Source organism: Rhinolophus sinicus, linkage group LG10 (genome assembly GCF_036562045.2).
Source record: "Rhinolophus sinicus isolate RSC01 linkage group LG10, ASM3656204v1, whole genome shotgun sequence".
In the NCBI taxonomy this organism is placed as follows: domain Eukaryota; kingdom Metazoa; phylum Chordata; class Mammalia; order Chiroptera; family Rhinolophidae; genus Rhinolophus; species Rhinolophus sinicus.
The window spans coordinates 69,297,995-69,441,495 of NC_133759.1; the positions used below are offsets into that span (position 1 = coordinate 69,297,995).

A 143,501-nucleotide genomic window follows, 5' to 3' on the forward strand; every position below is an offset into this window, starting at 1 on the left:
CGTTCAGTCTTCAAATACTATCTGTATGCCAATAACTCCAAATTTATAGTTCCAGCCAAATTTGTCTCCCAGACTCCAGACTCAAATATCCAACTACCTACTCAACATTTCCACTTGGGATGTTAGATATTTCAAACTTAACGTGTCCAAAACTGAAATCTTTATGCAAGATTCACACTATTTTGATTACTATAGCTTTGTAATAAGTTTTGAAATAAAAAATTGTGAGTTCTCCAGGTTTGTTCTTCTTTTTCAGGCTTGTTTTGGCTATTTGGGGTCCTTTGATATCTGTGAATTTTAGGATGACTTTGGAATTTTGATAGGGATTGCATTAAATAAATCTGGAGATCACTTTAAGCGGTATTGACATCTTAATAATATTAAATCTTCCAACTCATGAACATGAGATGTCTTTCCATTTATTTATGTCTTCTTTAATTTCTTTCAGAAATGCTCCATAGCTCTCATTGTACAGTCTTTCACCTTCATGGTTAATTCCTAAGTGTTTCATTCTTTTTGATGCTGTTGGAAGTGGATGGAAGTGTGTTTTTTTTTCATTTCCTTTTTCAACTGTTCATTGTTAGTGTATAGAAACACAACTAATTTTGTATCTTGCTATTTTAATGAATTTGTTTATTAGCACTACCAGTTTTTTGGTGGAATCTTTAGGGTTTTATACATATAAGATCATAACATCTGGAAACAGAGAGAATTTTACTTTTTTTCTTTCCAATTAGGATGACTTTTATTTCCGTTTTTGCCTAATCACTCTGGCTAGGACTCCCAGTAGTATGCTGAATAGAAGAGGTAAAAGTGGGCAACCCTGTCTTATTCCTGATCTTAGAGGAAAAACTTTCAGTCTTTCACTGCTGAGCATGATGTTTGCTGTGGGTTATTTATATATGGATTTTATTATGTGGAAGTAGTTTTATTCTATTCCTAGTTTGTTGTTTTTATAATGAAAGGGCATTGAATTTTTTTAAAATTTTTATTGGGGAAAATTGGGAAACAGTGTGTTTTTCCAGGGCCCATCAGCTACAAGGTAAGTCGTTGTTTTGAATCGAGTTGTGGAGGGTGCAGCTCACTGGTCCATGTGGCAATCGAAGCGGTGACCTTGGTGTTATGAGCACTGCGCTCTAACCAACTGAGCCAACCAGCCTCCCAGGGCATTGAATTTTGTCAAATGCTTTTTCTGCATCAATTGAGATAACCATGTGATTGTTTTCCCTTCATTCTGTTAAGATGGTGTATGACGAGTTCTGACAATTAAGTTCACGAACTTGCCACCATGTGCGTACGTTGGCAGCACTGTACAAACAGCTTGGTAAGGTTTCATAACCTTGGTATATCAGTGTCTCTCCGCTGTGTTCGTGTCGACACGTGGCGGTGTCTTGCTGAATGGCATTCATTATTGTTGTGTGTTTTTGTGTGCCATCACAAGAATGTCTGAGCTTGAATCAGAGCAACAAACATTACATTTCTTGTTAGATTTGGCAAGAGTGGAAGTGAAATCAGGGACATATTAGTCCAAGTTTATGGGGATAATGCCATGAAGAAAACGACAGTGTACAAATGGGTTAACTGTTTTTCTGAGTGCAGAGAACACATCACTGATGAAGAGAGGTCAGGGCGGCCAATAACAAGCAGAACTGACTAAAATGTTGCAAAAATTCGTGGAATTGGGCATCAAAATCTTCAGCTGACTGTGAGAAGCATAGCAGACCAAGTAAACATCGATAGACAAACAGGAAAATCTTAACTGAAAATCTTGGCATGAGAAAGGTATGTGCAAAAATGGTCCCAAAGGAGCTCTTGCATCAGGACAATGCACCAGCTCACAGGGCACTGTCTGTGAGGGAGTTTTTAGCCAGGAAACAAATACAGTAGTACCTCGGTTTTCTAACATCTCTATTGATGAACATTTCGGTTTATGAACATCCTAAACCCGGAAGTAAATGCTTTGGTTTTCGAACACACCTCGGAAGTTGAACATGTCACGTAGCTTCTGCTGAGTGCAAGATCCTGAGGCCTAGCTGTCGGTTGTTGAGTCCTAAGCACTCATGCAACACGGAGGTTATATTTGGGCTTATTTGGTGACTGTGCAATCGATCTGTGCTCATCTCATCTCAGGAGCACTCTTGCAACCAATTTATTTTGTGACTGTGTGCAGTCAATCTGTGTTCATGTCATCTCAGGTGCCCTCTGCCAATCACCCCTTGCTGTGAGAAATGGATAAAAGCTGCAAAGCCAAGAGAATCATTAAACGAACAACAATAGAGGTGCAGATGGAAATTATTTCCAAACATGAAAGTGATGTCTGTGTATGTGATCTGGCAACACAGTTTGGTATTGCCAAATCTACAATTTGTACCATCTTAAAAAATAAAGAAGCCATTAAAGGAGCCAATGTTGCAAGAGATGTTAAAACACAAGACAAAGAACACAGAGAATTGCAGAAGTGGAAAAATTGCTTTTCATATGGATAAATGAAAAACAGTTGGCTGGTGACAGCATTACTGAGAGATAATTTGTGAAAAAGCTTCACATTTGCATGCTGACCTCATCAAAACCACCCCTGGAACAAGTGCTGAGAGTGATATTTTCAAGGTAAGTAAAGGGTCGTTTGAAAAGTTTCAGAGGAGAAGTGGCAAACACAATGTGGTGAGACATGGTGAAGCTGCCAGTGCCAACAAAGAAGATGCCGACCAATTTGTTTTGGAATTTAAAGATTATGTAGAGGCAGAGGGTTTCCTTCCCCAACAAGTTTTCAACTGTGATGAGACAGGCCTCTTGGAAGAAAATGCCAAAGAGAACCTACATAACAAAGGGGGAGAAATCATTGCCAGGACACAAGCCCATGAAAGACAGGCTAACCCTTCTATTTTGTGGGAATGTAAGTGGGGATTTTAAGTTGAAGCCTTTGCAAGTCTACCATTCTGAGAACCCCATGGTATTTAAGAAAAACAATGTCATAAATAAAAAGCAAATTGCATGTGATGTGGAGGGCAAACAGCAAAGCTTGGGTAACCAAGCAATTTTTTATTGGGTGGGTTCATGAACTGTTCGGGCCAAGTGTGAAAAAAATACCTCCAAGACAAAAATCTTCCAATGAAGTGCCTGCTTGTTATGGATAATGCTCCAGCTCACCCCCCAGGCTTGGAGGATGAGTTGATGGAAGAGTTCATCAATGTAAAGTTTTATCAATGTAAAAAGTTTTATCAATGTAGGGCCGGCCCGGTGGCTCAGGCGGTTGGAGCTCCGTGCTTCTAATTCCGAGGGCTGCCGGTTAGATTCCCACATGGGCCAGTGGGCTCTCAACCACAAGGTTGCCAGTTCAATCCCTCAAGTCCCGCAAGGGATGGTGGGCAGCGCCCCCTGCAACTGGGATTGAACACAGCACCTTGAGCTGAGCTGCCTCCCAGATGGCTCAGTTGTTGGTTGGAGCGCGGGCTCTCCACCACAGGGTTGCCGGTTCAATTCCTCGACTCCCGCAAGGGATGGTGGGCAGCGCCCCCTGCAACTAAAAAATTGAATATGGCACCTTGAGCTGAGCTGCCGCTGAGCTCCCGGATGGCTCAGTTGGTTGGAGCACGTCCTCTCAACCACAAGGTTGCTGGTTCAACTCCCGCAAGGGATGGTGGGCTGTGCCCCCTGCAACTAGTAACGGCAAGTGGACCTGGAGCTGAGCTGCGCCCTCCACAACTAAGACTGAAAGAACAACAACTTGAAGCTGAACAGAACCCTCCACAACTAAGATTGAAAGGACAACAACTTGACTTGGAGAAAGGTCCTGGAAGTGCACACTGTTCCCCAATAAAGTCCTGTTCCCCTTCCCCAATAAAATCTTTAAAAAAAAAAAAAAAAAAAAAGTTTTATCAATGTAAAGTTTTTGCCCCCCAGCGCGACTCCTCTCATCCAGCCCATGGGCCAGCAGGCCATATCTAATTTTAAGAAGCTTTACACCAAAGCACTGTTCCAAAGGTATTTGAGGTGACCTTGGACACAGAGCTAACCCTTAGAGAGTTCTGGAAGAATCATTTCCATATCCTACATTGCTTACTCTCATAGACAAAGCATGGAAGGATGTGTCTCTCAGAACAATGAAATCAGGATGGAAGAAATTGTGGCCAGACGCTGTCCCTGAACGTGTATTTGAGGATGTTGAAGAGGATGCTCCTGGTGTTGAGGATGTTGTGTCTCTGGGAAAGTCCATGTGCTTGGAAGTGAGTAGTGATGATGTGGAGGAGTTAGCGGAGGACCACCAGACTGAACTCACCACAGAAGAACTTCAGAACATTCTGACGGAGCAGCAACAGGCGCAACTGAGGAACTGTCTTCGGAGGAGGAGGGGAGAGAAAGTATTTCTACTGCACTGATCAAAGAAATGTGTGCAAAATGGGTTAAAGTGTAAATTTTTGTTGAAAAATATCACCCTGATAAAGCTGCTGTAAGTCATGCCACTAACACTTTCAATGATGATACTATGTCTCACTTTAGGCAAATTTTAAAACATCGGAAAAAGCAAATGTCAATTGAAAATTTTTTAATGAGGAAAAGATCTAGTGAGTCTAAACCAGGTGTCGGTGGTGTAAAAAAATCAAGGGAAGAATTGGCAGGAAAGGAGTTACCTACAGTGATTATGGAAGAGGACCACAGAACACCTGGGGAACAGTCACCCATTGTGATTCTAGAAGAGGACCACAGAACACCTAGAGAACAGTCACCTATTGTGATTATTAAAGGGGATCCCCCCCCATCCAAACCATGACTATCATCATTGTAGGTAAGAAACAATTATTTTCATTTTTATCATCTACAGTACTGTTTTTACATTGTGTTTATTTATTATTGCTTTTACAATACAGTATATTGTGTTTATTGCTTTCATTGTGTACCATTTTATGGATCTATGGTATCATTAGGTAGTAAAATTCATGTTAAATTGCTGTTTTAGGGGTTGATTTTAAAGGTCTGGAATGGATTAATCCATTTTGCATTACTTTCTATGGGAAACCGTGCCTCGGTTTTCGAACGTTTCAGAACTCGAATGGTCTTCCGGAACAGATTATGTTTGAAAACCGAGGTACCACTGTAACTGTATTGGAACACTCTCCCTACTCACCTGATCTGGCCCCCAATGACTTCTGTCTTTACCCAAAGATAAAGGAAATATTGAAAAGAAGACATTTTGATGACATTCAGGACATAAAGGGTAATACGACAACAACTCTGGTGGCCATTCCAAAATTATTTGAAGGGTGGACTAGGCGCTGGCGTGAATACATAGCTTCTCAAGGGGAGTACTTCAAAGGTGACTGTAGTGCTATTCAGCAATGAGGTATGTAGTAGTTTTTCTAGGATGAGTTCATGAACTTAATTGTTATACCTCATACATTAATCACTTTTGTATGTTTTTTGTTTTGTTTTGTTTTGTTTAAGCATTCAAGATTTGGCCATTTTATTATTTTTTTTTGGGGGGGGGGAAGGGGAACAGGACTTTATTGGGGAACAGTGTGTACTTCCAGGACTTTTTTCCAAGTCAAGTTGTTGTCCTTTCAATCTTAGTTGTGGAGGGTGCAGCTCAGCTCCAGGTCCAGTTGCTGTTTCTAGTTGCAGGGGACGCAGCCCACCATCCCTTGTGGGAGTCGAACCGGCAACCTTGTGGTTGAGAGGACGCGCTCCATCCGGGAGCTCAGCGGGAGCTCAGCGGGAAGGTGCCATGTTCAATTTTAGTTGCAGGGGGCGCTGCCCACCATCCCTTGTGGGACTTGAGGAATTGAACTGGCAACCTTGTGGTTGAGAGCCCACTGGCCCATGTGGGAATCGAACCAGCAGCCTTCGGAGTTAGGAGCATGGAGCTCTAACCGCCTGAGCCACCTGGCCGGCCCCACTTTTGTATGTTAAACTATCTTTGTATTCTATTGATATATCCCACTTGGTCACAGTGTAGAATCCTTTTACTATGCTGCTGAATGTGGTTTGCTAATATTTTGTTGAGGATTTTTGCATTGATGTTCATAAGGATATTGGTTTGTAGTTTTCTTTGTTTGTAGTGTCTTTGGCTTTGGTCAGGGTCATGGTGGCCTCATAGAGTGAGTTAGGAACTATGCTCTCCTCTTTGATTTTTGGAAAAAGTTTGCAAAGGATTGGTGTTAGTTCTTTAAATTTTGGTAGAATTCCAATGAAGCCATCAGGTTTAGGGCTTTACTTTGTTAAGAGATTTTTGAATATTGACTCAATCTATGTACTAGTGAAAGGTCTATTCAGATTTTCTATTTCTTCATGGTTTAGTCTTGGTAAATTTTGTGTGTCTAGGAATTTTCCCATTTCATCTAGGTTATTTAATTTTTTTGACATTCAATTGCTCGTAGAACTCTCTTATAATACCTTTTATTTCTTTAGAATTGGTAATAATGTCTCCACTATCATTCCTCATTTCAGTAATTTGTTGCATGACTTAATTTTTGTAGTTTTATAATAAATCTTCATATCACTCCAGTTTACTCATCTTCATCATGATTGTCCTGGCTGTTCTCAGGCCTTTGCATTTCTGTATAAATTTTAGAATCAATATGACAATCTATACCAACAACCTGCTGGGATTTTGATCAGAATTGCACTAAATAAATAAATCAATTTGAAGACATTTGACATCTCTATAAGACTTCCATCTGCTCCCTTCACTTTGGCTGCTAAAAATAATTTATCTGCTTTCTGTAGTTTTTGCCTTTTTTATACTTTCATGTAAAAGGAATCATACAGTATGTAGTCTTCTGTGTCTAGCTTATTTTAGCTGGCATAATGCTTCTCAGATTCATCTATGATGTTGCATGTGGGTCATTCCTATTAATGCTGAGTAATATTTCATTGTACAGACATACCACACTATATTTGTTTATTTACCAGTTAATGAGCCCTTGGGTTTTCTCACAGATTTTGTTATTATGAATCAAGTTTCTCTGGAAGCTTGGTTCATAATAACAATATTAAATAATATATAATTAAATATATAAAAATTACATATTATATTATATAAAATTAAGGTACATAAAATATATAATTAAATATATAAGTACATATAATATAAAAATGCATAATATAAAATATACATACAACATATAATATATACATACACTATATAATATATAATAATCCTTTCAGAGACGCTTTATTCATAATAACAATACATGTACAAGTGATTGTGTGAACATGTTTTCATTTCTCATGAATAAGCCCCTAGGCCTGGGATCTGAATCATATGTAGGTGTTTCTTTATATGAAATTGCCAAACTGTCTCCAAATGGCTGTGCCATTTTACATTCCCACCAGGAATATATGAGGGTTCCAGTTGCTTCAATCCTCTCCAACACTTTGCAGTAGCATTATTTTTAATTACAGCCATTCTAGGGGGTATTCACTGTGGTATTTATTTGCATAATGCAAATGATATAACAACGCTAGTTTTCCTTTTAATTTTATTTTTTCATTAAAACTTTAAAAAAATTTTATTGTGAAATAGTTTTAGATTTACAGAAGAGTTGGAAAGATAATACAAAGTGTTCCTGTATGCCCTTCTCACAATTTGCTTTAATGCTAACACCTTACATAACGATGGTACATTGTCAAAACTAAGAAATTGACATTGATCCAATACTATTAATTAAAATGCAGACTTAATTTATATTCCACCAGTTTGCCAACTAATGTTCTTTTTCTGCTCCAGGACCCAACCCAGAATACCACATAACAATCAGTCATTATGTCTCCTTAGTTTCTTCTAATCTGTGATGGTTTTTTGATCTTTTCATGTTTTTATGACCTTGACATTTTTGAAGCACACTAGTCAGGTATATTTGTAGAATGTCCATCAGTTGGGTTCGTGTGATGTTTTCTCATCATTAGAGTGGGTATGTGGATTACTGGAAGAATACTACAAAATCATGAAGTGTAATAAAGTGCCCATCTCATCACATGGTATCAGAGGGTACATATCAACATGACTTATTAATGGGGATATTTCCCTTGACCCCTTGGTTTCAGTTGTGTCTGCCAGATTTCTTCACTGTACAGTTACTCTTTTTCCTTTCCATACTCTTTTAATTAGGAATGAGTTGCTAAGTCCAGTCCATACTCCAGGGGAGGAGAATTAAGCTCCACTTCCTAAAGTGATGTGTATCAAAAAATATGTGGACATATATTAAAACCACTACAATAATTAATAAATATTATGATTGAGATATTTGAGGGTAGGAAAATATCTTGTTTCTCAAAGTTTTGCCAATCATTTTAGCATTCATTTGTGGGTCTTGCCTATGACAATTATTAATATGGTGTTCTAGTGGTGATTTTTTTTGTTTTGTTTTGTTTTTATCAGGGAATATTGGGGTACAGTATGTTTTTCCAGGGCCTATCAGCTCCAAGTCGAGTCGTTTTCAGTCTAATTGCGGAGGCTGCAGCTCACTGGCCCATGTAGGAATCGAACCGGCAACCTTGATGTTATGAGCACTACGCTCTAACCAACTGAGCCAACCAGCTGCCCCTAGTGGTGAATTTTTATTTCCCTCATTCCTTCTATATTTATTGTTTGGAATTCTATTGGAAAAATTTGTCCTTTCTCTCCTCTTATTTATTTATTCAAACATTCCTATCAATACGAACTCATAGATAGTTATATTTATTCTTTAAGTTACAACCCAACACCATTGTTATTTAGTTGTTCAAATTGTTCCACCTTTGGCCCTTTGGTTGGTTCCTGTGTCTTATCCTTAAAAAAAAAAAATCTTTCTTATCTTCTGGCACTATAAGATGCTCCTTGCACATCTTATGTTTTCCCTGCCTCAACTTTAGAATCAGTCATTTCTCCAGATTTTCTTTTGATTAGTGTTTACATAATGTATCTTATTTCATTCTTTTACTTCTAAGCCATTTTTTCTTTGTATTTAAAGTGCACGTAGAGTTGGTTCTTTTTTAATTACTATTTGTTTTCTGCTCTTTATTCCTCTTTGTAAATCATTGAATCAACAAGAAAAATTTCCCCAAAAAGGCCCACAGGGACATATTAATAAATGCTTGGGGTCAAGTGGTCCCAGTAAATGGGAATCAAACACACAAGTTTCCCCATCCCAGAGTCCCAATGCACAGCAGCTTTATATGGTTCAGACATCCAGGAGGTAAGAAACTATAGCACCTGCTATGTCCCCAGTCTGTACTTCAGTGGCCATGACCTAGGTTTGATTCTGGGCCCTGGCTGAACCCTCCCACAGGGTTTATTTTGGAGATGAGAGGCCCTGAGATCCTGAGGCTCCCTCCCCTGAGATCCCTCTTATGTGGGGCCCTTTCCTCTGCGGATCCCCCCACAGACACAGGTACACACACACACACACACACACACACACACACACACACTGCCCAGCTGGGGGTCAGAAGGGGAGTGCACACTGAGGAGATGACAACAGGGAGAGAAAAAAGAAGTTGGAGGCAGCTCTGCCATGGGGCAGGGGCATCCAGTCTCTGGGCACCATGCCCAGGGCCCATAGATGGGGAGGGGAGACACACCAGGCTAATGGGAAGGGCAACCCCGAAGTGCCCAGGGGTCTGCCTGAGATAGGGTCATCTCTGGGCACCTGGAGAGAACAAGGTCTGGGTCCTGTGTCCTCCACTCTGGGAACCTGTCACTAGGAGGAGATGCCCCCAGTGTGGAAAGCCTCAGCTTACTCCTCTGTGATGTGGGGCACATAGGCAGGGTGACACCAAGAGTCCCATGACCTGCAGGAGAGTCTGTCGCCCCTGGTTCTCTGTCACGACCCAGAAGCCCCCAGTCCCTGGAAAGAGCTTTCCACTCCTTGAAGTTCTTCTGAGCACAGGGCAGCCTAGGGGCTTGGGGACACGGGACCTGCATCATGCAGAATGTGGCAGAGCAAAGGACCACTCGCCCAGGCACCAGGGACATGTTTGTTGGGGACTCAGGCTCCTCATTTAGAAGTGGGGGAAATCATTGCAGTGGATGGCGTGAGAGGCCCTGTGAGTGAACTGGACACATCAGAACAATGGAGGGAAAGAGGGGAGCCAGAGAAGCTTCTGGGGTCCCTCACATCCCCCTGGAGCCTGCAAACCCAGCCCCTTTGCCTCCTGGCCCTGGTGGAATAACTGCCTTGAGGACCGCAAACAAAGGAGTGTGTCTTTTCTGGTTTTCCGCCTGGAGCTGCAGTGCTGGGGCTGACCACCAGGGGACACTGTGCTCAATGGTGCAAGGAGGAGGGAAGGGAACCAAGGGTCATTCCCAACAACCTCTGCCTCTGAACACCATGCACCTTTTTTTCTTTGTAAGATTTTTATTAAAATATAACTAACATACAATATTATATTAGTTTCAGGTGTATACCATAGTTATTCAACATTTATATACCTAAAGAAGTGATCACCATGGTAAGTCCAGCAACCATCTGACACTATACCATGCTATCACAATATTATTGACTATATTCCCTATGCTGTACATTACATCCCCATGACTTATTTGTTTTATGGCTGCCTGGAAATTTGAACGTCTTATACCCCTTCACTTTTTTTCCCACCTTTTTAATTTTCCAATTACAGTTGACATTCAATATTGTTTTATATTAATTTCAAGTACACAGCATAGTGGTCAGGCATTTATATGAGTATAATTTAAGAAGTGATCCCCCTGACTATTCTAGTACCCACCTGGCACTATACATAATTATTACCATATTACTGACTATATTCCCTGTGCTTTACTTTACATCCCCATGACTGTTTTGTAACTACCAAGTTGTACTTCTTAATCCCTTCACCTATTTCACCCTGCCCCCTAACCCCCCTCCCTTCTATCACCCTGATAAATCTAATACCCATCTGACACCATACATACTTATTACAATATTGTTGACTATATTTCTTATACTGTACCCTACATCCCCATGATACTGTGTAACAACCAATCTGTACTTCTTAATCCCTTCTCCGTTTTCACCCACCCCCAACCGCATTCCATCTAGCAACCATCAAAATGTTCTATCTATCTATGAATTTGTTTCTGTTTTGTTTGTTTTGTTCTTTAGGTTCCACATATAAGTGAAATAACATTGCATTGTCTTTCTGTCTCACATACTCCACTCAGCACAATACCCTCCAGGTCCATCCATGCTGCTGCAGATGGCAAGAACCCATTCCCTTCCATGGCCAAGCAATATTCCATTGTATATACACCACCTACTCTTTATCCATTCATCCATAGACAAATACCCAGGCTGCCTCCACATCTTGGCCATTGTAAACAATGCTGCAATGAACATATGGGTGTACCTGTCCCTTGAAGTAGCATTTGGGTTTCTTCAGATAAATACCCAGAAGTAGAAGTAATGGGTCCTTCTTTGTCTCTTGTTATAGCCTTTGTTTTAAAGTCATTGTCGTGCAGGGTGTCATGCGGTGTCTCTGGTCCCGCTCCCCACATAAGAACGCAAGATATGGTGAGGCCGAAAAGGAACACCCACGGAGCCATGTATGCGGGGTTCATACCACTATAGTCTCACTGGCGGCTGGGCTGGAGACACAGGAAGCAGGATCCACACGATCCGCAACCCACCATCTGCTTCTCTGCCAACCAATCTCACTTGCTAACTGCAATCCGCCCTTGCTAGCTCAGCCATGGCAGTTATATCAGTGGCTAATGGCTAACTGGTTACAACTGATGTCATCTACTACCTGAGCCAACACCTTTCCATGTGAGTCCGAGAGCCTGGAAACTGCTCTCTGGGACTCTGTCCCCACAGTCATTTTGTCTGGTATAAGTACTGCTGCCCCAGCTTTTTTTTTTTCCTCCATTTTCATGAAATACCTTTTTCCCATCCCTTTACTTTCAGTCTGTGTGTGGCTTTTGATCTGAAGTGAGTCTCTTGTAAACAGCATGTGTAAGGGTCTTGTTTTCTTATCCATTCAGCCCTTCTATCTGTTGATTGAAGCATTTAATCAATTTACATTAAAGTAATTGTTGATAGATATGTAGTTACTGCCATTTTGTTATTCATATTTTTCATCTTTTTTTTTTTTTTTTCATCTTAAAATAGTCCCTCTAAGATTCCTCGTAATACTGGTTTGGTGGTGACAAACCCCTTTAGCTTTTCCTTGTCTCAGAAACTCTTTATCTGGCCTTCGATTCTAACTGAGAGCTTTGCTGGGTAGAGTAGTCTTGATTGCAGGTCCTTGCTTTCATTGAGTATTTTGTGCCAATCCCTCTGGCCTGCAAAGTTTCTGTTGAGAAATCAGCTGATAGTCGTATGGGAGTCGTAGGTAACTAACTGCTTTTCTCTTACTGCTTTTAAGATTTGTCTTTACACCTGAAACTAATTTTCTTAAAAATCAAACAACAAAAAAGATTTGTCTTTAACCTTTGGCATTTGTGGGGAAGAGCCAGGAGTGCAGTTTCCAGGCTCTCAGCCTCATGAGGAAAGGTGCTGGCTCGGGTAGTAAATGGCCATCAACTGTAATCGGATGGCCATCAGCTGTGGCTAGCTGGCCGTCAGCTGTAACCAACCAGTGAGCCATTGGCCACTAATATAACTGCTGTGGCTATGCTAGCAGCGGATAGTGACTGGCAGGAGCAGATTGCAGTTAGCAGGGTGGATTGCAGAGTGTGGATTACGATTGCAGAAAGGCAGATTGCAGTTGGCAAGTGAGGTTGGTTTGCAGAGAAGCGGACGGCGGGTTGTGGATCATGTGGCTCCTGCTTCTTGTGTCTCCAACCCAGCCGCCAGCGAGAATATAGTGGTATGACTCCCCTTTCTATGGCTCCGTGGGTGTTCCTTTTTGGCCTCACCATATCCTGCATTTTATGTGGGGAGTGGGACCAGAGACCCCATGTGACTCTGCATGACAGCATTTTAATTATGTGTCTTGGTGTGGGCCTCTTTGGGTTCATCTTGTTTGAGACTCTCTGCACTTCCTGGGCTTATATGTCTATTTCTTTCACCAGGTTAGGAAAGTTTTCTATTATTATTTCTTCAAAAAAGGTTTTCAATTCCTTGCTCTCTCTCTTCTCCTTCTGGTACCCCTATGATGCAAACGTTGGTATGCTTTATGTTGTCCCAGAGGCCTCTTAAACTATCCTTCTTTTCTTTTCTTTTTTTAATTCTTTTTTCTGTTTGCTCTGTTTGTGTGTTTTCTGCTGCCTTATCTTCTAAATCACTGATTGGATCCTCTGTTCATCTAATCTACTGTGGATTTCCTCTAATGTATTCTTCATTTCAGTTATTGTTGTTTTTATTTCTAACTGGTTCTTTTTTATGTTTTCTATCTGCATTTTGATGTTTCCTATTTCTTTGTTGAAGTTCTTACCGAGATCATTGCACTTCTTTATAACCAGTGTTTTGAACTCTGCATCAGGTAGATTGTTTGTCTCCATTTTGTTTAGTTCATTTTCTGGAACTTTGTTCTGTTCTTTTATTTGGGATGTGTTTGTCTCCCCATTTGGCTGCCTCTCTGTCTTTCTTTCTGTGTATTAGGTAGGGCTGCTCTGTCTTCCGGTCTTAGTAGAGTGGTCTTATGTAGTAGATGTGCTGTCGGGCCCAGTGGTGCAGTCTTCCTGGTCACCTGAGCCAGGCAGTCCATGTGTGGGTTGTGTGTGCCCTCTTGTTGTAGTTGAGCCTTGGTGATGTTTGCACATCAATGAGAGGGATTGACCTTTGGGCAGATTGGTTGTGAGGACTGGCCTTGACTACAGTGGAGGAGCTGCTGCGCAAGGGCTGACCCCACAGAGCAATGTTCACTTTAGCAGGGCCCTGGTGCCTGCCCAGTCTGCCTTTGGATGTGCTGTCCCCAAAGGCGGCCAGGTGATGCTCCAGCTGGGTCTGAAGTTGGCCACTGGGCATGCCAGCTCCGGGGCCTCCTAAAAGGGGACCCACTGCAGACCAAGTTCAGCTACAGCCTGTGCCCTGCCCTGGGCCACCTGGCATGAGCCACAAAGCAATCTGCAGATGGCCACTGCTGAAGCCAGGCTTGGATGTGCTTTGAGAGGCCAAGCCACGAACTGAGACCGGCTGTCACTAGTGCTGGACTTAGGGCTGCTCAGCCAGAGGTACAGGACATGCCAAAGCCAGATGCTGTTTGTTTGGGTTTTGTGAATCTTCAAGAGATTTTAGGAAAATCCACAGCATGAGCCAAGACAGGACATTTACACGGAAAATACACTGGAAGCAGCTTGGGTGTGCCCAAAGTTGGGTGGAGCAGAGTCTCTGGGAATCACCCAAGGTGGGGCAAATGAACAGTGTTATCGAGGCTAACACTGAAACAATGGCTTCTGCTAGCTCCTTCATCAGGGAGAAAACTGTCCCTCCAGCCCTCGCTCTTGAGCCAGACAACTCAGTTCCTCCCCATATGTCCCTGGTGCCTTTCAAGCTGCTGCTCCAGCGCTGGAGTTCAGAGAGAGTGAGTCCATCAACAAGTCTGTGTCCATCAACAAGTCCATGCGTGGACTCTTTATGAGGAATGCCTGGGACTTCAGCCACCCTCATCTCACTCAGCCATAATCACTGCTGGTTTTCACAGCCAGAGTTATGGGAGCTTCTTTCCCCAGCACCAGATCCCTGAGCTAGGGAACCTGGTGTGGGGCTGGGGCCTCTCGTTCCTCAGGAGGGGATCTCCACAGCCAACTTATCCCTCCTGATTTTTAATGGTCATATGTGTGTGTGGGACCAGCCTGTCCACATCTTCGCCCCTCTTCCCAGTCTCAAGTGGCTTCTTCTGTATGTCCTTAGTTGTAGGGCTTCGTTTCAGCCAGACTTCAGGTGATTCTCAAGAGACAGTTGTTCTGTAATCTAGTTGTAATTTTGATGTGGTTGTGAAGGGAAACAAGCATTGCGTTTACCTACTCCGCCATCTTGACTGGATCTCTGCACCTTTTTACTAGCATCCATCTCCACAATGTGTGCTGCTCAGAGACAGAAAAAAGCTCTGAGACCCTCTCATTAATCCTTCAGCTACTTTGCCCTACACTCTCCCTGAGCAGGGCTGTGTTAGGCTCCAGGGGGTAGCAAGGGGCAGGGGTGGTCCAGACACTGCAGGTGTTTATAATTATGATGACAGCCTGTGAAGTAGATGCTAGAATGACCCATACTGTGCACATGGGGACACTCAGGGGAGGCCCTGAGAGCACGTGCTTCTCAGGGTCACATCACTGGTGAGGAGGAGGAGCCAGCTCTGAACCCAGCTCTGGGTCCTCAAAGCCGGGGCCCCGGCTGCACCCAGGCCTCCCTGGGGCTGTGGGGGGCTGTGGGGGAGGCTGTGTTGGTGTAAGTGTATGGACACGGTGTGGGGGGAGGGTGAGCCTCTCCAGCCCCGAGAGGCCTTGGGGAGCTCCTATCTGAGGAGGAAGCCCAGTTAGGGGACCCAGGCAGTGACATCACTTCCTGATCATAGAGCCAAATAGAACCTGGAACCCCGGTAACAAGGCAGCCACATCCTGGAGAGTCCCGTACCCAGCTCACTTGGCTGGAGACGCTGCAAATAGTAACAGGTTTCCTTGTTGCTCCCCCACATCCAGAGGCAGTGGCCTCAGGAAAGCCCAAAGTTCGAACCCTTTCCCATGTTTTAGACACTGGGTGAGATCTCACCCCAGATGCCTCTGGCCATTTTCCCGGAATAAACCAAAGGTAACACAGGGAGGCCCAAGGCGGTCCAGTCCGGACCAGGTCACCACTCTGGTCCCGTGTGTGTGTGTGTGTGTGTGTGTGTGTGTGTGTGTGTGTGTGTAAGAGGGTTCACATGGAAAGGGCATGCCCTGAGCAGGAGCAGGCTGAGGAGGGCTCAGAAGCCTGGGCGCTGGTCGTGTGCAAACCCCAGGTCAACCCTGGCTGGGTGTATGTGGGGGCAGAGCAGCTCTGCCCAAAGTTCATCCCAAGCCCTCAGTGGAATGTGATGTGCCTGGGATGGAGGTCTGTGCGGATACAAGCCTGTGCCTGATCTGGGAACACAAGGTCAGGAGGGCAGAAGCAGCAGCAACAACGACCAGGCAGGGCTCTGATGCCTGCACACAGGCCACCGGCCACTGTCACTGCAGAGCTCCAGGCAGGACATCAGTGATGAGCTAGTCAACAGGGACACCCACTCCATGTCCCCGAGCAAGGGGCAGGTGCACCATGCCATCAAAAAGGGTCAGCACAGGCCCTCGGTTAGTGTTCATGGTTATGTCTTCAAAACCAGAGCCCAGGGAAGGCCCCCAACCCAGACCCCGCCCAGGCCACTCCCCAGGGTTGCCCCCAGGGTCTGCTTGCAGGTTTTCACTTCAGGCGCAGACCTAGAGCTCAGAGTTCAACTTCCATTGACTCTACCTGGAACCCAGGGAGGCAGAGCCTGATGGTGAGCAGGGCCTGTGGGAGCTGCCCGTGAGCGCTCAGGGAGGGCTCTGTGCCAGACACACAGGGCGGAGCTCCACAGGCTGGGCCAGGAGCCAAGACGGGACTCAGCCCACTGTCTCTGCAAGACTGGGGCCTGCACCCAGGGAAGGTGTCCTGGGGTGGGTCCGGGCTGTGACTTCTCTGAAAGGCTCTGTAATGGGTCCTGGGTTTGCAGTGTACCCAGGACTGCAATCATCAGTGGGTGATTCTTCTCCTCTCGCAGCTGCAGCACCAGTTCAGGAATCTCAGCACGTCCCAGGTGCAGCTCCTGTCCCTCCTGAGGAGCCCAGTGCAAGGCCAGGAGCCATGGCAGCGACAAAGGCACCTCCAGGTACTGAGGACAGTCTGAAGGCACTATCACCATTAGATGCAGCTGCAACTCTGGGGTTGGACAGGCATATGGAGCAAATCCTGGAATGGACCTGGGTCTGGTACAAGAGTCCCCAACACGAGGAAGGCACATCACCAGCACCAGCACTGCTGCCGGCAGAGGGCCTGGAGTTGTCACTGCACCCAGTACCTTGCAAGCTGAACCATCACCTGATTCTGCACCTGCACGGCTCATGCAAGGGACCTAGAGCTAGTACAAGAAGGAGCAACGATGCAGGGAGAACTGTCACCTGATTCTGCACCTGCACTGGCTTATGTAAGGGACAGAGCCAGGAGTGCAGTTTCCAGGCTCTCACCCTCACATGGAATGGTGCTCACTCGGGTAGTAAATGGCATCAACTGTGATTGGATGGCCATCAGCTGTGGCTAGTTGGCCGTCAGTTGTAACCAGTGAGGCACTGGCCACTAATATAACTGCCATGGCTACGCTAGCAGCAAATGGGGACTAGCAAGAAGATGGTGTCTGAGCGAGCAGAAGCGGATTGCAGTTAGCATTGCGGGTACAGTTAGCATGGCACCCGCAAGTGAGCATGGCACAGCTAGCAAGTGAGGTTGGTTGGCAGAGAAGTGGATGGCAGGTTGCGGATCGTGTGGCTCCGGCTTCCTGTGTCTCCAACCCAGTCACCAGTGAGACTACAGTGGTCTAACTCCCCTATCTATGGCTCCGTGGGTGTTCCTTTTTGGCCTCACCATGTCCTGCATTCTTATGTGGGGAGCGGGAGCTGAGACCCCGCATGACACCCTGCATGACACTCATGCAGGGACCTAGAACAGGCACAAGACGCAGCACCTTTTCAGGGCAAGCTGTCACCTGCACAAACGTGAACTCCTGCAGGAGACCTAGAGCTGGCAAAGCAGCAGCAACAATGCAGGGAGAACACGTGATTGTGCACTTGCACAGGTTCCTGAAGGAAACCTGGAGCTGCCGTGCGCCCAGCACCCCTGTAAGGTTGGCTGGCTCTGGACCATCCTTCACACTGTTTTCTGTATCTCACCTTCAACCCTATCGCCCACCAGAACTTTCAGCCATTCCCTTTTATTGTTTGCATTTATGGTTTCTTTAATTCTATTTTTCCTCTTTATATCTATATGATATCTTACATATGTTTCAAACTCAAGATAATTAAATGGAAGAAACATCATTATACACTGTGCATTCATGAGCAGTTAGTACATCCGCAGCACCATGCATCCATCGTCACTGTCTCGCTGTGAAATACTTCATCACAAATCCTTCACCCCCATTTCTCCTTCCCCCAGCCCCTGGCAACCCCAGTCTCTTTTCTGTTTCTGTTTCTTTACCTATTCTGGATCTTTCCTCTAAATGGAATCATAGAATACGGTCCCTTTTGTGTCTGCCCATGTATTTTTTTGAAGAGACTCATTAATTTTTGTTTCTGTTTTAATTGAAAATAATATTTTTGTTTTTAAAATTGAAACCCCAGGTGGATGAAAGATTAGATGAATAAAATGAAGCCCTTTTACTAAATATGCGCGTAATCTCGGGGGAGACACCACTGTTCTACATGTGACACCAGCATTAGAAGACAGACAGGAAGCGGCTGGCTCTTCCTGTGGCCAAAACAAAATCAAGAAAAATGCAGAAACCTGGAAAAACAACGACAAACTGCAAAGCATTTTTTACAATTCAAAGCCAGAAAAAGGTTTAACATCCCTATGGTACAAAAACACCCTCAAAAATCAATGTTTTTAGAATGACTAAGAGCAAACACATGCAATTCCAACAAGAGGCAACACCTATGGCCAGTACATGTCGGAGACGCCTGCCGTCCCTGATGGGGACACACAAATGTAAACTGTAGAGAGAGCATTGTCACCATCAGACTGGCAGGGTCCTGTTCTGGGGGCGACCAGCCCTGGGGACAAGGTGAGGAAGCAGAGGCCCCAGCAGATCCCTGGAGGGAAGTGGGAAAGGCCCCTCTGGGAGGACAGGGCACAGGACCCGTCCCAGGTCCACAGGGGCTCCCCTCCCCCAGCAGTGCTCACTCTAGGAGGTGACCCATAGAAAGGCTTGCACAATGTTTCAAAGATGTATTTATAAAAAGACATTCCTCACAGCACTGGTTCAAACAGCAGGAAACTGGGAAGAATACTAAGGTCCACGAAGAGGGGCTGGGTTGCACCCATCCTGGTCCACAGGGACAAGTGACGCTGAGCAGCCAGCCGCTAACGTCAGTGCAGGCTGTCCAGGCGCAGACAGGGTCCTCAGGGTCCTCTGAAGTGAGTCACGCTGGACCCACCATGTGCAGCCAGGATCCCGTGTCTGACACCACATGGATGTGATGGCAACTGACAGACACACATGTATCAACATGAATTCTGCGTGTGAGAGAGAGAATGAGAGCCTTAGGGATACTCACCAAACCACTATGACGGTCAGCTCTGGGGGTGGGACTTGCAAATCTCTTGTTTATGTGATGTTGAAATTTTTTCTAATGTACATTACTTTATAATTCTAAAAAGATTTAAATCATATGTTAAAGTTATCCATTTATCACTCATCTGCAGAGTAAAGTACATTATTTACTTTTAAAGGTACTTATTACAAGTACAATCACGATTTATTAGGGTAAAATAGTGAATTCTAAAGAAATTAAGAATTAAATAAACCACAGAGTCCTTCCACTCAGAAGGAGTGCCCCTGCCCCACCCATTCATAACTCACATGATCAGCCTGGCCCTGCCACCCAGGACAGAGGACAGGGATGGTCTGGACACTGTTGCCTGCTCCCTCTCCCTCTGAGCGCAGAACCCTTCTGTCAGCCAGGAAAGCACATCTAGGGTAACTATCATGGGGACCACCCTGAACAGGCTACATCCAGGTGAAGGTCTCAGCTGCAACGGCAGGATCCACTTGAGCTTATGTGAGCAGAAGCCTTTGTGAAACACTGAGGGGCTCAGAGAAGCTGCTAGGAGGTCAGTGCATGAGGCTGGGGGCTTTGGAGATGGAACAAAGTGCCAAACCACATCTAAGCTTCCAGTGGGATTGACCCCTGCCCCGTGCCAGCTGCCAGCCCACACAGCTGGCACATTCAGCATATAAGTGAGATCACATAGTATTTGTCTTTCTCAGTCTGACTTATTTCATTTAGCATAATAGCCTCTAAGTCCATTCATGCTGTTGCAAATAGCAAGATTTCATTTTTTATGGCTGAGTAATATTCCACTGTATGTATGTACCACATCTTCTTTGTCCAATCATCTATTGATGGGCAGTTGGGTTGCTTCCATATCTTGGCTATTGTGAATAGCACTGCAGTGAACATAGGGGTGCATATATCTTTTCAAATTATTGTTTTAAATTTCACTGGATAAATACCCAGAAGTGGATTTGCTGGGTCATATGGTAATTCTATTTTTAATTTTTTCAGGAACCGCCATACTGTTTTCCATAGTGGATGCATCAATTTGCAACCCCACCAACAATGCACGAGGCTCCCTTTTCTGCACATCTTCACCAACATTTGTTTGTTGATTTATTGATGATAGCCATTCTGACTGGGGTGTGAGGTGGTATCTCATCATGGTTTTTATTTGCATTTCCCTGATTAGTGATGTTGAGCATCTTTTCATATGTCCATTGGCCATCTGTATGTCCCCTTTCGAGAAATGTCTATTCAGGTCCTTTGCACATTTTTTAATCAGATTGTTAGGTGTTTTAGTGTTAAGTTGTATGAGTTTCTCACATATTTTGGATATTAACCCCTTACTAGATGTATCATTGGTAAATATCTTCTCCCATTCAGTAGGTTGCCTTTTCATTTTGTTGATGGTTTTCTTTGCTGTGCAAAAAAATTTTAATTTGATATAGTTCCATCTGTTTGTCTTTTGTTTCCATTGCCCAGGGAGACTAATCCAAAAAAACACATTGCTAAGATCAACGTCAGAAAGTCTATTGCCTATATTTTCTCCTAGGAGTTTTATAATTTCAAGTCTTACATTGAAGTCTTTAATTTAGTTTCTTTTTTTTTTTTCTTTTTTTTTTGCATGTGTCTGTCCAGTTTTCCCAACACAACTGGTTGAAGAGACTGTCATTTCTCCATTGTATATTCTTGGCTCCTTTGTCATAGATTAATTGACCATACAGGCATGGGTTTATTTCTGGGCTCTCTATTCTGTTCCATTGATCTATATGTCTGGGTTTTTTTGTTTGTTTGTTGTTGTTTTGTTTTGTTTTGTTTTTTTAATTAAATTTATTGGGATGACAATTGTTAATAAAATTACATAGATTTCAGGTGTACAATTCTGTATGTTGTTGTTTTTTTAAAGATTTTATTGGGGAAGGGGAACAGAACTTTATTGGAGAACAGTATGTACTTCCAGGCCTTTTTTCCAAGTCAAGTTGTTGTCCTTTCAATCTTAGTTGTGGAGGGTGCCGTTCAGCTTCAAGTTGTTGTCCTTTCAGTCTTAGTTGTGGAGGGCGCAGCTCAGCTCCAGGTCCAGTTGCCGTTTCTAGTTGCAGGGGGCGCAGCCCACCATCTCTTGTGGGAGTCGAACCGGCAACCTTGTGGTAGAGAGGACTCGCTCCAACCAACTGAGCCATCCAGGAGCTCAGCAGCAGCTCAGCTCAAGGTGCCGTGTTCAATCTTAGTTGCAGGGGGCACTGCCCACCATCCCTTGCAGGACTCGAGGAATTGAACTGGCAATGTTGCGGTTGAGAGCCCGTGCTCCAACCAACTGAGCCATTTGGGAGGCAGCTTAGCTCAAGGTGCCATGTTCAATCTTAGTTGCAGGGGGCGGAGTCCACCATCCCTTGCGGGACTCGAGGAGTTGAACCAGCAACCTTGTGGTTGAGAGCCCACTGGCCCATGTGGGAATTGAACCGGCAGCCTTCGGAGTTAGGAGCATGGAGCTCTAACCGCCTGAGCCACCCGGCTGGCCCTATATGTCTGTTTTTATACCAGTATCATGCTGTTTTGATTACTATAGCCTTGTAGTATAGTTTGATATCAGGTAGCATGATACCTCCAACTTTGTTCTTCTTTCTCAAGATTGCTTCAGCTATTTGGGGTCTTTTATGGTTCCATGAAAATTTTAGGTGTTTGGCAAAGATTGTGCTGAATCTGTAGATTGCTTTGGGTAGTATGGACATTTTAAGGATGTTAATTCTTCCTATCCACAAGCATGGTCTATGCTTCCATTTATTTGTAACTTCTTTGGTTTCTTTATTCAATGCCTTGTAATTTTCAGAGTACATTTATTCAATATCTTTATTCAATGTCTTTATTCAATGTCTTGTAATCCTCAGTTAAATTTATTCCTAAATATTTTTATGCAATTGTAAATTAGATTGTTTTCTTAATTTCGCTTTCTGATAGTTTGTGATTGGTGTATAAAAATGCAACTAGGGCTGGCCTGGTGGCTCAGGTGGTTAGAGCTCCATGCTCCTAACTCCAAAGGCTGCCGGTTCGATTCCCACATGGGCCAGTGGACTCTCAACCACAAGGTTGCTGGTTCAACTCCTCGAGTCCCGCAAGGGATGGTGGGCTTCGCCTCCTGCAACTAAGATTGAACACAGCACCTTGAGCTGAGCTGCCTCCCGGATGGTTCAGTTGGTTGGAGCGTGGGTTCTCCAACCACAAGGTTGCCAGGGATGGTGGGCTGTGCCCCCCGCAACTAGCAACGGCAACTGGACCTGGAGCTGAGCTGTGCCCTCCACAACTAAGATTGAAAGGACAACAACTTGACTTGGAAAAAAAAAGTCTTGGAAGTACACACAGTTCCCCAATAAAGTCCTGTTCCCCTTCCCCAATAAAAATTTAAAAAAAAAAAAGAAATCTTTAAAAAAATTTAAAAAATGCAACTAATTTCTGAATGCTAATTTTGTATTCTGCCACTTTACTGAATTCATTTATTAGTTGAAACAGCTTTTTGGTGGACTCTTTAGGGTTCTCTATATACAGTATCATGTCGTCTGCAAATAATGATAGTTTTCCTTCTTTCCAATTGGGATGCTTTTATTTCCTTTTCTTATTTGATTGCTGTGGCTAGGGCTTCCAATACTCCTTGAAAGCTTCATTCATGTCTTCAACAGTGGCCACTCCCTCACATTATTGGCCATGGGTTGCTCCTTCTCCCACTCAGCCTCCTGCTCTGGGGGCAGAAGGTCGTCCTGTTCCAAGCTGGTCCAGGGCCATCAGTCTTTAGCTCCTTTTCCTCCTCCAGGTTGTCAGTCACAGACTACTTCTCTTCCTCCTCCTCCTCCTCCCACTTGATCTCGCTGGCACCCAAGGTGGCGCCCTACCATCCGAGTCCACTGTAGGAGTCAGGTGGCCAAGAGAGGTCAGGAAGGGCCTCATGGTTGTGCAGGAGGCTGCAGCTGTTTGAGAGGCTATCTTCTGAGTGGCTGCCTCCAACCAGTGGAAAGACCAGGGCTGCAAAGCTGGAAGCCTGTGTTGGTGGGGGGAGGTGGCGGGCAGCAGCTCCTGCACATGGCCCACAGTTCCCAGGGCCAAGCCTGCAGAGTACTCTAGGTGGTCCTCTGTCTGGGTGGGTTGAGTCTCAGGGGTAAGGTGTGTGCACCTCAGGGAGCTGAAAGAAGATACGTGGAGCCAAAGGCAAAGTAGACATACTTTATTCAGGCTTATGGGGCACAATCAGCCTCATCGCTGGATACAGTCAGCCGTCCACCACGTGAAACAGCCAGACACCTTTATACTATACAGAGACAAAGGTGGCGTACAACCAGGGTGCTTACATAAGAGTATATCTTTAAGATGGATGGCGCCTGCACTGTGTTCCGTTGTGTGGGACTGGCAGGTCGCCGGGTCAGGGCCAGCAGCTGGTTGGGGAGGGAGCCTGACCACGGCTATTTTCCCTACATCCTCTATCATGTTCAGGCTGTGGAAACCCCATCAGAGCTGGGTCATAAGGCACCGGGGCTCCTGCTCAGGGCCACTGTGACGTCCCAGCCAGGACCTGTGAAGAACTCACGGCTATAACGGGGCTGGATGAGAAGTTACTGCTTAAGTGATCTAGGAAGTAGATCGAGGCCCGCATCTTTCCGAGGGTGTCTCCACAACTGCCAACAGTGGTCCCTCAGAAGCTCAGGAGGCTGTCAGCCCACTGACAGGGGCGTGTGGCTGGAAATAGTAAGGCAACAACCATAGGTGGCTGTGGGGGCTGAAGAGGTGGCCACGGCTGGGAGCCCACCACTCACCTCCGCACTATGCAGCTGGTAGCCGATGCACAAGGGCCGGCGCAGGGCGCCAAGCCTGCTGCCACTGCTGCTGCCCACAGAGTTGCGCGCCTGATGGGAGGGGCAAGGGAAAAAGCTCCAGCCCAGCATGGGTCCGAAGCCCGCCTAACCTGGGGGCTCCAGAGCTCAGCTGAGGAGTGCAGGCTGCCATTGGCCATGTAGCAAGGGGCCGTGTAGTCGCTGCTGGGGGGTCTTGGTGGACGGGTAGGGAGCAGTGTCCCTGCTATAGTCATCGCCTGAGCTGAGTAGGTCCAGCAAGGACAGGCGACCCGGCTGTACCTTCCGGACCTTCTTGGGCTGTGTGACCAATGCTGCTGTCCTCAGCTCTCCGCCAAGCACGGTGGGGATACGAGTCATACTGGGACTAGCCCTTGACACCCGACGGGGAGAGCAGCCCTGGGCTGCTGAGGGCCAGTCCGCTGGGCAGGAAGCCAGCCTGAGTCAAGCCACCAACACTTGCATCTCTGCCAAAGGTTGTGAAAGCACTCTGCTCCCTGCGCTTACCTCCGAGCCCGCGTCCCAGGAAGTAGATGAAGAGAAGCTACTGTGGGACTCACTGTAGGTCCAGCTGGAGTCAAAGGAGGAGCTGTTCTGGTCACCAGTGCCCGGAGGAGCAGTAGCTGGGTCGGTCCTCCAGACCTGAGCCTCCAAACTGGGCGTGAGCCAGGGAGGTGGGGCCGCCCTTTTCATTGGCCACAGGCGGCAGGAAAATCACACTGAAGTCCAGGAGGTCACTGAGCTCCCTGGCTGTGTCCACAAGCTCCATGCTCTGCCGCTGGTTCATTCTCCAGCTGCAACCTTGGGCTCAGGAGCCAGGGTGGGTACCTCAGGCCTCGAGACAGCCCTGCTCAGCCTGCCCACCCGTAGCACATTTTGTCCACGCATAAACACCGTGACCCCACAAACCTCTTTCCACTGGCCCCAGGGTCAGGTGTAAGCTGGTTGGGCACATGATCGCCCCCTTTCCCCCCCTTTCCCCACCACATACCTGCCAGGCAGGGCCCAAGCACAACTCCCTCCTCCAGCCAAGGCTGCAGGCGCCTAATAGGTGGGCTGAGTCAGGCCTCTGGGGGGTGGGGGGGGTGGGGGGGCATTGCTGCCTTATCTTCCTCCACCTTACGTCTTGATTGGAGCATTGAGTCCATTTGCATCTAAAGCAATTATGAATAGGTATGTAGTTACTGCCATTTTCTTAATTGTTCTCTGTTTCTGTAGTTCTTCTCTGTTCCTTTCTTATTCTCTTGTTCTCTTGTATGTTGGTTACTTTCTATAATGTTGTGTTTGGATTCCTTTCCCTTTATTTCTTGTATATCTCTTGTAGATTTTTGGTTTGTGGGTACTATGTGCTTCATATACACCAACCTATGTTTATGTCTATCTTCTGTTGATGGTTGCTTAAGTTCCAACACATTCTAAAATCACTACCATTTTTACTCACCCTCTCCAAATTTATGTTTTTGTCATTATTTTTACTTCTTTTGTGTGTGTTTGTGTGTATCCCTTAATTTTCTGTAGTAATTATACATTATCTTCCTACTTTTGCCTTTTAACCTTAGTACTAGCTTTAATGTTGGTTGATCCAGTGCTTTTATTATGTGTTTGTCTTTGTCAGTGCAAATTTTTTTTCTTTGCTAAATTTCCTTATTCATATTTTTATCTTTTTTTTTTTCTGGAAGTCCCTTTAACATTTCTTGTAATACTGGTTTAGTAGTAATTAACTCCCTTAGATTTATCTTGTCTGGAAAAGTCTTTATCGCTCCTTTCATTCTAAATGACAGCCTTGCTGGGAAGAGTAGTCTTGGTTGTAGGTCCTTGCCTTTTATCACTGCATATTCCGTGCCACTCCTTTCTGGTCTGCAACGTTTCTGTTGAGAAATCAGTTGACACTTTTATGGGGGCTCCCTCGTACACAACTGCTTTTCTCTTGTTGCTTTAAGATTCTCTCTTTGTCTTTAACCTTTGGCATTTTAATTATGATGTGTCTTGGTGTGGGCCTCTTTGGGGTCATCCTTTTTGGGATTCTTTGCACTTCCTGGGCTTGTATGTCCATTTCCTTCACCAGGTTAGGGAAGTTTTCAGTCATTTCTTCAAATAGGTTTTCAATCCCTTGCTCTCTCTCTTCTCCTCCCAGTACCCCTATGATGCAAATGTTGGCACTCTTGATGGTGTCCAAGAGGCCCCTTAAAATATCTTAATTTTTTAAAATTCTTCTTTTGCTGTTCCAGTTGGGTGTTTTCTGCTATCTTGTGCTCTAGATCGCTGACTCGATCCTCTGCTTCATCTAATCTGCTATGGATTCCATCTAATGCATTCTTCATTTCAGTTATTGTAGTCTTCACTTCTGACTGTTTCATTTTTATGGTTTCTATCTCTTTGTGTATGTTCTCACTGAGTTCATCTATTCTTTCCCTAAGTTCATGGAGCATCCTTGTAACCAGTGTTTTGAACTCTGTATCTGGGCAGATTGCTTGTCTCCATTTCATTTAGTTCTTTTTCTGGAATGTTGCCCTGTTCTTTCATTTGGGACATGTTTCTTTGTCTCCCCATTTTGGCTGCCTCCTTGTGTTTGTTTCTATGTATTAGGTAGGTCTGCTACATCTCTCAGGATTGGTCGAGTGGCCTTATGTACCAGATGGGACGCTCTGGTCTTAAGTGAAAATGATGAAACATAGATGATCATGCTAATGGTGATTAAATAAAAATTCTAAGCTGGCATCATGTGCCAGGCATCATGCCAGGTGTTTGGCATAACTTTTCCTGTATGAGAAAGTTCCTGTTGTCATAGTCTCTTTCAGACAAGGATACTGAGCCCCAGAGGGGCTGGGGGGTGCGACAGGGCGGGAAGAATAGGTACAGCAGACGAGACATCTGCGTGCAGCCAAGGAAACCACTCAACTGCGACCCACGCCAGCATTCTTGAGACAAATAGCAGACAGAATATCTCAGCAGATAAACAGAAGCTTTAAAATATATATAAACCAAATGAAAATATTAGAACTGAAAAATATAATCACTAAAATGAAAATTTACTGGATGAGCTCAAGAGCAGACTGTAGAAGAAAGTAGAAAGAGTCTGTGAACTTAAAAGATAGACCAATAGCTATTATCCAATCTGAAAAACAGACACCTAAAAAGATTGATACAAATGAACAGGGCTTCAGGGACCTGTGAAATAATTCCCAAAGATCTAACCTCCACGTCATTGGAAATACAGGATAGACAAAAGGGTGCACTGCTAAAAGTGTATTTAAAGAAATAATGGTTGAAAACTTCCAAAAGTTGGTGTAAGACATTAATCTACTGATTCAAGAACCTCAGTGAACCCAAGCAGGATAAACCCAAAGAAATTCACGCTCAAAATCGTCATACTCAAACTACTGAAAATGAAAGACAAAACATTTTAAAGCAGCCACAAAAAAAGACACATTACATAAGTGGAAACAATTATCCAAATGACTGGAATTGCTCATAGCAAGTTTATTTGCAGAAACTTGAAACAACCCAAGTGTCCATCTATGTGGTGAATAGATAAACAAATTTTGGTATATCCAGACATTGGAAATGGTTCAGCAATAATAAGGAAGGAACTACTGATACATGCAACAACACAGACAGATCTCAAAGTAATTATGCCAACTGAAGGAAACCAGGCATAAAAGAGTACATAGTTTAAGATTTCATTTATATAAAACTCTAGAAAATACAAATTATCTGTAGTGAAGAAAGCAGACCAGGTATTGCCTGGGGATGGACGAGGTGTGGAGGAACGGGGGAGGGTTACAATGAGCTCAGGGAAAGTCTGGGTGATACTGGATATGTGCACTATCTTGATCATGGCGATAGTTTCACAAGTATTTGCATGTGTAAAGACATATTGTACAATTTAAATATAGGCAGCTTGTTATATGTCAATTATACCTCAATAAAGTTGTTTCTAAAAAAAGTAACCACTGATACAGGTCACACATGTATGAATCTCCAAAATATCATGCTGAGTGAAAGAAGCCAGACATAAAGGCGTTCATGCTGTATGAGTCCATTTACATAAAATTCTAGAACAGGAAACACTAATCTATTCTAAGAAGGAGGAGGAGGAGAAAAAGGAGGAGAAGAAAGGAAGGGGGAAGGGAAAATGGTCGCCTGCCCCTGGAGGGTGAGGACAGGGATTGACCAGGAAGGGGCATGAAGAGGGAGACAACATTCTTTACAGGGGTTTGGGTTACGTGAGTATATTCACTTGCCAAAATTTAGAGAATGGAAACTCTAGGTTGACGCAATTCACTGCACACTAAAGTGTTTATAGATTAAGTGTCCTGATGTCAACAACTTAGTTTAAAATACGCTTTTTTAGAAAGGATGACTTGATGGAGGGAAGCGTGGATAAATGGGTTGATGTGACAAAGCAATACAACAACATGCGAGTTCTAGAATCTAGGTGGTTATCAGGGGGTTCATTCTATAATTCTTTCTTCTGTATGTTTGAAATTTTTCATGATAAAATGAGGAAACAAAAAAAAAATGATTTGTGCATCTCAGTCCACAATGCAAAGCAAACCGTCTACATGGACACCCAGAAAGTTTTTAGCATTAATTACTGCTGGGAAGGGAAGAATTTGGAGGACAAAAGGTGGAATTTTTGCTTTTCCATGTTTTCTTTTCTTACAACGAGAGTATATCCATGTAACCACATGTAATTCTTTTCAGAGTAAATTCCTGTGTACCTCCCACAAACTCACGACGCAGATATCATTCTTGCCCAAAAGTGCACATCCAGGGCCAGCGGGATGCAGCAGTCTGACCAAGGTTACTCACAAACCCTGAGAGATCAGGAACCATGACCAGGCCCCGTGCTCCTGCAGGTAAAGAGGCCTTGATGGAAAGGCCTTGGGGGCTCATCTCATGTCCCCCAGTTCAGCTCCTTCAGGTATGGAGTTACCATTTAACCCCAGCATTCCTTCACTGCTATTCATGTGGCAGGAGACACTCAGCAAGGCTCCCCTGAGCTCTGGGTCCACACATCCCACCCCCTCCTGGACCACTCCACCAGAATGTCCACACATCCACTCACCCAGGTCAGAAAGCTCAGCGTGGCCTTCATTTCTCCCTGCCCTCACCTCCATGTGTCACCAACAAATCCTCTGACTCTCCTCCAACATCTCTGGCATCAGACCCCTCTTTGTAATACCTAACACCTGTCCCGTTTCTGCCTCAAAGCCGGCTTCTCACCTAGAGGACCAGGAATGGTTCCCAAGTGGCCCACCTCTCTTTGATCTCATATGCCCTTGAACCATGCCACCTGCCACCAGACTTTAATTTCTAGAGCACACTTCTGAATGTGTCAGTTCCCTACTTACAAGCATCATTGTCCCTGTTACTTACAGGATAAAGTCCAGACTCCTTAGAGCCCCATTGGGCACGCTCCAAGGTCTGCACTCAGACCACTGAGCAGACTCACCATGACCCACTCCGCCACTCAAGCCCACCACCCCTTCCACACAAGGTGCAGATCTCCAGGCTGTTTCAGGCCTCTGCGCTTTGCTCTGGCAGCTTCCCCAACCCCAGCTTCCCGCACAGGTGAGCAACTGCTCACCTTTCAAGGCTCAGGCCATGGGAACTTCCCTATGGACGCTTTTCAGCACCTCCCACCACCACCCCAGAGGACTGGCCACTTGCTCCTCTGTGTATGAGGAGGGACTGTGCTCTGCTGCCCCTCCAGCCCAGCCCGTCATGGCACTCCTTACTGTGTCTGCCTCACCAAGGTGGAAGCCATCAGGTCTGCTTCTTCTCCTAGGCACATAGTGGGGTTGCACTTCTCACCCTCTTGCCCCTTGAAGTTAGGCATGGCCATGTGTCAGCCCCGGCCAATGAAATGTGAGCACAAAGGCAAGGTCACTTCTCTGAGGAAGCCTTTAAGAGCAGGTGGCTTTTCTCTCTGTTCCTTCCCCCTGCTGAGGTGATGAAGGAAGTTCCAGAGGATGAGGGATCGACCAGCCATGTCTCTAAGTGGGAAGAATGGGGAGCAACTCTGCCAATCAAGGTGGCTGTTTGGTGTGAGCATGACACTTTTGTTTTTGAAAGTCACTAACATACGGGGGTAGTTTGTTCTGAGCACTGGAGATCTAGCAATGAATAAGAGAGACAAGCTTCGCTCTGAGCTCCATTCAGTGAGGGGAGGCAGACAATACCAAATACTACTCCAGCAGGAAGACACAAGTACCATGTCACTTCACCAGTGACAAAGCGGGACTGGAGTCTGGGACAACTGTGTGTCTTAGAGTGGTTAAGGAAGGTGTCTCTGGGAAGTTGAATTGAGCTTGGATATGAAGGATGATAAAAAGTCGATCAGGTTAAGACTGGGAGAAAATCATTCCAAGCGGGAGGTGGGGGCAGCATATGCAAAGAATAAGCTTAGGGTGTTTAAGAAACAGAAAGAAATCATGTGGGGCTTAACAAATCCACATATAATGACATGAAATGGGGTCAGAAAGATTAGCAGGAGCAGACCCCATAGGCCTCATAGTCTACGATGGCTACATGGATGGGAGAATGAATACAGATGGACTGAGGGATGGTTGGGAGGATGGGAGGATGAAAAAATGGATGGATAGAAGAATGGATATGAATGGATGGAAGGATGGAAGAATGGATAGGAAGATGAGAGGATGAAAGGATGGATGGAAAGAAAGATGGAAGGATGGATGGATGGATGGATGGATGGATGGATGGATATGGGTGAACTGAAGGATGGGTAAAGATAAGTAGATGGATAGGATGGATGGAAGGATAAAGTTGAATGGATGGATAAATTTATTGAAACTGTCAAATCCTGATGGTTAGAAACCCAAATCCATTTTAGACCACTAGATGGAGCCAAACATTGACAGTATTTGTTACTGTAGTTGGGTCTGTCCTTTTGGCATATGTTTAAAAGCATATGTGACATTCCTCAGTGGGAAATAGACAAACCTTCCACTCTCCTTAGATCAGAGCAGGGCTTCTCACTAGCACAGCTCCCTAGCTATTAGTTGTGCAGAGATACTGACGCCCTAGTTTCAGGGGTGATCAAGTAAAGTCTGGGGACACCCCAAATATTACCTCTGCAGCAAGCAGCCTCCGCCCATTTCGAATGCCTGTTATACAACAAACACGATCGTGTTCCGGGTCGGTCATGATGTGAAAAAGATTAGGAAGCACAGTTTTAGAGAATGAGAATATCTGGTTCTGATAAAGAAGTAAAAAGACCAAAAGTTTGAGAATACTGGTTCAGGAAATGACCTGGAGGAGCCACCTTCCCTAGAAAGTAAATATCCATCCTGAACTCTCCATTTTGCATATGGAATTTGCATATGGAATTAAATTATATCATTCATTGCTTCAAACCACACTTAATGAGCACCAAATCTGTGTCTGCTCTCACATTCAGAATTGTTGGGGGATTATTGTCAGGCGGTTCCTTTTCATAAAAAGCTCTCACTATCGCGAGGAGACAGACAGGCAAACCAAGGAATATCATACAACAGGATGCACAGCATGGCCAATTAGCACATAAAATGAAGTTCAGCCTCAATGGGTAAAACATTTAGGAATACTTAAAAGTACAAAATTTACTGTGACTTAAACAAACAGTTATTTATCTGGATTATTCCTTCATGCTGATCACATTATGATGACAAAGTGGCTGCCCTAGCTCCAGACATCATGTCTATACATTCTCTACATTCAAGGTAGGAAGGGAAAAGGACATGAATCATCAGCTGTACTTTTTCATTTATCAGGATAATCAAGACTTCCCAGAAGCCCCAACACATTCTAGTTACAGCTCATTGGTCACAACTAGGCCACACGGCACCCCTGGCTGCTAGGGAGGTTGTAAACATGAGTAGCTCACCTAGGCCCATCCCTACTAACCAAATCAGGATTAAATTCGCGAAAAAGAAGAGGGAATTGATATTGGGAGTACAATTACCAGTGTCTCCCATATACTAATAATCAAAGAAAAGCAAATTAAAATGAGACATGTTCTTGCTTATTAAATTGAGCCAGATTTTAAAAGTTTGGTAACAGCTGCTGTTGGGAAGATAGAGCAAAGTGAACATTTCATAGCTTTTTGAAATGCACAACCCTCATTTGGCAACATACTGCAAGTCAAGATTTTTTTCAATGTTAATATTTTGACCCAACAGTCCTACTCCTAGAAAGTTATTCTAAGCGATAGGTGCACAAAGATATATTGTTGTTTAGATATTGAAAATTAGGAAATTATCCACATATCCAACAATCACTTTTTAAATTAGGAATTTATACAAATGCAAGATTAGATTAAAAGTATCATTTTTTTATGATTTTCTATAGTGTTGTGCTTTGACTCCTTTCTCTTTGTGAATCTAATACGTTTTTGTTTTGCAGTTGCCATGAGATTTACATAAAATATCTTATACCGTGTTTCCCCAAAAATAAGATCAGGTCTTATATTAATTTTTGCTCCAAAAGACTCATTAGGGCTTATGTTCAGGGGATGTCATCCTGAAAAATCATGCTAGGGCTTATTTTCTGGTTAGGTCTTATTTTCGGGGAAACACGGTAGTTACAACAGTCTATTTTTAAGTGATAACTTTGATCACATACAAAAACTACACTTTTTGTCCCCACACCATATTATATTTCTGATGTCACAATTTATATCTTTTTATACTGTGTGTCCGTTGACAAATTATTGTATCTATAGCTAGTTTTAATCCTTTTGCCCGTGAACTTTTATACTAGAGTTATAAGTGATTTACACACCACCATGCAAAGAGTAGAGGATTCTGAACTTGACTATACAGTTACCTTTAACAGTGAGTTATACTTTCATTTGTTCTCATGTTACTAATTAATCTACTTTCACTGCAACATGAAGAACCTTCTTTAGCATTTCTTGTAAGGCAGGTCTAGATCAAAGGTATCTTATTAAAAGTATGTGTTTCAATGTTAAACATACTGAAGTTGATAACTTTACCATGGTTATGTAAGAAAATATCCTAATTCTCAAGAAATCTATCCTGAATGATTTAAGGCTAAAAAGGTCATAGTTTACCCTTCGAAGGCCCAGGGGAAAAGTACATATGTAAACACAGGTAAAGAGAGAGCATATGCAAACGACAAAGCCCACAGAGTGAAATGTTAACTACGGGGGAATCTGGGTAAAGGGTATACAGTTTGCTCTGTGCTATCTTTATGCTTGCATCTTTTCTGTAAGATTAATCTTATTTCTAAATGAAAAGTTGTTTAAAGTATTCGATTTCCTTTGAAATACATCAAAAAATAAGACGGATTAATGGATGGAAAAAGGGATGAATACATGGAGAGATACGGTAAATGCTACACTCTATGCTTGGAATTTTTCATAATAAAATGTGGGGCAGGGAGAAACACTAGGCAAGTTTACATGACCTGTTATAAAAAAATGTCACAAAATCAGAAAATCCACTGTTTAAAAGCCATTGGCAGGGTCTTCAAAGCTCACCTTCCTGGCCCTGCTATCTCGGTATTTTCTCCAAAAGTGTGTGTTGGGCTGCACTCAAGATTCTCTCTGCCACTCATGGCCACTGTGAGGTGCCAAGCAGAAAAGGATGATCACTCAGGGACATAAGGAGGGACACATTATGTAAATTTTATGCACATTATCAGGTTAACATTTTTGCAAGTAAGCTACATATTTCTGAGTTAATTTTTATTTTCATAAAATAACTTGTCAGATTTCCTTTTCTTTTTTTAAAGGAAATGTTTCCTAAACACAATAAACAAACTAGAATTAGACACATTTAGATTTAAGTGAGGAAGGTTTGGAGAGGACAGACCTAAAACCTACTTTGAAAAATACTCTCTGACAGTGTGTTTTATTTTAAATCCCTCATGAAACTGAGTTTTATTCTTAGAGAAAGTTTCATCTAAACTTTGCATTTTCCTTTGCTTCATTTGGCTTCCTAAATAATTTTGAGTTCTCAATGGACTCTGGGTGGTGAACACACAATGTGATTTATAGATGATGTATTACAGAATTGTACACCTGAAACCTATGTAACTGTACTAATAATTGTCGCCACAATAAACTTTAATAAAAAAAATAGTCTTTGAGTTCTCAAGAAGTTAATACTTTCCTAATGTCCTAATGTTTAACTTTCTCTAAGTTGCATCTACTTTAAAAATAAAACCCTTTTTTGTAATGACTAATTGATTTCTCAAAACAAAGTGCCCAGATGAGGACTCACCCAATTTCAGCTCGCACAGGGATGCGGCACCTTGGGGTGGTATCACTCCAGGGCGCTGTCAGGGCTCAGTTTTTAACCTAAGTTGACATGGACTCTGCTCTTTTGTACTGGTTTAATTTCCTGTGGTGTCCTACATCATCCCTTCTTTGACTACATCATCCCCTTAACGTATTATCCTATCCCTTCTGGTGAGGAGCTTATTATCAAAGATATAGAAAACACACTCGAATCTTCTCCTAGAAGTTGCACAACAGTTGCCAGTTTTACCTTCTTGGTCATTAGATGTCCAATCCATCTTCCAGTTGTTTGGTCCAGGTATAGAATATCTCTTAGTAAAATATTCTGTTGCTTCTGTAAATACAGATAGAAGAGATAACCTGATTTGTGTGGTACAATTTGTTAATAAAGAAACACTGTATAGAATAAGAAGGGGGAGGAGGAGGAGAAGGATAAGAAACAATATTTGGTTTCTGCTCCTGGTTCCTGGCAGAGCACCTAAAACCCATGTACTTTTCCTGAGTAATAGGGGAGATAGTTGTATCTTTCGTTATTTCTAATAAGTGCCATTCAACCATACCTGAGTTTATGCTAATGAGGTGACTCTGGGAGGATGAGGGTTGGTTGTCAAAAGAATCAACCATGTAATTAGAGGGTTGGAACATTCATCCCCACCACTGGACCTCCAGGCACATGAGAGGGGCTAGAGATTGAGTTCAACCACCCATGGCCAATGATCTCATTAATCCTGCCCAAGTAATGGAACTTCCATAAAAAGTCTCAACAATGAGGTTCAGAGATCTTCCAGGTTGCTGAACACATCAAGGCGCTGGGAGGATGGCGTGCCCAGAGGGGCATGGCCACTCCACATCTGTCTCACACAGCTTGTCTCACACCTCTTCCATTTAGCTGTTCCTGAGTTGTATCCTTTGTAATCAATGGTTAAAGTGCTTTCCTCAATACCGTGAGTCACCCTAGTAAATTGCCAAATCCAAGGAAGGGGTCATGCGAATCCCCAGTTGATAGCCACTCAGTCAAAAGTACCAGAGGCCCACACTAGTGATTGGCCTCTGCAGTCCTGTGGGGTCTGCACCCACTCTGTGCAATTAGCGTCAGAAGTATGGTGAGTAAGGAGAGTTTTCCTTTTAGGTGATTACACTTTCACCTGCTAGACATTGATGGAGCCATCTCAGCAACAGCACCTGCATCTCAATCAGTTACAGCCACCACAACAAGCTACAAGTTTTAAACTGAAAATATTCACCTGTGGGTATTTTACCCTAGTCCCTGCAGTTACAAGGCCATTTAGAGAAGCAAGTCTTCATAAAATTAAAATATTCACTAATGAGTATGTTAGTAGTACCCCTTATAAAATCTGTTACCGCTTATAAAATTAGCCCCTCCTCAAAGCTCACTTCCTGCTGAAGCCCAAAGCACCGTCCCCAGTACTGCACCGATGGCCAGCCAGTCTCTCACCAGCTGGCAGATGTCTACAAGGCCAATCAACTGTACAGTGAAACTGTGCATCTTGCACAGGATGCAAGATTTCACGAGTAAACAAAAGTGACGCTCAGGTCCCACTCAATTCCCACTGTGGGGACAGAGCCCCAGAGAGTAGTTTACAGGCTCTCGGCCTCACGTGGAAGGGTACTGGCTCAGGTGGTGGATGGTCGTCGGCTGTGGCTGACTGGCCATCGACTGTGACCGGTTAGCCGATTGGCCGCTGGTATAACTGCTGCGGCTACGGAGGAGAGCCGAGGACTGCCGAGGATTGCCGAAGAGCCGAGCAGAGCCGAGGAGAGTGGAAGAGGAGAGCCGAAGAGAGCAGAAGAGAGGAGAGGAAGAGAGTCGAGAGAGTGGAGGAGAGTCGTCGGTCGGTTGGCGGAAAGGCGGACGGCAGGTCGCGCAACCGGTGAACCCAGCCTCCAGTGAGACCATAGTGGTGTGACTCCCCTACCTATGGCTCCGTGGGTGTTCCTTTTTGGCCTCACCATATCCTGCGTTCTTATGTGGGGAGCGGGACCAGAGACCCCGCAGGCCACTGCGCACGACAAATGGCGCAGCGAGCAGTGTCTCCTGCACGACACCCACACAAAGCCATTACACGTAGGGTTTGCAGAAAAGGAAGTCAATGCTGATGAACTTCAAAACAGAATGGTTGAAAAAAAATAATGAATTTACAACTTATATTAAAAGTAAAGAGTGAGCTCAGATGGGCTCACAGTATAGAGTAATAATACCATAAAATGGCTTGTGTTTTCCAATAAGCAATCCCATGAAAGCATCCAGAAGAATGAATAGCATTGTGAACAGGATAATTACTTTACTGCTTTTGGCCAATTCGCTTGAGTACTAGCTATATGCAAACAGATACAACTAAAATGGAAATGGAACCACAGGGAAAAAAAAGATATGATAGGTCTATAAAAGATTGAAGAGAACTTGAGAAATAAGATGAAGCCTAAGTTTTGGACCCTCTTTCTGAGTCCACCATAAATCAGATGAAATGAATGATGTTATGTCTTGATGTCATGCAGAGTGTCATGCGGGGTCTCTGTTCCTGCTCCCCACATAAGAACGCAGGACATGGCCAGGCCAAAAAGGAACACCCACGGAGCCATAGGTAGGGGAGTCATACCACTATGGTCTCACTGGAGGCTGGGTTCACACGACGTGTGACCTGCTGTCCGCTTTCCTGCCACCCAACCGACTCTCCTCGACTCTCCTCGACTCTCCTCCTCTCTCCTCGACTCCCCACCGTAGCCGCGGCAGTTATATTAGTGGCCAATGGCTCAATGGTTACAGCTGACGGCCAACTAGCCACAGCTGACAGCCATCTACTACCCGAGCCAGCACCTTTCCACATGAGGCCGAGAGCCTAGAAACTGCTCTCTGGGGCTCTGTCCCCATACTTGATATCAGGTAATTTTTCAGAAAAATTGTACAAAAGAATCAGCATTTGTTCATTTTTGTATTCATTCTAAAAACCAGCACATGGTTGCAAACATAGTCTAAATTTTATTAAATATAAGATAAAATATACTTATTTTCTTAATTTACGTTTTCATTTTAAAAAAAAAATGTCAAGCCTTTTGTGGGGATTTTTCACTTCATGGAACGTTGGCTGCTGTTGCAAACAGATTCTTTTTTACATATCTTTTTACTTTTTCTTATGAAAATACAGACATTCAGAAAAGTAGAGGGAATATGTAATAACTTTCTTGCACTTTTTACCTAGATTTCAAAGCTGTCAAGCTCTTGCCACATTTGCATCATCTATTTTCTTTTGCTGAAGTATTTTAAAATAAATTATAGACATCATAACATATCACTACTTGATACTCTAATGCAGCTCTAAAAATAAAGGCCTTTTCCTACACACCCACAATCCACTACCATACTTAAAAAATTAATTCTGTAATATCTAATATCCACATTCAAGTTCCCCCAACTGACAAAAACCAATCTTTCCCAGCAGGTAATTTTGGTCTCTTCAGGTTGCCTCTTCAGCCAAGTCCAGGGGATGCTGCCTCTTCTGGAAGAGTCTTGCTGTTTCGTACAGGTGCTGTTTCACATCTTCCTTTCTCTCCCCGTATTTCCTATAATCTCCAAGTTAATTAATGTGTTGTGTAATACAATAGCCATTGGCCACAGAAAGCTATTGTAATTTAGATTAATTTAATCAAACATTCCGTTTCTCAGTGTCATGAGCCATACTGCAAATGGTCAGGGGCCACTGTGGCTGATGGCCCTTGTGGAAGACGGCGCAGACCTAGGTTATTTCCATCACCTCAGAGCATCTGTGAGTGCTCATAGCCGACAGTGCTCCATACCTCATCGCTTAGAAAACTCGTTAGACTGTAATTGGCCATTCCTGGCACCGGAGTCCAAGTAGTAAGGATATGTCCAGGTAGTAAGGATCTCCTAGATTATAAAATGCCAACCAAAATGTAATCTTTGTACATGTGAGATAAAATTAGTAAAGCCCCAGGTACTCTCAGCTGATAAGCCAACTCGAGGTACAAATAAGGCCAGGATTTGTCTCTTTGGGAACCGTTTTGGGCTCAGGCAAATCACCAAACCACCTGGGATGCTGCCTAACTCAATTTCTGCTCCACACCAAGGAGACAGTGAGCAATCTGCACTTGCAGCACGGAGACAAGGCAAGGCCACCTGTGATGGGGGGGGCAAAGGGAGATTTGTAAGCAGAAAGGTGAAAGGATCAGCCCTGAGCCTTAGGAAATCCAAGTGTAGCCAGGCGGGCCAGATTTGAGAGACAAGATCTAAGAAATGTGAGAATCCTCCAAAAGATCAGAAAGAAAAGTGAGTGACAGGTAATGGGCAGAGGATGGAATCATACTCGGGAAGGCAGCAGACAGAGGAAACCCAAGGCATAAAAAATAGGGCCCAAGCAGAGGGGAGAAAGGAGCTAGGGGACAAACCACACAGAGAGTAATGGGGGGAAAAAAAAGTCGGGGTGGGGAGGGAAGACTGGGCCACATGTTTTGGGTAGGTACTTTCATTACGGAGCATTTCAAGCACATGGAAAAGTATAGAAAATAACATAAATATGTTAGGGTGCCTTCTAAACTTTACTATTTGAACCTAAAGTAATCACACACATCCTCTTCACCAAAACCCCTCTTACCAAGGTTTCTCCAAAATTGATCTCATATAAAGTAAAAATTAAAAGAACTTAGAATTCCTGTTTGTTGTTTGGAGAATTAAGGTGATTACCTGCTCACTCAATTGCCTACTCTATCAGGAATACCATGTTTCCCTGAAAATAAGACCTAGTTGGACAATCAGCTCTAATGCGTCTTTTGGAGCAAAAATTAATATAAGACCCAGTATAGTCTTATAGTAAAATAAGACCGGGTCTTATATTAACTTTTGCTCCAAAAGACACATTAGAGCTGATCATCCGGCTAGGTCTTATTTTCGGGGAAACACGGTATATCTTCTATAATGCCCCATTTACAACTCTGAAATGAAATTCATAGATAATAAACCTACCTACCAACACTCAAAATCTCAAAAAATTAGTATGTCCTAATATAAGAGAAATAAGTCCATAATATGTATTTCAATATGTAAATGAGGCACAACTACCACTAAAAGCAATGTAACCATTTGTACCTTTATATAAAATAGCCATGACTGTGACAGACAGCACAGGCATCATCTTAACATCTCCAGCATTGTTGTGGGTGACATGATGTTCTGAAACTGTTAATAACTTTTAGGTTCTGAACAAATCAATTTTGTTGCATTCTGGGAAAATTCAAAATGCATTTCTGGTAGTCATTATACTGTTCACCAATATTCCCAGTTCTCCTATTCCACTAGTAGGATTGAACTTCCCAATTCCATTGAAGTTAGAGTTGCTATGTGACTTGCTTTGGCCAATGAAATGTGTATAAGGGAAGGCTGTCACTTCAAGGCTGGGGCATTTACTATTGATGCAAAACTGCTCCAAGTGACAGAACCTCCAACAGCCCGGCATAATGACAAACTTCTGTTATGGGAAGATACTGATATTTGGGGGTTATTTGTTACTGAAGCATAACCTAGCCTGATATAGTATTAAAACTGTTCCCCTCAAGAATAGTTTATGTTTTTATGCAAAATGGAATTAGGCTCCAGGCTCTGATCATTAAAAACAAGCTTTGCACTTACATGAATGTCCAGGGGGAAGGAGAGTCCTGAAGGCTCCTGGACAACTCTGTCATTCCAGACTACCTGACACCCCTATCCGCCCCCCCCCCCCGACTCCTCAGTCACTGTGACAACTGAAATGTCATCCCCACCAATTCCCCCACTCACTTCCCACCCCATGAAAAACAACTGGCCTTCAGGGACCAGGCAGATCATGAAAACTAGTAAACTGGGCTGGACCTACACGCCTAGAGAACCTGGGCTTCTGAAGGGCAGCCACAGCCCACTCCACCAGTTCGCCACCATCAGCAAACATACTGAGTTGCCAAATCTTCCGATGCTTTAAGAGACAGCCAAAATCCAGCTTTTTATGGAAAATCGGTTGATTTCTAGATATCTGCAACAACCTAAAAATTTTAAATTTAAAATTTAAGCACTCTGGGAGTCAAACCAAACAGTTCTGCTTGTTTGATGGTGCCCACGTGCAGCACTTTGCAAAAAAAAAAAAGGGTCAAATGCTGGTGCAATTTGAGTTTCTCTTTGTCAAATTCCCTTCTTTTCCAAGTGCCAAAACAGGCTGTAAGTCGTTACAAGTAGAATGCTTTGCCTAAGCCACATAGTTGGGTGACAGCCATCACAATTGCTAACATTTGCTCTGTGCTCCTTACTGCAAAATCTTACTTAAATAATGAGGTAGGTTGTTATTGTCCCCATTTAACCAATTAATAGCAGAATCCGGACCTTCAGATTTCCAGTCCACCTCAGTGGATTTTCTGCCAAGCTGTGGCATTAGGTCCCTACTTTTTAAAAAATTCTGTTTCCTGCCTCTCCAGTCCGTTTCCTTACCCGCCCTTTTGCTTGTTCTGAAGGCTGCTGCAGAAAAGTGAAGTAGAAAAAGTAAAATATGAAATGAAAATAAAAAAGAGGAACTCGTGTCACAAAGAAAACTAAGGCCATGTGGGCTGTGTTCTAGGCTGGGCCCAAGAGTAACTTCACGGAAAAAAGTCCTCCCGACTGGTGGGAATAGGGGTGCTGCTTAGGTTGTGACCGGTACTTTCCTAAACCTACTTAAAGTGGGAGCGAGTGAGGGAGGGTGGTGAAGAAGAAGCCCGACGTCGCGAACAGGAAAACAGGATCGCAAGGGTGTGAGAGCGCCGGTCCCGCCGCCCGCCCGCCCGCACGGAGCACGCTGCCCGCTTCGGCCACGTGACGCGGCCAAGATGGCCGACGGGGGAGCCAGCTGCTCGGCGGGGCGGGAGCTCGGGCCAGGGCCGGAGCCGGAGCCGGAGCCGGAGCCGGAGCCGGGGGAAGAGTTCGAGATCGTGGACCGGAGCCAGCTGCCGGGCCCGGGCGAGCTGCGGAGTGCAGCGAGACGGCGCGCCGCGGCGGAGGGCTGGTCCGCGCCCATCCTGACCCTAGCGCGCAGGGCCACCGGCAACCTGTCGGCGAGCTGCGGGAGCGCGCTGCGTGCGGCCGCGGGACTGGGCAGCGCGGGCGGCGGCGCCGACGGCGCGGCGCCGGCAGGTAGGTCCGGCGGGCGCGTCCCGCGCGTTCTCCGCACGGGTCAGGTGGGTGGTTGGCTGTAGGAGCGGGGCAGACGGGACCCTGTTAGACTGGTCGTAAGAAGCCAACGTGTTCACGCGCCTGACTTCTCTTCTGATTTCTCTACACTCTACACTCTGCGGCTGCGCAGAGATGAACGCGTGGCTTGGGTTGTGACTCCCACTTGTGTTCCCCGGACAACGTCGTTCTATTCATTGGTGGACCTTAAGAAAATGTACGAGTTTGAGCTCAGATTATCTGTATGGGATTTAAAAGCACTTAAGTAAATCCAGGACTTCTGCTGTAAATCTCAAAATGCCAGCCCAGCTCACACCTGGCAGGTGTGACAGCGCATCCACTCTCCCCAAAGAGTCAAGTCACCACATTTCCCAGCCAGTAAAATGGGGAGTTTTGATTCACCCAGTGATTCCCTACAGTGCTTTCAGCCCTTGTCATTAGTGAGAAGACTAGAAACATTAAATGTGTGACTCAGTGGCCCACAGGGGGGAGGGGGGGAGGCGGGGGCTTGTGGCTACCGTATTGCATAGTGCACTGGGGACATTTTCTTCTGCATAGGAAAGTGCTGTGGGGCAGAGCTGAGTAAAGACTGGAGTGCTCTCTAAAAAGTATTAGTGTGCCTTGGCGGTTTCTTGATTCTGTCCTACTCACTGGCAACTTTTCCAGAATACTGAATTTTGAGAATCTCAGTGGTTAAGAAAGATTAAGGAGTAAAGTTTAAAATCTGACTTCTTTTCAGATTCTGACAATGGAAAGTAGGACTAAAAGGTAATGAGGGGCTACTCTACCCAGGAATCTGGTCCCCACTAGCTTGCCCGCTTTGGGCATGTCAGTGAGTGTTTGCACACCCACCCACTGGTAGTCAGTCCCAGAGTCAAGGCCTGGGGTCTTCTGGAGGCCTCTCAGGTAGTTCATGGTAGGTAGTAAGCAAATAATGTTAGCTGTTCACTGATGGATAAAATGTTCCAGTGCCTAGAACAGTGCCTAGCTCAGAATAATAAATATTTGAACAAATGCATATTTGAAAAATACTTGTTTTACATTTATGTGCTATGAATAATAGCCAACACTTGTATTGTGCTTACTGGGTGCCAGATATTAGTCTTAGATCTGTACATAATTCATTTAATCCTCACAGTAATCCTACATAGTAGCAGGACTGGCTTCATGGTGTGTAATCGATGCAGGCTTTGGTTAGTGTGGTCCAACAGGGACAGGCACTGAGAAATGACCCATGCTTGAAATTCTTAGTAATTATATCTCTGAATTTGTGTTTTGTAAGTGAAGTCCGGTGGAACAAAGGAGCGTGTGTAGGGGTCTTGGAGTCGGACTCACGTGTGGTCCCACCTTCCACTGCCTCCAGGGGACAGGTTCTCAGCCACCCTGGCCCACTCAGACTACCCTGGGGCACTGCTGGCCTAAGCAGGGTTGGGGTCATGCCTTTTGAATCTTAGAGTAGGGCAAGGTGTCCACTGCCATGCTGCACCAGGCTGGCAGTGCCACAGCACAGTAGGCAGGCAACTGGGCCTCTCACCTCCCCACCAACCAGATACAGACTGCATCTCTGCAGGAAGCTGCAATGCCTTAGAACCCACGAAGGGGAGACTGACTTCCTCGCCTTTGCGCATAGAGCCAGCCCATGTGATAGGTACCATTTTATCCCCGTTTTAGAAAGGAGGGAAACTGACTTAAAGAGAAATTAACTTAGAAATGGCAGAGCCCATACTTGAACCAAGACACCTGCCTCTCAAGCACATGCTCTTAGTCACAACACCTCAATGCTTCGACACCTCTAAATAGTTTTATGGTAAAATGCCATAATATATGCATATGGATTTTTAAATTAGATTTAATATTTTAATGAAAATATTAAATAACTGCCACTCAGATCTGGCAAAAATTGTGAACATGACTGAACAAGGGCTGAAATGTGGGAAACAGCTGGGAGAAGCTGTGTGGCTAGTCCACGAAGGTAACCAGGATTTGGAGCCATCCAATAGGACAGGAATGGAGGTGGGGAAAGGAGGTGGACCCAGCACCAGGCTGGGCAGAGGCCCCCCCGAACAGCAGGTCAGGAGAAGACAGTGGCCCCGCTTCAGCAGGCTCATTCGTGTCTTTCCCACCAATGTGCTTCCATAAGTGATGAGGATGCAGGGTTGTCAGAGGGAGCAGTGAAAGAGCAGAGGTCGGGTGTCAGCAGGCCCCTTGCCAGAAAAAAATTGGGGGTAATAAAGGTTAAAGGGAAACGCTGTGGAATGTTGTGGAATCCTCTGAGTATTTGTTATACAGCATTATCCCACATGAGGTCTGGTAGCACAGCAGGCCACCGCAATTGCATTCACAGAGTTGTCTTATTTGGTTTTTTATTTTTTAAATATTCTTTCCTTCCTTCCTTCCTTCCTTCCTTCCTTCCTTCCTTCCTTCCTCCCTCCCTCCCTCCCTCCCTCCCTCCCTCCCTCCCTCCCTTCTTTCCTTTCTTATTAGGGAATATTGGGGAACAGTGTGTTTCTCCAGGGCCCATCAGCTCCAAGTCATTGTGGAGGGCACAGCTCACTGGCCATTGTGGGAGTCGAACCGGCAACCCTGTTGTTCAGAGCTCATGCTCTAAACAACTGGGCCATCCAGCCTCCCTGATTTTTTTTTTAAGATAATAAATGAGCATGGTAAAAAAAAAAAAAAAAAAAAAAAAAAATCAAACCATACTAAAGGAGACTGGTATAGAGGCAGTCCTTCATTCCAGAAACTGCCCCCAATCCTGTTGTATCTTTCAGAGGGTGTGTGTGCTTGTAGCTATCCTTTCATCTACACAGTTTTCATGAAAACCACAGGACATACACACAAAGTTCCACATCTGGCTTTCTAGAGTGATGTCTCTTCCTAAAGGATGAATAACAAAACATACATGTTTATGGAATTAAAGAGCCCAGCACAGTGGGTACTCACTGAAGAAGGAAGTCTTTGATTTTAAAATTATATTTGCCATTAAGTAGGTGGTACATATTGTGCCTTTTTTTTCTGTTCTCTCCCATGACAAATTTTATTTTGTGGGGCAGCTCCTTCCAAAATGAAGCACAACTTTTTCCACTTCACATTGCTAAATTCCTTAAGTTAGCCATTAAGATAAGTGAATATTCCTGACAATTACAAAAGTGTAAAAACAGTTTCCTTTGTTGTCAGTACATGATAACACCATACTGAATTATGTTTCAAGAAACCAAAGGGCTACTCAAAACTAAAACTCAAATCTATAAAAATCTAGTCATTCTCTAAAATTTAGAACCCAACAAAAATAACCATACAGCCCACTCCCCTTCCTGAGTGCTTATTCTCTAGACCAAATGTTACAACAAACTGGCAGCCCTTTGAGCTGTTTGTGGTTGGTAGTTGCATTTTTTTCTACCCTGCACAGTATGAAACAATTTTTAAAAACATTTTTAAGGCAATTAGTAGGTTTTACATAAAAATCCAGATTACCAGCTTCTCTTGAAAACTCCAATCTGGCACTAATGACAGCATTCCTCCAGCAAGAGGGTGGCTGGCTTCGTGTTCTCTCCAGCTCAGCCTCTCTGCGCCGCTCATTTAGGTTACAGGCCTGGCTGCTTTCTACAAGGGTCTAGGTTGAGATCCCTGATCAGATCATTTATCTGACAATTCAATAAGTGTAGAATTCTGTGACATTCTGTGTGTGGTGTTGAACTGTTATTAATGAAGCTTAGAGATGTTAACAGCTTGGCCAAGGTCACAAAGCGACCGTGTTTCCCCCAAAATAAGACCTAGCTGGACCATCAGCTCTAATGAGTCTTTTGGAGCAAAAATTAATATAAGACCAGGTCTTATTTTAATATAGTATAAGACCCAGTCTCAATATAAGACCTGGGCTTATATAATTTTTAATTTTTATATTAATTTTTAAAATTTTTATATTAATTTTTGCTCCAAAAAACACATTAGAGCTGATGGTCCGGCTAGGTCTTATTTTCGGGAAAACACGGTAGTAAAATTCAGAGGTGGACCAGCTTAAAGATTGTTCCAGCTTGAATTTTCCATAACTCTCTAAATTGAGCATGAATGTGAATAGGCGACTAACTGAGCAGGGGGGTGGATGAAATGGTTGACATACACTGCCTTGTCCCCAGGAACGGTGTGGAGAGCCACTGCCACCCAGTTCTGACCACCTAAAACACGTCTTCACATTTTTTGCTCACATGACCTCCTGAAAAAAAAAAAAAAATTCAACTTTTAAAGCTGACATAAAATTCTTGATAATTTTAAAATGAATACATTTTCTGGCTTATTGTAAATACTGACTTTTTGAAATAAAACTGTTACATCACTTTGAAGTGTATCATGTGGTATGTACATAAATACGTTGATTTGTTAAGCACGACCATTCATCTTAAAAATAAACAAGTTATTTTTCATATTTTAAATATTTTTACCTCATTTTATTCCTTGAACTTGAATTTCCACTTCCATGTTTTAAAATTTTTTATTGGTCATCCAATCGTATGTCTCAGCCAAAAATATGTAAATGAATTAATATTTAATAAACTTTTCTTGTAACTAAAGCTCTAAGTGTATAAAAATTTTTCTTCTGCAGTGAATTACCATTAAAATGATTAATAATGGTAAACTGATAAAAAGCATATAAATGTAATTTTATAAATAATTATACATAAATTTTCCTTGGAATTGCTTCTCTTAATGAGCTAAATGATACTGGTTTTTTCATTAACCTGTATCTATAGATGACTATATATGATTTACTGATAAAATATGATAGGACTGAGCATGAATTTTATTCCTTTTTTCATAGATGTGATCCCTGACAAACCTGGTTCCAATGAGAAATATAAATGGAGAGTTAGAGCAATATAAAGTTATATGCCCCAAATCACATTGATCTAATGTCAGTGATTTTAGACTGACATTTATATTTTATTTTTGACTGATGAAAATCACCTGACTTTCAGTAAATGATGCAACCTAGTCATATTAAAGAAATATATGATTTTTCAACCTCTGGGAAGTTCCCAAAAAAAGGTTTTACCAAGTTTATCAAGTGATAATTATGTTTGTAATTCTTTCATGTAGTTACCTTGTTTAACCCAGAACACTCAAAATGGTGGGGGACATCTAAATATTGCTTATTTCATTACACCTTTGCCAATAAAGTACATATTTTTTTACAAAAAGACTTAGTTTACATGCACTTCAAATCCATTTTTATCAAAAACTTGGAGCTACAGTTTTGGCTCATTTAATTTATGGAACATGTCCATCAGGTTAATGGCATGTCCTAGGGTACTGAGAGTATTGAGACTGGCTGAAAATAATTACATATTTATATTTGGGGGGGGGGGGATTTGTTTTTACTTTCTAAATTCAGATACCCAGCAGAGGGCTAGAAATCAACCCCATCCCCAACACCAGTTTTCCCTAAGTGCAATAAAGCAATGAGAGACTGGAAGCTTTTCATGCTGTTGGTGGCTTGATTAATCATGGAATGAGGCTTCACCCCCATGTGGGTGTGTGGGATCCCAAGTCAATGCATCAAGAGCAAGATATGGGGTAGGGAGTGAATTGACACTCTTCTGTGGACTGAGAGAAGAAAGAGTTCCTGTGAAACATGAAGACCTGGGAATTGATTTCTTTAAAACACCTGGGCCTGCCGAGCCCTCTGCAAGACTTCCTGGATATGTATTCTGATTGGAAGACCACTAGTTCATAGACCTGGGCCCAGGGTCTTATGTAATGTTAAATATTTACAAATTGCTTGTATGGTTATTGATTGGTCTAGTCAGGATTTCGCCTTCCTTTTGATAAGGTTTTACAATTTTTATTTACTTTGCCTATCCATTTCATTAAAGTTTTCAAATTTATAAATGTAATACATAGCATTCTCTCAAAATTTAAAAATAATTAAACAGGGGCCGGCCCAGTGGCTCGGGCTGTTGGAACGCCATGCTCCTGACTCCGAGGGCTGCCGGTTCAATTCCCACATGGGCCAGTGGGCTCTCAGCCACAAGGTTGCTGGTTCAACTCCTCAAGTTCCGCAAGGGACGGTGGGCAGCACCCCCTGCAACTAAAGATTGAACACAGCACCTTGAGCTGAGCTGCCTCCCGGATGGCTCAGTTGGTTGGAGCGCAGGCTCTCAACCACAAAGTTGCTGGTTCGACTGACTCCCACAAGGGATGGTGGGCTGCGCCCCCTGCAACTAGTAATGGCAATTGGACCTGGAGCTGAGCTGCGCCCTCCACAACTAAGACTGAAAGGACAACTTGAAGCTGAACGGCACCCTCCACAACTAGGATTGAGGGGATAATGACTTGACTTGGAGAAAAGTCCTGGAAATACACACTGTTCCCCAATAAAGTCCTGTTAAAAAAAAATAACAATAATAATTAAACAACCCCAACCCAAATGCTTTATTTAACCCATTTTTCTCTCTCCACAACTGATATGAAATGTTTAAACCAATTTCTCTTTACCAGGAGGTGTCTTAGGTTTTGCCGAGAAAATTGAGAATATTGAATCCCAAACTGTCTCAAGTCTCAATATTTATTTATTAGCAAATGCCTTTATTATAAATTCACAGTAATAATATCGTCCTTTTCAATTTAGCTACACATATACCGAGGGTGCCAAAAAAATGTGGACACTTTGGTCAACGTTACTCAAACAGTAGTTCACTGTAATCAGAAGTGTCTGGACACTGATGGTAACCACTTTGAGCACCTCTTGTAATTGCAGAAGTTAAATGTGACTTGTATTCATCTTTTGTTATCAGTATATATTGAGTATTACAATTTTCATACAGTTTTCCTTTCTTAAAATGTGTATTCTTTTTTTGGTACCCTCTGTGTATGCTGCTCTTGTGTCCATATTAATGTCCTTGAACATTAATCCACAGTTAACATCCAGAATACACAGATCAATCCAAATTAAGGTTTAACAAGCAATTCACAGACTAGGAGACAATAAACATGACTTTTATTGTCATGTTTATTGTCTCCTAGTTTAACAAGCAATTCACAGACTAGGAGACAATAAACATGACAATTCTGTTGTAATCAGACAATAGCAAACTAAAAAAATAGGATCCCCCACCCCACTTCCAATTGGCGAATATTTTAAAGGTGGAAGGTCGGTGCGCATGCGGAGAGGGGCGCGACGCACGAGGTCGGGCCCCCTTCGTGCTCGGGGTTGTTTTTCCTGCCAGGACTGTTTGGGGTCTACATTTTTATCTAATTTCTAGAATGACAAGTTTCTGGGTTTGAGCGGCCATGTGGTAAGCGTTTGTCATGGATACCTAATACTGACTGAAGACAACTTTTTTAACCCTCAAACAAAACAAGGTTAATGGCGTTGAAATGGAAAGACAGGTGAATTTATTTTATTCGAACGGTTTTACTTACAAAAAAGTGTAAAACTCGTAATTGACCACTAATTGTGGGCGAAAGGCGGGCAACAACGAGAATTTGAGCCTGAACCGGAGGGGGCAGGTGCTTTCCCGAAAGAACTTGGGGTGGCACCGTCAAGCAACCCTGCAGGCCTAAGAAGCCATCTGGGCAATGGCAGGACCACCGCACCCGCCAGACGGCCTAAAATGGCGCCCGCCAGCTCCGTGGGCGTGGCCCAGGGCTGGGCTCGTCCAATAGAAGCGTCCGGGGGCGGAACACTTTCCTTATGCTTGGGGCAGGGCTTCCAGGAGTTTGCGCCTTTCGGTGGGTAGAAAACTGAATACCAAGTGTAGGAGAGGCCAATCGCGGCGAGTCTTGGTAGAGACGTAGCCTTAGCAACGCGCAGAGCCGCCTGAGAGGCCTCGGGAGTCTGACCCTACACCTAGTTGTGGTTTTGACCTCCAGTGATCAGAGTCCGGGTGCTGCGAACCCCAGTTATCCGCACATCTGCGCTCCTGGCAGACCAACTGCCCCCTGCCCGTCTTGCCTCCGTTGTCCAGCCTCCTAACCCCGGAACACAGTCCACTAACGAAGCTGTCCCTGCTTCTATCCTATCCCACAGCTTCCAAGTGCCAGATGATGGAGGAGCGGGCCAACTTGATGCACATGATGAAACTCAGCATCAAGGTCTTGCTCCAGTCCGCCCTGAGCCTGGGCCGCAGCCTGGATGCGGATCATGCCCCCTTACAGCAATTCTTTGTGGTGATGGAGCACTGCCTCAAACATGGGCTGAAAGGTGAGCCTGGGGGCGTTCGGGGGGCGGGGGGTTAAGTTAGGCTAGCTGTTGCTCAGCATGTATTCATCAGTGCTAAACATTGTTCTGAGGTGCTGGGATAACAACAATATACAAAACAGACAAGATCCCGGCCCACAGACCCGACGTTCTTGAGCATCGTTGTCCAGTAGAAATTGCCATGCGAGCCTCATGAGCAGTTTCTAATGTTCTGCTGTAGTAGTTGTGTTAAAAAAAAAAGAAATATGTGAAATTAATTTTAATGATATATTTTATTGAACCCAATATATCCAAAATATTATCATTTTGACACATAGTCATTATTAAAAAGCCGTATTAATGAGATACTTTGCATTCCTTTTTTATACTAAGGCTTAAAAATCCACTGTGCTCAACATCTACAGCACATCTCCATTGCACTACCAGCTACAGTTCAAGTGCTCAGTAGCACATGTGGCTAGTGACTGCCTTGGACAGCACAGTTCTGGAGGAGGAGACAGACAATAAATTCAGAAGCTAATCAACAACTACAAAATGCTACAAATTCAAGGAAGCAAAGTGGGCTAGATGATAGAGAATCAAGGAAAAAGCCTTTCAGCTAGAGTGAGAGGGGAAGATCTTTCTGGGGAGGTAAAATGTGAGCTGATACCTACAGGAGAAGACGGAGTCCTACATGCAAAGATTTGGGAAAAGCAAAAAAACAGGTGCAGTGGTCCTGAGTGGGACCAGTCTTGGTTTGAGGAAGACACCAGGTAACTGAGATGTGTTGAGAGGGAGGAGATGAGGTCCAGGAGGTGGGAAGAGCTGGGTCATGTCGGTTATTAAAGGTCCAGTGAGGAACTGATTTTATTATTTTATTCCAAGAGTATGATGTGACTTACATTTTTAAAAGAACTTCCAGTTACATGGAGTACAGATCATAAGGGTGGAGAGGTGACAATGTTAGAGCAGGAAGATTTGTTAGGAGGTTATTACAGCATTTCAGGTGAGGGATGGTGGGAATGTTCATTTGAAATCAAGCACTGATTTTGGCATCAGATAGGAAGGAGGAAGGGGAAGGATTTCCCAAGTGATCATGTGAGGCACTTTTATTTCATGGGCAATAAATAAAATACTTGGAGAAAGCGCATAGTGGGTAGATCAGAGAGTCCCTGTCTCCAGAGGAAGGGAGAGCTCATTTGTTACCTGGCCTCTCCCAGTCCACAAGACTAAATCAGAAGAATTAAGTGGAAAGATGAATCTGAACCATTCATTTGGCTTTTGGGAAAGAGACTGTGGGCCCCTGAAGACATTTTACGTCTTGTTCTTATGTATAACACTTTTGTTTTCCCTTTTAGTTAAGAAGAGTTTTATTGGCCAAAATAAATCTTTCTTTGGTCCTTTGGAGCTGGTGGAGAAACTTTGTCCAGAAGCATCAGATATAGCCACTAGTGTCAGAAATCTGCCAGAATTAAAGTGAGTGAAAAGTCATTACACTGATTTGATGTTTAAAAAAACTCCCTTATATTTACCCATTTCTCAATTCCTTGCTGATAAAATATTTTCTGATTTAGAACAAATTGCAGCATGAGCGACACTCTGCTTAGACTTTAGTCCTAGCTCTGCTTCTCATTATCCACACAACCTTGAACAAGATTTACCCTGAGCCTCAGTTTCCTTTTCTTTAAAATGGGGATTGTGATGCTTGTCACGCAAGGTCAAATAGGCTGAAAAGGCGTTGTCACATGAGGAGCAGTTACAGGAGGAAAAGGAGTCACATTCCTGGGATCATTACTTCCGATACATCTGGGCAGTTTTTCTGAATAATACCATTCAGGCCAGATTTTAGATTCCAGGATAAGAGACATTTGTGAAAAGGTTGGGACTAACAAATCATTTGCTGTATCTGGGTTTGCCCTTGGTATCCTGATCATAGGCTCAAAATCAAACACTGGACAGAGCACAAAGAAGGTGTCAGTCTGCATTTAGAAGGTACCCTAGAGATTCTTTGGCCTGTGCAAAAGAGCCCCCTGCAACTGTCCAGCCTCTGCCTGACCCTTCTCCTGTGGAGCCAACCTGTTCCGTTTTCAGATAATAATAATAATAATAGCCACCATCTACTAAGGGCCTGCCATGTACCACGTATCCTGCTAAGGACATTCTATTACCTCATTTAATGGTCTACAAAAAGCCTCTAGGAATGCCGTTCGTAGATATCCCCATGGACAAGCATGGACTTAGGCGCAGAGTGGGTAAGTTGCCCAAGGTCCGTTGGCAGGAAGTGAGTGGTAGCCAGGAAGAGAACACAGGTCTGTTGGACTCTGAAACCTGCTAAATCCCACTAAACCCTGTTGCTGCGGAGCCCTTTGAAATAAGTGAGTTGCAGGATAGTATGTATAACATGGTAATTTTTTTTGTAAAAGGGAGAAAAATAAGAATTTATATTTGTTTTCATGTGCATAAAAATGTTTTGGAAGTAAATATAAACTAAAAACAGTATATTAATGTATGGGAAAGGGAAGCAGGGGAAAAAATTAAGTATTAAACTGTACGTACTGTTTTGTAGCCTTTCCATTTAGTACTTAGATGTTAAACCTCTTTCCGTTTGAAAGACTCATCCATCCATAACACCGTTTCTGAGATGGGCACATAGCATTCCATTGTATAGCTCATTTCTGTAACATCCCTGTGAGCTTTGTAGTTGTCTTCAGATTCTCATTATCCAAACAGCACGGTGGTGACCCAAACATATCTCCTGTGGAGGTCCTAAATTACATCCTTAGGATATGTTACTGGAGTAGAGTTTGCGTCCAGCGGCCATCCAACTGCCTGCTAGAAGACTTGTGCCAGTTTACACCCCGCTGAGCTGCATGTGTCAGTGTCCATCTTCTACGCATGCCAACGTTAAATACCTGTTCTTCTGACTTTATTTCCTTTCCTTTTAACTCTGGTTAAATATCATTTATTTGCGAGGGCAGAGGGTTAGGGGGTAGCATTGGTGTTCAAAGCCTGTTGTATTGGTGAAGTGAGGTTAACCCTTGTGGGCCTGGCTCCTGACACCCACGCAGGTGCACAGCAAGGCCTCAGCCCTGAGAGCCCCCTCTGATGCAGTACTGATCACAGCAGCTCCTCCATACCATGTTTCCCCGAAAATAAGACCGGGTGTTATATAAAGGTTTGCTCCAAAAGACGCATTAGGGCTTATGTTCAGGGATGTCATCCTGAAAAATCATGCTAGGGCTTATTTTCCAGTTAGGTCTTATTTTCAGGGAAACACGGTACTTTCCTGGATGTTACAAATGCAGTTACTCTGCTTAGAACAGAATCTTCTTTTCCTTAAGCAAGTGTTAGATCTATAGTTGGGAGGCTATTTTTCTTCTAAAGTTTAAAGCAGGCCTTTTCAAAATTGCACCTTTGAGCTGATGCCTTAGGAACCTTCTGAGATTTCAACACTTTAACAAGCACTAATGACAGTCTATGTATTAATCTTCTGAAAGAATATCCATTATACAAAACTAATATTTCCTGACTCTGTGAAATTTTATTAATATGTGCAGTTTTATCTTATTGTATTCCAGAAATCAGATTTTTGTGGCTTAAGATTTTCTTTCCTGTGGAATCTAAAGAACAGAATAAATGAGCAAACAAAACAGAAATATAGAGATATAGAGAAAAAACTGATAGTTGCTAGATGGGAGGACGGTGAGGATGGAGGACAAGGTGAGGGGATTAGAAAGTACAAATTGATAGTCAAGGGGGTGTGAAATACAGTATGGGGAACATAATTAATAATGTTGTAAAGATCATGTAAGGTGCCAGATGGGTACTGGACTTATCAGGCACTGGACTTATCAGGGGATCACTTCATAGACTGTGTAGATGCCTGACCACTGCCCTATACGTGGGAAGCTGAAGTAGTATAATATTAAATGTCAACTATAACTAAATACATAGGTATATATAGACACAGGATGTGGAGTATAGCATAGGGAAGGTAGTCAGTGGTATTGTAACGATGTCAGATGGGTAGTAGATTAAGGGGGTTATTACTTTGTGAGGGGTGTAAATGTCTAATTATTACATTGTTTTGTACACCTGAAACTAATTTAAAGAAGTTATATGTAAATATCATGGAGACTAAAACCCTAAAATTAGTGCAAATAGTGAGGAACATAGGGTTAACTCCTGAATTTTAAGAAAAATATATGCCAACAATATTTTAATTAACTTGGAGTAATTATATCACTGATGTAATTTATTCTATCACCAAGTTGTATTAAAATGCTTATTGGCAATCCTGAGTACATGTATTAGTGATAGCAGTAAAAACATTTGTACCAGGGAAAAAAAGATTTTCTTTTCCTTTTTTGTCAAAAAAATAAATAACTAAAACATGGCCATGACACAAAGTTTAAACAGTACCCAGAGGTGTGTAGTGAGCCAGTCCTCGGGGTTCCCAGATGGTGTGCTCCCTCAGCCCCCAGAACGGCTGTTCTTACACCGTCCTCTGCATTCACAAGCCGACTGTGTATCTCTGGCTAAATTGTTTTTTTCCTTTGTTTTTTGTTGTTATTGTTATGTCACAACAGTTTGATTCTCCGTTTGAATTCTAGGACAGCTGTGGGAAGAGGCAGAGCTTGGCTTTATCTTGCGCTTATGCAAAAGAAACTGGCAGATTATCTGAAACTGCTTATAGACAATAAACACCTCTTAAGGTATTTCATCACCTGTCTTGTCTTGTCATTTGCTTTGTAAATAATTAGAACATAGTTCTGTAGATCATTTTGAATTAAAACAGGAGTCTATAATGTACAGAGCTTTTATTCTAATTATTATTTATCATAAATGTTCTGTGATTTAGTTTCAAAATAGTGCTACTTCAATTTTTTTTTTTTTTAAGATTTTATTGGGGAAGGGGAACAGGACTTTATTGGGGAACAGTGTGTACTTCCAGGACTTTTTTTTTTCCAAGTCAGGTTGTTGTCTTTTCAATCTTAGTTGTGGAGGGTGCAGCTCAGCTCCAGGTCCAGTTGCCGTTGCTAGTTGTAGGGGGCGCAGCCCACCGTCCCTTGCGGGAGTCGAACCAGCAACCTTGTGGTTGAGAGGACGGGCTCCAACCAACTGAGCCATTCGGGAGCTCAGCGGCAGCTCAGCTCAAGGTGCCATGTTCAATTTTAGTTGCAGGGGGCGCTGCCCACCATCCCTTGCGGGACTCGAGGAGTTGAACCGGCAACCTTGTGGTTGAGAGCCCACTGGCCCATGTGGGAATCGAACCGGCAGCCTTCGGAGTTAGGAGCATGGAGCTCTAACCGCCTGAGCCACTGGGCCGGGCCCACTAGTTCATTTTTTGAGCACTGATATCTGAAAGTCAGTATAAATGAAGATTTATATTTTCATTTTGAAATTCAAGATAATTCTTCAAAATACTTAAGATTATGTAACTGACAACATACTACATTTAGTTTCAACCAAATTATATTTATTAGATTGGATGATAACAGGATGACTTTAGAACTAGATGCAGTGGGCAATTTTAAAGTATAAAAACCTTGGTTTTTGTAATACATTATCTATTTTAGGATTCCATATCCAGTTTGTAAAATTTTATGTCTCTTAACATCAGTAAAGACTAGGTATCTCTGAAATGTAGGACTGGTTCATGTTTGATATTTATAACTGTAAGCAAAATTAATCATTGTGAAAGGAATTTTCTCTAGAATATGAGAATTTATAAGTGAAGAATCCCTCTAGAATTAATTCTCTTATCTAATTGAGATAAAAATATCTCTTACAGTATGGCCTGCCACCCAAAATTTTTCATTGTTTTCAAGCCGTGGCTTATTGAATATATCTTTACATGGAATTCTGATTTCAAATATTTCCTGTCCTTTGTACTTTGAGCACAGTTACACTGAGTAACTTCAAGGTATAGTTTTGTCCTAAGGAACTAATTCTTAAGGCAGTAAGTTCTCATGCATCCCCCCGCACACAGTGGTAAATGAGCAGGTCACTGGTAACCAGAAGCAGTCATAGATGGGGGGTGAAGCCCCACTGCAAATTGCTGAAGTGACTGGGCGGTAAAGAAAGGAAAGCAACTGGTGTTACTCCAAGGGACACGTGGAAGAGGGAAGAATTTTATTCTTGGATGTGGGGGCACTGTGGGGTCCGCTTCTGTTGACATGAGAGTAAGTGTAGAAGCTCACAGCAATGCAGAAGAAGGAGCAGTGGGGACAGGAGGGGCCGAGTGATGGTCAGGAACGCAGGAGCCAAGAGATGAGAGGGATTGGGGTCCAGGGTCCAAATCCGGGAATTAACCTTAGACCACAGGTGGGAGGAGAGGCCCAAGAAGGAATAGCGGCACTTGCAGTGGCAGAGGGAAATGAAAGGCAGAAGGAAATTCCCACAAACGAGCTTCTGGCAGCCAGGCCAGGAGCCGAGAGGTGAAAAGGCAGGGCTCAGCTCGGTGGGGAGAGTGGTGGAGAAGGCATTCCTGAGCAGCTCCCTGGCCTTCACTCTCTTCTAGTGAGTTCTATGAGCCCGAGGCATTGATGATGGAGGAAGAGGGGATGGTGATCGTTGGTCTGCTGGTGGGACTCAATGTTCTTGATGCCAATCTCTGCTTAAAAGGAGAAGACTTGGATTCTCAGGTAAAACTTGGGCTCCAGATGGAATGCCTTTTCCAGGCCAGGGATCTTACACCGGATCTGCCAACAGTGCTGAATCTAAGAAACGGACAAAGGGCGTCTAATGGAGGGCTGTGCAAGGTGCTCTGCTGGGCAGAGGAGAGAGCTGGAGACAGGTGAAGAGAGAGTTTGGGCAGAGGTACCCAGAAGGCACGGCATGTTGGGAACAGGAAAACCGTTCTCCGTGGCTGGAACACAGGATGCTCCGTGAGTGAGGCGAAGGGGGCTGGGCCCAATTGTTGGTCCATCGGGCCATGGGAAAAGCTTAGCATTGTCCCTTGAGCTTTGGGAAGTGGTTGGAGGCTTTCAAACAGAACACTGAAATGATCAGGCCAGGGTTTAAGAAAGATCAGCCTAGCAATATCCAGGGCACGAGTTAGAAGTGGCCAAGAACAGACAGCAGAACATTGAGCGGACAAGTCCAGGAGTCCCAGAAGGTGGGATGTGGCGTTGGGAGAGAGAGTCAGGAGAGATTTGGGAAATCAGGTTGATAAAATGGGGCGCAAAGCAACATAGGAAGGTGCAGAGTGCCCTGTGGGGTGGGGCGGCCCTCTTAGGATGGGCTTTCCTCCCGCATGGGACCAGGTGACCAGGGCTGAGGCCTGAACTCCCAGCCACGGGACCTGTAAATATCTGAGGGGGACAGACACCCTGACCATCCCCACCTCCCTCTTCAGGCCATCTGTCGCTGTGGTGGGGTCACTGCCCAGCCTTCTTCCCGCCACGTGTTTGGACCCGACAAAGACAAATCTAAAGCTTCCCCAACCTTTCCATGCCCAGGTCAGCTTTTTTTTTTTTTGTAAACTGTCCTTCCCCTTTTTTTCTGGTAGTCTTGTTGAAAGGTTTTCAAAAAATACAGAGGTGTATTTTTGAAAAGAACTAAACATCACACATAATCCCATTACTCAAAGACAACTAATTCAGTGTTTTGGTATATGGCCTTCCAGCACGTAATAAGCGTGTGTGTGTGTGTGTGTGTGTGTGTGTGTGTGTGTGTGTGTGTGTATTTTATAGAGAGATGTTTGGAGTTTCCTTTTGTTTTTTATCAGTCAGGTGCACAAAACAAAGTAATATTTAGACATTTATCATTTATATCCCTCACACTGTCAACCCCCCTCCCCCCATCCACTGTCCCTCTGACATTGCACTCAACCATTACATGTGCACTGTCTCTATTCCTAATGCTGTGCTCTGCTTCTTGTAACTATATACATATATGTTGACATTCATCATTGTTTAGCTTCAGCTTCAGGTGTACAGTGCAGTGATCAGGCATCTACATCTTCCCTGGAGTTTCCTTTTTTTATTAAACCAGAATATAATTATTCCAAGCACACGATTTTGTAAATTTTTTTAACAGTATGTCTCACATAACTCTTGATGTCACTAGAGATATAAGCCATTTTAAATGGCTGCATAGTATTTCGTTATATGAACGTACCATGATTTATTTAACCAATACTTATTAACTTAGGTTGTTTCCATATTATAACAACAATATTATAAACATCCTTATACCTCTTTGTACTCTTGTCCAGTCATTTCCTGGGATTAACTTGGGGATTGCTATGTCAAAGTATCCACATTCTGCATGACTGCTGTGGGGTCACAATGAGCCTTGTTGGTCTTTTTCAAACTGACAACACAACTCTTCTCAAGTTTACATTTTTGAGAACTACGGAGGTGAAGTATTTTTTTCATGTTTTATTTGCCATTGGTGGTTCAGCTTTTGTGACTACCTGTTTATATTCTTTGCCTAGTTTTCTGAATTTTCCATTCCTTTATTATAGATTAATGATATTAACTGTCAGAATTTTTTGTTACAATTTTTTTTTCTGGTTTCTTGGTGGATTTTCTCTGGAATTTGATTTTTTTATTTTATGTCTTTTTGCAATCAAATTTAATGGGCTTTCCTTTATACCTTCTGAGGTACTGTGCTTAGAAGATCCTTCCCCATCTAAGAACTACTTTACTTTTTAAATCAACTGTGTAATTTTTACATTTAAATAATCTGTCATTTCTTCTGACACAGTGTGCAGTGTGAGTCTAGATTTCTTTGCAAGTAGTAAACCAGTTTTCTCAATATCACGTATGATATATTATTTTTCTACTAATTTGAAATTCCGCATTTATCATGTGTGAAATATTCAGAATACACTGAGGTATTTCTGGACTCTCTGTTTAGTCCCTGCATCTCTTTATTCCTATGCCGGTATCACAGTCTTAATTTCTAGAACCACATAGTATGTTTTACACTCTGGTAGTTCACCCCTTGCCCGATTTGTTGTACTTCTTTTTCAGAAAAGGTTCAGGCTGTCCGTCCTGCCAGATGAACTTGAACATCATTTGGAATTTTGTCAAATTCCAAAATGAAAATTGGGAATTTTATTAAACAGTAGATGTAATTGAGCCCCCGGTCGGTACTTTAACACAGTCCCTTTCATCTGTCATCATAAAGTAGGAATGTTTGCTGTTGGTGTCTTAGGGGTCCTCCTTCCCATGTTTAGAAAGTGCTGTTTTATTCTAATGTACTTTGCACTTTTATTTTAAAAAAAAACATTGCTGTCAAAGACCTTTTTTGGCATCTATTAAAATGTCGTATTCATTTTTAACCCATAGAGTTAATTCTAGGTTTCCTGTTGTGATGGTATGCCCACATTCCTAAAATAAGCCCTGCTTGGTCGTCACGTGTTATTCTTGCAGTACTTCCCGATTTAACATGCGTGCAGTGGATTTGGGGTTGTTGTGTTTCCACTTATTAGTGACACTTGTGAATTTTCCTCTTCAGCACCATCTTTGTCACTTTTTTGTGTCAGCATTGTATTAACCTCATAAAATAAGCTGGATAATGTTCCTTTCTTCCTTTCTACAGCAGTTTACTAGAGCACAAATTATTTTTTCATTAAAGGTTTGTAAGAACTTGCTGGTACGACCTTTTCAGCTTCCTGCCTTTTTTGTTCTTACTTCTTAGAGTACATTAAGTTTTTTCCTAGCCTTTGGCCAATGTATTGGTGTCCTAACTCTTAGGACAATTTTTCAGTCATTTAAATTTTTCCAGAAGTCATTTGTTTCATTCAGATCTATTAGTTATTTGAGCAGATTCTCTTACAGCTTCTTAAAACCTCATCTTTCTCAGTTGTAACGTTGTGTACTTGCTAACTACTGATCGTACTTGGTAGAGGTCGGCCTGTTTTGTTGAACTCAAAGAGCCCACTCTTGCTTTTACTAATCAATTCTGATTTGAGAGGAGGACTTTATTTGCTTTCTAATCCATTAATTTCTACATTGGGCATGAATTCTTTCTCTTTCTACTGTTGGTTTTTTCCAGTTGAATATTTCCTTTTTATTCTTTAATTTTTATTTCAAAAGAAATCCATGCAATTCAAACTGTCCTTTCCCCTTCCCCCGCAATCCCACTCTCGTCCCCACAGTTACTGGGAAAAATTGAGGGGGAACCTTTCTAGAACTCTTTCTACTTTTTATGCATTTATGTACACATAGGTTTTGTCTGTGTCTGTGTAACAGTGAGCAGGCACATAATAACAGTCACTGTACCGCCTACCACTGGGCCAGAGGGGCGCTTCTTCCTAAATGCTCCCATGTCTGCAGTCAGTTGGTGGCTGGGGCGGGAATCACAGAAGGCCTGCTCTCGCTTGGCTGTCTTCTGGACGGAGGAGCGCCATGAGCTGGGGGCTGGGACAGGTGCAGCTGTCATCTCTGTCCACAGGCAGTCTCTCCACTTAGTGTCCAGCCGGCATGGCCTCTGAGTAGCCAGATTTCTGTCAATGAAGCTCAAAAGTTCAGAGGTGTATGCCCCGAGAGAAAGCACCAAGGAGCTTGTCTCACCCTCATTAACCTGGCTGCAGAAGTTCGAGCATCATTTCTGCTGCCTTCTAACTCATCAGGATGGGCCCTAAAACCACCCAGGTTCAAGGGTCGGGAGTATAGATTGGTGGGAGGTACAACAGAACGGTTGCACAAACCATCCCACATAGCTTTGGCTTTAACATAGTGGGGTGACTGTGAGGAGCTAATGCTGTACATGCTATACTTTGACTTAAAATTTTATCCTGGAGCTTTCTTCATATCTGCTCAGCCATCTGCTGCATTCTTTCTTACGGTTGCCGAGGGTTCTGTGGTATGGTTATAAAATATTGATTGAAAACTTTGTCTACTGATAGACCCAATATCCTTATATTTCAAGTAGGAATGGCTTCACTTACTCATGCTGCAATGGACGGTGGCAGAGTAGGACTGTCACTCTCTCTCTCGAGTGCTTTATGTCCAGTCAGAGCCCTTGACGCTGACATGTGTGAGGGTCTTGCAGCTGCAGAGAATTTCCCCGGAGTACCGATTGGACAGTTCACCACAACCTGGGGAAGGAAGATTGGTGTCAGTCAAGGTCACCACTGTAGCCTAGAGGTCCAGGGCTCCTTTTTATCATTATTATTATTACTTTGTACTCAAAGAACTTTGTCAACAACTTGATTATTGAGTAAATACACAAAGCTAATTTTAGCTAGGTGGCAAAATTTCAGAATATTCCCTTAAATTCTGATTTTCAGTACGTTTTTCTTCTAAAAGATGGTGGGGTTATTTTTCTCTTGGTTTGTTCGCTTGATTGCTGTTTTATAGAGCCGTTTAGCCTAACTAAATGTTTGTAGGAAAACAACAGGAATGTAAATACCTGGAATTTTAAAGATTATAAGGTTTGTGTGGAACGCGGGAAAGTTAGTTTTTATCTAAACTCACACATTTTGTCTTGCCCAGGTTGGAGTGATCGATTTTTCCCTCTACCTGAAGGATGTGCAGGAGCTCGATGGTGGCAGAGAGTAAGTCCTGTGCTGCACGCTGCTGTGCGTCACATTTTTAATGAAGTTCTGGCAGAGAATGCTGCACTTGTTTTTGCTGTTTGAAATTTTAGTTTTTATCTGGCTGTTTTTAATTGCAGAGGTAATACAGTCGTTTTCCCCTTATTTAAGGACTTAAGCTCTGCGGAGTACACTTGAGTACAAGTGAAGTTCCTCCCTCACATTGTCCCTCATCTCCATGTCAGTTCTACTCCCACTCCTCTTTCATTGGAAGCTACTCACGTCTCCTTCCGAGCCTTTTGAACACCCCGCAGGTGTATCTTTGTCGGTCCCATATTTTTTGCACAGTTTGTTTGAATGTAAATGGGATGGTACCGTTACATCTGTAAGTTGCCCTTGAACTTGCTCTTTGGTCCTAGTGTGTCTTGGATTTCTTTCATCCCACAGGTAGCTATCCCCCCATCCTTGTTAACAAGAGCATTCTTTTAAAAGGAGTTATTCTGCGGAAAAAAAGAAAAAAAGCCAACAATGTATATAACATGCTACCATGTATGTATGATAAAAAAGAATATACACCCCTATTTGTATGTTGTGCTTCTGTATGCATGGACCATTTCTAGAGTGACACATAGACCTGACAGCAGTGCTGCCCGAGGGGAAAGAGGACGAGAGGGACTGTCCCTGTAAACCCATGGATCGCGTGTGACTACTTTACCATGTGTATCTGGTGCCTGTCTCTCAAACGTCTTCCTGACAAGGACCCCCAGTCTCAACACCTTGGCAACACACCTTACCAAGGAAGGGACCAGTAGGAGGAACCCTATTAATGCTTCATGCACCCTAGGTACAAGGATTCACCTACTTTAAATTTAAACAAAATACATTCTTAATGTCAAAAAAACTGGAAATAAACAGATTATCCATCAGTTAGGGAAAATTGAAGGAATTATGGAACATCCATAATGTTCCACGCTGGTATATCATGCAGACCTAAAACAAGGATAGACTTGACCCACTGGTGTAGTTGACTTAGAGGGATTTCTACAAGGTGTTATTGAGTGAAAAAAAGTATTATACCGAGAAGTATATATATATCTCATTTTTTAAAACAAACCCCAAAAATCCCTAGTATATGTTTTATATTTTAATTAAATATACTATAAATATACTATATACATATACAAGATAGATAGATATTATGATTATATATGCACATGGGGTACTCAACGGTATCAATATGGGTCACCTGGGAGAGCTATGTAAAGGGCAGAACAGGTAAAAGGAAAGAAATGACAGCACAGAAAAACAAGTCCAGCACCTGTGGCATGAACCTGTGTAGAATGACCCCATTTATGTACATCTGTACATATGTATGTAAAGAAATTGGGGAGGGGCTAACTTTAAAATGTTAGTCCTTTTTTTTTTAACCCAGACTGGTCAGCTTTGTGTTTTGCTAAGTCATAATCTCCCTTTCTGAGCCAGCTTTCTTCCTTTAGTAGAGCAAGGGTTGCTTCACCTGCCACGACAACAGCCAAAGCCATTGCACACCGATGGCTTTCTCTCCTCTTCCCAAATGCCCATCCAGTCTCAGGGGTGGGAGGGTGTCTGCAGGGAGCCTGATCTCCAGACGGCGTGTTTCCTGTTTCCGGCATGATTCTGTATCCCCCAAATTCCCGCCAGCTTTGCTCTCTGTCACTCAGGGCTGTGCAGACATCACTAAGCTCTGACCATCTCTTGGTTTCCTGATGCCATTGGTCTTCCTACAAGGTGTTTGGAAGGTTGGGGACAGTTACGAAGTGTTAACCTTCAGTAAAAAGAATTTCTTTTTATGTTTTTAAAGGCACGAAAGAATTACTGATGTCCTTGATCAAAAAAATTATGTGGAAGAACTTAACCGGCACTTAAGGTAGGGCTGGCTCCTCTTTCCAGTGTCACAGTTCATTCCCAGTACCCGATAATCGTTTCATGGAACTTTTTTGAGTTGCCGTATATTTGTAACTAACTTTTTTCCCAAACCAAGAAAATAAATTATCATGCTGTGCTTACATGTACAGACTGGAGAAGTATGATTTCTTGATAAAAAGCTTTTGGGAATTCTTTGGTTCTTTGTTTTATGCAGTTGTAAAATTTACAGAGTAACTAAATAACACTTTGAATGTCTACCCCTCACCCCACAGCCACTTGGTTGGAAGTCACCGCCATGGGAAACACTCACCGCTGGGAGTCAGCACAGACCCCTGCAGTGTGCTGGGGCAGGGATAAAGGCTTGGAAACCACTGGGCCAGACCTTAGAGCAAGTCAGTAGCCATTGCAGGCAGCTTTCTCTTGATTTTGTATTTTAATTGGAAAGCTGCTGCTGTGTCTCAGGAAACACTAGTCACTGGAGGTGCTGGTGGGGACTGGGCGGAGGTTGTCGGTGTTGGGAGACGCTGTTCTCTTAACGTGTAACCTGACCCGGTTGTTCTGTAGTTCTTTCCGTGTAGCGTGGTACCAGGGTTAAGCAGCTTCACAAAATGAATTAGGGAGCTTTGCCCGGTTTCTGTGCCTGGGAACGAACACCTTCTAGTTCACATTTGCTCTTGAATGTTTGGAGCTCGGAGCCTGGGAGGCAGGGCCTTGCCAGGGTGTCGTGCGGGAGACCCTGCTCGCTGCGCCATTTTTCAGGCGGGGCGGCCCACGGGGTCTCTGCTCCCGCTCCCCACATAAGAACGCAGGATATGGTGAGGCCAAAGAGGAACACCCACGGAGCCATAGATAGGGGAGTCACACCACTATAGTCTCACTGGAGGCTGGGCCCACTGGACGCACGACTTGCCGTCCGCCTTTCCGCCAACCGACCGATGACTCTCCTCCACTCTCCTCGACTCTGTTCCTCCACTCTCTTCCGCTCTCCTTGGCTCCTCGGCAATCCTCGGCTCTCCTCCGTAGCTGCAGCAGTTATACTAGCGGCCAATCGGCTAACCGGCCACAGCCGACGGCCAATCAGCCACAGCCGACAGCCATCCACCACCCGAGCCAGCACCTTTCCACATGAGGCTGAGAGCCTGTAAACTACTTTCTGAGGCTCTGTCCCCACACAGGGTCTCAGTGTTTCCTCAGTTGTTAGTTCGTGTGGGTTTTTTCTCTGCAGGATCTCTTTCGGTAATTTAGGTTTTCTAAAGTATATATATAAATTTTATTAATATTTTCTCAGTTATGTAGTTGGTATAGAATTGACAGTTGTATACCCTTCGACTTTTCATTTCCTCGCTATCTTTTGTTCCCTTTTTCACTTTGCATGATTGTGTTTTTATTTTCCTCCCACCCAACTTTTTTGAGGGGGTGGGAGTGTGAACCAAACAATTTTATTGAAGGACTTTAGGGTCGGGTCAAAAGGCTGGAAGGACAGTGAGATCCGGCGTCCTCGGCCTGGCCAGGATCTCCCCAGCTTCACAGTTGCCGAGAAGCTCCCGCCAGCTCTGGGGCCCTGACTCGTTAGCCTTGCCAGGCATGTTCCTGGGCCCTCATGTGCAGAAGGCATCAGGGCTTGTTGCCTACAGGTGCGGGCTCTCAGCCTCTCTGCCTGGGTCCACATCCGGGCGCCCCATTACAAGGATGTGCACTTCAGATTTTCACTGTAAAGTTACGGTTTTCTTGTCTGTAAAATAGGTTAACAATAAGATTTACCTCACAAAATTGTGGGGAGAGTTACACGAGTCAATACATTTAAAGTGCTTAGAACAAACAGGGCCTGGCACATTGTCCAAAGAGAAAGTTAGTACTTCTGTTGCTGTAGTTACTGTTATATTGCTTATCAAGTCTACTTTAGCTTTTCACATATTTGAAAAATGGGACAAAGGTTAAAGATTTAAAAATCATCTTTGAACCTACTACCCAAAAGTACCAATATCTTGTTACAAATATGACTGTAGATATGTGACTGCCAACACATTTTGGTTCCCATTTATTGTGTTAGGGAAAAAAACTATTTTCTTTCCAGTTAACTTTAAAAAAAAAAAAAAGGGTAGCATATTTTGGGGAGAAAACACTGAAAACTTTTCAATAAATGCATATATACATACATATATATTTAGAATTCTTATCCCTGGGTTACTTGGAGACCCTTTGACTCCATTTCATACAGGAAATCTGGACATCGCTATTCTTTGTTTATAGGTTGGGAGAACAGTCATTTTTATAAGTTCACGTTTACTTAATGTTGTATTTTCCATAGCTGCACAGTTGGAGATCTTCAAACCAAGATAGATGGCTTGGAAAAGACTAATTCAAAGCTTCAAGAAGAGGTTTGTACTTACTGAAATTCTTAAAACAGAACATCCCAAGGTTAAGAGAGATGGTGCAGTTGGTGTTTGTGACCAGAGCTACTCGCTGGTCGGATTGGGGATTGCTGACGTTGGTTGAGCTGCACGTGGGACAGGCGCCCTCAGGATGTGTTCTGCCCTGTGGGGGGCTCCCCCGGTTCAGTGCAGCTGACCATGAGCCGGTTCTCAGTGACTTCTGTGGCCTCAGTGACCCTCACTGGGAAAGCCCAGCTCCTGTAGTGAATGCACTGTCCTCCTTGTCCCCACCTGTCCTATGGTATAGTGCGCCTCTCTGCTGCGCAGAGGGCACAGACTGTTCCGAGATCCAAGCACCCTCGCCCACCCCTTCTGTGTTGCGGCCTCTCAGGAGCATGGAACCAGTCTCCCCACAGTGTGGTCTTTCTCTGCTTTCTCACTAGGAAGAGAGAGAATGAAAGGACAGGAAGAAGGAGGGCTGAGGCCGAGGAAGAAAGCTTGCTGCCAGCTGCCCGGCAGTCTCCTTGGTGAACACATCTTGTCTCCTGTTAGCAGGAGGGGGGTTGCTCAGCCTTTCTGAGGCTTTCCACAGGTAGCAGTCCCTGCCTGCTCTGGCCTCCCCGCTAAGTCTCACTGGGGAGGAAGAGGGCCGAGAGAGGGGGCTGGAGAGCCCGCCTTTGTGACGGAAGACCCAGTGTAGGGCTCACTTTAAACTGACTGCTCTCCCAAGGGGCCAGCCCTGAAAAGTGTTCAGGAGAGGAACTCAGATTTGTGTGAAGAGAAGGAAATTCAAAGGCAGCATTCATAGTTAGGGTCATAGGAGAGACCTCACCTCACTGGAGGACTCCCAGTGGGGTGATTCACCGTGGGTGGTGAGCCTGTGGACCTCAGTTTAGCAGCACGTGTTTGAGTTCTCATCTCCATACTGGATGACAATCCAAACCGTACACTATTATCAATATTAAATTGGAGTAATATCACATAAATGTGCCTAATACAACACTTGGTGTGTGGAAAGCACTCAAGAGACATGAGTTGATTTTAGAACAAACCAATTCACTCTGTTCTCCTAGGTGAGGTAGCATGCTTTGAATGAAAATCTGGTTTAGCTTTGGAAACTGAACAACTGGGCTACTTTTTTTTCAGACAAACAGTTGTAACAGAAAGTGTGCGTTAGAGAAAAGTGAACCTCTCTTCAGGTTGTGCTCTGTACATCTTCAGAGAGTGGAACAGGAACTAGTTCTGCCTGTGTCTTCCCTTGTAGCTACGAGCACCCCCTTTATAGCCTTAAAGGTCCTTACTGGGGTGTGGCAGGCGGGGTTAGGGCCCTGTCCTGGGTGCTGAGTTGGAGTGGACTTCGTCGCTGTTGACCAAGATGAAGAGCTCAGTGCTTCAAGGCCCCCATGAGTGAGTGATGCTGAGAGCACAGCCAGGTGCCAAGGGCAGATATCTTGCTTCTTTCTCCTTCTCCAGCCTCTCTTTCTCTCCAGACTGTGTTCAGAAGCTGGATAAGGAGGGGTTGGTCGCTGTATTTACTCCTCTACCTTGCCCCTCCTGCTAGCCTCTCCTCAGCAGGTCCGGGAAGGCATGTTGCTTCTATAAGCTGTTTTCTGAATGGTGATAACTCATTCCTCAGGAGAGGAAGATGTCTTCCTCAGGCACGTCTTTAATGGTGTGGTTGTGATTTCCCACCCCAGAATTCTTTATTCTCCCTCTCATGATAAATGTCCTTTTGCTCATTGGCTAGAAAAACTGAAGAGAATGAAGAATCAGAAAAAAAGCCCATAATCCCTTGGCTAAATGGCAGCTGTTTCTATCATGTGGTATACATATCCCATCTTTCTCATGTGGTATATATACAGTCCCCATCTTTTCTTAAGCACTTTTTAACATAGTTAATTTTTTTAAATTAGAAGTAAGGACATACTATATAATCTATTTTATTTCTGTATTGGTTATTGTAAGTATGTTCTCAAGTTATCAAAAGCTTTTGTAAACATTTTAATAACTACATATTTCTGTTTTATGCTTCCACTGTAATTTATTAAACCATTTCTCTAATACTGGACATTCAGGCTGTTGCTAATATTTTGTGTCCATAAATCTTTGCCCACATTATGTAATATGCTATCATTTTCATAAAAGGAGAAAATTTGGGAAGGGCAGAGATGGCTAGGGGCTGGGGTGGGAGAGAGATTCTACTGTATAATTTTTATACTTTTGGAATTTTGTACCATGTGAATGTATTACCTATTCAAAACAAGGAAGTAAAATAAATAAAATATCAAATATTTGGAAATAAATTGTCGATTGTGAAGATGCCAAATGTTAGATTTTAATTTGAACAGTAAGATTCATTTTGATGTTAAAAAATATATAAAAATCTTTCTTAATCAGCTTTCAGCTGCAACAGACCGGATTTGTTCACTTCAAGAAGAACAGCAACAATTACGAGCACAAAATGAATTAATCCGTGAAAGAAGTGAAAAGAGTGTAGAGGTGAGACATTAACCTCACAGTTGGCAGCATACTTCTCACTCAGACATGGCATCATAAATCTCAAGCTCAGTGTGTGATAATGACCCAGTCCTCAGAGGGTGCCTCCTGCCACCACACCCTCCCTTGTCATTTTAGGCCACCTGGACCCCCTGGGCTGTCCCAGGTTCACTGCTCCCTCACCGCTGGGTCTTTGCACACGAAAGTTCCTGAATACTCTTCAACTTCCACTCACGTGCTGGGTCCTCTGTGATGCCGTCCCTAGTGCCCATCAGTCGCGTGGCCACCCTCCTCCCATGTTCCCATAGCAATTTGCACATCCCTCCTTTGTAGAATCCATTTGCTGTTTTGTAGACTTGCTGGATTGCAGCTATCTCACCTGATGAGGGTAGAGACCATATCTGATTCATCTCTCAGGATTTAGCCAGTGCTGAAAATATGCTCAATAAATACTGAATGATGGATTGAATGGAGGCCTTTCCCACTAAGAATGATTGTTCTCTTTTAAAGAAAAGTAAATATAAATTGTTTTCTGAACCTAAATTTTCTTTTAAAAAATCTATTGGCTTGTTCTCATCCTCAAGTTCAAAGATATTTCAAAATATGTGTAAATTTTTAACCTTTCTCTATTATGCTTAAAAATAGAAATTATGCTACATTTTTTAAAATTATGGTATATTTTTAAGTGTTTTATAGTTAGCTTGCTTCCCACAAGCAAACCTTTCCTCTCGGTGTTCTTGTTGGATACAGATAACGAAACAGGATACAAAAGTTGAGCTGGAGACTTACAAGCAAACTCGGCAAGGTCTGGATGAAATGTATAGCGATGTGTGGAAGCAGCTGAAAGAAGAGAAGAAAGTCCGTTTGGTAAGTGTCTTTAGAAAGAATTCTCCAAAAGCCCCCTAAGTTATTTCTGCCAGCATTTTTCACATATGTGCTTAAACCTGCTGACACACACATAGTCCAAAATTGTCCCTTAAAAAAAAAAAAGACTGCATTTACCACTCAGTTCTGCGTTGTCACTTATATTTTTCCAAGTTTATAAGCCTTTTTTCAGGGACTGCTGTGAAACCAGACACTCGGCCTCTTTGACAGTACATTTCCCTCAGTCAGAGCCTCTGTCTGGTCTTTTATTTCCCACCAATCTACGTGTCAGCGATCAGTGTTTTTATTAAGCACAGTTCTTACACCTGCCTAAATTTTTTGCTCCTTTGCCTGGATGTGGAGAACATGTGTCCTGAGTTATCCAGGACAGAACCATTTCAAAATGGTTGCACCTTTGCTCCCATAAACTAGCAAACTATTCCAGAAATTCTAACATCCATAAATTGCAACATCAAATGGCTTTAGCACTGAAACACAAGACAGAAAACTCTTTAAAACAATATGTTCTTACCTTAGGGTTTGAAGAACGTGGTTGCTGGAACTCTGGGCTCATATTGCTACCTACCAGCTTTCTGTTGACTTGATGCAGAGCCAGTTTTCATTGTGAAATGAGAAAATGGAAAAAACTTAACCTAGTTATGCTCCAGACAGACTTTCCTAAATCTGCCTAACCTATTCTGACCTTCATTTTATTATTTCAGGTATTGCCCAAGATACAACCCCAGTTAAATTCATTTCTGTGATCTATTTTAGTAATGTTTTCCTTGTTACTATCCCCTTAAGGAACTAGAAAAAGAACTGGAGTTACAAATTGGAATGAAAACCGAAATGGAGATTGCAATGAAGTTACTAGAAAAGGACACCCACGAGAAGCAGGACACTCTAGTGGCCCTCCGCCAGCAGCTGGAAGAAGTCAAAGCGATTAATCTGCAGATGTTCCACAAAGTTCAGGTGGGAATCGGCTATGTGTCGACGTCACAACCTGGTTCCTGCTGCTGTCTACAGTGGGGGAGCTTGTCGCAGGCTGCCTTTCAGTCTTCCATCATTCTTCCTGCAGGAGGAGAGAATAGACACATCTGTGAGGTCCTAGTATGTGTCAGACCTGGTCCTAGGGCCTGGTACATGTTATTGCATTTCTTTTATTTGAGTCTCCCAGCAATCCCTGAGAACAGTTTATAGAATGGGGAAAATGTGACAAGGTAGAACCGAGTGGCTGAATCACATAGTCCTGGTTACACAGCTGAAACTGAGCCAAACCTGAACTACGGTACATTCACTGGCTCCCTGCTCCATGTTTCTGCTTCAGTGGCTAATTGTTTGCCCCGAGGAATGGAGAAGTGGATTAATGATAGAAGTTTGTATTGTCTTTTCAAGGTTTGCAATTAAGTTTGTCTTGCTGAGTTTCTAGGCCACACGATGAGCTACTCGCCTCACCTGTCATTTCAGAGTGGTCAAGGGAGCTAACCCAAAAAGAACCCATCATGCCAGAGTTCGAAAAATTAAAACTATAACGCTTCCTTGCCCAGAAGCTGTCCAGAAGGACCACTCTGGATCCTTCTCAAAATTTCTTTTTGAAGTTCTGTTTCCTATTTTAGTGCCTAAACGGTTCCACTTCCTCTTCCATGGCTGTGGTTTCAAGCTCACTTGCAGTGTCATCAATGCCAAAGACGCTGAGTGCAGAGTCCAAATAAACTGTGTTATTCTGTCCTGTCTTTAAAACTTACGTGGTCCTTACTATAATAGCAGCAGTGAAAATCAAAAAGGAGAAAAGGAGTTTACCCTCCTAACCAAGTGTCTGCTTTAACTTTTTCATGTTTTCATCTGTTTGGGGTCAGTATATAGACAGAATGTGAATGTGTGTCAGGGGAAACTGAACTCCTGACATCATTAGCAGACCCTGAAATAGAGGGGCTTAAAAATATGAAAGTTTGTGTCTTTGTTACATAATAGTTAGTTCCAAGGAGAGCACTTCAGAGCAGCAGTTTGGCTGCCACGGTCATTCAGGCACCCAGCTAATGGCAGCGCCAGCTCTGCAGGCTTCTCTAGTCATCACCATTCTTGCCAGTAGGAGCTGGGGGAGAAAAGAAGAAGTCCAGTGCCAGGGATTTGCACTCAGGCAGTGACACACATCCTTCCATTCGGCACATAGACAAAGGCTAGTCAGCAGGGCCACGCTCGGGGGCCTGGGCCTATCACTTCTCCGCTACAGGTCGGATGTAGGGGAGCACAAGCTGGCAGACACGTTTGTCCCGACCACAGTCGGCTGCACAGAGCTACGAGGCAGTCCGGCCCAGGTTCTCCACGTCCGCAACCCAGGGCCCACGTGGCCTATATTTGAACCACAAGACCTCTGTCTTTCTCACATTAACCCAGCCCGCTCAGCATCTAATGGTAGAACAAACAGGGTACCCAGGAGAAATGCCTGTTTGGAAAGGGCAAACAAGGGAAGTGGCCCTTGGCAATCGCATCCTCTGGGCAGGAAGTGTGAATGCTGCCTGATGGTCAGGGGGCACCATTTCTTAGGCTGTCTGGCTCCCCTGCTTTGGCCTTCCTCTGTGGCCCCTGAGAGGCCCACCATCGTCTGTGGCACATTACCAGGCTCTTGGGGAGCAGGGCTTTCCAGGCAGCTCCACAGTTTCTCTGGCCAGCTTCTTGTGCTGTCGCTTTGCCGGCCTGGACGCTGTGTTAGGGATCAGTTCCGACACTTTGCAAGCCTGACTCATGTGCCACACAGTACCCTCAGTCCTTGCCTCCGCTCTGTGTTTCCACTCAGTCCATGTGCCCGTGACCAAAGTTTATTGATTGATTTATTAAACCCAGTTTTTGTTCCCACTTCACTTTCTTGCTCTACCAGTCTCTCTCATATTAATGGCCAGTCACCTCAAACAGCTGACCGAGGGGTAAGGGAAGCACTCTAACCTGACCTCTCCTGCAGGGCATCAGGAGCCCTCCTAGAGTCCGACGCAGCGGCTTTTCTAACCTGGGAGGCCCTTACATTTGGCCTCCTCCTGCCTATCTCTCTGCACACCTCTTGTATACAGTGCTGATTCAAGCCCGGCCGCACATACTGGCATTCTCACACCTGACAACCACCCCCCTGGAGCATGGCTGGCAAGGACTCCATTTGCCAAGTTTGGGCCAGTGACAGTTTTACTGTTTGCCATAACTAACAAGGGTCACCAACTCTCCAGCTTGTAAAGTCTGCTTGACAGGGCCAGACTCCTGACTGCTGAGTCGGTGCTGCAACAGTTAGATTTCCTGTGGCCTCGTCTGCCCCACATCCTCTGGTAGCTTATTTTCCTTTCTCACCCCCATTCCCCCTCACCGGGTTTGGGCACTCAGGGAACAAGCATATCCCTCAGTTTGGAACACACTATAATAAAACAGCTCTCTATTTTCTTTTTTCCTCTGACCCATGCTGGTATTGTGAGCCTTGTGCTTCCCCGTCGGTCGGCCGCTCACAGCTGCCCGGGTCAGCTTACGCCAACCTCTGGCTGCTCACGGCAGCCCAGCTCCGGGGAGAGCTGTTGTTCACAATCTTAGCTGTAGAGGGCGCACCTCACCGGCCTATGTGGGAATCGAACCCGTGATCTCGGACTTAAGAACAGCGCTCCAACCACCTGAGCCACTGGGCTGGCCTGGCCCCCTCTCTATTTTCTTATTTCCTTTTATTTCCCATCCCTACTCCCATCCTCCTTCCTCTACGCCAACATTCTAAAGTATTTATACTGTCTGAAACTACCATTTTGAGTACATGAATGTTTTAAAATTTATTTTTCAATTACAGTTGACATTCATTATTGTATTAGTTTAATTGGGTGTGCTGCACAGTGGTTAGACATTTATATAACTTAAGAAGTGATCCCCCCAATAAGTCTAGTACCCACCTGGCACCATACATAGTTATTACATTATTGGCTATATTCCCTGTGCTGTGCTTTACATCCCCATGACTGTTTTGTAACTACCAATTTAAACTTCTTAATCCCTTCATCTTATTCACCCAGTGCCAACCACCCTCCCCTCTGGCAACCATCATTTTTTTCTCTGTATGTAGGAATCTGTTTCTGTTTTGTTTGGTTTATTTTCTTCCTTAGATTCATATATAAATGAAGTCATATGGTATTTGTCTTTCTCAGTCTGACTTATTTAACTTAGCATAATACCCTCTACGTCCATCCATGTTCTTTCAAATGGTAAGATTTCATTCTTTCTTGTGGCCGAGTAATATTCCATTGTATATATGCACCACCTCCTCTTTGTCCATTTGTGTATTGGTGGGTACCTAGGTAGCTTCCATATCTCAGGTATTGTAAATAATGCTGCAATGAACATAGGTGTGCATGTATCTTTTCTTTTCAAATTATTGTTTTGGATTTCTTCAGATAAATACCCAGAAGTGGAATTGCTGGGTCATAAGATAGTTCTATTTTTAATTTTTTGAGGAACCTTCATACTGTTTTCCATAGTGGCTGCACCAATTTACAGTCCTACCAACAGTGCACAAGGGTTCCCTTTTCTCCACATCCTCACCAACACTTGTTTGTTGATTTACTGATGATGGCCATTCTGACAAGTGTGAGGTGATACCTCATTGTGGTTTTAATTTGCATTTCCTTGATAATTAGTGATGTTGAGCATCTTTTCATATGTCTATAACCATCTGTATGTTCTCTTTGGAGAAATGTCTGTGCAGGTCCTCTGCCCATTTTTTAATCAGTTTATCTTTTTGATGTTAAGTCATATGAGTTCCTTATATATTTTATATATTAGCCCCTCATCAGAGGTATCATTTGCAAATATCTCCTCTCTTTTGTTAGTTTCAAACAAGCTAACAAAATAAACAAAAATAAACTCAGATCCAGACAATAGAAGGGTGGTTACCAGAGGGGAAGGGAAGTGGGGGGAGAGTGAAGAGGGTAAAGGAGGGTCAAACATACAGTGATGGAAAGAAACTAGACTTCGGGTAAAGAGCATGCTATAGCATGCACAGATGTTGAATTAATATCTTGTACACCTGAAAATTATATAATGTTGTTAACCAATGGTATACCACTAAATTTAATTTAAAAAATAATAACAAGTTTTTAAAAAGTTAAAAATTACCCACAAGTGTTGCTTTAGTTATGGCCATGTCTGCTTCCGGGGCTGTGGAGAAGAGCAGTAGTTCATGAAACACTCTTGAAAGTGTTATAAAAATACCAGGTAAACAGTCAAACCCTGCTTAACTGGGGGTGAGGGAGACGCAGAGTCTTACCCACTTGCCTTGCTTTTGCAGGATGCGGAGAGCAGCTTACAGCAGAAGAATGAAGCCATCACATCTTTTGAAGAAAAAATCAATCAAGCTATGTCCAGCATGAAACAGATGGAACAGAGGTAATCACTTCCCCCTGGCAGGTGTTCCCCTGAAGGTGCTGGGCATACTCTGGGCCTGGGGACTTACAGTCTCTCTCAAAAGTGCAGACAAGTTGGGATGGCGGTCCTTCAGGTCTGTGGTCTTGCTCATCAAGGGGGCTGGATTCCCCATTTCCCTCAGCACGTAGTCACTTAATCAGCCTTTGGGCTACTGTGTCCCATTGTCCTCTCAGGGGGTCAGGACTCTCTGGTGCGCTCCTTGTTACTGTCACATTTCAACATCAAGTCAGTAGTGGATCAGAATAGAGTCTTAAAATAGACGCACACAAATATGGGCAACCGATGTTTTACGAAAGTGCAAAGGCAGTTCAATGGGGAAAGAATAGTCTTTTCAGTAAATGATGTTGAACAGTTAGACATCCATAAGCAAAAAAATGATCCTCACATCTTTATAAAAAAATTAATTCAAAATGGATCATAAGTCTAAACGTAAAACTTAAAACTATTAAAGGAAAACATAGGAGAAAATCTTTGTGACCTTGGGTTACAAAAAGAGATCTTAGACATGACACAAAAGCATGATCCATGAGAAAAAAACTTGATAAATTGGACTTTATCAAAATGTAAACTTTTATTCTGTGGAAGACATGGTTAAGAGAATAAAAAGACAAATTACAGATTGGGAGAAAATTTGCACCTGACATATCTGACAGAGCACTTGTATCCAGAATATATAAAGAACTCTCAGAACTCAACCAACAGTTCCATTTAAAAATGGACAAAAGACTTGAACAGACACTTTGCTACAGAGGATGGCACGAAAAGTGCACGAAAAGATGCTCACATCACTAGCCATGAGGAGAGTGCACATTAAAATCACGCTCGGATGCTGCTGCACACATTAGAGCTGCAAAGTATTTTGCTAATGACAACACCACCAAATGCTGGCTAGGCTACGGGGTGAGTAGAGCTTATATATTAGTAGTGGGAGTGCAAAATGGCACAGCCACTTTGGAAGACAGTTACTTAGAATAAAGCTGAACATACTCTCACCGTATGACCCAAGTCCCGCTCCTGGCTATTCGCCCAAGAGAAATAAAAACTTACATTCATTCAAAAGCCTGTCCACAAATGTTCGTAGCAGCTCTATTCATAATTGCCAAAAACTAGAAGCATCCCAGATGTCTTTCATCGGGGGAATGGATAAACCAACTGGGGCTCTATACACTGAAATACTCCTCAGCTATAGGAAGGAATGAACCATTGCTACACACGAACACTTGGCTTGATCTCAGCCATACTATGCTGAGAGAAAGAAGCCAGTCTCAAAAGGTTATATGAAATATACTTCCATTTCTATGACATTCTCAAAATGACAAAGCCATGGTGTCAGAAATTAGAGCAGTGGTTGCCAGGGGTCAGGGGGTAGCAAGAGGGAGGCAACACTAGGGCATTTTCAGGGATGACGGAACTGTGCTGTGTTGTGGTGGCTGTGGTGGCTAAAACTCATGGAACTGCACACACACACACACACACGTCAATTTTACCATATATTCACTTAAAAATAAAAGAAGACACGCATACCAGCACAAATATGAGCAATCCATTCCTTAAGTCGTGAGGACTGGGCCTTCCCACAGCTCTATCCATCTGTCTAGGGTGCAGCAGGCGGAGCGGGCGAGGCAGGGCGCCGAGGCACGCAGCCACGCCCTGCAGCAGGAGCTGGGTGGCAGGACCGGTGCGTTGCAGCAGCAGCTGTCCCAGCTGCACGGGCAGTGGTAGGTGCCCCAGCAGGTGGGGCGGGGGGGTGGGAGGCAGTGTCCCAGTGGCCCACTCCAGGGCTCCCTTGCAAGGCAGAATTGGGGTGAGAGCATGTGTGCCAAGTAAAAGTGAAAAGGTCGATGATGAGAGATGTTGCGTTCAGCATCTCACAAGTGAGAAACCGGCCTCGGGTTCCCCACCTGACCCCCTAGCATCCTCCTGTGTCAGCTGGCTCCAGGGTGGAAAAGACAAAATAAGCGCTGTGCTCTCTTCCATGTCAGTGGGGATTGCGGTGTGTTCCCAGGTGTCCGAGAGCTCTTCCGCTTCTCTCATGTGTCCCCGGTTTTATGGAAGTACAGGTGGCCCTGGAGGAGACGGAACCTTGTGGCCATGCTTTGTTGAAGGGTCTGGAGGCTCACGTGGCAGTTCAGAGTCCTGTGAATTCCCCATTTCCTGGGTGGTAAACTGGGCTGTGGATTGTGGATTTTCCATGAAATCTCCCATTGAGACTAATGGGAGAATTGTCACTTTGGGGCAATAGCTCAAGTTTAGAGAAGGAGCTGAAATCAGAAAAGGAGCAAAGACAAGCTCTGCAGCGAGAATTACAGTGTGAGAAAGACACCTCGTCTCTACTCCGAGCAGAACTACAGCAAGTAGAAGGATTAAAAAAGGTAAGGTGGCCTGTCCTTGGGAGGAAAGGGCTTCTGGCATCTCCAGAAAGTCCTGCTGAAGAGCCTGCTAGCACACCCGGGCCCAGCAGCGGCGGCTCGGGGTCTGGAGGTGCTATCCCCACATCCCCGGAGCCAGTGAGCAAACCAGAGATTCAGTGATGAGTGCTGTGAAGAGTAATTGGGGGGTGGTCTGGGAAAACAGTGACAGGCAAAACTTGAAGGACGAGCAAGGAGTTGCCGGGCAGAGATTTGAGCATCCCTCAGGAAGTGCGAGGCTGTCATGATGAAGCTGCAGAAAGTAGCATGGCTGCAGTGTGATGCGCTGAGGAAGGAGGTGCCATAGCTGAGGCCTCGGGTGGGCAGAGCCATTCGGGGTCCTCGGAGCCACATGAATGAGTTTGGATTTTCTTCTGAGCCTCATATGAGGCTGTCAGAGGGCCACGACCCATGTCATTTGAAAACTGTCACCAGCTGCTTTGTGGAGAATGGGTGGTGAGCTTGCAAGAGAGCAAACTAGCAGTAACCAGTAAACATGGTCAGCAAATGCCAGTCCACACCTTCACCCCAGAGGTGGGTCGGCCACTCTGCCCAGGGCCACAGATCCTGGGTCCCAAGAGCCACCTATTCTGGGTCATCCCTAGGAAGCTGACAGGACCAGGGCCCTAAACTCCCGTAGTCTCTCCCTGGAGTCATCTTCCTCCTCTGGGAGCCTCACCTCACCTGTGGCCTGAATAATGTGGTGAAGCTTCAGAGAGCAGGGAAGTAGGGTGCCAGCATAGCACTGCCGTCTGGCTGTGGAGTGGGACCTCCCGTGAAACTCAATTAGTCTGCAGTTTTTCCCCTACTATAAAATCACCAGACATGTCCCCAGAAGGCGCAAGGGGCCTGACAATTCTGGTCAGAGCAGGCTGCCGCCTGGGGAGCTGGAGGGTGTCTCTGGCCTCCATGGCTTCTTCTGGTGGGGTTGGTGCCAGGCTCAGGGGACCACCAACCCACAGGTGGCGTTCCCACATGTCACCTCTGAAGGACGATCCTTGGGGCAGGCAGGACAGCTTCCAGACCTGGATTTTGTTGTGAACACAGTAATGGGTACCACTGCGCAATTTGAATGAGCCTGAAAGCCCCTTTTGATTTCTGTTGGGAAGTGCTTAGAGCCTCTCATGAGAACCCGCTACGCCAGGGGTGGGGACCGCTTCCTGAAGAGCCACTCTGGCTTGGAGAGGGGAGGAGAGGAAACGGAGGGCAGAAGAGGACTTCTAGAAAGTTCTACATTGTCATGGAACATGCCCCCTTTATTCCACTTCAAAATACTTTGGTCTAAGTTTTGAATTCCACACCCTCTCCTACACACACACACAAAGAAATAAAATGATGTGCCTAGTGTCACCAGTAAGCCTCAGGGTACTGTGAGCCTGTGTGAACAGGCTCTAGGGCAGAAGGCCCAGGGGTGGCTGGGAGGGAGGGATGCCCACTGCTGCCCATGGTCTGCCCTGGACCCCACTTTTCTGGGTCTTCGTCTTTGTCCTTGTCAGCCTGTGTCCAGCAGGTGCACTGGCCCCAGATTACACACCTTACCGACACTGTCTCCTCATGCTTCTCACTCCCCATGTGCATGGTTCCTACATGGAGTCTCAGGGCCTCCGGAAGGTCTTGCCGTCCATGCTTTGGCCACGATGAGAACCCAGATCTTGGCCTAAATATGCCTTGGTCATTCAGTCTCCGGAAATTTGACCAGCCCTTTTCTTTTTTTTTTTTTTCTTTTTTTTTTTTTTTAAAGATTTTATTGGGGAAGGGGAACAGGACTTTATTGGGGAACAATGGTCAAATTGTTGTCCTTTCAATCTTAGTTGTGGAGGGTTCTGTTCAGCTTCAAGTTGTTGTTCTTTCAGTCTTAGTTGTGGAGGGCGCAGCTCAGCTCCAGGTCCAGTTGCCGTTGCTAGTTGCAGGGGGCACAGCCCACCATCCCTTGCGGGAGTCGAACCGGCAACCTTGTGGTTGAGAGGACGCACTCCAACCAACTGAGCCATCCGGGAGCTCAGCGGCAGCTCAGCTCAAGGTGCCGTGTTCAATTTTAGTTGCAGGGGGCGCTGCCCACGAGGAATTGAACTGGCAACCTTGTGGTTGAGAGCCCATGCTCCAACCAACAACTGAGCCATCCGGGAGGCAGCTCAGCTCAAGGTGCCGTGTTCAATCTTAGTTGCAGGGGGCAGAGCCCACCATCCCTTGCGGGACTCGAGGAATTGAACTGGCAACCTTGTGGTTGAGAGCCCACTGGCCCATGTGGGAATCGAACCGGCAGCCTTCGGAGTTAGGAGCATGGAGCTCTAACCGCCTGAGCCACCGGGCCGGCCCGACCAGCCCTTTTCAAAAAGAGTTGAGCCTTCACTGATGCAAGCTTCATTTCTGTATAAGGTTCACTGTGTATTTTTTGAGGTTTTTGTTTTGTTTTGTTTTTAAATAGAAACTCAGATAGGCAAAGCCTTGTTTGCCCTGTGAGGGCGACTCGAATGTGCCTGATGGACGTAGCTGCTTCCTGTCCCATGTCAGTGCTCCGCTGCAGGGCGGCCTCACCTTCCAGTTGCCTATTCTAGAGAAGTTAGCTAATGAAATCACCCTGTCTTGAAGGAGGTTAACACAAGAAAACTGCCTTTTGCTCTTGAAAAACATTCTGACCTGCTTGTTGCTGTGATTACTAAACCTTATAAAAAAGGACTTTCAATTCTGTGTCAGGCATCTGGTTTGTTCATTTTAGGAGCTGCAGGAGCTCCAGGATGAGAAAGCAGAGTTACAGAAGGTTTGTGATGAGCAGGAGCAAGCCCTCCAAGAAATGGGACTGCACCTCAGCCAGTAAGAACCTGCTCCCCTCACCAGAGCCAGCATCAGGGCCACTGGGCCTCTCTCCCCACAGCCACACCAGCCTGCCCACCACATGACTCGAGCCCCAAACCTATGTCCTGTTGTCAGGAGGGAGAGCCGGTTAGGGAGGCCTGTTCAAGGGTGATCCCCTCCCTAGGAAGTCAAGCCTCGGGGACACTGCAGATTTAATTGATTTGTTAAGGATATCCTTTTCTAGTGACCGAAACCCTCATGTTCACTAACTCAGCGTCTAGGTCCCAGGAGGACCAGACAGGTGCTGAGAGCGTTGCTTGTTCAGCCTGCAGTCAGACCCGGGCAGTTCTGTGGGTTGGGAACTGCACCTGCCGCCGTGCGCCTGCCTTTGTCAGGACTGACCCTCACCCGCCAGCCTGTCTGTCACCTGGCAGAGCACACCCTGGCAGTTCTGTCTCCCCTTCGACTTGACAGCTCTCCTTGGTGTTCCTGTCCGGACAGTCTGATGGGTGACACTGCAGATTGTGGAACTTGTCCCTTTGTGTAATCACTACACTTCCAAACCCAATGGGCAGTTCTGTCCCCTTATGAGTCAGGATTCTTGGTTGCATCTGACAGAAATCCACCTCAAACTGGCTTAAGAAAAAAAGAAAAAGGCCATCAAGAATCATTCTCTACCTCCCACCTCTGTTATCCTGCCCGTTGCTTGCCTGACAGGTGGGTCTGCGCCCCACTGGGGCACAATGGTGCCCAGCAAAGCCGTCTCGGAGAGGAACAGAGGTTCCTCTTGTTGATCGTCCCCACAGAGACCCTAGGTTGACTCACTGTTCCCACATGAATCCTGACACAGCACGGTGACCAGAGAGATGGGGGCTCTCATGACCAGCACAGCCTGAACTCAGGCCCAGCACTGAATACACTGACCTGTAAGGGCCACAGGTGGGACTAACATGAGAATAAACTAGAAACACTGAAGTGGGACACAGATATGCACCACCTTTGGATTTTCCTGTCTGGAAAGTTGGCAAGTCTGCATAAAGCAGTGCTCTAGGCCGGCCCACAAGAGTATTAAGAAGAAAGGAAATGCATGGCCCTCGTGGGGATGAGGTGGAAATCCTGCCCCATTCACTGTGTCTTTCTAGACCAGCTCAGGGCTACTGACCCCTCCCTTCCATTGTGAGGCCGGCCTGCTGCCTTCTCCTGTCCCTCCCTGAGGGGCTCCTGGAGAGTGGGCACAGCCAGGTGTCCACCTCGTCTTGGAGCACAGGCAGCTCTGAGGGCATCTGTGAGCCTAACGAGCACCAGGTGTGGAGGCTGGTACACAGCTGGCTCCTTGGGTTTGCATCATATTCAGAGGTAGGGAGGGACACCTCGGGCATGGTCTGCTGTGGCCCGATACGCGCCCCCCTTCTCAGCTAGCGCCATTTTCTCTCCTGCCTGTTCTCTTCACATTGGACAGCCAGCAAGCAGAGTCACAGAGCACCCTCCTCTCATGGGGGCCTCAGAAACGTGGGTGGGCCCTCATCAGGAAAAGGAACCCCTGCTTTTGGTAGGCCCCAACTGCTATCACCTGACCAGCTACAGAATGCCCCTCAGCCTGGCTCCCCTCAGCCGGGCTGCGCAGTGTAAGCAGGGCTACCCATAGCGTTGCCTCTGTGCTGTCTCCCCTCTCCTTCTCGTAAGCCCACACCAGGTGATGGAGAAGGCAAAGCATATCCTCAGAGCCCCACCCAGTACAGACACAGCTGCCCAGCTGTTGCAGGAACATCTGGGTTCTTCCTAAGTTGTATTTCCCAGGGAAGCTCTCGTGCGTCCATGGTGCCCTCTTGATCTGGCTGTCTGTCCTCTTTCCACAGCGGGTACGAGGAGGGAAGCTGTGCCTATGGTCATTCCTGAGGGCCATGGGGTCTCCCAAGGCCCTGATGCTCTGTTTCCTGAGTCCTTCCCAGAAGTCTAGCCTGTGTCAGAGCCCTGACACAGCCTTAGGCAGTCCAGTGGTAGCTTAGGCTAACCTCAGCTTCTAAGAAAGGGCTCAGGTCATTCCCCTTCCCTCCCAAGTTACAAATACACTGTTTGGTTTTATCTGGTTTAATTCTGCCCGTTTAGACTGTGTTCAGTCCGTCTTTTATGCAGACAACTAATGAATTGTTCTTATTAACAAGAATGGAGCAAGAACAAATGACCATGCCCTCTGAGCCTGAATGTTCTAGATGGAGCAGACAGCAGTAAAGGGCCAGGGAGAGCCCGAGCCTGATAAAGGAGCACCACAACCCCCCACACACACCAAGCACGTCACATGCAAGAATGGTTACCCAGAGAAGCCAGAAATCTGGGCTTCTGAGATAATTCTCAATTTTTAAATGACTGAAATAATTTCAAAGTCATCTTCAACCCTTGCAGGCTAAAGTCTGTTTTTGGCCAGATTCAGTCCACAGACGCAGCCTCAGACTGCAGCGTACGTGCGCCAGTGGATGAGGTGACTGGGATTAGAAAACTGGATAGAAAGCATTTTAGACCATCTCAGCTTCCTCGCAAAGCCCACCGCTGTGAGTTCTTTGTTCGAGTTTAAGAGCCTCTCTCACTGCTGTGAATGGTCTCTCCTTTTCTTAAGGTCAAAGCTGAAGATGGAAGACATCAAAGAAGTGAACAAGGCCCTGAAGGTACTGAGTTACGTGTGTCACAGCGTAAGAGCCGCTCCTGCTGCTATCCCACTCGCACACTGTGCGCCTGGGCTTTCTCCCAGCAGTGGGGAAATGTGTGCTCGTGCTGGTTCTGGTCACTTACAGATAAAATGTTGCTTAGAGCCATGTCACTTGATGCCGACAAGTGACAGGCCCCAGCTGGAACCTAGGTCTTCTGTCCTGTTCCTCTGCCATCAGCTGTAATGACAGTAGGCCTAGATCACAGGTGCCCTAATGAAGGAAGCAAAGGTGGCAGAAAGAGGCCTACGGATATTTTTTAATATTGTGAGAACTTTTCCTCCAAGTGAGGGGCCAGAGGTCACCCTGCCCCATGGCAGTGCCCGTGCCCTTTCTGGAGGCCGTGCGAGCCCTGAACAGGGCAAGTATCTGGACCATTTGGGGAGGACAGAATGACGCACATCACTTGAGAGCAGGAGCACGAGGACCAGGTGACTCAGTGCAGGTGCTAGGCTGGCCTCCTGGGGTGGGGACAGTGGGGAAGGAGGGGCAGATGCCCCAAGCTGCCCCCTCCCAGGGTCATTCAGAGAACGGGTAGCCCACCTGTGGCAGGAGTTCCAGCCCTTGGGCCTCAGCTCTGCGGTGGCAGCTGTTCGGCAGCCACTTCCCCAGGCGCCCTCCAGAGAACCCTGGAACAGAGACCTAATGACTGGGCAACTCACCCCCAAGTGCATGCAGGTCAGAGGCAGCAAAGGGTGATGGCACCTACCCTGTTTCCCCAAAAATAAGACTGAGCCGGACAATCAGCTCTAATGCATCTTTTGGAGCGAAAATTAATATAAGACCTGGTGTTATACTATATTATATATAAAGACCCGGTCTTATTTTACTATAATTTTCTTATTTCTTATTTTATGTTAATTTTCGCTCCAAAGTCTTATTTTCAGGGAAACACGGTACAGCACCTGGACTTGGGAGTTACCGTCCATTTATTTTACCCTCCCTGGCAGAGTAAAAGCTCCTTCAAAGTAACTGCTGAGCTGATGATCTGTGTCCCCAGCCCTGCACAGTACTCACAGTGCCAGGGGGACAGAAGTCACAACACAGGACTCTAGAGCCTCTTTCAAAGCCCCAGTTGCCTCCTCTACAGAATGGAGACACTTGGAGTGTGTGGCAGGGACTTTCCAGCTCCGTGGCACGTGGCCTTGTCTTTGGCGAGGACGACTGTAGCAGACTGTCATAGTCCGGCCGACAGGGTGGGCCCTCCACCCTCCCGCCAGGGCAGGAGCCACTTGGAGGGTATCAGCCAGGGTTGGAGTTGCAAGCACCAGGTCCTGACTGTTTACAGAGGGGTGGGTGTCAGTCTAACAGGAAGCTGGGAGGCCAGAGCCAGGGTCAGGCCCAGTCTGCAGCACAGCATTCCAGCTGTGGTCAGGTGGAGGCAGTCCTGTGAGGCCACCATCAGCTGCAAAAAAGGTGGTCCCTCGAAAGGAAGCCGGGTGCTATTAGGAAGGGACAACGGATACTAGGCTACATGTCTATCGGGAGCCAAGGCATCACTGTGTTCTTTCCAGGGCCACACTTGGCTGAAAGATGACGAAGCAACGCGCTGTAAGCAGTGTGAGAAGGAGTTCTCCATTTCCCGGAGAAAGGTATGTGGCCGGCCTCCGCACTCGCCCAGGGCCAGCTCGGGACTCCCCTTCCTCTGGCTCTGGGGAAGGCCCTCTCTGGTCTGATGGCCCATTCAGACGGCTTCCCACCCTGCCCCCTTTTCTGGGGGCCCTGCTCAGTCAGTCACAGGCCCTGTCCCCCCTAGTCCTTTAAATGATTGGCAGATTTCTTTGGGAGTTGAGGCTGCTTGTGTGCAGAACTGGTCTAGGGGAACGTATCATTGAGAATTCTTTGTAAACAGGACCAAAATCCGCCTAACTTAGTCAAAAACAGGACCTATGGGGAACCTACGAGCAGCAGGTCTCAGGACAGGCATCCAAGTGGCACCAAATGCTCACACACCATTTGGGCAGCGCACTTGCTCCCCATAAATCTGCCTCTGCCTATGTCACCTGCCTTCAGATTCCAAGAACAGAACGTGCTGGACCCAGCCTTTGGTCCAGGATTGATAGGGCCGTGACCGACCAGGTGGGCAGGAACAGGGTAGGGTACAGACCCCAAGCAACATTGGGAGTCTACCAAAAGGGGTAAATGCCTGCCACACTGGCAGCACCACCCCACCCCACTACTTTGTGGATGCACGTTCTCACGGAAGAGGAAGCGAAACCTCTCCCAAATTTCAGTCAGAACTAGAAGCAGCCGTCCTGAGGCTGCCTTGTTCACAGGTCTGGCTGTGCCCACAGCTGGATGATGTGGACAGGATGGCAGAAGGGACATAGAGCCCAGAGCAGAGGCGCACAGGCGTGTGCCATGCACTGTGCCCAAGGTTTGTGGCAGTTGTTTACCAAGCAAGACTCCCCTTGGGAGGGGCCTGCGGAGCAGTGGTCACAGGATGACACGGGCTCTTTTCTTCAAGCCCAGTAACCTTCCTCCTGCAAGTGCCCACCCCACCAACACGCCGTGGATTTTACAGGAACATAAATGCAAACACCAAGGTTTAGAACCCTTTCCAAACTGGTACCTGCCTCTTGGGGAGGGTTGTGCAGCCCGGGGGAGATTGGTGTCTTGTGACTGCCGCTTTTCTGTCCCCTAGCACCACTGCCGAAACTGTGGCCACATCTTCTGCAACACGTGCTCCAGCAACGAGCTGGCCCTGCCCTCCTACCCCAAGCCCGTGCGTGTGTGCGACAGCTGCCACACCCTGCTCTTACAGGGCTGCTCCTCCACTGGCTCCTAGGGCCTGGGGACAGCTCGGGCTCTCCAGGCTCACGGGGAGCCAAGGAAAGGGTGATCCTCGAACACAGCAGGCCCAGGCTACAAGCGGTATGGAATGAACTCGAGATTGAAACTTCTCTTGGCTAGGCTGCGTCACTGGTTACGGGTCATGGTTTTACTATCATTTTCACTTTTCAAAGGCTTAACCTCCTTGGCAGCAGCTGCACTAGTGCAGTGAGTCATCAGCTCCTCGCCCACTGCCCAGTGTGCCTTCCCTGCTTCAGAGGCGAAAGATGTGCCATTCCATACCCTCATGAACATCTATCACTGACCCCGCAATAAAATCATATTTTTAACTCTGGTGCAGAAATGGAGTTTGTGTTGACTTCAGAGGTGGAGGGTACCTCAGAGCAACCCCCCACCCCCATTTCCAGGACAGAAAGCCCTTCAGTGGCTACATCTGAAGTGACAGCCAAGGAATCTGCTGGGTACTGGGGTACAGGCTATGTTCTGCCCAGGTGAGCCCAGGACAATTCCAGCCATTAAGTCTATTAACGGGCACAGAGGAAGTGACCTTAAGCCTGTCACCAAAGCCTGTCTGTCACCCACCCTTACTTACTGGGGAGTTGACACAGATGGTGGCAGATGAAGACGCCTCTGGGGAAGCTCCTGCGGGATCTGAATTTTAGCAGCTAGGATGGGAGTTACCTGTGGGTTGTGAAAACTGGCCCAACCTTCCTTTCTTCCAAGCTGTGGGTTTCAGGCTGGGAGAAGTTCCCCTCACTTAACCTGAGCTCTTCAGATCTCATCAGGGCCCATGTAGCCTGCTTCACTACCCAAACTGGTCTGGCGTCAGGGATCTGTCCCTTGTCTTCAGTGAACCCAGTTTGGACTCCAGCCTGCTGAGCCTTAGGCAGTCACTTCACTTCGGAGCCTTAGCTCATCTGCACATACAAAAGGAAGCAGGGCAGTACCTCCCTACTTCAGACTGACAGCTCAGGCAGTCTGCTCTCCCCTCCCCATCCCACCCCAAGCCCAAGCAACAAATAAATGTTCAACAAGCATTATTCACAAAGAACCCCTGTGCCAGTTGCCAGTACTAAGCTGAATGGAAGAGAACTTTTCTCCTGACATCAAACACGCACCTGAGCTTTGGAACCCTCTGCCCTGGCAGCCTCCCCCTGACCTGGGCAATGAGGGAGATGGTTTAAGGCAGTGCTTCTCGAGCTTCAGTGCACAGGTTCATTACCTGGGCAGAGGTTCCCGGCATTCTTCAGCTCCCGGGTGAAGATGCTGGTCCACGGTATACAAGGTTCCCAAGAACCAGAGTGGTTCTAGGTTCATTTTTGAAAAGTCAAATGGTTCTGAATTAGCTTATTTGCCTTCCTAGTTCTAGTCCCCTATTCCTCCACATTTTTCAACATGTTCTGTATGTGAAACAAGTTAACTGAAGGACTTGGGGGAGGGACCCTCCGTGTACCTTCTCAACACCACGTATCTCCCATCAGGACACGGAGTACCTCAGCCAAGATGGCAGGGGCAGTACCAGGTTTGGAGCGCAGCTCAGCACCAGTGCTCACTGCCGCCCGAGGATCATCACACCCTAAACCTGCAGGACACATTCCAAGCACAACAGCTGTGTGCAGTCCAACATGGAGCAGCACCTGCCAGCAGAGGGCATGCGGCAGGGAGAGGAGGGTCTGCAGGGCCTTCACTCCCATCTTTGTGCCATGCTGCCACCTAGACTATTAGAATCGAGCGCACCCACCACTCATCTCACCCAGATACGAGAAAACCTTCAGCACTCACAGCAAGGTGAACACACACCAGGCTTCCAACAGTACAAGCATGTTGTCTGCAGCTGAAATTCTAAGTTCTACAGAAGGGTGTCTAGAACCACACCTTTAGCTTGCTAATGCTGGAATATTTCCTAGCAAATGTCAAATCTGAGTTCCAGTCCACCAAAACCAATAGATCTCCATTACTGATTTAGTCATTTTTACTCTCAAATACATGGTCTTCCACCTCAGGAGCTTTATAAGAAATGAATTTTGCTTTCAAGTGGACTTATCTTTAGGAATGAGACAGAAATATATAGATTCAAACCTCTTTCAATTTGAAAGCCTTCTATGAGCTGGCTTCTAAGACACCTCATATAAGCCCAACTCAAAATGCCATGCGATAGGGCAGGGCAGCGCCTGGCCACCGGCCTTTGGCACTTCCCTCAGCCATGCCTGGAGCCCCCGTGCACATGCAGAGCATGCGGTGAGGTCACTTCCGCCTCTGCTTTGTGCAAATGATTAGCGAGTGGAAGGCAGTGCAGACCGGGGTCTGTGCAGCCAGGCCACACACAGCCCTTCCACAGGGCCCCAAAGCTATTTACCTTCGGGTGTATTGGAAGTCTGAAGACATCTACATAACAGCCTCAACTGCCGAGCCTCTCTGCCACAGCCAGAGACATGGACCACTGTCACCTAGGCCCCAGGCAGGAATAGAGCACCAAGAAACAGTCCACATGACACTGAAGCATAGACAAGACAAAGTGCAGTTTTTAAAAGGAGGATTTATTTGACAAGTTTCACTTAGCGCAATACACCTAAAAGGAAATCACAATACAATGAAAGATTTAAATCAAGGCCTCAGAATTTCATACAAACACCAAGACCAAAATCCTAAAGTATTGGTATTGCGTCTCAAATTTTCCCCATTAACTTAAAAAAAGCTTCAACTTACGTGCCTTAGAAGTTATTAAATGAAACTAGAATTAACAAACATGCCAAATGTTTCACTTTTAATAGTAGACACAGCTCCTATACTGAGTTTTACAAAAAAGCATGTCTTTCAACATGCACCCAAAGTGTTCAATGTAATGTGACGTAAGAGCAACATTTAACATAATTCAACTGCTTTAACCTAAATACACTTACTGCTTAAGTACATCCTACAATAGAACTAACTTGAGAAAAGCTAAAAATTGTTTAACAGTTATACTCAACTTAGTTGTTACATCCTAGATGAATGTTTGTGTTCAAAAATACTGAACCTTAAGTCTTTAAAACAATCCTGATTTCCACTTAGAGTAAGCATAAATCACAAGCTGGTATTGTAAAACTGTTAAACTTAAGTTTTGTTTCTTTCTTTAAAAAATGTTGCCTAGGAGTCAGTGATGGGGCTGGTTACATTCCCCACCCACCACTCATACTGGACACACTAGACATCCCTCCCATTCCATTCACGCCCATAGATGCACGGCTTCCGCTACTGTAGTAGCTGCTGCTCACTGCTCCTTGGCTGCCTGCAGAGAGATCAATTTGACAAGTCAGGAGAAGGATCACATTACCAAGCAAGTAAAATAAAGCATTCCAGGAAAAAGTGGAAAAAAGTATACGAGTACAAATGGCTGCTGTCCAAGTGGCGAGAAGCATGTTTGGGAAAGGGGACACCCGACTCCAAACAAGTCTCAACCCCTTTTCTCTGCAGTACCAACTTGCCAGACTCTTGTGCTACCATTTAAGCGAAGCTTCAGGATCCACGTGGAAAATTAAGTTTAAAGGAAAACTAGTGTTTTTCAAAAATTGCAAAATTACTTCATGTTGTTTTTACAACTAAACAAGGCATTTTAAAAAAAAAAATTTACCATAAGCATTCACAATGTGTCCATCGAATGGCATGTATGAATAGGAGCACAGGGGCAGTCTCTTGCTTTTCCTATTCACGGTGGGCAGGAAGTGAGACAACAAAGTGGGACTTAAAGGCAACTCACTGTGCCCAAAATGGCAGCCTCCATGGAGTTAAGTCAGAGCCATTGACTGCTATAGAAATAGTGTTATCACAACATATCAGTATTTGCTATTGGGAATTTAAATTATATTTTTTGAGAAAATATTTACCTATGCAATGTTTGATTGAAAATCACTGGAGTTTTCCTGTAAAACTTGGTCTGCAAAAGGATTTTGTAGGGTAAGACTATAATACCAAAATCACCATTCTTTAGACCAATTGAAAAAATAATTAATAAATAAAACCAACCCTAGGTTAACTGACTAGTAAATACGGTCCTGAACCCAACCACCATTTTACTATTTTAAATTCTCCCTCCATCTAAAATGGATTTAACGCTAACCGAGACAGAAAAAGTGAACTATTTTAATGTTTTAATAAATGGAGGCAGATGTTTTCTGGCCCAACATTATTCCAAGTTGCAACAATAACTATTTTTAACTTATATAACATTTCCCCCACCCAATGATTGGTTCTGAAAATTAAGCTACTAAAAAGTTATTTTAGGATCAAAAGCATACATTTAATAACCCCCAATTTTACCAAAAGGAGCCTGCATATTCCCCCAACTAAAGAAACCTGCCTAAAACTTATTCTAAGTATATTTAAAAATATGCTTACCATATCCACTCATGCTGCTCTGGCCGCCATAGCCGCCTCCGTAACCTCCACTCAGCTGCTGGCTAGCCGGGCCCCCATAACTGGACTGGTTTGCTGTTAAGTTAAGAGAACATTAGAACCTTGTTCCCTATGTAATGTGGTACCTGGTGGTACCGGGCTTGTAATTCTAAATCTATGATTTTCCAGTCTTGACCTTAATTACTATTACTCTTTGCCTATTTTCTATGACGAGACTACCTTTCTATCCATTACTTAAGCTAGTCAAACATTTATATAACTGGCCAACAGTATACACCTCAGCAGGACTAAATCCACATGATTCCATAGAGGCATTTTTGAGAATTCCTTATGAAACTGCTTAACTGGATTTAGTGGGGCTGTTCCCCATAACGATATAAGGCTATGTCAAAACACAGGTATCACTGAACACCTCATTATACCCAACTAATTATATCCACAAATTTCAGTTATTTTGATCCTGTGCTTTTCATTTAAGTATTAATTTTAGATATATACTTTACAGACAATTCTACTACTTTCTACAGTGCCCTCCCCCATAAGTTTTTACAACTATTTAGTTATCTATTCTAAGCAGTTTTATGTTACTCAAAGATGTAAGCCAGACACAAAATTCAAATCAAAACTTCCTTTGCTTAACTTAATTATACTAAACTCATTAAATATAAATTAACTTAACTTATATAATCGACTTATATAGATATGTTTTGGTTTTTAAAAAAACTAACGATATTTACACAAGCCCATGCCTCCCATCATTTGGCTACCATAAGCACCACCGCTTGCTCCTGCTGTAGAATTCAAGAAGAGTTCTACATATCTGTGTTCTGAAATGAGAGAAAAGGTATACAAGGTTAGCTTAAAAAAAGGACACTAAAGTGATATTTACACAAACCCATGCCTCCTAGCATTTGGCTACCGTAAGCACCACCGCTTGCTCCTGCTGTAGAATTCAAGAAGAGTTCTACATATCTGTGTTCTGAAATGAGAAAAAAAAGTTTGAAAATGTTTGTTGGTGAAAGAAACAAGCACTAAGTTCTTAAACAAGTAGATCTGTGCACTTCAAATACATTTTGGTTAAAAAAACTTCTCTCAGGTGATTTACTTGAATCATGCAGCTTCCAAAAACTAGCCTCTTGTTTTAAACATTCACCTAAATTGCTTTTTAATTAAGGGTATACTTTAAGTCAATATTCTTATCAAATCCCTTTCAGTCACACTAATTTAAAAAACCCAAACTTTATTTTTAACAAGAGCTAACCTATTATCAGCGAACAAACTTCTCATACTTCCTTACTAGTCCTCCTTCCTCTCATGTTACTCACACAACCACCTGTAGAGTCCCCAAGATACTTAAATCACACTTACGCATATTTGCTTTGTCTTTCGACATAGCTGCCACAGCATCTTCATGAGTTGCAAACTCAACATCTGCTTCACCAGTTACTCTGCCATCAGGACCAATTTCAATATGTACTCTCACAGGGTTGAGCGGTGAGAAAAACTAAATGCAAGGTGTTTCAGAGAATCAAATCAACTTTCTAATGTTACAAAAACAAAATTTTAACATGCTGTTTCACTTAAGCAAAATAACCAAGTTTGTACTACTTTACTGATACAGCCGGCTTATAAATTCATCTTACACTTACATTATAAATGTCATTCTCAGTAGCTCTGTAAGGTAATCCCCGCATGTGTACACAGTGTCCTGTTGTGCTCTGGAAAGTAGAGCCACCATCCCCATATCTGTGGTCAGACATTCCTGAAAAACAATAATTGAGGTCTAGATGGACAAGAGTGTCAGTGTCCTTCAGTTGAGAAATTCAATTCTTACCTTACCTCTTCCAAATCTATCTGACCCAAATCCATAGCCATCATTATAGCCATTATAATCATCATAGCCTCCATAACCTGAAAGACAAAAAGTACAATCAATCAAATGAAAACACACAGAGCACCACCTCCTGAGGCCTGCATGTTCTCACGTACCTCCACCATAAGCACCACGCCTCATCCTTTCAAAGCCAGCTCCCCTGCCAATGCTGTTATACCCTCTGCCAGCCCCAGGTCTGTCATAGGGACCTGGCCGCTGCATGGCCATAAGCTTTCGTGGTGGATCATAGTGAGTTCTAACTTCAGCTCGACTGCTCTTAAAGATTTCGATATACCTAAAGCATTGTTCACGAGGAAAGGGGATAGGGAGAGAAAACATTAGTTCACGTCATACAGGTATATAGTTACACAAGAAAACAATGTAGTCATAGCCATGAAACTGACTAATATTTACAGCCAGATTTCTTATATTTGCATTAGGCAATGACCAGAAATTCACTCAATTGTATAAGACAATTTCATGTAAACTTTATAGAAAACTCACTCCTCTAAGGCAAAGAGCCCAACCTTAGGGGTAGAGGAGTACTGTAAATTGTTTTAGGAGGGAAGAATTCCACTCAACTTTCAACATTTCATGTCTTAAATCTTTTGGCATTATGTATAGCAAGTGGGCTAAAAAGCCAGCCTCCACCAACAGTCCAGCCCACACTACACATTTCCTTTCGCCAATAAATACCCCAGCCTATGCTTTTAGTAGGAATCAGCATAGGTAAGCGCATGCTTCAATGAAAAATAGTCACAAGCAAAGAGAATAAAACCTTGTGTGACAATTTCTTGAAAGCTATGCTTATTAATACATATGCAGAATATTTATACAGCAAGAAAAAGTTTGTTGCATTTCAACTTTAAAAACAAGATCAGAAAGTATCACATTTTCTTATGGTAATATTAATTTACTAGGTGGGTGTTATTACAGCTAAAGCCAGGTTTGCATTACATCTTTTTAAAGCCATAGTCTCTCAACTCCATTGAGTGGGATTAATTAGGATTCTTACAAAATTGCAAAGTAGACCAAATTTTAACTGAGGACAATTTTAAAACCTAAAATTTCATCTGAATACATTATGGGACTTTGACATAGGAAAAGTTTGAAAATTGTGGCCAAACATCAACTGGGACTAGGAAATAGATTAACTTCTTCCTTCTAAGCAGAGAGAATATGGATTTAATTGTTTACCATAAGAAAAGTGACAAATCCAACCAACCATCCATCCCCACCTGTGCCCTATTCTTTCCTTGTGTTTCTTTAGAGCCTTTTCAGCTATTTCCTGTGAAGCAAACTGCACGAAGGCCTCCCCCGTACTCCTCCCCTGGAAGTCCACCGGCAATGTTATCCCATTTGGCACGATTTCCAACCCTTCAACCCAAGGACAAATAACCCCAGTAGGGGGGCAATATTAACATCACAAGCCCAGAAATGATTCTTCTTATAGCTTTAAATAAACCAGAATTTTAACTTTAGGCGAACGGTATGCTTTCAACAAGAACTTTTTAAATATGCATTGCAGTAATATGAAGTTCCATTATTACTAAGTATAACTCAATTCTTAACACACCCCATGGCACAGTATATAAAAAAACAGTTGCTGGACACAGGATGCATTAAGAATTCTACAATTATGAACACTTAATCTATTGCAACTTAATGTTGAGAATTACACAAGAATTTAATAAAGTTTCAAGCATTAAATACAACAGTTTTACTAAATTCAAGACACACCTTTTACCTCATTTTATAGTTCAATGTTTTAAGTTAGTGGAACTTCAAGTACAAAAAAATTTACACATTTAAACATTGCATATACAAATTGAAACATTGCTTAAGTTAATATTCACAAACATACAATCTAAACTTTCAACAAACAACTGATCTACACAGCACAATCATGCACTCTTATGCTCTAACAGTAGTATGATTCACTTCTGGAAATTCCGTCTATGAAAAATCCTTTCCGTGGATACTTTCCCAAGCTTACAAAAAGGGCTTAAAGCACTTTCCTAGAAGATATGAAATTATGTTCATATTTAACGTTGACAGATAGCATTCAATTCTCACCAATTTAGACAAAACAATCAAAACAGACTTGATTTCAAAAATTCTGGCAAAATATAGGACTCGATACATATTTATATATAAGTCAGGATTTTAACACATACTACACTAAACCATGAAAGGATTTCTTGTTAATTCCAGTTTATCACATCATGAATAATCAAGTAATAGTATAAGATATATAATCTAACATTCTGCTAAAAACATGCAATTTTATCAGCTCTTCAGCATAAAAACATTCAAATACTTTAGGCCCAGAACAACTGCAAAACACTTTCTGTATTTCAGCTTCTAAGACTATACATTCAACCTACTCTTAGGCTAAGTTTATAATTCCCTGGCTAAACCAGTTGCTTCCATAAGTTTTTCTGCATAAAAAGAATTAAACCATTAGACAATTCTGCTCCCATGACCCAATGTGTCTTACACAGACACCTGCCATAAATTACAACCACCTATCTCATATACTAATCTAACGTTAAGGGATCTTACCTTTAACTTGAAGTACTCTTGCTGAACAGCATTGTGAGGAAAAGTTAAGCTATTGAGGAGAATCCTCAAAGATCTACTCTGAACTACAATACTAAATACAAACGAAGTTAGAATTTTAGAAGTACTTAATTTCCACCTTTAAGATGGGCTTAAATTATTTGAAGGTCTCCAGGAAGAAGAAAACATTAATTCACCTGCATAGACTCACAACCTATTTAAATATCTAAGCTACTCAACCTTAAGGTCTATTAAATCACGTTGCCAGAAGCTAGCCAGAACTCACTGCTCAGCAACAAACACGACTACATACCTGAGAAGAACTGAACAATTTCTTCCTTGCTACATCCAAAGGGGAGTCCTCTAAGCCGTACAAAGCCATCATTGGCCGTGTCAGGACTATTTGGACCAGTATGCTTCAACACCCAATCCATTTCAACGTTGTTTGACTTGAATACTGTAAGAGGTGCTTAGAATTAGTCAATTTTGGAAAGTTAGAAAACAAAGTTCAGACTTCCTGGGTCTTTAGATAATCTAGGAAGAGCTGCCACAAACTCCCTTAGATACCATTTCCATGCGGTCAAATACCTAAAATTCAGAAGGGTAAGATAGATCTCTATGTGTTTAATGTTTATTTACTGTTACTAGGGCAACATAAATCAAACCTTCAACATATCTGTGTCCCATAGTTTCTCTGTCTTTTTTCAGGGCCAATTTGACTTCATCTTCTGATTCAAGTTCAACAAAAGCCTCGCCACTCGGTCTGCCTTCTCTGGTGTAGATGAAACGAATACCTTGGGCCCCATTTTGAATTTTGCAGTCTGGAAAGAAAACAACCGTTAATATACAGAATTTTAAACTTAAAACCACCTCTGGGTGATATAGATGAAATGCGTATTCAAGCCCGCACTACATGCATATCATATACTCCTAGATGATATGCCTAGAACGACCTAGAAAGCCTAGGTGAAAGCCTAGAATGACCAAGATATTACCAACTCCTAGGTCTCTTTGCAGTAATTAAGCAGTTATCTTCCCCAGATCAAACTTTACTCCCTAGATGATATATTCCCAATCCTTCGATAAAACCCAACATTCAAAGCAGTTTCTTGAAGTTATCTCCAAGTTCTCACTACATGAATGTTAATGTCTCCTTTAACATTTGTAACTTCTCAGCAAATTAAGTCTGGACCTTGTTATTTTAAGGCACTTTATAAATATACTTAAGTTTCAAGTTTCAGTCTGGGACCTTTGATCATTTTTACCTTGCTAGCAGTAACACTAGAATTTTCTCCTTCAAATCCAAATCACAGGACCAATACTCACCTGAACAGGCATCAAAGTTACCAAGCTAAAATGCTCCAAGTTGCACAGCTGAAGCCAAACCCAGTCTTGCCCACTGCAAGGTGGCTTCCAGTGTACTTGGTTCTTGTTTTACAGGTCGTTTTCCGTTACCAATGCTAAATTCAGACAGTAAGTCAATACTACAAGTGTCCTTCCAAAACCTGTAGATTTCTTCCAAATTGTTATCAGTCTAATCTTACACTAATAATGAGAACAAGGACATTTTGGTAGAAATTACTCAAGAAACCTACATACTGGGGGGAAAAAGCTGTATGAGCAAGTAAACTTCCCTGGGCTTCAATGTCCTCAACTGTTAAAGTGAGCCAGCTCAAAAACTAGATGAATAACAACTCTTCAATTACCAAATCCTGTTAGGAAAATTGTCTGAAATTAAGAAATGATAGTTTAACTTTCCAAATCAGAATGCCTCTTTTCAAGGACATAACCAAAATTGGAAAGACGTTCTACGTTAAGATTTTGCAAAGTACTGCTATTATTTGCCGAGCTACTGGACAGTATTTTTAAGATTGAAGGGGAAATCCCATGTATCTTTCAAGACGTCCACAAAGGGCTAGCTAGCGCTCCGGGGAAGGGAAAGCCAACAAAAAATCCGCCAGAGGCCGCACTCCTCCAAGAGGGCCCCTAGGGCGGGGCTTTCGCAATTTCCATTGCGTAACAGCAGCGCCAGGGTGCGAGCAGCCCAGCGGGAACCGCTGCCGCGCCCCCCCCCGGCCCGCCCCCCGCCAGGGGGCGCCCAGGCCCTCCCCGCCCGCCCGCCCGCCCATACCAAGCCCGGGCCGCGAACTCCCGCCTCCGCTTCAAACTCACCAGAAAAAAACCGCTGCACTTCGTCGGCCGAGCAAGACCAAGGCAAGCCCCGGACCTTCACCACGAATCCCTCTCCGCCTTCGGTGCCCAACATCATTGTCTCTTAGTTGGTCCTGGCGTCGAGACAGACTGCAAAGCGGGGATGGGGTTCAAACCTGGGAAATCTTAAAAATTAAACTGCCCGTGAGGCTCCCCACGGGCCCACGGCACCTCTGTAAGAGCAGAGCCCGCGGGCACGTCAACCCTGACGACTCCAACACCCAATACCCCCTTGGCCAATGGGCGGGCCGCCAAAGCCGCCGTGGGCACCAGTTACCGCAGACCCAAGCCACAGGGGGTCCGGCCTGGCGCCAGCGTGGAAGCAAGGAAATGGCGGCCGCGCTTCCGCTCCGCCTCCTCCGACATCTCACACAATAGAGACGGCGCGGCCTGCAGGCCCCAACGGCCCTGCCACCGCTCGGCAAGCCATTCCTGGCTCCTAGCGGCAGCCCGCTCCTTGCCAAGGCCCCCCAGGATCTATAGAGGTCTGGGAGCAAGCAATCCTTGCAAAAACAGCACCCTGAGGGGCTGATGGGCGGAAAACATCGAGCAACAAACACTCACCTGAATATACGGCTTCAGCGTGGCTGAGAAAAAATGGCCAGCGGGCGCCTGCGCATCCTAAATAAGGCCCTTTGAACAAGCTCTGCGCAAGCGCAGCCAGGTGCCCGCACCGCCCCCTTGCGTCACACAGAGCTCAGACGCATGCGTACTCTTATGAGCTGGCCCACTTCCAGCCAGCAAGTTATTATGCGCAAGTGTTTGGGGCTCAGTCTCTCCCTCCTGCGTAAACCCTCCGGGTTTTTTTGCGCCTGCGTCTTGTCGCGATTATTGAACACCTAGCCTCCGCGGCTTATAATTCAGTTTCATGCGCATGCGTCTTACTTCAAACCGTTCTCTCGCCTAACCCGCCAGAGTGGGGGAGGGGAATGGCGGCAGTTAGTTCCCTCTAGGGACAGTAGGTAGTCCCGGGCTCTGTGTTGGGCTGAGGTAGCCGTCTTCCTACCCCTATCCCTTGTCTACCTGCGCTCCTGGCTGACCCGAAGGGACAGGCGCTCCCGCCTTCTGTCTCCTCTTTCTCCCCAGAGCCTGCCCGTGATCACTTGGGCCTCTCCTGGGGTCTGCGCACTCCGCGCGTCCGAAACCAGACCCGCGGCGCCTGGAGCACGTACAAGCGAGTGTACCTGCAGCCGACGGGCCTGGGGCCCCGGCCCGCGCGGGGTCCCGGTGCCCGCGTCTCAGGCCGGCACCCCGCTTTTGCCCTAACGAACTCGCACCCTGCGACCCCTGTTGCCCCGCCCTAGGGTCGGCGGCCCTGAACGCCGCCGGCGCTCTCACGAGGTGTGGCGGGATGCCGCGTCCAGCCGCGCCGCGTGAGCGCGGGGTGAGCCGCCGGTGCGCGCCGGACTCTGCTTTCCGGAGCAGGTTCCCGCTTAATGCTTCCAAGGCTATAGGTACGGTTATGACTGTTTCCCAGGTGGAGGCCAGGCCCTGAGTTCGGCGAGACTCCAGTGTCTCCCGTGTGCGCATATGGCACGAGTTAGTGATGTTTGTGATTTCCAGCAGCACTGCGGGAAACGGACGATGCCCGTAGCCTCCGAGACCTCCCCTTGTCTGATCCTGGCCACCCGCCCCACCCCAGGCTTGATGAACACAGACAATAAATTAATAATAAGGCAGTGTTGGACAGTGCCACAAGGGTACCACGGTTAGGGAAGGGAAGATGCTGGCCAAGGCTGTTCTCACCCATGCCATGGTCTGGAGGCCGAATCCAGTTTTGACAGGTTTGAGAAAACTGTAGAGAGGACCTCAATGCAATAAAAGGGGAGGGTGATCCAGGATAGGATCCCAGAGGTTGGCAGGGCCTAATCTTCAAAGGTCATTTAGGGGTGTTAACTAGGAAGGGGTGTTAACTCCAAGCATTGGCAGGTTTTCAGCGGAGTAATAGGAGCTGTTTGTAAGAAACACTGTGGTGGATGCAAATGGAACAAACAGATGAATGATGCCTGCCCTCAACTGCAAACGGAGCTAGAGGAATGGGAGGCATTTTGGCTGAAGTCACCAAAATTTGGTACTCCCAAGTGTTCCAGACAGGAGGTCTATCTCTGGGTGATTCAAAAGCAAGGAGAACACGTTTTGTTCTTGGATATTCTACAGGACATCACAAAGACACCTCCTAGGGATGTCTTAATAGGTCATAGCATTTGAGGGCTGTGGTCCTACTACCGACCTACGAACACTGGTTTCTGATTAGGTGAGGGGAAAACCCTGATCACCTCGGTAGTGCATTTAAAAAAAGAAATGTTTCTAACTTTTTAATAACATGGCCACACTTCTGAAATGTTTTTTTCCCTATAGTTTTCTGGGATTTTCTTCCAGAATAATAGTAAATGCATAATCATCATAGAAAAATTAGATCATTTCCTCAGGATAGATTTCTAGAAGTAAAAATATTCAATGAAAGGATCTGAGTGTTTTAAAGGATACTAATGATAAAATGGTATAGTATTTAGCAATCTTCTCTGGTATGTGAGTGTTCCATGTCCCCTTGTTTTGTTGGCACCGAAAATTTCCTTTCCTCTAAACTTGCTAATTGCATACTGAGAAAAAAACATGTCTCTAGTTTGTATCTGTTTGATTCCCAGTGAGGTGGAATAAATGTTACACGTTTATAGCCAATTCCCTTATATAAATTGTCAGTTTGACTTCTTCCTCCAGTTATCTTTTGATCTTTACTAAGGCTATTCATCTATGGCCATAGTTGTTGCAAACATTTTTCTGTTCACTTATCTTAATTATTGTCTTTTTTTTTTAATGTTTAGACATACTGAAGTTTTTTATTTTGATGAAGTCAAAGTCGTGGACACTTTCCTTTGAGTTTATTGGTCTTTAGAAAGCCCTTCCCCATCCAGAGATGACGTACATATTTATTCATTTATTTTTTTCATCAATTCTAAAACACATTTTTTTATAGTTTAACCTCTCTAAAATAGAGATGTATCCTTTTTTAAAAAAAGATTTTATTGAGGAAGAGGAACAGGACTTTATTGGGGAACAGTGTGTATTTCCAGGACTTTTTTTTTCTTCCCCAAGTTAAGTTGTTGTCCTTTCAATCTTAGTTGTGGAGCGCGCAGCTCAGCTCCAGGTCCAGTTGCCCTTGCTAGTTGCAGGGGGCGCAGACCACCATCCCTTGCGGGAGTCGAACCAGCAACCTTGTGGTTGAGAGCCTACTGGCCCATGTGGGAATAGAACCGGCAGCCTTCGGAGTTAGGAGCTCAGAGCTCCAATGGTGTGGGCCACCGGGCCGGCCCTAGAGATATATCTTAAAGATCAATGGCATGTCATAGTTTAATTGGCAGCATTCTTAGTAGTATGTAAAATAATGGTGTGTCTTAAAATTGATGACATCTTAGACTTGATGGAAACTGGTATATCCGATATTTTTCTGTAACTTTTATGATGACATACTGAAGCCATTAAAATTATGTTTTATAGATTTATAATACTGTGAAGAAATGTTTGTGATATAATGGAATGTGGGGAAACAGCAGAATACAAAATTAACAAGTAGTATGTCAACCATGTAAAATTATGTTAATGTTATATTAAAACACTATGGCACCAGCACAGAAAGAGAGTACTTAATGGGAACAAAATCTAGAAATAAGTCCAAAGTGTATCTGAGAATTGAGCATTCAATAAGGTGACATTTCATATCAGAATGGAAAGAATGTTCAATGTATGGTGTTAAAATCAATGACTAGCAATTTGGGAAAATGATAGCATTAGAGGTCTGTCTCACAGCATACATCAAAATAAACTCTAAATAGATTAGAAAGATTTCATTAGCGTTTAAAAGTGCTAAAGCTAAAGGTATTAAAATATGTGTATGTATTTATAAATGTTTGAGGTGAGGAAGACATTTCTAAGCATGAAATCAAAGACATAACCACAAAAGGAAAGACTGGTACATTTGACTACATAAAAATAATTTTTTAAATTCTGTATTGCAAATATATGGTGATGGAAGGAGAACTGACTGGGTGGTGAACACACAATGGGATTTATAGATGATGTAATACAGAATTGTACACCTGAGGCCGGCCCAGTGGCTCAGGCGGTTAGAGCTCCATGCTCCTAACTCCGAAGGCTGCCGGTTCGATTCCCACATGGGCCAGTGGGCTCTCAACCACAAGGTTGTCGGTTCAACTCCTCGAGTCCCGCAAGGGATGGTGGGCTCCGCCCCCTGCAACTAAGGTTGAACACAGCACCTTGAGCTGCACCCAGATGGCTCAGTTGGTTGGAGCGTGGGCTCTCAACCACAAGGTTGCCAGTTCAATTCCTCGACTCCCACAAGGGATGGTGGGCTGTGCCCCCTGCAACTAGAAATGGCAACTGGACCTGGAGCTGAGCTGTGCCCTCCACAACTAAGACTGAAAGAACAACAACTTGAAGCTGAACAGCACCTTCCACAACTGAGATTGAAAGGACAACAACTTGACTTGGAAAAAAGGCCTGGAAGTGCACACTGTTCCCCAATAAAGTCCTGTTCCCATTCACCAATAAAATCTTTAAAAAAAAAAAGAATTGTACACCTGAAATCTATGTAATTTTACTAACAATTGTCACCCCAATAAATTAAAAAAAAATAATAATAATTCTGTATTAAATAAAGTGGGAGAATTGAAAGACAAACAAACAGAAAAAAATTGCAACACATATAAAACACAAAAGGGGTGTGTGTGGTGTGTGATATATATATAGACATAAGAAATGCTTACTCTGTCCCAGTGTATTACATACAGTATCTCATCTAATCCCCAAAACAACCCAATAGCACTTAGGTACTATAATTATCCCCATTTTACAAATAGGCACACTGTAGCTTAAAGAGAAATTTGCTCTGGTACACAGCTGATAAACAGTGGAACAGGGATTGATTCACTAGTCTGCTAGGACCTCCAGACCACCCTTCACCGTACAGCCTCTGAGGAATAGGAATTGCAAAAGAAGAAATGCAAATGATCAATATACATAAAAAGCATGTCTTGGTGGTAAAAAAGCCAAGTTAACGCAACACCTTTAGCCATTCATTTTCAAATTAATGACCATTTAAAAAAGTCATTACTAGAGATGGAAAGGATGCAGGGAGAGGCCATGCATGCACATTGAGGCCAGAATGTAAATTGATAACACTCTCTGGAGGGCTACTTGCAATATATATTCAAAGTCTTAAAGATACACATCCCTTTTGACCCATACATTCCACTTCCACTTTACATAGATTTAAACTGCAAAAATGTTTACCAACGCATGAAATAGGCACATTTTAGAAAACAAATGTCCAATGCTTTGAATAATTCTCACTTGGGGCAATATCACCCCCAGGGAGCAAAAATTGGTTCTTGAGTGGGGGAGAGGGTGTGAATACATCTTAGCTATTACAATGGTTTGTGGCTCTTCAAAGGGCACAGAACATAAAAAGATATACCATATATCTATGCTATTAAATTTTCATGTGGGAGAGAATTAGGGAAAATTTATCTAAAAAGGCTCTTTTTTCGATGGCGATCATGAAAAAAATTGAGAAAAACTGATCTCTATAACGGAATGCTCTGCAGTTATTAGAAATGGTGACAGTATATTTTTGACTGAAAGATGTTTACAATATTCCTTAAGTGCAAAAAAATCAATTATGAAACAATAACATAGTACAGCTCAGTTTTCGGAACTAGGTATAATTATGCATATGCATAGAATATATACAGAGGGTGCCAAAAAAATATATACACATTTTAAGAAAGAAAAAAAAACCGGTATTAAAATTACGCTGATGGTAACCACTTTGAACACCTCTTGTAATTGCAGAAGTCAAACGTGACTTGTATTCATCTTTTGTTATCCATATATATTGAGTATTACAATTTTAACTCAGTTTTTTTCTTTCTTAAAATGTGTGTACATTTTTTTGGCACCCTCTATGTGTATCTGGAAAAAATATAATCCAAAATGTTTATGTGGGTGGCTTAATCTATCTTTAAGTGGTGGGAGCATGGGTGATCTTTTTTCCTTCTATTCTAAGTATTTTCAATTGTTTTAATGCTAAACACTTATTACTTGTAAATAGCAAAACTTAACAATTCTCTGAGTGATAAGGATAAAGAACGTCACCATGTGTTTCCTCGCATCTTCCCAGCAGCATATTTTGAAGCTGGAGGCAGCAATGATAGACACGGTTGACCAGTGGTTAGAGTCCGGGATGGGGTCCTAAGCACCCCCAACCCCCACCCCCACTGCTCAGTCCCCAGCGACGTGGCCCGTGTCCTTCCAGCTGTGTGATTACGGTCTTCCTAATTAAGAAAGCTCTTCCCACGCCCCCTTAGGGCTCCTTAACCCTTTAAACCACTCAATGTGAATTCAGATACTTTGAGCCTTGGAAACAAAGGGACCACTGGCAGAGCGTTCTGGCCGAGTGGCTGGCGCTCGCAAAGGGACCACTGGCAGAGCGTGCAGGCCGAGGGGTGGGGCCTGCGGCTGGTAGCGACTTGGAAAGGGATCCTAACACGTCCTTTTCGATCCGCTCCGCCCAAGTCCTTCAGGCAGAGTGTGACAACCATTGGTTTTGAAGTCAGGTACTGGTCCTGGCTTCCCCAGGATTCAGCCGGGTCACTCATTGTGGTTGAATTTTTCAGCCATGCGTTCAATATATGTTGGTGGTTAATATCATTTAAAAAAACTTTTATTATGGTAAATATACATAACATGAAAGTTACCATTTTAACCATTTTTAAGTAAACAAATCCAGTGGTGTTAAGTACATTGACAATGTTGCAGATATCACCACTATCTTTCTCCAGAACTTTTCAATCTCCAAGCGAAAATCTCAACCCATTAAATATTAACTCCTCAGTCCCCCTCCCCTAGCACCTGGTAACTTCTATCTGTCTCTAGGAACTAGCCTGTTCTAGGTACCTGATATAAATGGGATTGTACAATATTTTAAATTTTGTGTATGATTTATTTAACACAATGTTTTCAAGGTCTATCCGTGTTGTAGCACATGTCAGAATTTCATTTTTAAAGCTGAATAATATTGTGTGGTTTGTATATGAGTATACCCCATGTGGGGACAGAGCCCCAGAAAGTAGTTTACAGGCTCTCGGCCTCACGTGAGGGGGTGCTGGCTCGGGTGGTGAATGGCCGTGGGCTGTGGCTGATTGGCCGTCGGCTGTGGCCGGTTAGCCAATTGGCCGCTGGTATAACTGCTGCTACGGAGGGCCGAGGAGAGCGGAAGAGGAGAGCCGAGAGAGAGGAACAGAGTCGAGAGAGTGGAGGAGAGTCGTCGGTCGGTCGGTTGGCAGAAAGGCGGACGGCAGGTCACGCGTCCGGTGAACCCAGCCTCCAGTGAGACCGTGGTGGTATGACTCCCCTACCTATGGCTCCGTGGGTGTTCCTTTTCGGCCTCACCATATCCTGCGTTCTTGTGTGGGGAGCGGGAGCAGAGACCCCGCAGGCCGCCCCGCCTGAAAGATGGCACGGCGAGAAGGCCTCCGCGCACGACAAATGGCGCAGCGAGCAGGGTCTCCCGCACGACACCCCATTTTGTTTATCCGTCTTTGATGGACATTTGGGTTGGTTCCACCTCTCAGCTATTGTGAATAATGCTGATATGAACTTTGGTGTACAAGTGTCTGTTTGACTCCCTGCTTTCCATTCTTTAGAGTAAATACCTGGGAGTGGAATTGCTGGTTCATATGGTAATTTTATGTTTAACTTTTGAAGAACCACCAAACTGTTTTCCACAGAGGCTGAACCATTTTACATTCCCATCAGCAAGGCATGAAGCTTCCAATTTCTTCACCTCCTTGCCGATACTTGTTAGTTTTGGTTTTGTTCTTTTTCATAGTGGCCACTTTAATGAGTGTGAAATGGTACCTCACTGTGGTTTTGACTTCCATTGCCCTAATGATTAGTGATGGTGACCACTTTTTCATGTGCTTATGGGCCATTTGTATATATTCTTTGGAGAAATGTCCGGTCGAGTCCTTTGTCCATTTTTGAATTGGGTTGTATGTTGTTTTTTTGTTGTTGAGTTACAGGAGTTCTCTTTATAGTCTGGATACTAATCTCTTTTCAGATATGTGATTTGCAAATGTTTTTTTCTCATCCTGTGGGTTGTTCTTTACATTTTTGAGTCTTTGTAATTTCATTCTCCTTTTCGAAGCTTCCTTGACCCACTGCTTACTAGCTTCCCACATATGCATTCATTTCATATGTTCACTCACCCAACAAATGTTCCAGTGCATTCTGTGTGCCATGCTCTGGACTGAGCACTGGAGGCACGATCAATTGCTGCCCTGAAGGAGCTTGCAATCTAGTGGGGGAGGTGAACAAAAAACGAAAAATTAAACAATTCATTCCACGACTACAGATTTTGGCAGGATAGCAACAGACCCTAATTTGATTTGGGAGTTGGAGAAAGTGTCTGAAAAGGTGGTGTTTAGACTGAGATTTGACAGGTAATAGGGCCTGGTTAGGGCAGAGGGAACTCGACTTTGAGGCTGGAGGGTGGAGGGCAGGAATGGAGCCCGGAGGCTGGAAGGGTGGGAGAGGTTAGTTCTACTTACAGTGGGAAACCACTGAAGGCTCAGGCAGCACAGTGACATGATCCAATTTACACCTTTCGCAGATTATTCTCTCTGCTGTACTGCTGAGAACAGTTTGATAAGGGGACCTCCTTCCTCCACACGTTGCACCCCACATTCACCACATCCTGCCTGATACCCACAGGCACCTCTCTGGCCCAAGCCCCATCATCCCTGTGTCACCTGATGAGCACGATGCATCTCGCTGGCTATACTCCTGTCCCTTGCCTGCTCACTCTCACCACCGTCAGAATGATTTTTTTTCCCTGCTAACAGCTTTACTGAGATATAATTCACACACCACACAATTCTTTTTAAGATATTCACATAGTTGTGCAACCATCACCACATTCTAAGTTTAGAACATTTTCATCACCCCAAAAAGAACCCCCTCATCCATTATCACTTCAGAATGATCTTTCAAAACTGCCAATTAGAGCATGTAATTACCCTGCTTTAAATGCTCCAGTGCCTCTTACTGCACTTTAAATTAAGTCATTTCTTTGCCATAAACTACAGGGTTCTGCATGGTGTGACTCCTTCAAACTGTGCCGTCTTCTTCTCCTTACATCTCCACCCTCTTATCTACGCTCTAGCCACACTGACCTCCTTTCTGCTATTTTCCACCCACTGGCCTTTGCAAATGGGGTTTCCTCTGCCTGGAGCACTTTCCCCCAAGTGCTGATTCACTAGCTCCTTCTTCAGGTCTCTGTCTATCAGATTCCTCTATTCATTTCCTTCCTAGTGTTTCTACACTCTGTAATTGTCTTGTTTATTTATGAGCTTACTCTTATTTTTTAGTTACAGTTGACATAGAATATTATATTCATTTCAGGTGTACAACATAGTGGTTAGACATTTATATAATTTACAAAGCGATCTCCCTGATCAGGCTAGTCCCCACCCGGCACCATACAGACCATAGTTATTACAATATTATTGGCTATATTCCCTATGGTGTGTGATGCCTGATGTTAGAATCCCTGAGGGCCTCTTTTCAAAGGTGAGCCCCTTTACTCATCCCTAAGGTTTTCAATATCGTTTATCCAGGAATATCCAGATTTATATACCCAGCCTAGATTACTCTTTTTAGCTGTAAACTCATAAAACTCCAGCTGCTTATATGACATCTCCACTTGGATATCTTGGGGGCATCTCAAATTTAATGTGTTCAAAATGGATCCCCGTGACTGTTTTTATTTTTTTTTATTTTTATTTATTTGTTTTTAAACTTTCATTTATTTTAAGTGTGTTTTTCCAGGACCCATCAGCTGCAAGTCAAGTAGTTGTTTCAATCTAGTTGTGGAGGGTACAGCTCACACCGGCCCATGCGGGGATCAAACTGGCAACCCTGGTGTTACAAGCATCATACTCTAACCAACTGAGCGAACCGGCCACCACCACCCCCATGACTGTTTTTACAACAGACAATTTGTATTTCTGAATCCCTTCTTCTTCTTCACCCATCCGCTCTATGGGCTTATTCTTCATTGCCTGTGCCCCACACAAGACGTCAGTTATATTGCTAGTACCAGACAGAGTGCCGGGCATGTAGTTGGCATCAACAAGAAGTACTGGATGAGAGGAGGACTAACAAAAGGAGGGAGAGGACATGTGAAGGTCAGCACTTGGAGTGAATGAAGGACCATTTGCTAAGATGGGGAGAGCTGGAGGCAGGTAGGAAGGAGAGGACATGCCAGGAGATCCATTTTGAACACATTAAATTTGAGATGCCCCCAAGATATCCAAGTGGAGATGTCATATAAGCAGCTGGAGTTTTACGAGTTTACAGCTAAAAAGAGTAATCTAGGCTGGGTATATAAATCTGGATGTTCCTGGATAGACGATATTGAAAACCTTAGGGATGAGTAAAGGGGCTCACCTTTGAAAAGAGGCCCTCAGGGATTCTAACATCAGGCATCACACATGTTATAGATTGGGAGGTTGTGTCAATGAAAGAATGAATGAACGAATAGGAGAAAACAGCAAAGGAGGCTGAACAGGGGTAGCCAGAGACACAGTAAAGCCTGGAAAGCGTTAGGGTGACATAGGAAACAAAAGGACAGGGTTTCAGGTGAAAGTCTGGTCAGCAGCAGCAAATTCTGGCGAGAGGACTCAGAAAATCAAGAGGAGTTGCGGCCCTGGAATTTGGCAAGGTGGAGGTCTGGGTGCCTTTAGCAAGAGCAGAAGGGGCGATGGCAGACTGGAGAGCAGAGGAGATTGAGGGGAGACAAATGCAACATCCATCGACACACCCTTCTCAGAACGTGATATAACAAATTCGTGTCGGTTTAAGCCACTAAGTTTGTGCTAATTTGTTATAGCAGCAACAGGAAATGAATACGGATTTACTCTAAGAAATAAAGAGGATGGTTCATTTTCTCACAAATTAAGAAGAAAAATCACATGATTATATCCATGGATACTCAAAAGGCACTCGATAGAATTCTCTGTCTATTCCTAATGAAATCATAACCAAAACAGGAATAGAAGGAAAATACTTAAATATGATAAACATTATTTACTAAAACCAAAAGTATAATGGAAATACCGAAGTTGTATCCACTAAAACGAGGATCAAGACATGGGTCCCCACTTCTGTTTAAGATCTTATTGGACCAGGCGGCCGGATGGCTCAGTTGGTTAGAGCGCAAGCTCTCAACAACAAGGTTGCCGGTTCAATTCCCGCATGGGATGCTGGGCTGCGTCCCTCAACTAAAGATTGAAAACAGCGACTGGACTTGAAGCTGAGCTGCGCCCTCCACAACTAGATTGAAAGACAATGACTTGGAGCTGATGGGCCCTGGAGAAACACACTGTTCCCCAATAATAATAATTTTTAAAAAATGAAAGAAAAAAAATTTTTAGAAAAGATCCTATTGGATCATCTAGTAGACAGTGCAGTTAGAATAGATTTAAGTGATACAATGGGAAGAACAAAAGTTTGAGTAGACGAATGGTGATGGAGTGGGGTTGGCCAAGAAATAGACAATCAGAATTCAGAAATAGCTGCAGATGTATATAGGGAATTAATTAATATTATATATGGCTCAGATGGCATTTCTGTTGAGTGGAAAAGAGATGATTTATTTGATGGATGGTGCTGGCATGATTGGCTATGTTTATAGGGAAAAAAACTAAAACTGGACTCTAACCCAGTGGTTCTCGATTAGGGGGGATTTGTCTTCAGAAGACAGTTGGAAATGTCTGGTGACATTTTAGTTGTCACAACTGGAGGGTGCTATTGCCATCTAGTGGGTAGCGGCCAGAGATGTTGCTACAGTACAGTACACCCTACAGTACACAGGCCAGTCAGTTCCCACAACAAAAACTTACCTGGCTCCAAATGTCAGTAGTGCTGTGGTGGAGAAACCCTGCTCTAACATAACACAAAAACTGAAATAGGGCCGGCCGAGTGGCTCAGGCGATTGGGGCTCCATGCTCCTGCCTCTGAAGGCTGCTGGTTCGATTCCCACATGGGCCAGTGGGCTCTCAACCACAAGGTTGCCAGTTCAACTCCTCGAGTCCCGCAAGGGATGGTGGGCTCTGACCCTTGCAACTAAGATTGAACATGGCACCTTGAGCTGAGCTGCCTCCTGGATGGCTCAGTTGGTTGGAGCGCATCCTCTCAACCACAAGGTTGCAAGTTCGAGTCCTCGATTCCTGCAAGGGATGGTGGGCTGCGCCCCCTGCAACTAGCAACAGCAACTGGACCTGGAGCTGAGTTGAGAACTAAGACTGAAAGGACAACAACTTGAAGCCGAATGGCACGCTCCACAACTAAGATTGAAAGGACAACAACTTGACTTGGAAAAAAGTCCTAGAAGTACACACTGTTCCCCAATAAAGTCCTGTTCCCTTTCCCCAATAAAATCTTAAAAAAAAAAAAAAAAATCTGAAATGCCGGGTGGGCCCAGTGGCACAGGTGGTTGGAGCACCCAGTACCTAAAGCCAAGGCCGTGGGTTCGATTCCCACATGGGCCAGTGAGCTGCGTGCTCTACAGCTAAGATTTTGAACAACATCTCTCCCTGGAGCTGGGCTGCTGTGAGTGGCATGAGCTTTTATGAGCAGCCGAGGGACCACCAGGGACAGACTGCTTCAGCTGGGGGGAGCACAAGGCTCATAATACCAGCATGAACCAGGGAGGTGTGTCCTACACAACTAGACTGAGAAACAACAGCTTGAACCGGATTGGGGGAGGGGGATGGGAGAGGCAGAAGAAGGGGGGGGAAAACAACCTGAAATATCTTTCTTCTTTTTTTTTCTTTTTTTAAAATTTTATTTTATTGGGGAGGGGGAACAGGAGTTTATTGGGGAACAGTGTGTACTTCCAGGACTTTTTTCCAAGTCAAGTTGTTGTCCCTTCAATCTTAGTTGTGGAGGGTGCCATTCAGCTTCAAGTTATTGTCCTTTCAGTCTTAGTTGTGGAGGGCGCAGCTCAGCTCCAGGTCCAGTTGCCGTTGCTACTTGCAGGGGGCGCAACCCACCATCCCTTGCAGGAGTCTAACCTTGTGGTTGAGAGGATGCGCTCCAACCAACTGAGCCATCCAGGAGGCAGCTCAGCTCAAGGTGCCATGTTCAATCTTAGTTGCAAGGGGGGAGCCCACCATCCCTTGTGGGACTCGAGGAATTGAACTGGCAACCTTGTGGTTGAGAGCCCGCGCTCCAACCAACTGAGCCATCTGGGAGGCAGCTCAGCTCAAGGTGCCATGTTCAATCTTAGTTGCAAGGGGGGGAGCCCACCATCCGTTATGGGAGTCAAGGAGTTGAACCGGCAACCTTGTGGTTGAGAGCCCACTGGCCCATGTGGGAATCGAACCGGCAGCCTTCGGAGTTAGGAGAACGGAGCTCAACTGCCTGAGCCACCGGGCCGGCCCCCAAAATACCTTTCTAATGTGTTAAATGTTTCATAATAAATAATAGCTATAAAAGAAATTGAGATACTAGGAGAAAAAAACAAAAGAATATTTACATAACTTTGGGGTGGAAAAAAAGTCTCCCTAAATAAGTCTGGAAACCAAGAAGCTAACACACACACACACACACACACACACACACACACACACACAAGGTATGACAATTAAGTTTGTGAACTCATCCTAGAAAAAGTGCTACATACCTCATTGCTGAATATCAGTACGGTCACCTTCAAAATGCTCCCCTTGGAAAACTATGCACCAACGCTAATGCCTAGTCCACCCTTCAAAGCAATTTTGGAACTCTTTTTCTGGAATGGCCATTAGAGCTGTCACTGTATTACCCACTTGTTGTCCTGAATGTCATCAAAATGTCTTCCTTTCAATATTTCCTTCATCTTCAGGTCAAGAAAGAAGGCATTGGGAGCCAGATCAGGTGAATAGGGAGGGTGTTCCAATACAATTATTTGTTTACTGGCCAAAACCTCCTTCAGAGACAGTGCCCTGTGAGATGGTGCATTGTTGTGATGCAAGAGCTCCTTCGGGACTATTTTTGCACACACCTTTCTCATGCCAAGATTTTCAGTTAAGATTTTCCTGTTTCTCTATTGATGTTCACTTGGTTTGCTATGCTTCTCACAGTCAGCCAGTGATTTTGACGCACAATTCAACAAATTTTTGCAATGTTTTTGTCAGTTCTGCTGGTTACTGGTCGCCCTGACCTCTCTTCACCAGTGACACATTCTCTCCCCTCAGAAAAACGTTTAATCCATTTGTATACTGCCGTTTTCTTCATGGCATTATCCCTATAAACTTGGACTAACATGTCCCTAATTTCACTTCCACTCTTGCCAAGTTTAACAAGAAATTTAATATTTTTTGATTGCTCTAATTCAAGTTCAGAGCTCTCGCGACAACACACAAAACCACACAACAATAATGAACATCACTCAGCAAGACACTGTCACACGACGACATGAACACAGCTGTGAGACACTGATATACCAAGGTTATGAAACCTTACCCAGCTGTTTGTACAGTGCTGCCAACGTAAGCGCACAGTGGCAAGTTTGCGAACTTAATTGTCAGACCTTGTGTGTGTGTGTGACTACACACAAATTTTACATTTTTTTAGAAAAAGATATATCAAGAAAATATATAAGTAAATGATAGGTTAAGAAAATATTTATAAATACATGAAAGACAAAGAGTCAAAGTCTTAATATATGCAATGGTACCTACAGTATTTAACAGACCAATAAGAAAACGAGATGAGCAAATGGCCTAAAACTTATGAATAGTGATTCAACCTCACAAGTAGTGAGAGAAATGCAAGTTAAAGTAGTAGTAGTATTGGCAAAGATTAAAGAACGATTTGTATCCATAGTCCCTTACCCACAATCTAAAATTCATAAAGTTCTAACAACCAGAAAGCTGTCTGGACTTAGTTAAGTTTAAGGTCAATTCATTTAGCAGCAAGACTTACCCTGAGCTCACCTGGGCTCTCTGCAGTCTCGACTCACCTTGTGTGGTGAGAGTATTCTTTCTATTCTGTTGCAGAACCATTAGTGAATGTGTTTGATTAGGAGATGCTGCCTCAGAGCCCACTGGGGGTGTCATATTATTTCCTAAAATCCAGGAAATTCGGCATTCTGAAATATATGTAATGATTTTTATTACAAGCTTATAGATCTGTAATCTCCAGGGCTGGCAAAAATACAGAGTGAGAGAAGCATGCATTAGCCAATTTTCAAAAATTAAAACAGCCTTGCATCCCTGAAATAATTCCTACTCAGTTGTCATGTATTATCTTTTTATATAATGTTGGATTTGATTTGTTAATATTTTATCAGGACATTTAAGTCTATATTCACAAGGGCTATTGGTCTGCAGTTTTCTTTTTCCAATGACTTCGCCAGGTTTCTGTCCTAAGTGATGCTGGCCTCAGAAAAGTAACTGAGCCATCAGTGTTCCCCACCCCTGTTTTCTGCAAGTGTTCATGTGTAATTGTTGTTTATTTCTGCTTGATAAAATTGACCAGTGAAACCATCTGGACCTTTTTCTTTCTGGGAAGGTTTGGATAACTAATTCAATTCTTTACTTGTGTTTCTTTTTAGCAACAAGCACCATGGTAAATAGCCACACTTCTAGTCTTCGTGGTCATGTGCTGAGCCACAGCCAACCAAGGCCAAGATGGCTCTGCTGTGACTGGCTTTATCCCTGATCCAAGACAAGGGACACCAGTGAGGATGAAACCCACTCACAGTTCTATTGGCAAAGAAGCAGGGAATGAGGTTATGCTGGCAACCCAGTGTCTATTACCCAAAAGACTAAATTAGGGCCGGCCCGGTGGCTCAGGTGGTTGGAATGTCATGCTCCTAACACCGAGGTCGCCGGTTCCATTCCCACATGGGCCAGTGAGCTGTACCCTCTACAGCTAAGATTGTGAACAATGGCTCTCCCTGGAGCTGGTCTGCTGTGAGCAGCTGGAGGTTGGTGTGGGCTGCCGTGTGCTGCTGAGTGCTGCCGCAGGTACCATGTGCCACCATGTGCAGCTGGTGACCAGCGTGAGTGGCCAGCAGCCAGCGTGTGCTGCCGTGGACTGCCATGTGCTGCCATGAGCAGCCAGTGGCCAGCGTGAGCTACTGGCAGCCGCTGAGAGCTGCCGTGAGCTGCTGTGGGCCACTGACCAACAACTGGTGACCGACTGCCTCAGCTGAGGGGAGCACAAGGCTCATAATACCAGCATGGGCCAGGGAGCTGTGTCCTACACAACTAGACTGAGAAACAACAGCTTGAACTGGAGTGGGGGGCGGGGAGGGGAGGGAAAAAAGACTAAATTAAATCCAGATTGTCTGTCACCATTAAAGAGCAAGTTAGCTCAGTTTCCCTCCAGCAGGAATGGGGCTCCAACTGGGATGTGCTCCCCAGTCAAAAACAAAATTGCATTTTTCCCATTTGAGGCAGGTGTATACATATCCCCCACTCGAGCCGCCCCTGCCACACACACAGTGGTGCAGATGGCAATGCTCAGTAGAGGCTGCAGCCACTCTTGAAGGTCCACTCGTGAACAAACAACAGGAGAACAACCGGGATAGGGAGGAGGCTGACTGACAGCTGGAGGCACAGAGCAGTCCTGGAGGAAGAACTGTGAGATGGCCCAAAGCCCGAGGGAGTCCATCTGCAGCCTGGGCCCCCAGGGCTGCTGTGCAAATGTGCACAATGAGCAGTGACAGGCTAGCCTCACTGAAGACCTGTGACCTCAGCCCCAGCCCAGAGTGGGCAAACTCACACAGTGTAAGCTCAGTATGAATGTGAGGTGTGCCAGCCTCCACTGAAGGACACTTTGTCCTGCCATCCATCCTTCAAACAAGAATTCTGGATTCTTAGGGCACATAGTCTCAAGGGAAATAATCTGTCTGCCTGCCCATTTGCTAGTTTGCTTGTATCCTGTTTTGTCTCAGAAAGGATTTAGAATGCATTAGTCAGGATGGGCTAGGTTATGCCGCAATAACAGCCCCCAAATTTGTCATGTGGTTTCACATGACAAAATTGATTTCTCACACTCATACTGATGTAGGATATTTTCTTTGTGCCAGGATCGTGTCTTGTGAAACTGAAGATTGGAAGCACAGACCAAGGAGAGGCGAGGAGTTTTAAAAGAGGATAGTTTATTAAAAGTAAAGAGTAAAAAGCCGCAACTCTGGGAACGAAACGAGAGGGAGTCCCGACCGTATTGCCCAGTGACTGAGGCAAAAGTTCTTGCTTTTATACCTTCCCTTGCCTGCTTGGGAAAGGGGGCTGGTGCCTTCTAATGGAATTTGTCTATCAGGTTTGTCCTGTTTGCCCCCCTAAAGGGATTAACGAACCCATCCCTATCTATCAGATCTGCTCCTTTGTCTGGCCAAAAAGGGGTTTATGAGATAATTTATTAACCTCAAGGCATATTTTTGTCCTGAAGTGAAGGAGACATTCCAGAACCTGGAGTTTCAGGATATGGCTGCCTTTTGCTAATTTCACCAGGGATCTTTCCTGTCTGCCTAACAACATGTTAACTAACCTGTCTCAGTATTACATGTCCTTAGGTCAGGGCAGCTCTGCTCCATCTTCCCTGCCTCAAGGACTCAGGCTGGTGGAGCTGCCACCATCCAGAACCACTGTGCCAAGAAGTGACACATCTGCCTGTTAAAAAACAAAATTCAACCGAGTAAATCTGAAGTGACTTTCTTAAACAATTCATGAATCGGGCAGCATCCCATCTGGCAACTAAAGGGTGTTTCAGGGGGGTGTACACAATGGAAGGTTTTTATAGTCAGAACAAGGGTGGGACTAAGAAGTTTGGATTATTTCTGGCAAGGAGAACTTCCCTTAGGGGACAGCAGGGGGTCTTATCAGACAGATTACCTCACTAGTGTGGATTAGGAAATTCCTGACCTAGTGGTTTAAAATTCCACTCCTGGGAGAGTCTAAAACTGCTGTTAGGTTAGGTACTAAATCTAGGTTTGGTATTACATGCTTTTAGCACAAGTGACGCCATCTTGGCCTGTAGCTTTTCTTTTTAACATATCTCTGCCAACAATTCATTAACCAAATAAGTCACATGGCCAAACCCTTGCTCAGGAGGCCAGGAAAGGAAGTATCAGTGAACAATAGGAATGACCACCCTAGGTGGGGCATTTGTATACACACATTGAAGAGGAAGTGCCTCTTACAAATAAAATAGGGGTGCGACCAACCTAAATTTCAAAATTTAGCTTTTCAAAGATCCACCTCAATCAATACCCATCCACCCAATCAGTCAGGAGACAGGCTGCCTCCACACCCATGCTGCACTAAAGCCCTAGGTTTCCTCACCTTCCACACCCTTCCCCCTGAGTTTTCCCCATTCAGGGCTGAGTCTGTCAACTGATAAGACCTAGTGTTTTGGTCCTGAAATTGACAAATAATTATTTTAGAGTTGAGTTATTGAGTCAAATGAGTTGGAGAAATGTAAGATTTCCTTATGACCCTGAGCAAACGATAAAGGGAAGTCCATGGTCAGGCCTAAGGGCAGGGCAAAGTCACTTGGAGTGGTTCTGGAAGGAATGGGTTGTGTGTACAGTCCAGCTGAGCAGAAGGAACAGAACAGTCACAAGTTAAAAGAACGGAGGGGAGGAGAGGAGGGAGGAGGTAAGGCAGTTGGGTCAATGAGTATTTCAAGGCCAGACCCAAAGCTGATGCTTCACCCTCTCTGTCTCACTGGGGCCTCTTAGCAATCCCAAATCTTCAAGAAACAGGCTCAGAGATGTAAACAGTCAGATATCCAGTGAGGGGGCAGGGCGGCACTAGACTCCAGGCCGTGTCCAAATCCAGCACTCCTTCCACAGCTTCACCCATTGGGAGGGCCAAGGGCACCTGCTCAAAACGAACACTAAAGGAGTTGCAAGCTCCAGCGAAGAAGGTGGGACTGCACTCCAAGGCTGCAGCTGGGGGAGAAACCCTGGGTTCCTGGGTGGTGAGGCACCTAAGGGAGAGGAGTTCCTGGAATCTCAAAGCAGCCCCAGGAGCACGCTGGAGTAAACCCATCCCCAGCACTACCCGCGCAAGGAGGGGTGCTGAGGCTTCTGGAGGCGAAACCCAGAAGCCTCATTACTCTCCGCATTACCAGCAGGGGACGCCCTATTTCCGTGCTCCCATCCTAACCCTGGAGAAGGCTGTGGGTGGGCTGGGCTTGGGGAGCCCAGCGAAGTCTTTTCGTTTGTACAAAGAAAGTGGTTGAATACTAGAATCACTGATTCCCATGTGGAATTTCATTGGGCAGGAGTAGGACTTTTCGTTTTTGCTTTTCTTTTTAAATCCTGCTCTTTTAATACTACACATACTGGTTGACATTTATAAACTTGTATTAATACGATCGAGTTCACAGTTCTGTATCTGACTTGGCCTGGGTTCCGCTGAAAACGGAGCCTGTGTGAGTTGATTTAGGAGGTGACAGTAAGTAACATAAGTGACCAGGAGAGGAAGGAGAGCCAACACAAGCCCGCGTTACCAAGGTGATCTCCCGCTTAGTCCCCCAGGACACTCGGACACTTTATGAAGTGTGTCTGGGAACTATCCTCCTGGTTTGGAGGAGGAGGAATTTATCCAAGGGCTCCTGACACCCTCCTGAGGGGAGACGCTGTCCAGCTGCAACTGTGCAAAGCGTGCCCAGAATGATCTCCCAGTGGCGGCTGGCAGGGAGAAAAGGTGAGTGAGAGGGTCTGAAGAGCTCGTGTGCATCTCAGAACGTCAGCCAAGAAAGAGACCCAAAGGAATCAAGGGGAGCCTAAGGAAACCACCCACAATCGAGACAGAGCTCTTCACTTCAGGGCCATTTATACTAAGATGTACGTTTGGAATAGATTCCGGGGGTGGGATGGCTTGTTCAGAGGATGAAGGCACATGCAACTTTGCTGCATATTGTCAAACCTGCATAAACAGCTGATTGGACCATTTTGCATTTCCCTCAGCAACTTATGTGAATGCCTGCTTCCCCACAGCCTTGCCAGCAGAGTATGCTGCAAACCCTTAGATTTTAGCTGAGAAATGACATCTTAGTGCATTTTTAGTTTGCATTTCTGTTATTATAAGCAAAATGGAGTATTCCACTTTATGCACAAAGCTTTTCATTGCAATACCAATTGTGTTAGCAAATTACAGGAAACACATAACCACAATGAGATACCACCTCACACCCATTAGGATGGCTACCATTTAAACAAACAAACAAACAAAAAAACAAGTGTTGGCGAGGACGTGGAGAAATTAGAACCCTGGTATACTGTTGGTGGGAATGTAAAATGGTGCAGCCACCATGGAAAACAGTGTTGCAGTTTCTAAAAATATTTACCATAGGATTCCCATATGATCCAGCAATCCCACTTCTGGGTATAGACCCAAAAGAATTGGAAGCAGGGTCTCATAGCACCACTATTCACAATAGCCAAAAGGTGAAAGCAACCCATGTGCTCACTGACAGATAGATGGATAAACAGAATGTGGTATAGCCACACAATGGAATGTTATTCAGCCTTGAAAGCAAGGAAATTCTGACACATGCTATAATGTGGATGAACCTTGAGGACATTATGTTAAATGAAATCAGCCAGTCACAATCACTATACTTAGTCAAATTCATAGAGACAGAAAGTAGAGTGGTGCTTACCAGGAGCTGGGGGAGGGGGAAATGAAAAGTTGTTTAATGGGTACGGAATTTCAGTTTTGCAAGATGAAAAGAGTTCTGGAGATGGGTATTGGTGATAGTTGCACACATTCACTCAGCAGAACACAATACAGCTATGAAAAAGAATGAGGGGCATTTCTATGTCCTACTGAGGTGTGGCTTCTAGGATAGGTCACTAAGTGAGGAGCTTTACGGTTTCACAATATGCTACAGTAGCCAAGAAAGGGAGTAAATACAAATATATACTTGTATGCTTATATTTTCAAATGAAAACAATGGGAGGGTAAATAAAACATTCATATAAACATTTACCTAGAGGAGGAGGAAGGATCAGGGTAGAAGGGCCATGGGTGCAGCTAGATCTGTCCATTCATACTTGCTTTATAGTTTTGTCTTAGGGAACATGTAAATGTGCACATAATCTTTAAAAATTTTAATCAATGTAGAGTTAATTGGATTGATTTCTCTGCAATCTTGATAAGTGTGACTTGAGAGGGGCATGGATGGTGACTTTTGAGATTTCTTCCACTAGGATTGATATAATTTTTTAAAAAGAAAATTACAAGTGTTGGTAAGGATGTGGAGAAATTGGAACTATAAAAACAAAAACAAAAAAATGACAAATGGAGCCAGAGGTCAAATGCCTTTATTTGAGATCAAGAGGAACTTTTTTTCCTCAAGGGAGGGGTTTTCCCATCAAGGGGGGCTTATTACTCCAGGTGCCAGCATGTGGAGAGATGCCAGGGGAGCTTGCCACCGCATGGGAAAGAAGTTTTTTTTTTCAGGAGGGACTTTTCACAGCTCTCACGCTTACACAAAGTGGGGGTGGGGAGGGTAAGCAGCTGGCAGGGATTTCTCTGTTAGGTGAGTACTCATTTAATTGTGCTCTTTGTTTCCTTTTCTTGTCTCTGTCTGTTATGTTGTTTGTCATAAGAAAGAGATTTCATAAGGAGAGGAATCCAAAACTTTTGCGAACAATGGAATGCATTCTTTGATTAATAAGAAGTTTCTAAAAGACAAAATAACTTCTTTTAATGAAACTTTGGCCATCTGAGCAGGTGCTTAAAAATTTCTTACTGTTTGTCCTGCTTGAAACCTGACAAGATATTTCAAAGAATTTAATAACTATGATCAGAAATTTGGCAAAATTAGAAGTTGAATAGGATTTTTTAAACTTTCCTCAGTAACTTCCAAGGTCTCCCTACTGATAATCAAAAATATAAACCAAGCCCACAACTGCCTGAGACTAAACAAACCAAAGGAAAATATAGGAGAAGAAAGCTTTTTAAAACACAATTGGCTGAAAAGTTTCCCCTGCCTAAGTAGCCCCCCTCCCAGTCTCCTTAAAGAATTGTTTATCAAGGATAAATGGGTTTTTGAGGTCGCCGGATGGCTCAATTGGTTAGAGTGTGAGCTCTGAACAACAGGGTTGCCAGTTCGAATCCCACATGGGCCAGTGAGCTGTGCCCTCCACAACTACATTGAAGACAAGGAACTGCTGCTGAGCTTCCCCTAAGCTTCTGGAGGGGCAGCCAGATGGCTCAGTTGGTTAGAGTGTGAGCTCTTAACAACAAGGTTGCTGGTTCAATTTTCACATGGGATGGTGGGCTGCGTGCCTGCAACTAAAGATTGAAAAAAACGGCAACTGAACTTGGAGCTGAGCTGCGCCCTCCACAATTAGATTGAAAGGCAACGACTTGGAGCTGATGGGCCCTGGAGAAACATACTGTTCCCCAATATTCCCCAATAAAATTAAAAGAGAGAGAGAGAGAGAGAGAGAAGAAAGGGCCAGCCCGGTGGCTCAGGTGATTGTGGTTAGAGCGCTGTGCTCCTAACGCCGAGGCGCCGAGGTCACCAGTTCGATTCCCACATGTGCCAGTGAGCTGCGCCCTCTACAGCTAAGATTGTGAACCAACTGCCTCAGCCTGGGGGAGCGCAAGGCTCATTAATAACCAGCATGGGCCAGGGAGCTGTGTCTTACACAGCTAGACTGAGAAACAATGGCTTGAACCAGAGTGGGGGCACGGGGGACCGGGGGGGGGGGGGGGGGGGGGGGGCGGAAGAAGGGGAAAAAAGATTAAGATGGTAAATTAAAAAAGAAAAGGATAAATGGCTTTTTGCCTTATTGTTGTACCTGTCTCATGGCTAAATTTTTTTTTTTTAATGAAAGTATGAGGTCTCTGGTTGTGTCTATATAGTATGTGTATGTATGTCTACCTCTGGAGGAAATTATTAGAATTGGCTTATATAAAGAGGTTTATTTAATTGGCTTAAAGAAATTAAATGTTTATATAAATAAAGAAATATAACAGAAACTAACCCAAATCCTTTCCAGTATCACATGATCTGGAAAATTATTTAAAATTAAGCTGCTGATTTAAGTGCATTGGTTTAATTAAGACAGACATGTCTTTAGAGTTATCAACTTTAATATAATATTGCTATTTTATTTGGGTTTACAAAAATATAAGTTTATGCTATCTCTGTTACAGGGTTTTTCAGCAGGAAAATAGCTTGGGATGAGAATTGTTAAGAACAAATAAATTAAATAGATGTAAATAAAATAAATTAAAAACAGTTTCCCAAAATCTTTCTTTTCCCTCTTTCTTCCACCTCCCCCCCTCCCCATTCTGGTTCAAGCCATTGCTTCTCAGTCTAGTTGTGTAGGACACAGCTCCCTGGCCCATGCTGGTATTACCACCCCCCCACCCCCCCACCCCCCACCCACCCCAAAAGGAACAAAATTTTCCTGTACTAATGATATACTCTTTTTTATTTTTATTTTGTATTTTGTATTGGGGAATATGGGGGACAGTGTGTTTTTTCCAGTGCCCATCAGCTCCGGGTCATTGTTCTTCAATCTAGTTGTGGTGGGTGCAGCTCAGCTCCAAGTCCAGTTGCCATTTTCAATCTAGTTGTGGGGGGGCGCAGCCCACATCCCACGCGGGAATTGAACTGGCAACCCTGTTGTTAAGAGCTTGAGCTCTAAACAATTGAGCCATCCTGCTGCCCCTGATATACTCTTAATAAGAGATTAAAAGGAGAAAGCAAATATTTTGTTTTGTTTAAATGATTTCCTGTACACTTTATCATCAGGTCTTTAATTGCTTAAGTAAACTGAGTCTTCTTAATATTAAGAGAGCTAAAATTTTACTTACAACTATGTAACCTGTATTTGTCTTTAAAATTTTTTATTGTCACTTTGTTTAAATGGATAATTAAGTATTATTTCATTAAGTGTTCCACAATGACCTATGATTCCATTTGAGCAAATGTTTTAAAACTTTTGATATGTTTGACAAACATTCCAAGATCAGATTCTAAATTAAGTTTTACTGACCTAAGAATAACTTGGGTGTGTTCCAGAGGCCCCCTAGAACACCTCAAAAGATTTGTTCTCTCACTTTTTAAAATGGGGAAGTTAAACTAATTAGGCTTACTTGATATATTAAATTACACAAGTTCTGACATCTTGATATATTAAAAAAACAGTCTTTCTCTGTTGTAACTCTTATGTCTTGAAAATGTAAACTCCTGGGAACTAGCCATTGCCCACAGAGATTGAAGGAAAAAAAGAGGACTTTTTCAAAATACAGATTGCTGTGTAAGTGCCCTTGCCAAAAGTAATTTGTAAAAGAGCTATGTTTTTGTGTGTGTGTGTGTGTGTGTGTGTGTTTTACAAAACTACTAGAAAATAATAAGAATGAAACAAAACTACTGTATATGGAAAATAGGATGTATGTTTTTAGTAGAAGAAGGTACAAAGCATGGAGATGCATTTTTGTATAGGGAAAGGAGAATAAAATGACTTCTTTTTTTTTTTTTTATAAAGGAAAGTAATTTTGTCCTAAAGTAAAATTATTGTTTCAAAGTAAGAAAGGAAAAGATAGGACAAAAACTAAAAGTTATATGGAAGTTGCAGAAGGTTCATGGAGGGAGGGATCTTCAGGAAGTAATTAACGTTGGAATAGATAACTAAGACAATTGCATTCTTTATATTTACATATGTAAGCTCTCACCAGATCTTTAACCGTAGCCATTTTTAAAAGTCTTTTATCATTTACAGACAATTGTTTTACTCCAATGTTTTGGGGAAAAAAATGTTCCTACAGATATGTTTTGTCTTCAAAGATTCATTAAAAAAAAAGTGACGAGTACTGTAAAATACATGTTTCTGATAACTTTAAAAACATAACACTGAACTGGGTAAAGGTTTAGAGAACTCTAAGGAAAACTCCATTCATGAAACTGCTAACAAAAAGATCAAGAGCAATAAGAATTAATAACATGGGACTAAATAAACTGATAAGGATGAATATCATATTCATAACTTTTTATATGAAATATTACTGGTTTTTAAACTTATCTGTTTTTCAGATATAAGATTTTTTTTTCCTCCTAAGCTACCTATGACCTACAGCAATTTGGTAAGTCATACCTTTGCAAATAAAATAACAGTTATCTTTTCCTTTGTACCTAATCCCTCCAAAATTTCAGGTACTCTTAAGGAATGCATGTGTTACCAAATTTAAAGATGTTGATTCTTAGATTCAAGTTTCTCAATTTAAAGAAAGCTCTTGCACCGAACTGGACTGCTCAACCAACACAGGATTTGAAATGAAAAGTAACTAGAAAGTGAAGTAGATGACATCAGTTTTGGACAGCTAACCCATGATTCAGGACCAGGCCTGTATAACCTACACCTTCATTTTTCCTTTTTTCCCTTTAGTTTCTTCCTGTATCACAAATAATACATGAGGCCAAGCACTCATTTTAAGAGTTATTGTTTCTTTTTCCCTTAATTTCTGACTGAAAAAAATAACTCAACATTGAGCATCATTTTTAAACCTATTTCACAGGTCAAAACATACAACTGGTCATCCACGTAGTCAAGGATGCTCAGTGTCCAGTGATGTCAGCCCCAGTGAAGGGACCAAGCTCAGAAAAACACTTTTTCCTTGGGCAGGTATTTTAATGACCACCACAGCAATAGCCAACCAGACAAATCTTAAATTCCCTTGCATGAGTTATATTAGACAACAGAATTCCTTTTGACCATATCCTAGCTAGGCAAGGTGGGGTTTGCTCTGTTGTTAGTACCTCTTGTTGTACTTGAATAAAACACCTCTGGTAAACTAGAGATGGAACTAGATAAAATCTGGGCACAAACCAAATGATTAAATACAGTGTCCACTGACACCTCATGGTTCTTTAATAGCTTCAGCTGACTGCCCTCAGGCATTACTTACTTCCTGGTTCAAATCTGTTCTTCAAATTGAACTTAGCATTTTGTTTGTTATTATAGAAAATTTTGTGTTATAAAACTCTATTTGTTTTGCACAGCTTGATGTTATAAAGACATCACTCCGATAATGGTTGCTCAATGTTTTGAGATGATCATTAAGGCCTGTGAGACTTTGTACACCCTACATAATCTTTACAACATTATTGATTGTAGTTCTCGAACTAGCTTTCCTATCCCCATGACAATATTGTGAATGCCAGTTTTGCTTGCTAATCCCCTCAACTTCTCCCTCATCCCCTCCCCTCTCCCAACCAGCAACCATCAGTTTTTCCTCTATATCTCTGAGACTATTTCTGTTTAGTTTGCTCATTCATTCAGTTCTTTAAATTCCACATACAAGTGGGATTATATCGTAGTTGTTTTTCTCTGTCTGACTTACTTCACTCAGCATAATGTTCTCTGGGTCCATCCATATCATTGCAAATGGTAACAGTTCATTCTTCTTTATGGCCTAAAATTCTTTTCTTTTTTCCTCCAGATTTGCCTATAGTGTTCAGCTAACTTGCATGTCCTGAATTGCTGTTCATTGATATTCTTAATTAATCCATTTCTTGCTGGAGAAATAACTAACTGCTGTATTTTTAAGGTGAACACAAGAAGAGTGTTTAATTCACACATAGTTCTGAAATCTCCAGATTTGCTTCTGCTGTTAATTTTTAATTTTATTCTCTTGTAATCAGAGAGACCTCCAGAAACTGCAGAAGATGTTTCCCCTTAAAGAAACATGGCAGTAAAGTCTCCCTCTATTCTTATTGTTCAAATGTGGCCTAAGGCTTCAAAAAAAAAAAGAAAACCACTTTCCCTTCTACTTGGGATATGACATACCAGGAATGAGACTTCCTAGTGATGACGGACCAACATTAGCGTGACATACTGAAAATGAGCCACCCTGACAGTGTAGGACCAACGATGCTTTTAATAACTGATCTGTACTGCATTCCAATAATTGATCACTGATGATCTTGTTCAAAAGGGGGAAATGTAAAAAAAAATAATAAATGGAGCCACTTTAAAATGGAGTCGGAGCTGCTACCCAAAGGAACTGCCTTGCACGTCTTTTTATTTTTATTTTTATAGAAGTCAGAAAGTTTATTTAAGGGGAGAAACACTGGCAGAAGAGTTGCCAGGGACAGAGTCTAGAGTAGATAGCTGCTGCCTTGCACATCTTATTCCTCAAATCTTTGGGATGTTAAAACGGGCAAAATGACCATTGGACTGAGCCTAAAACAGCATGGTGCCCCAGAGAACTGTTTGCAAGCATAAGCAGTTATTATGACTACTGGACTGATAACTATTGGACTGAAAATTAAAAACATTATTTAGAATTAACATCACTATGTTAACTTATCTGGACCAATAGAAATACCTTCCATCTATTGATGTAATTGTTCCCCTTCCTTTTCTCATAAATACCCATTGCCTTTGTCTCATAATCAGAACATTACTTGGATTTCTGTTTGAATCAGTGATTCCCAAATAGCTATTGTTTGATCTAAAAAAAATACTTGTTGCCTCTCACTTTGAAAGGCCTTTTACTCTTAGGTTAACAGAACCCTTAAACATTGTTGGTGGGAATGTAAAATGGTGTGGATGCTTTGGAAAATAGTCCTATTTCCTCAAAAATGTAAACACAGGATTCACATACTCAAAAGAAATGAAAACATATGTCCACAGGAAAGCTTGTACATGAACGTTCATAGCAGCTTTATTTATCATAGCCAAAATCTGGGAACAACCTACCAGGTGAATGAATAAACAAATTGTAGGTTTCTATACCATGGAATACTACTCAGTCATAAAAAGGAATGCTGATGTGCACAACAACATAGATGAAAATCAAAATAATTATGCAGAATAAAAGAAACTAGGTTTCTTAAAAAAATGCATACTGTGTTATTTCATTTGCAGAAAAGTCTGGAAAATGAAAACTAATCTATAATGGCAAAAAGTATATCAGTGATGCCCTGTGGGCAGGGTGAGAGGGAAGATAAGGGCCACAAAGAAACTTTGGAGGGTGATGAATATGTTCATTATCCTGATTGTGGCGATGGTTCCATGGGTGTAGACATACATCAAAATTCATCCAATTGCACACTTCAATTATGACAGTTAATTTGTTCAAAAAAGGATGGGATAATAAACAATACTTAAACATTTTAAAACAATGAATATTGTAAGTTTTTGGAGGATATCTTCTATCCAATTATCCAATTAGAAATTCCTTTCTACTTTCAGGTGTTTATTTTTTTTAATTTTTTAAATTTTTATTGGAGAATATTGGGGAACAGTGTGTTTTCTCCAGGGCCCATCAGTTCCAAGTCATTGTCCTTCAAACTAGTTGTGGAGGGCGCAGTTCAACTCCAAGTCCAGTTGCCATTTTCAATCTTTAGTTGCAGGGGGTGCAGCCCACCATCCCATGTGGGAATTGAACCAGCAACTTTGTTGTTGAGAGCTCACGCTCTAACCAACTGAGCCATCTGGCTGCCCCCTCTATTTTCAGTTTTTAGTAACATTTTTTATTTCAGGTGAAGTGTTCATCAAATACTTTTTCAGCATCTGTTGAGATTATCATCTGGCTCTTCTCCTTTAATCTGTTTCTATAGTATATTTATAGATTTTCAACAAGTCACCTTTGTATTCCTGATAAACTCAACCTGATCATGACACTTGTCATTTTAATACACTGTTGAATTTGATTTGCTAATAATTTGTAGAGATTTTTGCATTTATCTTTTTTATTACTAATTTAATTGCTTTTCTGTTCCTACTGTGAATGGCCTGTGGTTTTCTTTTGCAGTCCTTGCCTGGCTTTCTCTCAAGGTTACAGTGGCCAAGAGTGGAAGTCTGTTGTCTCTCTTTCTGTTCTTTGAAGAGTTCGTTCGTTTATGGTTGGAATGATCTGTTCCTTGACAGTTTGATGGAGTCTGCCTATGAAGCCATCTGGGCTTAGTATTTTCTTCGTGGTTTCTAAATACTAATTAAATCTTTCTAATGGGTTCAAGGAAAATTCAGGATTCCTTTCTTTCTCTACTTTCCAAAAAATTTTATTATGGAAAATATCAACCATACATGAAACTAGAGAGAAGAGTATAATGAACCTTCATGTACCCATCACTCAACCTCTACAATTAACCATTTATGACCAAATTTATTTCATCTGTACCCCTGTCCACCACCCCTACTCACATCCTAGACTATTGGGAAACAAATTCCAGACATCTTATCATTTTGTCAAGAAATATTCCAGTAAGTCTCTCGAAAAGATAAGGATTTAAAAACACACAAAACATAACCCTTATATATTGCACCTGCACAAATCTAACAAGTCTGTATGTAATATTATAAAATATTCAGTCCATTTTCATCTTTCCCTGATTGTCTTATGCATTGCCTTTGTTGGTGGTATATTTTTGTTTTTAGTTTCATTATTTGAAAATCAGGAGCCAGATAATGTATAAACTGTGACTGGTTGATATGTCTCTTAAGTTTCTTCATAGGCCGCCCGAGACTTGAGGGTCCAGGCGCCACACCCCCATCTGCCACATGCAGGACCTCCTCAGTGGTCACCCGCCTTGCACTTTCTCCCTGTATGGGTGTGGTACAGCCAGTGGAGCCCCAGGACATGGATCTCAACAGTTGATACCCTGCGCCTGTCCCTGCTGAGTGCACATAAGCCCACCACCCTCTTCCCTTCAGTTCAGCCTTGGCTAATGGCATCAAATACATTCACATTGGACATGGACCAGTTGAAAACGGACTGAGTATTTGATGATATACAGTATTGTTAAATTTTGCAAGTGCAATGTATTAGGAGGGAAGAGAGCAACGGACTTCCAAAGGGGCAGGGGGCAGGGCTTCTGCTGTGTGGCTCCAGGGGCAGCCAGTGCCAGGCCCAGCTATAGGCAACTCCTGCTTCCAGGGTCCCACTCGAGGCCCCCTACCTCCCGAATGGCACTGTTCCTGGTGACCATGCAGGTTCTGTGGGCCTTTGGTCCCTGCCCAGTCCCCCCGGTCACCACAGGCTTCTGCAGTTATCCCATCCTGCATGTGTAGATTCACGTGGAACACCATGGCACAGGCTGCTGAGTGATCTTGTCCCTGTGCTAGACATATTTAGACATGAACCGACAGCAGGCAAGGCAGTGCCCGACCGGCCTCCCAGACTGCTCGGGCGAGGGGGTCCTGGTAGGAGTGGTCCCAGGAGCATAGACCCGTGTTAGAACTGATGGGTGAGGCAGGAGCAAGGATAAGTGACCATGGGAAGCTGTTCTGAGTTCAGCTAGATGGGAGCAGGGAAGGTAGGCAAAGGGCGAGGCTGGGAGTCTTTGCTACTGGCCAGACACAGGGCAAGCAGGAGGGTTTCTGGGAACACTCCAGGTCAGCTTGATCCAGCAGCTGAGTCCCCTAGGAAAGGCAGGAGGACACAGCCCTGTCCTAGCCAACATAAGACCAATGCGTTGGTCCTCCCAGACCCATGACCATTGTGTATGCGACTAGGCAATCACATCAGCTCCTCTCCCCTTTCATCCTACATGCGTTCTCTCAAGCACTTCTGTCCTGGGATTTAAAGGTTGTTTTCTGATAGATATTCATCTGTTTTTCCTCTTCATAGCTGTGCTGCTTCTTATGCTCCTTTGGCTAATACTGCATTTGGACCCCAATCTCTACACAGTCACCACTAACCGTTTTTTCTTCCTGTTTTTCTTATTGTGGTAAAATACACATGACATAAAATTTACTGTCTTAACCATTTTTGTGTACAGTTCAGTGGTACTTTTCATTAAATACATTTACGTTGTTGTGCAACCATCTCTTTTCTTAAAAATTTTTATTAAAATATAGCTAACACGAGGTCAGACAATTAAGTTCGCAAATTCATCCAAGAAAAGTGCTACATACATCCTTGCTACATATCACTACGGTCACCTTCAAAGTACTCCCCCTTGGGAAGCTATGCACTGACGCCAGCGCCTAGTCCACCATTCAAAGCAATTTTGGAACTCTTTTTCTGGAACGGCTATCAGAGCTGTCATCGTATTACCCTTGATGTATCGAATGTCATCAAAATGTCTTCCTTCAATATTTCCTTTATCTTCGGGTAAAGAAAGAAGTCATTGGGGGCCAGATCAGGTGAGTAGGGAGGGTGTTCCAATACAGTTATTTGTTTACTGACTAAAAACTCCCTCACAGACAGTGCTGTGTGAGCTGGTGCATTGTCGTGACGCAAGAGCCATGAACTGTTGGTGAAAAGTTCAGGTCGTCTAAGTTTTTCACGCAGCCTTTTCAGTACCTCCAAATAGTAAACTTGGTTAACTGTTTGTTCAATTGGTACAAATTCATAATGAATAATCCCTCTGATATCAAAAAAGGTTAGCAACATCATTGCAACAAGTATGCAAACTTAATTGTCAGACCTTCATATATTTTTAAAATTTTAGTTGACATTCAATAATTTATATTAATTTCAGGTATACAGCATAATGTTTAGGCATTTATATAATTTATGAAGTTATCCCCCGATAAGTCCAGTACCCACCTGGCACTATACATAGGTTTTACATTACTGACTAGATTCCCCATACTGTATTTCACATGCCCATGACTATTTTGTAATTACCAATTTGTACTTCCTACCAACCAAGTGTGTTTCAACTTCTGTCCCTTACTGGCTGAGGCTGCCCCAGAAGGCACTCACTCTTCCACACTCCCAGGCAGAAGGCAGAGAAACTACAGCAGACACTTGAAATGAGGCCCCAACAGTGTACACAGCATCCACCAGAGCTGCGGCTAAAACCAGAGGAAGCCTAATCAGATGTAACCAGAAGTTCCAAAGTATCTGGTACACCTTCCCCACCTCCTAGGCATCAGAAGTCTGTGACAATAACTAAGGCCAAAAACCTTCTGCTCCCTGGCACTCAGATGCCTATCTCTTGTGGCTCTTTGTTCATTCTAGAAATATTTGGAGAGGACCTGCCTAGTAAATATTAAGCACTTTTCTACACTTAGATACAGGAGAGAACAAAAAGCCATATGGAACTTACATTCTAGTGGGGGGATGACAATAAATATAATGTATAGCATGTCAAATAGTGACAGACGCTAGAAAACAAGGCAGGAAACGAGGACAAGTTGTGCTAGTTTGTTAGGGGTGGAGAGAAGGCATACTCTTTTAAATAAAATCATCAGGGAAAACTTCACTGAAACAGTGACATTTAAACAGACACCTGAAGGAAGTGAGTGGGAAAAATCAGCAAGACACTGACGAGGAGCAACTGCGAAGTCGGAGGGATACCAGAAGAGTGCGGGGCCCTAGAAGCCAAGTGAAGACAGTGTTTCAAGGAGGAGGGGTCAGAAATGCTGCTGATGGGCCAAGATGAGGATGGAGAATTGGCCAAAAGACTTAACAGAAAACATTGGAGGTCAATGGCATCCTTGACAAGAGCAGACTGGGGAGAGTGCGGGGTGAGAAGTCCGAAACTGATGGGGATTAAGAGCAAAGAGGGAGGAGGAGGAATTGAAGACAGTGAATATAAGCAGCTTTTTGAAGTTTAGTTATAAAGGGAAGCAGAAAACTAGGGCAGTAGCTGGAAACTAATGTAGAGTCAAGAAAAGTTTTTCCAAGATGGGAGACCTAGCAGGATCTCTACTCCTATTTCCTTTCATCTTTCCTCTTGCTCTAGACATATCTACAGCTACTGTGCCCTCTCTCAAGCCCAAAAAACATTTTTACAGAGGTCTGTTCCCCAGAGGGTTCTGAACTGTAGGTGGTGAGAGCCACAGATTCCTTTGTTCCTGCTTTCTGCTCTGTCACATCCCTCCCAGGGGCAATGAACTTGGCCACCTCATTCAGGGGGTAAAATTCCAGAGCAGAAAGAAGTCAGATATCTCAAAATATCTTATCCAGCCCCATTTAATTCGGGCCCTTTAACCACTCGGATGCCCCTCCCTAAACATGGGGCACTCTGCCTGCCTGCTGCTGATCTGGCAGGCAGATGCTTTTTGTTACTCTAGAACTACTTGTTTTCAAGTACTCAGGCCAAAACAATAGTTCCTAAACTTTAGTCATTCTTGGATCGCCTTTATTATTTTTGCTATTTCCCCAGATTATATAATTTTTACTTCATGTTTACATGTAAATCACTTTCCGCCTTTAAAATTTTTTTCGTGATAAAATTCACATAAAACTTGAAATGTACAATTCAGTGGCTTTTAGAACATTCACAATGTTGTGCAACCATTATCACTATAGTTGCAAGAAGTTTTTCTTCAACTCATAAGGAACCCCTGCACCTGTTAAGCAGTCACACCCTTCACCCCACTCCCCGTAGCTCTTGGCAACCACCAGTCTGCTTTCTGTCTCCAGGGATTTACCTATTCTGGATAGTTTATATAAACAGAATCATACAATGTGGTTCTTTGTCTTGCTTCTTTCACTTTAGTTTCTTCATTAATGCCTTCTTTTTCATTTTTTTCCTAGTGTATCATTTTTATTCCCTTCTCATTTTCTTTTCTGTATTTTTAAATTTTATTTTAAAATTAAATCTTATTTCACAATTATAACTATTTTAAATATTTGGTCTGTACTAATATACAGAATTAAAATACAAAAACACTATTCAAAAAAGTTTTTAAGGTTCGTGTTTAGTGACATTTTGCTAATTTCATAAGGCCACATTTTTATACTGTGAACCCGAGAATGATGTGCCTGTTAAGGACTTCTGATGGCTAACTGGGCTAAAATTTATAGAGTCTAGCAACCATCATTAAATGGGGGCCTCTCATACTCTCTGTGCTTCAGGGAGAAGCCTGCGCTGAACTGCCTGCCTGCTGTGTTCCAGATGGCTGAGCCAGTCCTTCTAAAGGAGTTCCTGGAATTGTATTTCAGCCAATGGGCTGGAGCACCAGAGCTGAGCTGAAACACAGGCCTCCTTGCCCTGGCTGTCTCAGAGCCACGCTGTTCCACATCAGAGCTGTTTTACGACTGAGCTGTTTTCACTGAATAAATTCTCCCCCTTCACCACATTCCAAATTGGGGATTCCTGTTGTTGAATTGGCACCTATAACCTTCAACTTTCCGTCGACACTACAAAGTAGTGGTTTAGTAATCCCTAGCCCATTCCTGAAAGCAAATTAGGCTGAGGCAGGATAGCCACTTCTCTCACCGTTTCACATGGCCCTAGGAAAATGGGTCAGAGTCCTACCAGACTCAAGTTTCTGGTGGATGCCCAAATGGCCTGTCTACATTCCAGGGGAAAAGGTTGTACATTGCAAGGACCAGTGTCATCCATCACCTTTTGAGTGATGTTGTGCAACTACATCACTCACCACACACACACACACACACACACACACACAGCACCTTATACAATACCGTGTGTGTGTGTGTGTGTGTGTGTGTGTGTGTGTGTATGTGTGTGTTGGGGGAATGGACTCCCCCATGTCCTGCGGGAGAACACCCATCTAGAGCGACACCCAAATCAGCCACCGATAGGAGGAAAGAGGAGTGAAGCTGACTAGGCGGCGACAGCTGCAATTCAGCTCAAGGGAACTGCTGCTGGGTAGAATGAAGGTCCAGGGTGGCCAAGTCTTCTGGTTTTTCTGCAGAACACAGGAAATCTAGATTTTTTTTATGAGAAATACTCCGAATTCTTAAATGCTGGCAACTAACACAGAATGTTAAAATAGCGTAGCTTGGGCAAATCCTATCTATACAGGATTATATCCTGGGTCGGGCAGACACCCCTCATTCCACGTAGGCGGTCAGCAGGAGAGAAGCAACTCCTCAAAAGCCAGCCAGGTAGGGAGGCAGAGCCCAAAGTTTCCAGAAAGCTTCTTTAGGGGAACAGTTTCCTGGTCCTAAAATACACTTGCCCTGGACTCAGACTGAAACCCCTCCCACGAACACCTCGAGGCTGGGAGGGCAAGGTCCGCGATCTGCCGGCCGCCTCACCGCACCCTCCATCCCTGAGAGCCCAAGGTTTCGCTGCCTCCCGGACTTCGTCCTCTGTCCCCTGGGCCAAGAATGCCATTGCCTGCCACCCCTGCCATCTCCCGCCCGCGGCACTGCCTGCTGCAAGCCTAGCTCCCACTGTGTTCCTAGCGGGCCACACACAACCCTACTCCACGGCCCTATCGCCCCGTCCCGAGACGGGCTGCCAGCTGAACCACCTTTCCACCCCAGGAACCGGAATACGGCTCCCGGGGGCGCGCAGCCTCCAACCCTCCCACGCCGGGCCCCACCAGGGCGCCAGGGCCGCCGCGAGGAAAGAGGCCCGCGAACGCCGCACGGCCTTTATTGCGTCACCGCGGCTCCAGCGTGGGCGCGCCGTGCGCGCCGTCGCGCCTGCTCCGTCCGCCAGACGCGCGCCGAGCCCGCAGTGCTGGTCTCGCTGCTTTGATTCTCCATCAGGTGCATGCGCGCGGTGGTTTCCGTCAGCATGTCCATGAGCAGCTCCTGCTGCAGCTTCAGGTAGTTGTTCTCCTCCAGCAGCACTTGGCTCTTGGCGCGCTGCCCCTGTGCGTTCTGGCCCGAGACGGTAGGCGAGGGCGGCGGCAGCGGCGTTGACCGCCCAGGCGGGTCCTCGGCCGCCCAGCGGCCGTCGCGGAACACGAAGGCCTCGTTGCTGAGGCGTGTCCGCGGCGCGCCGTAGTTGAGGCCCAGCTCGGCCTGGCGCGTGCGGTGGTCCAGCAGGTAGAAGGTGGACATGGAGGAGATGTGGCGTAGCGGCGGGCGCCGCGGCGAAAAGCGCCGCGAGAAGTGGTCGGCCCAGAACTGCTGTAACTCCTCCCATAGGCGGCTGGCGTGGCCCAAGGCCAGGCACCGTAAGGCTTCCAGGGCTAGGGCCAGGTGGGCACCCAGGGGGCGCGCGGGGTGTCCGGAACAGAGCCGCGAGGATGCAGGAGATAGGGGTTGGGCCCTTGCCTCGGGACCCCGGTGTCCTGATTGATGAAGGTTAGGCACTGCTAGAGAGCAAAGGTACGGTTGAGCAGCCTGCTCGGTGCCGACTGCCCCCGAAAACCGCGAGGCTCGGTGGACAGGGTTTGGCCACTGAGGAGCCCATCCATGCACACTTGCTGTAGCCGCAGTCTCCCGAAACCACCTTCCCCAAAGACTTCTGGGTTAGGCCCTGGGGACAGAGATGCCAATGAAGGACCAGATCACTGCTCTCTGAGGGCTGGGCGGCGGCTGGGGAGGGGGGAATGATAGACCCAGGTACTTCGAAGGTGCCCAGGACTTTGCCAGGTGGATTGGGGATAGGTAAGAGAGCCTCTAGGGAGAGTGAAGAGCCAGGAAAGGCTTGCACGTTCCCGGAGGTGAGGAGGAGCTTAGGGTGGGGTTTGTGTAAGGTACTCAGCTGGGGACAGCAGAAGAGGAAGCTGGACGGGGAAGAGGGCAACGCTGAAGGCTTACAAAGCCAGGGCTGGATCTGGATTCTGAAAAGTATTTGGTGGGATGTCCAGCATAACCAGCAGCGTGACTGCCCCCATCACTGAGTTATTCTACAACCTCGAACTGGCACATGCTCCGTTTCAGGCCCTGGTCTGGGCAGGGAGCCCCACCCAGCACAGTCTATGCCTGCCCTCAAGATGCTGCTGGTCCAGCTGGGAAGCCAGATGTGTGTGTAGATAGTTCACAGTCCAGTGTGCTCAGTTACATCCTGGGGGTAACTGAGCCCTGGGCTAGGACCTCTGCTTAGGGCTCGAGGTAACGAGTTGTGCAGACTATGCATGACTTTTGTTCCAAGCAGACTACATCCTCAGAGAAGCTAAAGTCCAGGTCCCATTCTCCCTCCTCCTCCCCATCACCCCCCATAAGTGCTAATTCTGTTGTGTGAGAAGAGGACTATGCCCTCTTTGAAATTCCTCTTCTCACCGTGAAGGGTGAAAAGGGAAAGAACCCTGGGGCAGTGTTCCCTCTGTCATGCCTTCATCAGTTCAACACACGCTTATTCCTCACACATAGCTGGGTAAAGGCTGGGAGGTGCTATCCCCTAGCTGTGGCTCAGGGACAGGTTTTGGGAAGCCTGCAGAGGACCCAAGAGGTGCAACTAGGCCCACCCTTGAGGTTGCATCTTCCCAGAGGACTCTTTCCTGAGAAGCCTCACTTCATGCTGTTCCTCACCTGGAGGATATGTTGGAGGTGCCGACTGTCCCAGGCCTGGCCCCATCTCTGAACCACTCCGCTGATGTCCACCTGCTATGACTCACAATGTCTCCAGGACAGATTAGCCCAGAACAAAAGGGGTGCTGACTGCCAAGCCATAAAACAGATCCTAGGCTCTCCCCTGTTATTTGGTCAGCACATGTATTGAGTTCCTACTGTGTTCCAGGCACTGTTCTAGAAAATGTGAAGACATGCCATCGTCAAGCTATCATTCTTGGAAGGGGACATAAGCAGAGCCTGAGATAAGCATTTGTTCTGGCAGAGTGAACAAGATAGTCCCTCATGAAGCTACTAATGTAGGGTGCCATGGGTCAGGTTCCCAAGAAGTAGAGTCTGAAATAAGAATTCTTGTTTGAGTGAATTATTGGGGAAGTGCTCTTGGAAGAAGGAAGTGAGGAAAGCAGGACAGGCAGGGAAAAGAGCCAAAGCTAAGCAAGAGTGTGGCCCCGGGGGGACTGTCTTCAGCCTGATCCCACTGGAAACTAGAATCCACCACAACGGCAGGCCTCCTTATCACGGGGACCCAGTCTTTTGTGCCCTCTCATTTCAGTCATTGGCAGGGGAGCTGTGAGCTGTCAACCAACACTTAAGGCCCCTATGGGGTGGGTGCACCCCCAGTAAAAGGGATCTGTGAGGTGCCAACAGCATAGAGGAGGAGGAAGAGACTACATAATAAAGATGAACTGAGTAAAAATTTGTGATCTATACAATGAAGAAAATAGAGAGTAAAGTGACTAGGACAGGGTGCGGGGTAGGCACTAATAGACATGGTGCTCAGTGAAGGCACTTGATTGACATTCATGCTGAGCTGAGTAATGAGACCCCCAACTACATGAAGATCAGGGGTTAGAAGCAGGAAGGAGCTGGGCATGTTTGAAGGACAAGCCCCCTGAGGTGGTGGAAGGAAGTGAAGTCAACCCTACCTGCCAAGCACACCTCGTTGACTGCCATCACCTCTATTTGGAATTTCTGACTCCAAGGGTCTCTTCCAAGGGCCTCCCTGTTAATCCTGCCTCCTGCATGGCCCTACTAGGGATCAGACCCAGCTCCAGGGGAGCTCACACCCGGGGGCAGAGCCAGGTAGCTCCATCTCCTGGAAAACGTTTTTGTTGAACAGTTTTATTGACAATAAACTACATATATTTATAATGTACAATTTGATATGTTCTGATAATGTATGAAATCACCAAAATAAAAAATAAAAATCTTTACCAAAATTAAGATAGTGAAGGTATCCATTATGTTCAGAAGTTTCCTCTGCTCCCAACACTATGGATTCATTTGCATTTTCTGGAGTGTATATAGATGCAATTATTGAGTACTTTGTTTTGCACTAGCTTCTTACAGCATAATTATTTTGAGATTCATCCATGTTGTTGCATTTATCAACAATTCATTCCTTTTATTGATGAGTAGTATTCCGTTATATAGAATGTGTTTTCCCATCCACTTGATGGAAATTTGGGTTTCTAGTTTGGGGGCTATTGCAAGTCCAGCTGCTATGAACACCCATGTACTGTGTGTCCATGTGCTTTCATTTCTTTTGAATGGGTTACATGATAGGTATATATGAAACCTCTCTATGAAAAGCTATCAAACTTTTCCCAGAATGGTTGTACCAGCAGTGAAAGAGTTTCTGTTCCACCACATACTTGTCACCCCTTTTATGGTAAACCTTTTTACTTTTAGTCATTCGCGTGGGTGTTGTCTAAATTGTGGTTTTAATTTTCCTCACAACTGATGAGGTTGGGTGTCTTTTCAGGTGCTATTTGTTACCCTCCTTCGTGACATTCAATGCTTTTGCCCATTTTTTCCCCGCTGGATTGTTTGTCTTATTGATGTAAGGAGTTCTTTAATGCTACACAGTTGTCCAATATGCTTTGCAAATATTTTCTCCCAGTCTGTGGCTTGCCTTTTAAAGTTTTTAATTTTGATAAAGTCCAATTTATCAGTCTTTTTCTTTTGTAGTTTATGCTTTTTGTGTCATATTTAAGAATTCGCCAAACCTAGAATCAGTAAGATTTTCTCCACTGTTTTCTTCTAGAAGTTTTCTGGTTTTAGTTTTACATTTAGATCTGTGCTCCATTTTGAGTTAATATTTGTTTATAGTGGAGGCAGGAGTCCATCTTTTTCATATACATGTCAAGTTGATCCAGTGCCATTTATAAAAAAGACTAGCCTCCCCCCCCCCAGCTGTAGTCCTGTCTTTGTTGTTCATCATGTGACTGTCTCTTCTTGGGAGCTCCCTTCTCTTCCATTGGTTTCTCTATTCTTGCACCAATAGATTTTCCTAATTATTGTAGCTTACAGTAAGTCTTGATAGCTGGTAGTGTAAATCTTCTAACAATATTTTTAAAAGATTACTTTGGCTTTCTAGGTTCTTTGAATTTCCATGTAATTTCAATTCCAGATAACTGAATTTGCATTCTAGCTTTAAAATTAGAATGTCAGTTTCCACAAATTAAACCCTCTTGCTCAGTGTCCACAGCTCTCTCTTCCTATCATCAGGACACTTGAGAGCTCAGATCAGCCCTCAGAAGGTTGCCTGATGGATGTGGAACCGGAACCTAGGAGTATTATAACAAAGCCTGTGACTCGTTCTTATTCATATTCTCCTTCTCCCTGCCCCTCGCGTCCCCCCCAAGAGTATCTGTGTTATTAAAGCTAATTTTCATTAAAAATCACGATATTTCAGGCAGATCATGGGTGACTGTTGTGCAGGGTGTCAGGCGGGGTCTCTGGTCCCACTCCCCACATAAGAACGCAGGATATGGTGAGGCCAAAAAGGAACACCCACGGAGCCATAGATAGGGGAGTCACACCACTGTATTCTCGCTGGCGACTGGGTTGGAGAAACAGGAAACAGGAGCCACACAATTCTCAACCCTCATTGTGCCGCTTGAAGGCTCAGCCACCATCTTCTTGCTAGCCCCCATTTTTTGCTAGCGTAGCCACGGCAATTATATTAGTGGCCAATGGCTCACTGGTTACAGCTGATGGCCATCCAATCACAGCTGATGGCCATGCAATCACAGTTGATGCCATTTACTACCCAAGTGAGCACCTTTCCACATGAGGGTGAGAGCTGGGAAACTGCACTCCTGGCTCTGTCCCCACCCAATGGGATACAACAACTTTCAATTTCTCTTATTTCCGTGTTCAAAAAAGGAAAAGCTGCAAGGAAGTCTTTATTTGATAATTTGACCAGGAAAAGGTTATGGAGCTGAGGAACAATTTCTTTTTAACATGTTAACTCCTTTCACAAGCAGACCTTGATTTTGAGGAAATTTAATGAAAACTGCAAAATTTGAAGATCCACAATTAAAACAATAAGTCCTCGCTCCTTTGATGGACTCCATCTTAATGTTGTCACTGAAAAGACCAGATTGGAGCCCGTGAGAAAAGGAGTGCCAGGTCCCAAGAGATCTAAGGATGTGAGATTCATTCTGATGGCATAGAGGAAAGGAGAAGAGGACTGTCGTGCAGGGTGTCATGCAGTCTCAGCTCCCGCTCCCCACAAGAGAACGCAGGATATGGCGAGGCCAAAAAGGAACACCCGCGGAGCCGTAGATAGGGGAGTCATACTAGTATATTCTCGCTGGCGGCACTATAGTCTCACTGGAGGCTGGATCCACACTGTCTGCAAACTGCCATCCTAACTGCAATCCATGCTTGCCAGCCCAGCCGCCATCTTCTTGCTAGCTCCCATTTTCTTCTCTCTCTCTGCTAGCGCAGCCACAGCAGTTATATTAGTGGCCAATGGCTCACTGGTTACAGCTGACGGCCAACTAGCCACAGCTGATGGCCATCCCATCACAGTTGATGGCCATTTACTACCTGAGCCAGCACCTGTCTATGTGAGGCCGAGAGCCTGGAAACTACTTTCTGGGACTCTGCCCCCACAAGGACCTAAATGAATTTCCATTTCCCCACACCATAGGTAAATGCCGTAGTCACTGTGTATGTCGATGAATCTCTTCTGGTGACTGAGAGGAATATTTCCAAAACCTAGGAAGCAAAATCGTGTGATTTCAGTTCTGCTGCTAAGATATTCTGTTAGTGACATTGGCCCTTCCTGGAAATAATAAGGTGTTCTCTGTGCTATTACAGCTTTAAAAAAACATTCTGCACTTGTATAAAACTTGCTGAAAACAAGAAATAAAACAAAAGCACAGTAATAAAAAATGCACACACTTCACCCAGCACCTCCATTGTCTATGGCGTTGGTTATACACATCCTTTTCTGCAAGGTGCCTTCTTAGGAAGAGCAAATTTAGCAGGAAAGGATACGAACCCCTCTGGTTAGTCCTCTCCTGGTGTCGTGCAGGAGACCCTGCTCGCTGCGCCATGTGTCGTGCAGGGCGTCCTGCGGGGTCTCTGGTCCCGCTCCCCTCATAACGCAGGATATGGTGAGGCCAAAAAGGAACACCCACGGAGCCATAGGTAGGGGAGTCATACCACTATATTCTCTCTGGCGGCACTATACTCTCACTGGAGGCTGGATCCACACTGTCCGCAAACCGCCATCCACACTTGCCAGCCCAGCCACCATCTTCTTGCTAGCCCCCATTCTTCTCTTCTCTTCTCCTTCTGCTAGCGTAGCCACAGCAGTTATATTAGTGGCCAATGGCTCACTGGTTACAGCTGACGCCCAACTAGCCACAGCTGATGGCCATGCAATCACAGTTGGCCATTTACTACCTGAGCCAACACCTTTCTATGTGAGGCCGAGAGCCTGGAAACTACTTTCTGGGGCTCTGCCCCCACATCTGGGCTTTTCTTTCTTTAGCTTTTCTTGGGCTGGGTGGGGACAGCAGTGGGTGGCACTGCAGTGGTGTCTAGGGGTACACTGATCCCTTGCCCCCATGTAGCTGGCTCCCTACCCATTATGCCTTAAAATTAGTTCCATGCAGTCCTTTGGACTCTGCAATACTCTGAGTATTTAAATTTTTTGTTTTAATAAAAAAATCTGAAAAAAATGTTATGATGTTCTATCTGCTTGAGATAACCACCTTTAGGAAGCGCCACAGAACCTGAGAGGATGCATCTGGGTTTGGGTGGCAGAGGCCAAGGGGAAGGCAAGTAGACATGGGAGTGCTGAGCTTCTCTGTGAATGGGAGATTTCAGAGTCTGAAGAGTGAAAAGGGGACCGAGTGTGCATCGTGGCACACCACACAGCATGAGCCAGCTGGACTTCAGAACATCTGCCTCAGGCATTGGGACCAGGTCACCGGTCAAACACACTCATTGTCAGCAGAAACACAGTTTTTTGTTGTCCCATTTAAATGTTAATTTGAATATTTTTGTTTTCTAGGTGTAACCTTATGGCTTTATGTTTGTATGCGAGCTATAAATAAATGAATGTACAGTGTGGACTTATGCGTAGAGGTATTTAAACAAGAGTATGGAGGGTTAAACTCATTAGCTCATGGATGGTTTGTCCCAAATAATTCCCTTTTACACAGGTACCTGTTATCTTTTAAATGAAAGTCTGAGGCTTTCTGCAGAAAACAGAAACATTTTCTGGGCTTTTAACTTCCAAAATAGGCTCTAAATAATTGTCTTAAATTGTGAGAGCCTGGCTTTTTTTTTTAAGTTGTAGATTTAAAAATTGTACAAGGACCACCTGTATACATTTTATCCAGATTCCCCTACAGTCAACATTTTACCCCATTTCATGTATCATTTCTGAGCCAGTTACATATATTATGGCCCTTTGACCTTAAATACCTCAGTGAGTATTCTCGTATATAACCACAGTAGTTGTGTGAATTTATATATATATATATATATATATATATATATATATATATATATATATATATATATGTTTTTTTTGTTTGTTTGTTTTGTTTTTGTCTCCAAGTTGTTGTTCTTTCAGTCTTAGTTGTGGAGGGTGCAGCTCAGCTCCAGGTCCAGTTGCCGTTGCTAGTTGCAGGGGGCGCAGCCCCCCATCCCTTGCGGGAGTCAAACCAGCAACCTTGTGGTTGAGAGGACACGCTCCAACCAACTGAGCCATCCGGGAGCTCAGTGGCAGCTCAGCTCAAGGTGCCATGTTCAATTTAGTTGCAGGGGGCGGAGCCCACCATCCCTTGCGGGACTCGAGGAATTGAACTGGCAGCCTTGTGGTTGAGAGCCCACTGGCCCATGTGGGAATCGAATAGGCAGCCTTCGGAGTTAGGAGCACGGAGCTCTAACTGCCTGAGCCACCGGGCCGGCCCCTGTGTGAATTTATATTGATACAGTACTTTAAATGACTGTCGTGCAGAAGACCCTGCTCGCTGCGCCATTTGTCGTGCGCGGAGGCCTTCTCGCCGCGCCATCTTTCAGGCGGGGCGGCCTGCGGGGTCTCTGCTCCCGCTCCCCACATAAGAACACAGGATATGGTGAGGCCGAAAAGGAACACCCACGGAGCCATAGGTAGGGGAGTCACACCACCATGGTCTCACTGGAGGCTGGGTTCACCGGACGTGTGACCTGCCGTCCGCCTTTCCGCCAACCGACCGACCGATGACTCTTCTCCACTCTCTTGACTCTGTTCCTCTCTCTCGGCTCTCCTCTTCCGCTCTCCTTGGCCCTCTGTAGTCGCAGCAGTTATACCAGCGGCCAATCGGCTAACCGGCCACAGCCGATGGCCAATCAGCCACAGCCCACGGCCATTCACCACCCGAGCCAGCACCCCCTCACGTGAGGCCGAGAGCCTGTAAACTACTCTCTGGGGCTCTGTCCCCACACTGCACCCCTACAGGGTCTCGCCTCACAATCTACACGACTAGCGTCTTCCACGAGGGTCCCTGTGCCATATTAGCCTACTGACACCTACGGACGAAAAGAAACGGTAGTCTTAGGAACCAACAATGGCAAATCCCTCCCATCTGGGAGGATACATGCTAGCTTTTTGTCCTGGGAAAGGAGGGTCGCTGCCACTGGCACCTTTCCCGGTTTGTGGTACTTGGGGTCCCTTGCATGTACTTGGGGTCCCTTGCATAGTTTCAACATGTAACAGAACAGGGGACCCCATAATAGGCCATAGTGAGAGCACATAGTTTCCTCGCAAAATCATCCCGGTATCGGGACCTCTGTATACTAGTCACTTGCGGTGGCCACTCAGCCACCACCCCTGGCGTCACTTGCAAATCATGAGTCAAACCGGCCCCCCATGGGGCTATCAGACCCAACCACCGACAGTGGGGGCTTTTGACCTGCCAGGGCCAAGTCCATTGCTGCCGTTCCCCTGCTTTCAAGCATGTGGGTGCTGGCAGCAAAATGTTCCCATTTCTGCCGTAGCCTGGCTTTAACAGAGTCTCACTAGTGGCAACTTGTAATTGAATGGGAGCAGCCGTCTGATGTAGCAGAGCTTCTACTGGTGCAGGCCCTCCCTTCCGTGGTCTCTCATTTAGGACTCTCAAGACATCCCATAGACGAGAGGCCCAGTCACGCATCGTGGGAGGGTGTTTTGACACCCGGAGACCTTGCTTCAAAAGGCCATTATAGCGTTCCATCATGCCAGCTGCTTGTGGATTGTACGGGGTGTGAAACAACCATTGCACGTCCATCCTGGCAGCCCAGCGCTGCACTTCTTGCCCCATAAAATGGGTACCCCTGTCACTTTCAATGACTTGGGGGCGCCCATAGAGGGTGCACAGCCATGTAAGGGCGACCACTGTATGCCGCTGATCCGCAGCCGGACAAGGCCAAGCAAACATCCACCCCGTAGCAGTGTCCACTGCTGTAAATGCATATATCGCATTGCGGGCCTTAGGCAGGGGTCCAATGTAATCCACTTGCCAGCGAGTGAGGGGCACTCTCCCTCGCGTAATCTGCTGTGTCTCCCAGGGGAGCCTCCGCCTTTGGGGGCTGTCCTGGGCACAGACGGCACAGTCATAGCAGGCATCTGCTATCTCCTGCCATTTCAAAGGCAGGCCCCAGCGTCTGCTCACCTGCCACATGGTTCGGCTTCCAGCGTGCTGCAATTTCCTATGCAGCCAATGGGCCACATCAGTGGCAGGAGCCCGCTCTAACCATCGTACCCGTGCTAGGGCGTCTGCTTCATCATTACCTGGGGACACTAAGGGGGAGTGACCTGTGACATGCATTAAGGTCACCTCCTTTCTCTGCCCTAGGTCCCAGAGGTCCTGCCACATGGCTTGACCCCACAGTGGACGGTGTCCCACCAACCAGTTTTGGTGTTTCCATGTAGGGAGCCACAACGTTAGGCCCCGGAACACCGCCCAGCTGTCAGTGCAAATAACTAGGGGCCCAGGCTCATGGCTGATCACCATCCACACAGCCCGTAATTCAGCCCACTGGCTACTCTGGCCCGTCCCAGTATCAAACCAAATGGTGTCTGCTTTGGGCTGTACACCAATAGCCGTCCAAACAGCTGCAGCCCCTCGGCTAGAACCATCAGTAAACCAGGCATCCTCAGGTACTGGGGACTGTCCTTCTTTGTAGGGCGAGGGCTCCAAGTCCTCCCCTCTAGGCAGAGCACTTGGCTGAGCCTGGGCTACAAGCTCCACAGGCCCCAGGACCTGTTGTAGCTCTGTGCTCAAAGGGCTTGAACTAAAGGTGCTACGTTGCTCCAAGTAGGCACCCCACTTGGCGAGGGTGGTGGTCTGTGCCACCCCCGTTTTGGGTCCCTGGGTCCATGTACGGACCCACCCCTGGACAGGATACATTGTTCGAACCAACACGCGTGCCGTTCCTGTGATGGCTTCTGTGGCCACTAGGGCTGCATACACAGCAGCCAGCTGTTTCTCTATTAGAGAGTAGCGAACCTCCGCTCCTTTCCATAATTGGGATCAAAATCCCACTGGCAACCGGAGATGCTCCTGCCGTTGCCAGAGGCCCCATCCGTACCCCTCTTGGGTTACGTGAACATCAAGTTCAAATGGGCGGCCGGGGTCCACTACTTGCAGAGCCTGTGCCTGCTGCACTGCCCGTTTCGTGGCAACGAAGGCTTGCTCTATAGCCTCAGTCCAATCCCATGAGGCCCCCTTTTTTATCATATTGTACAAGGGCCTTGCCATTTGTGCTAAATGGGGTACAAATGCCCGCCAATATCCTAGCAGACCCAAATACGTCTGCAGTTGAGAGACCTTGGTCAGCCGGGGAAAGGCTTGTATCTTATCAATGATTGCCTCAGGTATAACCTTTGTCTTACCCGACCACACAACACCCAAAAACTTGACGGATAAGCCAGGGCCTTGGACCTTTTCCTCGTTCACCGCCCAGCCACGTGACTTCAGGTGGCGGAGAAGAGAGGGAGCTTCTTGCTCTAAATCAGAAAGAGAATCTGAGGTTAACAGAATGTCATCAACATAATGAAACAAGGCCACAGAGGATGAGTGATCCCACTGTGCCAAATCCTGGGCCACAAGCCCGTGGCAGATAGTGGGGCTGTGCAAGTATCCTTGCGGAAGGACTTGAAAAGTCCACTGCCGCCCATCCCACGTAAAAGCAAACTGCTCTTGACACTCGGGTGCAATGTCAATGGAGAAAAAAGCATTGGCCAAGTCCACTACATAGTGATATGTCCCCAGGCGGACAGTCAGACGATCCATTAAATCATGAATTGAAGGCACTGCAGCGTGCAAGGGTGGCGTCACCTTATTTAACTCCCTATAGTCCACAGTCATTCGCCAGGTCCCATCTGGCTTCTTGACAGGCCATACTGGGGAGTTAAAGGGACTGTGCATTGGCCTCACTATATGTGCCTTCTCCAATTCCAATATTGTACGACCAATCTCCTCCTGTCCTCCTGGCAGGCGGTACTGTCGCACTGTAACCACGCGCCAGGGCTGTGGCAACACTTGAGGAGGGTGGTGAGCATGCCCGCGTGTCACCGCTTTCACCACCCAGATCCGGAGACGGAACTCTCCTACCGACGTCTGTAAGCTGAGGCCATGTAGCACGTCCACCCCTAGAATATATTCCGGAACGGGGGAGACATAAACCTTGTAGGTACGAGGAGGAAGCCTTCCTATACCCAGTGGTAAGGAAACGGCTTTCACAGTCACAGTTTTTCCCCCGTAGCCATCAATGCAGATTGCTGGTCCAGGGAACAGTTCTGGATTCCCATAAACGAGACTGCAGTCGGCGCCAGTGTCAACTAGAGCCAAAACCCTCTGTACATTCGAAGGGGACCAATGTACGGACAGTTCCACGTGGGGCCTCCGGTCCCTGCTCATCCCCTCTGACCGGGTACCTTGGCCCCACCCCTAATCAAGCTGCAAGGGGTCAGCCTCAAGCAGCTGCATGAAGTCCTGGAGGGACACGGGTCGCGCTTTCCCAGACTCCTCCTTTATGTTTC

At 44.6% G+C, this 143,501-nt stretch overlaps 3 protein-coding genes, 1 long non-coding RNA gene and 1 pseudogene across 16 annotated transcripts; 2 read left to right on the forward strand and 3 right to left on the reverse strand.

Annotated features, from left to right (window-relative positions):
• Positions 1 to 23,580: 23,580 nt before the first annotated feature.
• LOC109437611 (transcription factor E2-alpha) lies at positions 23,581 to 24,829 on the reverse strand (annotated as a pseudogene).
• A 16,205-nt stretch (positions 24,830 to 41,034) lies between these two features.
• RUFY1 (RUN and FYVE domain containing 1) lies at positions 41,035 to 85,248 on the forward strand. 2 transcript variants are annotated; one of them, XM_019716956.2, is made up of 18 exons: positions 41,037 to 41,447; positions 49,510 to 49,683; positions 51,018 to 51,135; positions 54,273 to 54,374; positions 56,183 to 56,306; positions 61,113 to 61,174; positions 62,994 to 63,059; positions 65,367 to 65,436; positions 67,828 to 67,929; positions 68,677 to 68,793; positions 69,595 to 69,762; positions 74,090 to 74,187; positions 75,825 to 75,944; positions 76,469 to 76,598; positions 79,351 to 79,445; positions 82,039 to 82,087; positions 83,641 to 83,718; positions 84,771 to 85,248. In XM_019716956.2, the coding sequence occupies exons 1-18, from the start codon at positions 41,144 to 41,146 to the stop codon at positions 84,912 to 84,914; spliced, it is 2,121 nt and encodes a 706-aa protein (XP_019572515.2). In that variant the 5' UTR covers positions 41,037 to 41,143; the 3' UTR covers positions 84,915 to 85,248. The 2 variants fall into 2 exon arrangements, 1 of the variants encoding a protein (XP_019572515.2); XR_002136272.2 differs by lacking the exon at positions 79,351 to 79,445 and having other exon boundaries at positions 41,035 to 41,447; positions 84,771 to 84,910.
• On the forward strand, positions 56,413 to 58,006 carry LOC141567252 (uncharacterized). The gene is made up of 3 exons (XR_012489744.1): positions 56,413 to 56,549; positions 57,020 to 57,122; positions 57,881 to 58,006. It is a non-coding gene; the product is annotated as an uncharacterized LOC141567252 (long non-coding RNA).
• Positions 85,249 to 87,435: 2,187 nt separating the features above from the next.
• Positions 87,436 to 97,425, reverse strand: HNRNPH1 (heterogeneous nuclear ribonucleoprotein H1). 12 transcript variants are annotated; one of them, XM_074313329.1, is made up of 14 exons: positions 97,142 to 97,425; positions 95,919 to 96,047; positions 94,412 to 94,567; positions 94,060 to 94,203; positions 92,423 to 92,561; positions 91,301 to 91,479; positions 91,151 to 91,222; positions 90,961 to 91,094; positions 90,680 to 90,815; positions 90,231 to 90,290; positions 90,049 to 90,138; positions 89,294 to 89,386; positions 88,783 to 88,832; positions 87,436 to 88,187 (listed from the first exon to the last, which is right to left on the reverse strand). In XM_074313329.1, exons 2-13 carry the CDS (start codon positions 96,013 to 96,015, stop codon positions 88,783 to 88,785), a joined length of 1,350 nt encoding a protein of 449 aa, XP_074169430.1. In that variant the 5' UTR covers positions 96,016 to 96,047; positions 97,142 to 97,425; the 3' UTR covers positions 87,436 to 88,187. The 12 variants fall into 12 exon arrangements, with proteins under 12 accessions (XP_074169430.1, XP_074169432.1, XP_019572518.1 ...); XM_074313331.1 differs by lacking the exon at positions 97,142 to 97,425 and adding an exon at positions 96,522 to 96,661 and having other exon boundaries at positions 90,079 to 90,138; XM_019716959.2 differs by lacking the exon at positions 97,142 to 97,425 and adding an exon at positions 96,522 to 96,661.
• A 33,877-nt stretch (positions 97,426 to 131,302) lies between these two features.
• CBY3 (chibby family member 3) lies at positions 131,303 to 134,140 on the reverse strand. The gene is made up of 3 exons (XM_074314099.1): positions 134,113 to 134,140; positions 132,006 to 132,152; positions 131,303 to 131,862 (listed from the first exon to the last, which is right to left on the reverse strand). Exons 1-3 carry the CDS (start codon positions 134,138 to 134,140, stop codon positions 131,318 to 131,320), a joined length of 720 nt encoding a protein of 239 aa, XP_074170200.1. The 3' UTR covers positions 131,303 to 131,317.
• Between the last annotated feature and the right edge of the window lie 9,361 nt (positions 134,141 to 143,501).

Excerpts from the sequence above, each read along its gene's own strand:
- RUFY1 (XM_019716956.2), top strand. The coding sequence starts at position 41,144 with ATGGCCGACGGGGGAGCCAGCTGCTCGGCGGGGCGGGAGCTCGGGCCA. Across the intron at positions 56,307-61,112 it reads GAGAAGACTTGGATTCTCAG|GTTGGAGTGATCGATTTTTC; the intron begins GTAAAACTTGGG and ends TGTCTTGCCCAG. Across the intron at positions 76,599-79,350 it reads AAGTAGAAGGATTAAAAAAG|GAGCTGCAGGAGCTCCAGGA; the intron begins GTAAGGTGGCCT and ends TGTTCATTTTAG.
- CBY3 (XM_074314099.1), bottom strand. The coding sequence starts at position 134,140 with ATGGCAGTCAACGAGGTGTGCTTGGCAG. Across the intron at positions 132,153-134,112 it reads CAACGAGGTGTGCTTGGCAG|GGCCTAACCCAGAAGTCTTT; the intron begins GTAGGGTTGACT and ends CTCTGTCCCCAG. Across the intron at positions 131,863-132,005 it reads ACCGAGCAGGCTGCTCAACC|CCCTGGAAGCCTTACGGTGC; the intron begins GTACCTTTGCTC and ends ACCTGGCCCTAG.
- HNRNPH1 (XM_019716957.2), bottom strand. The coding sequence starts at position 96,015 with ATGATGTTGGGCACCGAAGGCGGAGAGGGATTCGTGGTGAAGGTCCGG. Across the intron at positions 91,223-91,300 it reads GCGTGGTGCTTATGGTGGAG|GTTATGGAGGCTATGATGAT; the intron begins GTACGTGAGAAC and ends TTTGTCTTTCAG. Across the intron at positions 90,291-90,679 it reads GAAAGACAAAGCAAATATGC|AACACAGATATGTAGAACTC; the intron begins GTAAGTGTGATT and ends TTCTCATTTCAG.